This window comes from Xiphias gladius, chromosome 7, assembly GCF_016859285.1.
Source record: "Xiphias gladius isolate SHS-SW01 ecotype Sanya breed wild chromosome 7, ASM1685928v1, whole genome shotgun sequence".
In the NCBI taxonomy this organism is placed as follows: Eukaryota; Metazoa; Chordata; class Actinopteri; order Istiophoriformes; family Xiphiidae; genus Xiphias; species Xiphias gladius.
The window spans coordinates 14169675-14274239 of record NC_053406.1 but is presented as its reverse complement, the minus strand read 5'-3'; the positions used below and the strand labels follow the sequence as shown (position 1 = coordinate 14274239).

Genomic DNA, 104565 nt, shown 5'->3' with positions numbered 1-104565 from the left:
AGTCTGGGAAAAAAAAAAAAAAAAAAGTCGTGAGTTCGGCATCCGACTTCATTCCCTCACTCCCCGAGAGCTGCCTCCAGCGGTGGAAAGCGACGCCAGGGTTGGCTCTTCCCTGGCTGCTCTCCCTATCACTTCCGTTTCCTCCACCGACGTTAGCGTGCTAACCCGCTAGCCCCATCCCAGCCGGCCCGACGGCGAGTCGCCGAAGCGTCCGGTCTGCCCCCGGTCCAACGTGAGGGGGTGAAGGGGTGAAGGGGTAGCGCTTGTTTTGTACGTGCAATGGTGGCTGAAGCCCTTGGCCAGCGACCGTCATCACCACCTGCCCCCCACCAAGAAACCATGTTCGGCAGCAGACAAAACTTTGGATAAAACACGTTTATCCTACTTTAACATCCACAGGACATATGTTCGTGTTCTTTAATTTGTAAAAGGATATCATGCGCATCCCTAATCTGGGAAAGGGCTTTTCTCTGTAACGATGAAACAGCAAAATTGTGCTCTTTTGTAATTCTGTCATACTTTTGAAATAGATAACTTTTAAAAGGGGTGATAACATATTTTCCACACAGTTGTAGCATTATTGCCCAATTTAAAATACTACACTAAGGTAGTGTAATAAAAGAATGAAATATTACTCACTGTCCTTGGTTCAAAATAAAATAAATATATCGTAATGAGGAGGATTTATGGGAGCACAACAAAAAAATATTCCAAAAGAACAGTTTTCATTTACCATCATCCGATCAGTGAGGGTTATCAGATTTGGTACCAGGAGTTACTTTTGATTAAATCTCAGATTTGGTCATGGATGATAAGAAATGTCTGTAGAGAACAAGATGCTATTTTCTCAAATGTCCCAATCTGACATCAGGTTTTAGATAATTTGATGAAAATCCAAATAATGTGAATAATCCTGATGGCCTTGGTTGTCCTAGTAGTTTTCTTTGATTGGTTTGTTTTTAACTCCCCACCGAGGCAGAGAGTTCATTTAAAAATGTCCCAAAACACACTGCACAATATGTAGCATGTGACTTATTCACAGTGCTTCAAATCCCACCTGTCCTGCAGATAGGTGACACTGTACTGCCAATAAAAGTATATAAACTTCAAACTGTTTACTTTGGCCTTTATATTGTAAGCTATCAGTTATTTGAGCCATACCGTGAAGATAATATCAGAATTGTAAACTAAACACTAAACAGCCACCCTGTGTTGTCTACAGCTTGTCGGCTTCACTTGTGATGTTTGTTTGTTGGCTTTCTTTCAAGGCTTGGCAGTGATTGCCTCTGGATCAGCCTGATTTGCATATTAGGATCTTATCATGTTACTACATGAGGGAAGAGTAACTGCAGAACCTGCGACATTTGAAGGGAAGGCCCTTTTACATGATGACACAACCAGATAGACTTCATAATGGAGAGTATGGTCAGCATCACGTCAATCAAAATACACTTCTCTTCTTCATGATGTGCAGAAAATAATTATGTAGGGTTTGACCAACGTGAATATTAAAGACAGAGACAGACTTTTTTCCCTTGGAGTTGCTGATAACCAATATTTTTTGTCAATATCTTGCAAATTTACCATTTCAATGGTATTCAATATTTTACTTGAGTAAGATTTAAAAGTATAATCAGCAAAACGGCGGTATGTCTCAAAGGTAAAAGTACTCATTCGGCGGCAGAACAGCCCCTGTCAGTTACATTATCATATATTATATTATTTGATTATTATTACGGATACATGTTAATGATTGTAACAATTGTAGCTGTGAATGGTAATTTTTTATACTGCTGAGTAGTTTTATGTGTAACAATGCATCAAAATTTAAAAGATGATCACATGTTTTGGATGTAAATCTTTATCTGTAAAGTGAGTAGTAACTGCAACTGTTAAATAAATGTAAGTAAAATATGTCTCTCTGAAATAGATTGGAGTTCAAGTAACTCAAAGTTGTAAGTAAATATAATTAATTTACATTTCACCACTGCAGATGGCTATTGTTACACTGGCTTCAATACTTAAGACTTTATTAGGTGACATATGTAATATTAAAACTGGAACAAATGACTCCTTGTAATGGGAAAGAGTTGCAAATACAGCAAAGCTACTGAGACTCAACAAGTCAAAGTTGGAAATTAGTAACTTTAGTAACTTTAGGTCTGTTTATAAACAGTGGTTGAACAATGAAACAGGTTTTACTTGCTGTGATTATTCCTCCTGTTAAAACTGATCTTTAGAAGATCCATTTCTAATGGGCTTTCAGAGTAAATTCTAGGGTACGAAATCCACAGCCCTCCTTCCCTACAAACATTTATTCCAAAGCTTATCTGAAGATAATATGAGGAGGCTTCAGCAATCAAAGTAAAAACAAATCAAGTAGATATCTTCCAAAGTTACAGCGTTTTTAAGACAAAATCCCCTCTTTTGGGTATGTACATATTTACAATGGATATAAAAAGTCTACACACATAAAATTCAAGTGAAAAAATAAAACTGAAACTGAAAATAACCTGGTTGAAGAAGTGTGCACACCCTCTTGTGATGGAAATCTTGTGAGCACATGGAATAAGGTTTAAACAGAAGCATTTATTCTTCCTGTTGGCCACAGTCAGCTCTTTACTACGTCATGCTCACTACATGTGCAAATAAGGTCATTCTTCATGGAACCACATCACATCCATACATGTGTGAAGAATCTCAGTATGTCATGTGGATCAATGTGTTATGATCTGATGAGGCCAAGGTTGAACTTTCTGGCTATAATTGCAAAACGAAACAACCCATGGCCAGAAGAGCACCATACCCACGGGGAAGCATGGTGGTGGCAGCATCGTGCTTTGGGGCTGCTTTTCCTCAGCCGGTACTGAGGCTTTAGTCAAGGCGGAGGGAATTATGAATAGTTCGAAATGCCAGTTGGCTTCGGTGCAAAGCCTTCAGGCATCTGCTAGAAAGCTGAAGATGGAGAGGAATTCCACCTTCCAGCATGAGAACGACCCAAAGCACGCGTCTAAATCAACAAAGGAATGTCCTTCACCAGAAGTTTTGGGGTGGCCTGGCCAGAGCTCGTACCCGAATCCAGTGGAAAATCTGCGGGGTGACCTGAAGAGGGTTGCGACAGGGAATACCCTCGCACAAGAAGAGTGGGCAAATATTACATTCAAGATGTGTCTAGCTGACAAACTCCTACCCAAAAAGACTGAGTGCTGTAATAATATCAAAAGGTGCTTCAACAAAGTATTAGTTTAAGGGTGTGCACACTTATGCAACCAGGTTATTGTAAGTTTCTTTTGTTTTTAATTTTTTCCTAAAAGGTGTCAGTTTGTTTTTCACTTGAATTTTATAGGTTGTGGATTGCATTAAAGGTGGAAAAAGTTCTGAGATGATTTCTCTTGGTTTAGCTCTTTTACATCACAAAAAACCTGCCATTTTAACAGGAGGGGTGTCCAGACCTTTTAATCTATATCCACTGGATGCAACCAAAATGAAAACAGCACAGAGAGTTTGATTTTTTTCTTTATTTAAATTGCTGATAATCTTTACAGTCAATATTTTCTTACAGAGCCTTTCAACCAATTTTCCAAGAATAACATTCCTGTCAACTTTTGAAAAACCCAGACGGTTGTTTATGCACTTTATGCAGTTCTGAAGGCATGGGTCCTCACACACATGATTTTCTAACCATGTGAACACTGTGAATATTCCATCTGCTGCATGATAAGAAAGAAATTTAGTCCTTTTCCCAAATTACAACTGTACTGGCAATGGCATACCAGCTCTTTTTGTAAAACACAAACATGGTTCATATTTTTCAAATTGAAAGGAGGACATACGTCATTTCTGGACGTATCCTATGTGTCCTATGTTAGGATAAAGATGTTATTTCATCTAGTTGGTGAGAAGAGTTAGAGGACTCTGGGAATATCTTCAGAACAGTGACAAATGTCAAATGATTGGGGTTTTCTAAAATTGCTAGTTAATTATTTTTCAGACAATCAGACGCTTAGCTCAGTAACTCTAATGTGATGTTAAAACACGAGAAGCAAACAACCTGGAGCTACATCCGTACTTGTTAAACTCGGCTCATCTCAGAGACTAAAGCAGCCAAAAAGATCAGTTCACTGCTCAGTTTCTTTTAATGGTCTAATGGTGTTTATGATGAGCATGCTGCACACACAAACACACACACACACACACACACACACACACACACACACACACACACACACACACACACACATTATCCTCACTGCTGAAGTTTCTACTTTTCTTACTGTAAGTGCATCCGTTCGGGCCGGTGGCAGCGTGTCTGTCAAGCAGATGAGAGGATTTGTTGCCACAGTGGTGAAGAGGCAATCTCTCAACTTTCACCTTGACACTTTAGCCTCCTTTGGTCTGAACAGAAAGAGCTAGGATTGTTACTTCTCTTTCTCTCTCTCTCTCTCAATCACTCATACGCACACATTACACGAGAGGTCGACCCTACTTTATCTGCCTCAGCATTATTTGGCTTTACGTGACCTAACATCCATGGTTTGTTGGCAGTTTTAATGAGCTTGGTTTATGTCGGGATTGAGGTTACCTTTACTGGAACCTGGGCCACGTGTCTCTCACCTCCGCTGGGATCAGATGACACTCGGCCAGATAAACCCCTGTCCCATGTACGTCCACTGATGTCAAACCTTGGAGTTTTAATAAAATGGTACTGAAAATGAACTCAACTGTTCCCATGCCTGCATGCACACTGTCAGATATTTACAGTAGAGTAACAACTCAGTAGATATGATCTCAAAGGATCAGTGACACGAACTATTTCGCCTTAACACTTTAGATTTACTTCCTGTTATGTGGCAAAAACTTTATAAATCAAAAATAGAATATAAAAAGTAAAGAGCAACTTTTTTAGTCAATTGTATTGCCCTCTCTTATCCAATTCCACAGTATAGAAGAATAATTTAACATTTCGGGAAATTCGCTCATTCTCTTTCTGGTGGAGAATTAGATGAAAAGACTGATACCACTCTCGTGTCTGTGTAAATATGAAGCTGCCATTAGTAGCGAGTGACTTAGCTTAGCAAGTTGAAACAGCTAGCCTGGTTCTGGAATCACCACATCCAGCCAAGAAATAGTCCTGCACATAACACCCAGTAAAACCACAAATTGATATTTTTACACTTTGGTTTTGTATGAATTAAACAGACAAGATATCATGTGTTAATTAGTGAACTTTAGAAGTGCCGGTAGGTGGATTTTATCACCTTTGCTAGCTGTTTTCCTCTGTTTTCAGTCTTTATGCTAAGCTAAGCTAACTGAAAAAAATTAGCTTCATATTTCAGGTATTTGAGAGGTACCGATCTTCTAACTCTCTGCAAGCAAGCAAAAACTAGTTGAGAAATATTGCTCCAACAGTTTTGCCTGACCTTTAATTTGAATTGATGCAGCTCAAAACTTTCTAATAACATATGATCTAAAGCAAATTGTACAGACCCCTGTGGGGCGAATCAGGGACAGGATGCATCATCTACCGGAGAATGCCAGGTCGTCAAAATTAGATCAGAAAATGTCACTCAGAAAAGATGAAACATGAATCAGAGTTTTTCTTAAACTGAGTCTGTTTTTTTTGTTTTTTTTTTATTACTTCCCGGGAGCAGATTTTGGTGCAGAATGTCAGACTCCTCGACATTTTCCCCCAGCAGCAGCAGCAGCAAGTCTCAAACGTCAACCCCTCAAGCCAACCCACACAGCTGTGAGCCCTGTGCGACCTCCTGCCAGCAGATGGCAGAATCACAGGTACTGAGCTACCTCAGGTTTTTCTGTCTTAGGTTTTAACCCCCCAAAAACCTCTTCTGTTTAGCGCTGGAAACAGGAAATAAGTTCTGACTCTGCTTTGAGTCATGTGCAGCTGTTTGTGCTCCACTATGTACAGACTTTGGTTTTAAAAAATGAAGGTTGTGTTTGTTAATTGAATTAAATATATACTGACAAATGGTCTTTGCTTTCCGTGGCCTTCCCAAGAACAAATGTTTTAACCTGCCATTGATCAGGATTTATAAGGCAAACTTATTAAACCTGGGGAACATAGAGTATTCAACAACAAACTCTTAAAGCAATAGTTTTGTCGAGTATTATTTGTTTTCTTGCAGAGAGTTAGCAGCAAATATTGATGAAGCTGCAATCAGCAGGCGGTTAGCTTAGCTTAGCATAAAGACTGGAAACATATAGCCTGGTTCTATCTAAAAGTAATAAAATCTGCCCACCAACACCTGTAAAACTCACTAGTTAACATGTTATGCTTTATGTGTTTAATTTGTACAAAAAACAAAGTGAAAAAATGACATTTTCTGGATATGACAGAGGAAGTTTGCTTGTAAGATAGCATCTCGGCATAATCTTTACTTCTTGGTTTGAAAAGGGGGTGGAGACAAGAATTACAAAACCCATCTCTGATGGGTTAGTGTAGATTTTAACTCAATCTAATGATCTAAGAAATAATGATTTGCATCTACTGTGCTAATGATCACACCACAGGCCAAAGAGGGCAGGGATGTCTGCTTCACCCAGCACAAGACTAACACCTTCAGCCTGAGGACTGCATCTGTGAGCAGGAGGCACAGCGCTGACGGGACCATCAGTTCAGGGTCAGGATCAGCACCGGGACGAGGCCCTGTCGACTCTGACCGTTACCACCCGTACCGCCGACAGTTCAGTGATGGAGCAGTAACGGCTGCAGGTGTCCTCCAGCAGTGCTTTTCTTCCTTCAGCTGTCTGCAAGAGGAGTTCAGCCCAGACACTCGTTCACACAGCTCGAGCGGCGAGGGGCCACCACCCTGGGACCAATACAACGGCAGCATTCAGGTTTCTAGTCTCGGGGGGCACTCATTTGTTATTTCAGTTAAGGCTTTGTGCAATCCAAAAAAACAAGCTGATACCAGGAAGGTGACTTAACACGTCTACACTGGAAAGAAACAGAGTGAATAAACACAGTGGATGACCAGAAATGTGTTAAAGATGCATTAGACCTTGTTCCTCCCATTGCGGGACTGCTATAAGGACACACATGTACCTACACGCACTGAACAATATATTTTCTTGTATTTGTAGAGTTTGTACCCAGAGCTACCAGCTGTGCAAGCGGAGCCCTCCCGCTTCCTGTCCCAGAATTATCCATCCCACAGTTCATCGAGCCCTTTGCAACAGGTGAGTGAGCGACACACATGGATGGGTGCTGTAGAAGTTGGGACGTATGGGACGATATTTGGGTTTAACTTTATGATTTGAGGGCATCACAGTAATCTGTACGAGCCAAGATAAAGCCACCTAGTGTGCATCAACTGCAGCGGACCTATTCCTGGTTTGACATTGGCAGGAAAGGATGGTTGTGATTGCGATAAACTATTGGATGAGCACACAGTCGGTGAAAGCTTTATCATGGTGTGCGTGTGTGTGTTTGTGTTCTCTACAGGTCTCATCTAGACTGTACCCTAATAACCAGTCCAACAGCTCAAAATATTCTCACCAAAGTCTCCCCACCCAGTCACACCTGGACAGCACCACACAGCCCCTCTTCCCCAAGCCCATTTACTCATACAGGTAATACTGCATCACTCTTCGCCATATTTTTGTATACCTTTATGACGTAGTCATGTTTAAAGCAACAATTTTTGCTGAATTTACATGGGATTATCAGCTTCAAATTAATCTAATGGCATTAAGTTTTTACTAGAAAAATTTTGTTAAATAAGGCGGTTCTAGTGACTATGAGTAGGGTGCCTTAAATTGATGTGCCAATGTAAAAATGTCTCCTTCATCACTGCAGTATCTTGATCTTCATGGCTCTGAAGAGCAGTAAAACGGGAAGCCTGCCAGTCAGTGAGATCTACAGCTTCATGACTGAACACTTTCCATATTTCAAGGTACCACAATATGTGTTTTCCCTATTACACACACGCTGAACTTAACAAAATAAAAGAGTCTCAGGCTCATCAGTAGCACAAGCAGAAATTTAAAAAAAAAACAAGTGTTCCAGTGGATCTTGTGATTGCATGGTGTGTCATTTGTTTACTCTTTAGTTGCACCTCTCACACACTTCTTGATCTCTAAAGTCAACCTTCAATGGTCATAGCATTGTCAGTGTTCTTCTGGTTGTGTTAAAGTCCAGATTTCTTTTGCTTGCTGTTTAGCTGCTCCCTGGTAATGATTAACCTGTAACCACAACCCTGTTCGTTATTTTTCCAATTAGCTGAACTATTTGAGCTTTTTGCTTTGATTTATTGATCTTTGGCTCACATGTGTTGAGCTGACATTTGGGGCCTCACCTTTATTGGCCTGCCTCCCCAGCCTCATGAGCGCAGCATTCCCGCTGATTGACTTTTGGCTATGCAGTGTTCTTTGGTCTATTTAATAAATCTAAGTGGAATGATGTGTGTGTGTGTGTGTGTGTGTGGGCAAGCAGTTTCTCTTTAGCTGAAAGGCTCACTTTCATGTTTGCCCCTGGGTTTTGTTGTAAATAAAAGATTTTCTCAAACCGTGTCTGTGTTGTAGCTGACATTAATTAATCCCATAATATCCATATATTGATTATTGGCACACTGTGCACAGCAATGTGCTACACCTGCACCTGGCTGGCCTTGGACCAGCTGGACAGGAACCTGTTAAGGAATGAGGCTGGGATGGGGAGTAAAACGAGGGGGTGTTTTGTATTATATCGCCAGAGTGTGTTTGTGTGTGAGTCTGTGTAGGCGGGCTATGGTGCTGTTGCAGGGGCTGTTGTACCATCCAGAAAATCAAATCTGACAATTAAAACCAGAGATAGGTAACCAGAGATGTAATCATTGTATCCTGTTGAGATGGTAGATTAAAACACACGTTATAAATTCTGATTTAATATTGATGAAATAAGGCAGCTGCAGGGTGTGACTTCAGTTTGAACCCTTACTTGTCACAAATACTGTAGACTTTCCAAAGGATTCCATATATATAAAAAAATCAAAGAAGTTCAGACTCCTCTCTGGAAAGGGCTCAAAGACTTGCCACCATTTACATTTAAGAAGGCACCTTATAGATGGCTGCTTTCCAAGCAGCTGCCTGTAACATTAATCACAGGCTGCACTGCCAGAAGATACATGAGACAGATGACAAAGTGATACTCCAAGGACAGTCAGGTGTATTTTGCATTGACTGCAATTTTTGAGATACATCAAAATATCTTTCGGAATATTGTCAAGTCTCTTTGAGTTCACTTCAGCTTAGTGGACACTCGCTATGGCATGCAGATATAAATCAGTGCAGATGGTGGAAAAATGAATACCTTTTTAAATATTCCCTCCAGGGCGGGCCTGGTGTCCTGGTTTCTGTAGAACAGTTTAGAGCGAATTCATAACAACACTCTGATAACATTTGAAGACGAGTGTTGTCTGATTTGAGGCATAGACGCTGAAACCCAGTCAGATAGTGGGTGAGCGCTGCAGTGAGGCCGGACGTCTTTACTGAGTGTGAAGAAAGTTAATTCCAAGCCAAAACGGGACATTAAAGTATCAATATCATTAGTTTAAAAGAAAATTAAAAAGCATGTTAATAGGGTTTTTTATAGCTAATGTCAAATTTTAATGGTTAAACTATTAGTGGATTAATCGTTTAGTCAACTGACGAACAATAAGTCGGCAGCCATCTCTGTTAAACCTTCACTGGTTCCAGCTTCTCAGCTGTGAAGTTTGTTGCGTTTTTTAAAATCTTATGTGATACAGTAAAATGTCATATTTGATCGAATGTTTTGGGGTTTTGACCTGTTGGTTGGACAAAACAAGCTATGTGAAGACATACCTTGGAGATATTTCTCACCATTTTCTGATATTTTATATAGAAAATGATTTGACGTGTTGCCCAGTGGTGTGCGCTCCTCCCTTTTCCTCCTGTATAATGAATTATCTTTACATGGGATTACAAAGCTTGAGAGCCACTTCCTGAACCCTCTCCTTCCTCCTCTTCTGCACTAACCCTACCCTCTTTGTGTTCAGACAGCTCCCGATGGGTGGAAGAACTCCGTGCGTCACAACCTTTCCCTGAACAAGTGCTTTGAGAAGGTGGAGAACAAAAATGGAAACTCGTCCCGTAAAGGCTGTCTGTGGGCTCTCAATCCAGCCAAGGTGGAAAAGATGCAGGAGGAGTTGCACAAGTGGCGTCGCAAAGACCCCATCACTGTTCGCAGGAGCATGGCGAGGCCAGGTGGGTCCCCTAAACATGTCGAAAGACACTACCGCTAAAGGAGCTGATAATAAGTAAGTGAAGAGGAAAGTAAGGTGTTTCAGGAGATTGATTTTTACCAGGATTTCATTACAATAAAAGATGAGATGATCAAAGATGTACTGTAGATCTCTTTGACCTTTTAATCAGTTTTTGCTGATCTGACCTTCATTCATTTCATCAAAGCTGTATGGTAATATATGTGTTATTTGATTGAAATGTTATTTGATGCACACTTTTACAGAAGACCTTGATCGTCTAGTCGGAGAGAGACTGGAGAAGCTCAGGTCTTTGCCACCTTACACCAGCCCAACCCTCTTATCCAGGGTGTCCCCTATCTATGGCACCACCTCGTCGTCTTGCAGCCCAGCCCGGCTTCCACCTCCCTGCCAACCCATTTGGCGTCCACAGTACGCACACATTCAGCCTCAGCGGCCCCACTACCTTACCCCCGCCACAGCTCAACCAGGCAACTCATTCGCCCTGTACCCACCCAGTGGACGGCAGCCTGCAGTCGGCGTCCCGTCACCTACTGGAGGCCTGAACTCACCCATGGCTGGGAAGATGCCACCGGTTTATAATTCGGCCCTGCAGGCTGATTACAGCGATGGCCACAGGAGCATGCAGGACTTGCTGCTGGAGCGGGATGCCGGTTACGACATTGACACGCTCAACCCCAGTCTGACTGACCTGCAGCTGCAAGGTAGGGCAGGGCCAGAGGAAACCAAACAGCCACATGAGGTTTCACTCATTTGATCTATTGAGGAATCAGGCTGTCCGCTACATTGCAAAAAGACTTGTTCAACTTCATCCAACTTCTGCAAATATTCACTTTAGATATAGCTGACTTTATCTGGGAATATTAGCTTACAAGATAGCTCGCAGGTTTAATTTATCTATTATTAGTTTATGTAGCCTGATAAGTAACAAGAAATCGCAGTACAGAAAAACCAAAGATGGCTTTAAAGTCATTTAACAACACTTTACTCAATTAGACAGTTTTTTTCTCAACTGGTAAATGTCCTGCTCAGTACATATATCATAATTCTTTAATGCCAAAATTTATAGTGAAAAAAAGTTTGTTAAAAATAATGTACATATATATGTATGTATGTATATAGATAGATACATATATACATACATACATACATAAATACATGTATGTATATATATATATACATATATATATATATATATTATCATTATATTATATATATATATATTATATTGTATTCAAAAATCCAGGACTCGTCAGGCTCTTATTCCCTTTACTTTTCATTCACTTCCATTGAAAACCGTAGTGCTAGTGAGTCATGTCAGTGGCATTTCAAGTTTCCCAGTAAGCCACCAGGACCCTGAAATCTGGAGAAACTAAATGGGATTCAGCAATCATTCGTTTTAACGTGTACGCCTTTTGCTTATCCTACTGTGACATGTCAAAATATGCTCAAAGCTGAAACAATGTGGCCAGGATTGCAAAAGTAAACTGCCACACCTACATATTGTTAGCGTTTCCTTGTGGATTATCCTTGTGTATGTTTTGTCTCTACCCTCTTTACGCTTGCACCCTCTGCCAGCCTAGACCCAGTTACCTCTCATGTTTTTACCATTTCATTCAAGTCACACTGCCAATTCGATTTTACGGGAAAATAAGTACCTGGCGATCTTTTGGAGAACCCAGGAGGTCCTTTGACAAAACTCACTGCTGTGCTGAAGGTTTTTCGTTTGGAAAACAAGCAAAATAAAAATGTGTTAGTTTGTATGAAAAAATAAAACGTTGGAAAGAGGCATCAATATATATATATCAATGATGATAAAATAATTTGTTTTGGTTTATGTTAGACAAATTGATCAAGGTGGTTATCCCCGGCCTTATTTAAAGGAAACTTTTTCCATGAGGAAATTGAGACGTGATCAGTTTGGAACATGAAACGAATTTATCTTCCATCCTTCAACAGTGAAATGACTGGGTAGTTAATTTTTATATGACCTCAGCATTATACTGTTCTACTGCTGAACCAGTATTAGTGGTACTGTCCAAAACACACCTGAACTTTCCCCCTCTGGTTTTAGGTAACATGTGGGAGGAGTTGAGGGAGGACAGCCTGGTGTCGGACCCACAGGTTACCACTGCAACGCCGTCTACTACCGCTGCCCTGCAGGACCCCCACATCCAGACCAACTGCCTGCAGGTCAGTCCTCCTGTCAGTGTGACGTCACAGGTGACTGCTGTCGGTCGATGTAAAGCAGATTATGAGGACGAGGACACTGGCAGTGGACCAAACTTAGAGCAGCACGGCTGTTTGGATGGACTGCATCCGATGGTTTTTTCAGGGGTGGAGAGCTTGGCCGGCTATCTGACCTCCTGTACCACAACCATCTCCTTAATGTAAAGACCTGACGGTTGATCACCCTCCCTGACCATTGATGTTCTATACTAAGCTGAATGGGAAGTAATGTAACAAACGGCTTCATGCCAAAGTATTAACTCTGTGGTTATTTAACCCATCAGACCCTCTGTTTACAACTGTGTGAGGGACTCTGTGGAGGAACTAGTTATAAACATATTCATTGTTTGCCTCCACTGTCACCAAGTGACCAAGTTCAACTAATATATATATATATATATATATATATATATATATATATATATATATATATTTTTTTTTTTTTTTTGTCTGTTACAATAGCCATTCCTTTCCCCCCAATTTTTTATTTGAAAGATAAATCTGATATATATCTTGGTGAATTTGCAAATAATATACATTACATTTTTTTAATTAAATTCCTCATGGAAAACGTTATTGTTAAATTTATTTGTGAATTTAGCTATTTATTTACTTTTAACAAACTGTATTGTCACATGTCTATATACATACAAATTTCACCTTATTGTGGTATTAATTCATGGATTTTTACGTCATTAAAAATATATAAATTGTTCCATTTGGTCATTTGTAAATCAGTTTTCCTATCCAATTAAATATGAATTAGTTAGTTGTTCGTAAGTTCATCACTTTATTGATGCGTTAATAAATTGGTGTATTTTTGCCTGTTATTTTCATCAGTTCTTTTAGTCAGTTCATGTCAGATAATGAATTGCTTTATTTGTTATCTATTTCCAAGGGTTTGTTTCTTCAATATTAGAGCTTAAAAAAAAAAAAAACACAAACACACGTAAAATGCTAGAGGATGCCCTGTGCTTAAGCACCTTACTATGAACTGGCTGCAACCTAAAACTGTAATGACAGTCAGTCTCTGATTAGAGGGCAGAAAAAACATTACCCGGGTGCTTAAACATCACATATGTGAATATGTTCAACATGATATCATATTATTTGTATTACAATCAAACCTGAGAGATTGTGTATTGTATATTATACACTCACTGGCTCCACTGCGATATGGGTTCGGCACAGGAAAAGCCCTCGGTTTGTTTACACTGATGTCTAATTATGATGCCTGATGAATGGTGATACTGTGGGCGGTGTCATGGCAACCGTGCAGTAAGACTGCTGTCACAGAAGATGGCAGCAAAAGACACTTTGTGACCGGCAGCTTGTTCCTCTGATGGAACAGCCACATCTCTTACTTTCTGTCTGTTTTGCTACTTATGTCTCCTACATTAAGTAGCCTGATAAACATGAGAAAAACACAGTAAAGTGACCACGTGCAGGAATTATTTAAAAACTTTGGGTTACACAGTTTCAACAACCCTTGTTTATGCATAAGTATTGTCATAAACGGATTAAAGTGTGATATATATATTTGTAAGTAAAGATGAATATTTTTAAGTTCTCTTCAACTTAGAAATGTGTTCTGCTCATTATTACTTCACTTGGATGTTTAACCTTCACTTCAGGAAAATGCAGAGTTTGACACTTAAAGTTTGCTGAAGTTGGAAAGTTTCTCTGTGCTCAACTTGAATCTGAGTTTGACACGTGTCCCAACAAGATTTTTTTTAAGTAGGAGACATCTTGCTTTCTGTAGCTTAGCTTTAAAAACAGACAATAGTTGAACTTTTAGGGTTGCCTATACGTAAGGAGTTTTATGTGTCGTTTTCCCCAGACTTCACATGTATACAACATAAGTGGTGTGACTAAGCTGTCAAAAAGATCTAATCTAATATCTACAGGTAAATCAAATTTAGTACATTGGACAATAGCTCTGGAGGACTGAGTATACAGCTTTTGAATGGCACTCTTATAGGAGCCATTATACTGTCATTTAAAGATTCTATATTTTTTCATGAGGGAGAAGTAGTAGAAATTTTAATAATCTTAAACGAGGTTTTAGATCTATTTTGTGGAAAAACTATATCAGATGACCCACAATTCACTCTTGTCCCAGGATCATCTTTTCAGGACAGTGATCTACACATTTTGGCCAGAGAAGACCAATGGTTTGAAAGAGGAGTGAGACAGGCCATTTTAGTCAATCTGGAACAACCGTCACTAAACGGAGGAGATGGTCTGAGACGCCACCTGTCAGCCACCTACAGTGCATTTCAAATTTCACTCCCCAGACAGCTGAACACCCGTCCACACCAGGACTCATGTGACCACTCAGTTGATGGCAGGGTGGGTCGACGATTCAGTTGTCACCCTAATGACCCTCAGGGTGTTAGCACCCATCCACACCTTGACCCATGTGATCCTGACGACTCACATAGTGAGAGGGTCCACGACTTGTGACCTGCTGATCTCACCAGAGGATATTTACCTGGAACCCCCCCCCCCACTAGTCAATTTGAACTGAAGAGGCCTTTTGGATGAGAGGCGCGACGTCTTCAAGAACTTCAAGAAAGTCCAGTTGCCTTCGCATGGCACTTACAGAATACCATGAACTGGATCGAATGAGAATCTTCACAGATGTATCAGATGTAAAGGAAAGTACTTTTTTATGTCTTAAAAAAATGTCTGGATGGGATCTTTAAGCAGTGCTCTTAAAGTCATTGTTGGAAAAGGGTAGATTTCAAAACCTGTATCTTGAAGATAAAGTATTAAATTTAAACAACTGAATGAACATCTGGCAACTTCATTATTTTTGAAATAAATCCCTTCCTTCTCACCAGTTAATGTAATGAAATTCAGCTGACAAAAAGAAAACAACGCAGTGCCAGCAGTATGCTTAAGCTGTGGCTTATAGTTCCTTGATTTTCATTCATTAAACTTTGATAGGATAAGCTTTTAAAGGAATTATCTTCGTACTGATTCTGACCGTTAATATTCTTCATTGTATTGATAATCTATTGCCTGCTCAACATGATTTTTACCATATCATTTATTTTTCTCTTTCAATGTTATGCTTCACCTTTTGTGAGAAAAGAAGAAAAAAAAAACAATGTATATCAGGATTTTGAAAAAATCCCATATTCATTGCAGTGATGAAATTTCAGCTGTCAAAACTTTACATACTTTTTAATTTTATACTTAAAACATTAATCATAAAGTATACATAGTGTTCAATACTACAGAGAACATCCTGGATATCAAAATTGGTATCTGACCTTTGACTTTTGGCTAATGCATGTTTTCTGACACTTCAAAATGGCTATTTAAAAAATACTCCTGATGTAGTAGTCCTATGAACATGACGACATAAAACAAATGACACATTCACATAGACAAAGTACACAACTCTGTTTGTCATTCAACTGAACAATGATAGATCATGGGAGGAGGACTTAGTCATTCAGATGTGTGCTACTACAAATTTAAAAACCTTCAGGAGTAAAAATGTAATGAGATTCCTATACAAACTATGTAAATATAAATCCGAATAGATGAATTATTAATAAACTTTATTTAGGGTAACTTAATTTTAATTTTTCTCTTTGTCTTGTGGTGTGTTTCAGGACAAGCAAGACTCACTGTCTCCTTTTCCTCCTCTTATTGACGGCGATGAAAACACAATTTAAAAATGCAAATGCAAATTAATCAATGTTTTCCTGATGATCAAGTGGAGCCCACATATACAGAGTGAAATCAACAGTATGTACAGACACTGCATGTGTTTACTGCCCACACACACTCGCGCACACACACTGATGCAGACTGATGATAAAACTGGCAGAATTCAACGTTCCTGCAAAGAGGCAGAGGGAGAGATCTGACAGGTCAGGTGGCTGAATACCTGAATGGAAATACATGGAGCTAACAGGAGTGAGACAAGAGTGTTTAATTCCAGTGACTTGTCCATCAGTTCATCTGATTCTGGTCCTGAAGTGGTACCTGGATCATGGAAAACGTCTAGAACGGGGAAGAGTAAAGGGTGGAGGGCTGGAGGTGTTCCTATGGCCCCCCACTGTAGGAATAATCTGCCTTGTTGTGCATCACCAGCTTGTTGTCCACAAAGTAGAAGCTGTCAGACTGCGTCTCGTAAGGGTGCAGGATCATCTCACGCACTTTGAGAGAAGAAATACACAACACTCAGGATTTTGTAACATCAGATCCTGCTCTGGCTCTGTGTGGGTTTATTTGTCTCTTGTGATTACGTGTGTGTGTGTGTGTGTGTGTGTGTGTGTGTGTGTGTGTGTGTGTGTGTGTGTGTGTGTGTGTGTGTGTGAGACTGTCGCGACACTCACTGATTTCCTCAGAGAGCGCGGGGAACTCGTAAATGTGCTCGCATGTGTTCTTGCTGCTGGGCATGCAGAAGCCGAACTCGAAATCAAAGCTCTTGAGCAGCTGATCGCGGAAGTAGTGTCTCTCAATCATCCGGAAGTTGTTGATGGGGGTGTCACCCACTGTGAACTCCACCCTGCAGAGATACAGGGAGAAAATACATTTACCAACCTGGAAACCCAATGAAAATTCAAATTTTTGGGGACTGCTCAAAGGTCAGGTAAACTTCACAGGTTGATTCTGGTTTATTTCAACTTAGTTTGGTAGTGTTGGCCGTCACTTGTAACGGTTATGATAACGTTTTACTTACAAAAGTAGCTGCTGACCTATGTGAACGCAGCAACATCATTACAACAAGGTCCATCGGGGCAATAAAAACGAGCAGTCAAATGATCCCACAGGTTGCAAAAACTCCAGCTGCTGATCGGATTTTCTAAACAGTATTTTTACCCAGTTATCCAGGAGCAGGTTGCGTCTTCGAACATTTTACCTTTCTAGACAAAAAAAAAGGGTAAAAAAAAGTAATGGTTTGATTTTGATCCCCCCCCAGAAGTTTGTGTAAGGAACGCTGTGTGACTGAATCATGTAGTAATGTACGGACCGTCAGGGTCACAAATGGGGCTATTAGGTCAAAGTTGAAGCAGGAAGTGGATAATAATTTTACTGGTCGCCTTTCTTTTTCTTTGACAAAAGTTTGACCAACCTGGGAGTTTTGTTTACAACCCGTTTGATAGACTCTCCATGTTGTTGCCCCATCTGACCCCTTTTGAACAATGTCACTACGTTGCCAAAACTCAGTAATTATTGAAACGCGCATAACACATTGTAATGATTTCAGATAAAAATGACAACAAAAACTATGTAAAATGATCATTTAAACTGGCTTTCCAGAGCTACAGTCAACACATATCTTTTCTCATGTGCTGTGTAAATAAAAACATAAAGCCTATATAATTATATGGTGCATAAAACACATTATATTTAATCTACATTGAGTTTTTTCATTCGACATAGATTATCTAGGTGAGTCAGTTGTTGGATTGGTTTGAAATCTGCAGTCAGTCACAGAGTAGGAGTCTGATGATGAACACTACTCAGGACCACTGACAGCTATTCGGTCTCTGACTCAGCAGGTGGGCCGGGCTGCTCTGCGTGTTCACACTCATCAGCCTGTCGTCACACACTGAAGCCCACACACCTACATCCGGTGTGTGTCTTCTGTCAGAGCAGCAAGGTTGAATGGACATTATTGCATCAATGAGCTTGTCCAACGTCTCAGAACACACGTCTCCCTCTCTCTCTCTCTCTCTCTCTCTCTCTCTATCTCTCTCTCTCTCTCTCTCTCTCTCTCTCTCTCTCTCTCTCTCTCTCTCTCTCTCTCTCTCTCTCTCTCTCTCTCTCTCTCTCTCTCTCTCTCTCTCTCTCTCTCTCTCTCTCTCTCTCTCTCTCTCTCTCTCTCTCTCTCTCTCTCTCTCTCTCTCTCTCTCTCTCTCTCTCTCTCTCTCTCTCTCTCTCTCTCTCTCTCTCTCTCTCTCTCTCTCTCTCCCTCTCTCGCTGTCTCTCTCTATCTCTCTCTCTCTCTCTCTCTCTCTCTCTCTCTCTCTCTCTCTCTCTCTCTCTCTCTCTCTCTCTCTCTCTCTCTCTCTCTCTCTCTCTCTCTCTCTCTCTCTCTCTCTCTCTCTCTCTCTCTCTCTCTCTCTCTCTCTCTCTCTCTCTCTCTCTCTCTCTCTCTCTCTCTCTCTCTCTCTCTCTCTCTCTCTCTCTCTCTCTCTCTCTCTCTCTCTCTCTCTCTCTCTCTCTCTCTCTCTCTCTCTCTCTCTCTCTCTCTCTCTCTCTCTCTCTCTCTCTCTCTCTCTCTCTCTCTCTCTCTCTCTCTCTCTCTCTCTCTCTCTCTCTCTCTCTCTCTCTCTCTCTCTCTCTCTCTCTCTCTCTCTCTCTCTCTCTCTCTCTCTCTCTCTCTCTCTCTCTCTCTCTCTCTCTCTCTCTCTCTCTCTCTCTCTCTCTCTCTCTCTCTCTCTCTCTCTCTCTCTCTCTCTCTCTCTCTCTCTCTCTCTCTCTCTCTCTCTCTCTCTCTCTCTCTCTCTCTCTCTCTCTCTCTCTCTCTCTCTCTCTCTCTCTCTCTCTCTCTCTCTCTCTCTCTCTCTCTCTCTCTCTCTCTCTCTCTCTCTCTCTCTCTCTCTCTCTCTCTCTCTCTCTCTCTCTCTCTCTCTCTCTCTCTCTCTCTCTCTCTCTCTCTCTCTCTCTCTCTCTCTCTCTCTCTCTCTCTCTCTCTCTCTCTCTCTCTCTCTCTCTCTCTCTCTCTCTCTCTCTCTCTCTCTCTCTCTCTCTCTCTCTCTCTCTCTCTCTCTCTCTCTCTCTCTCTCTCTCTCTCTCTCTCTCTCTCTCTCTCTCTCTCTCTCTCTCTCTCTCTCTCTCTCTCTCTCTCTCTCTCTCTCTCTCTCTCTCTCTCTCTCTCTCTCTCTCTCTCTCTCTCTCTCTCTCTCTCTCTCTCTCTCTCTCTCTCTCTCTCTCTCTCTCTCTCTCTCTCTCTCTCTCTCTCTCTCTCTCTCTCTCTCTCTCTCTCTCTCTCTCTCTCTCTCTCTCTCTCTCTCTCTCTCTCTCTCTCTCTCTCTCTCTCTCTCTCTCTCTCTCTCTCTCTCTCTCTCTCTCTCTCTCTCTCTCTCTCTCTCTCTCTCTCTCTCTCTCTCTCTCTCTCTCTGTTGGAGGTTTAGTTATCTCAAACAGGACTGTCCCTGTTTCCATGTCACGGATCTTAAACCTGGTGAAGTCGATCATGTGGACATTTTCCTCGGGAGAACAAAGGTAATCTGAAAAAAAAGAGAGAAAAGAGCCTTTAGACTGTACTCACACACACAGCTACAAACAGTCTATTTTTTTTTTTTTTTGTTAATCATATCACTGTCAATACAGCAAACCTTTCATATCAGGCAGCAAGCTGTCAATTAATGAAAAACTCTGCCAGGATACAGTATAATCTGTTGTTAATCTGTCTGAACAGAGAGAATTTACACTACAATACATTCTACTGGCCTTTTTTTTTGGAAGCTCACCACTTTAACCTCACAGTAATGCCTGGGAAACTATTTCCGATCTGTCCCTGCGCCAAGAAAATGACACAGACAATAAGAACAAACTCTCTGAGAACCTTGGCTGCTCTAATAAAAGCCCGGAGAGCAGTGCAGGCCACACATTGTGAACTGTCAGGCCCATTCAAGGGGGATGGGCGACTAAGAGTTAAACATATCCATCCAATTTAAAATGAACAAAGAATCAGTCCTAATTCTTCTGGTATGTGAGTAAATTAATCTTGTTGTCAGTTTGCACATACATATCAAAAGAGTCAATTCAATTCAGTTTTATTTTTAAAGGCCAAAATGACCAATATGCCTCTGAGGGCTTTGAAATCTGTATATTACACGAAACCTTTTATCCTTTGACCCCTTGATTCTTGGAAGGAAAAGCTCACAGAAATCCACCTGTTTAGGTTCTCTCACTGTGAGCCTGCACCGTCTGTTAGGGTGAGTCAGTGTAAAGTTTCTCTCTCTTGTCCTGCTGTTGGTGAACTGGATGGTTTGCTTCATAGCTGTGATAGTGAATGTTTATTTGCACGTGTTATTGCATTTCTCCAACAGACTTTGTTTGCATTGAACAGCAAAAGCCCACTGGAAGACAGAAACCCAAGTATCCTGAGCAGGGTGACAGATTTGGTCATGCTGTCACTGTGTGTGTGTGTGTGTGTGTGTGTGTGTGTGTGTGTGTGTGTGTTTGTGAGTGTGTGTGTATCCATTTATGTGTGCATGTGTAAGCATGTGTGAGACACGCCCCTCCCAACAGGGCAGGATTAGATGTAAGAGGCTTACTGTGTTTTACCATCACATGGACCGACTAGCTGGGAAACACACACACACACACACACACACACACACACACACACACACACACACACACACACACACACACACACACACAGATACACACTTGCACACACACACACATACATACACGCACTTACTATCTCATTAGGGTTATGTTAAGGGCAGTTATTATTGGCAGTCTGTGTTGCATAAGTGTCGAAGGGTCTTTGTTACTGATGCTTTCATATAACACATTTAAAAAGACAGTCAAGGAACAATAATGGAGGTCAAAAGTTACAATGACTTTATCATCAACACACATAAAAGCATCTATGTATTCATGCACATGCATATGGTCACACACACACACACACACACACACACACACACACACACACACACACACACACACACACACACACACACACACACACACACACACACGGCTGCATCCTCTACATTTTCCGAGGGTTAGGGAGCAGATGGGGCCACACAGGCTCAGCCACCTGCTTTAAGATATTTATAGACCTTTTCATAAAGTACAGCACAGTATACCTGACACCTTATCTAAAAACGTCCCTCTTGTGAAACAGCGCTATTTAAAGCCCACTATTTAACACGGTGGACGGCATATTTTGAACACCGGTGTAAAGCAAGGTGAATATCACAGATTAATTGAAGATGAAACCCGCAAAGCTTCCGACATTGAAACTACAGCAAAGATCGCAGTGTCCCGTTCTTAAGCTCTGACACTTGTGCAGAGAAAATGCCACTGACTAATTAGATAATTTAAATGCAAATATATTATTTCCAGAAGTGATGAAGTCAGACCGCATCATTGTCAACCCACAGGCATGACCTGACAAACCTTATCAACGGAACAGCGGTGAGAGTGTGCTGTATTAGTGTTTCTCAGCACTTTACCATACAAATGGATCTTGTGATGTCTGAGTGAGTAAGTTTATTTGTATAGCAAATGACTTCACAGCAAATAAAGCAACAGACATAAAATATGCCAATTAAAAACTAATATCAGAAATAATTCAATAGCCCCAGTTGTTAACCATTAGCAACCACGTCTTGGATGACTACATTTGTAAAAATTGTCAAGAGCTAATGGATCAATTAGAAATAACTGTATGTGCAGAGAATGCACATACACGTGTATTTTTATGTGCAAGTTATATACACTTGCGGCTGTTGCATCCCCTTGCACATGCGTTGCGGAGTGCACAGGGCTCATCCCCGCTGATGTTTTCACGTCAACACATTGTGGACGCGAGAGGAGCGTTTCCATGGTGAACGTCACGAGACTGGTCAAGACATTTCCACATAAAGCTTCTCTGGCTCAAAAACGATAAGTCTTTCTATGTTGCCTCCCAAACTACAGTAAGAGGGTTAGAGAGCTGCTGTCTGATGCAGTGCCCTCTAGTGCCAGGTCATTTGATGCGAGGCGCTTATCTGCTCTGAGAATATTACTATGAGCCTACTTTTAGTCTGGGACTGTGTTTCTTTCAAAGCTACAGCAAGAAAAAACTTTCACACACTATTTATAGAGTTCCTGCGGGCTGTGTGGCCTGGATGTAATCACTGCAGAGAGTTAGTTTGAAATGACCACAGGAGTTCAAATCATCTTGACTAGAAGAGAACAATCATAAACTTGATCAAATACTGTTCTCGCTTCAGTTCACAGATATGATCATGGCAAGTCTGTTCACCACTTAGGATACTCATCCTAAAAATATAGGCATCTATGACATGATTTGTACCTAGCAATACTTTTTTTTACTGCGCCTATTTAATATGACAGTAGATGAGTGATGTAAAAATGCAGACGGGACGGAGAATTAATTGTAAGTATCCTTAATTTAATCCAAACTAGCTAATGTCACTGCATTCTCAACATGATTTTCACAGTGGAGGATTTATGTAATATGTTATGATGACATTTGTCTATGTCTAATACTGCTGTCACTGTGAACTGACAACAAATACTGCCACCTCCAGCTTTTTGTGTGGTCATTAAAGTCAAGTCATATTGTAATATGACATTTAATAGGATTAATAATAGTTAAATTCATAGGATTAATAAAGGGTTAGTAAAATGTGTAGGAATGATCAGTTTCTCATTTGTAAAACTGTGACAGAATCTGCCGTTTATGACAGTTGTCTGAACCTAATTCTCTGTTTTAGCTGAGTTAAATGAACACAGAATTCATCACAACCATTACACTTACTTATTATTTTTAACTTGCTTAAACACCTTCTGAGGACACTGATGTTCCTCCCTAAACTGTACATCATATCAATGTATCAATAGAGGTAATTGATACACTGTTAATTGTTTAAAAATCTGTTGCCAGAGTACTCTGAATGCATCTTGTGCAGCTATCACTGAGCTCGCTCTCTTTGTGGGCAGATGACTGATAGATGGATTTTGTGAATCAGAGATGGCTACTTGCCAAACCTGCTGAAAAAGACAGATGGAGCATTTCATCCGACAGCACAGCCAATTAAATCACTTTCAACCAGTCCAGTGCAAGAATCCACTCCTACAGAAGCTCACTACACCACAGAATAGCTTGACGGCAACCGACTGTACTGTCTTCCAGGGATTTGTAGGGGGCAAAAAAAACAAAAACAAAACTCTGCCCTTTTCAGATATTCGCTATTCAGTGACAACAAAATGAGATGTGATCTGTGGGGAGAGAACAGGAGCAAAATACACAAACTTAATGAGGAGAGAGTTAGTGATGACACAGATGAAATGAGGAGAATGCATATTTGAGGAAAGACAAATTAAACCGTCTTTACTACTGTATCTGATGAATGTAGCTTCTTTAAATGCTGCAGTTTGTCTTTTTTCACAGTAATAACAGATACCTAGGCTTCCACCTGGGAATATTTAGGCTTATTACATGCTACATCTCTTATTTCGGGCAAAACATTCTCATTTGTCTGGTTTCTGAAAACATACGGCTAGGAGGAATCCACCAACCAAGCAATCATAGTTCATTTAAACACAGCCTGTGAGAGGGATTATATTTTATAATTCATACTTTTTTCAGGACTTGATAATCAAAAATAATATCTTGCTCATTTGGTTCTGATAATGAATACAGCTATAGTGGGAAATGTGTGAAAAGGATCTACGCAAATGACTAAAAAACATATGATTACATCTAACCATGTAGATGCTCACAGCTCTAAAAATGTACATTTTAACAAAATATCGTGCAGCATGTCTTTGCAGAAACAATGCCATGAATATTCAGAATGATCAACAGACCTCAATATGGAAGCTTTTCATTAGGAACTAGGGTGAAAAATCCCCATCACTGCATGTTAGGAACAGGTGGGTGAAGTAATGGAGAAAGCTTTCCCGAGGCAGAACCAAAGAATCGTTGGACATTTGGGGAAAAATTATGCTAAGCTAATCTAACTGGCTTGTAGCTGTGGCTTCATATTTTCCATACTTACATGAGAGTGGTATAGAGCTTCTCATTTAACTCCCTGCAAGAAAGTGATCAAGTGCATTTCCCAAAATGTCAAACTATTCCTTTGAGAGTTAACTCTTTTTGTTGTAAAAAGGGAAAGCACACCGCAGGCAATGTTGCCAAAGTCACTGTTCCTCTTCTAACAGGAAAAGATAGTGATGGGAGGAATTATCACTGCTAAAACTCTGCATTTATGCAAAAACATAGCATCTAACACTGAATCACAGTGTCTTGGCACTATGAGAGTAGGATTACTCCAGGACAGTAATCCGAAAACACCATGATATGCATTTCATACCTTAGTTCATTCTTTCTTTTTTCCTTGTTTCTTTCACGTACACACACACACACACACACACACACACACACACACACACACACACACACACACACACACACACACACACACACACACACACACACACACACACACACACACACATAAACGCACACACAAAGTGCTCCACTTCACTTCCTTCAACACTGTCACCTAGCAACGCTCCTTCTGATAGTGTGCCAGTTCGATTAGTCTGTTTTTTCCCTTCCCCTCATCCACCTGGCTGCTCCGCAACAACAATGTGCAGCAACGAATCAAAAGAAGAGTATCTTGGGTTAGGCATCAGTGGTATGCAAATGAAATGCTCAACGTCTGGGATCTGATGAAGGTATACCTGAGGCCTCCTCCTATAGAGGCCCTACCTTTAGCCTGATTTCACAACCCTCAAGCACTCGGGGAATAGGATTGTGCAGATTTGATGCAGATTATCACGAGGATGTGTTCCAACAGACACTTCAGTTACAGTATAACATGAAAGATTTTAATATACTTTATTGTCCCTGTCGGACAAACATGTCGTTAACTCTCAGCACAGATGATCTGCCATAATAATACACCGGTCTTTCTACTCTCACCCAGAGGACGAATGTACAATTCTGGATTTACTTTCACGGCTTACTGCGATTTCCATGTATCTAATTTCTTGCTCTTAGCACTGCAAAGGATTTTGTTGTGTGGTTTCAAACAATCGATCTCATCTGTGTAAACACGTTAGTCATAGACCCAAGTGATCAACAGCAGATTTTTGTTAAACATAATAAATTTTCACTGTACTGGAATCAAAAATCAAAAATCAAAGCAGTCCTGAAAGATCCCTTTGGTAGCAGCCCCTGTAAAGGCAGTATAATTAGCACCAAGTCTTGAGTCATGCTGTGTTCCTTTATTCAGATACACAGAGCCTGTCTGACACCAGAGTGGCATTCATGAAGAGCAAGCGGGCTGCCACTTATAGCTCCTTAATTCTCAAGATTAGCCCGGAGTTACAGACTTTCAGCCACAGGGATTGACTTCACATGCCTTATTCTTTCCATTTAACTCTGTGGTCTCAGATCAGTGCTGAGACTGTCTGTTGAATCAATCCCACAACATGAGGAAGAACAATGCAGACATGTTTACTTGTCTTCACGTTAAAATAGTCCATAGCCAAAGGCAGCCAGTGTCATTAGCATTAAACCTTGATGTTCACCTTGTGATGTACAGTGCACCTGTGTATGGCAGGCTGTTTCATGTCTCTCGGTTAATAGAACCTGTAGGCAAACTGGCAAGAGTTTTATGAGGTTCATAGAGAGGTTGCATTATGAGCAGCTGAATGCAGATGAGATTCTTTCCTCTCAGTGTGTCTGGCCTCCATCACCGAATGGAAAAAAAAAAAAAAAAAAACGTATGTCAGCGGGTGGGTTTTATGAGGACATATATTGTGATCTGAGGTCTGAACCATGAGGCCTTTCATGGAAAGACAGAAAAAGCCCTTTTGCTTCCTTCAACCTTAAACCAATAGGTAGACATTTTGAGAAATACACTTATATCTAAGTCTAGAAACAGCTTAAAGGTAAAAAATCCACCTAGCGCCAGCAGGTCTCACTAATTAACATGCTGTACCTTGTTTGTTTAATAACTTGTGATTTTCAGAGGTACTGGTAGGTGTATTTTGTTACCTTTGGAAAGAACCGGTTCATTCGTTTCCCCCTGTTTCCAGTCTTTATGCCAAGCTAAGCTAACCGGCTGCTGAGACTGGTATCGATCTTCTCATTAAACTCTCAGCAAGAAAGTGTATTTCCCAAACCGTTAAACTATTCATTTATTTTTTTTGTCAAAGGAGGAAATTCAACAAATCAGAAAATCAGGTTTGTAAAAGTACTTGAAAAACTGCAAAAGTAAAGAATAGAAAGCCAACTCTCCGTAACTGATGAAGACCTGGCCTGAAATACTTGTAAATCTACTCAAGGATCAATGGGTTTTTTCAATAAGTAGGCTTTGGTTACTTGCAATTTTGTGCTGTGCACCACACCGTGCATGAATGTATCAGTAGCACACTAAGGGGGGGTCTGTTCTCCAGGTGAACCACAAGAAACCACTTCATTACAGATTAAGAACCAACCTCTGTCTCCCCCAGGCAGACACAGTGCAAACACGTACACACACACACACACACACACACACACACACACACACACACACACACACACACACACACACACACACACACACACACTGACCACTCTGTCCCATTTAGGATCAGGCTGTGAGAGGAACCTGGAGGGACACTAATGATTTGTCTACCTTACTCCCTCCACTCTTTCCCTCATGTCTGTGGACGTGATCTAAAAAGAGAAAAGCCTTGCGGACAGTGACAGTTCAAATCAAAGCATCAAACAACGGGAAAGTTTTACAAAGTATTCACGTGTTTAACTAAATAGCTTACATATACACCTATAAGATTTTGCACTAGAGTTATTCCAAAACACATATATATATATCAGTCAATAAATGCTGCATCTTCAGTAAAAAAAAGTAGAATCGTGGAATATTTGTGATTTAAATTCCTTTTTTCTATAGTAATTAAATTAAGACCTAACCCTGCATGTAAATATAAGTGTGTGATTCAAGCAATCACTGCCACGCCAAGTGAGCGCCCACTTACAACCCCTTTGTACGACAGGTTACTGGAAGCAACAACAGAATTTCAGCTGCTCTAATTTCTCTCTCTGGAGCCCAGAAGAAAGTAAAATAAGCTCTGGGATAAAACAGCTCCTTGTTTCATTATGTTTAAATTGACGTCTGCGTTTATGAAGTCTTTAAACTTCATTCATGAGAACCAAAGGTCCTTGTGTAAGTCTACGGGGTGCATAGTTGTACCCATAATGCATGTATAGATAAAGATATAAAAATTGTGTGGTAAGGAATGAGCTCTCAGCTCTGCACAAAAACAACAAACAGAGAATGATGTTGGCTGCTTTCTGTTCAGGATCATCCCTGTTTAATCTGAGTTAGATCTTTCAGAAGATGTCTCCTATCAGGAGAAGGTGGGGCAGTCACTCTCTCAGCTAAACTACCTTAGTCACACATGAATAGAACATGATATACAGTGTCTTGTGAGTGTTTTGGTGCTAACCTCTTGGGTAGGTGGAGGGGTGTGTGTGTGTGTGTGTGTGTGCGTGTGTGTGTGTGTATCAGTGTGGGGTGGGGGGGTGTCTCTGAATATTCTTCAAACAAAACATGGAGAAAAACAAATCCCTCTTTAGTTGATCTAGTCATAACCCACAGATGTATGGAACCAGTAAAGATGGGTCACTCAGGTAGACATTGTTGTAAAGGTTGGTTTAAACCTTGCATCTTAATGAAGAAAACATGTCTTCAAGCTGTTGAAAATGCCACGAACACATCACACTTTTCAGCCTGCATCATAATTATATACTAATGGAAAGCCGTTTGGCTGACATAGTGATCTGGCACGTAGTAGCAGAGAGCTATGGGAACATCTGACTGTGGAGAAATGAATGCTGCCGCTCTCTGTATTTTGTCCTGTAGTTCTGCCTCTATTAAGAAACGTTTCAGAGGTGCTACAGGAAAGATCACAAGCCAAATGTCTAAACATCCGAGCATTTAACAACTCTCCTCCAGTAGTGACAAGGTCTTTACGATCATTCATCTCTCATTGGTCTTTCTCCCTCCACTCTCCTGTTTTGTCAATGAAAACCCAAAATGCACACATTCTCAAACGTCAGGATTGAAGTGAGGGATGTCAACACAAAGCAGTCAGATGACGAGCCAGAAATATCAGCACCAGCTGGTAATCACTGCATCACTGGTATTGATCAGTAAACCTATCAAACTCTGGTACAACGTTTTTCGCCATACCATAATGCGCCTTTACAGTTATAAAATTTGTAATATTAAGTCGACATGGTTCTGAGTCTAAGAACAAGTGCCTGATTTAAAGAGGGAGACCAAACACATGTAAAAGACAGTTGATGAGATTGTGTTGATTACTGATGTGGATGCAACAAACCGTCTCTCTCCATGTCAAATCACTCTGAAAGAGCAACCTTGTGACAGCTGTGCATGGTGGATTAAGAACCGGCTCCGCCAATCAATTTTAATTAAAGCTGTATCTATTGTGCTGACAGACATCACAGAGTGGAAGTCCCGCCTGACGTAGAAAAAGCGCTGCTCTGTGTCCTATACTTATACAGGCCAAATAATTGATCGCCCATTAGTGTAAAAGGAACCAAACTGTTCTGAGTTAATCGTCTGGATGAAGCGCAATTACACACCAACGTAGATCCTTTGAGTCGAAAATAACCATAGTACAACAGAGGATCGAGAAATGGTAGAGCTTCTTCCATCCCATTACATAATAATTTAAATATGTTTTTTTCACATTGTGAAGGTATCTTTCTCCTATTCTTCTGTATCTGTTCTTGGGAAGCATTTTGGTGTTGCTGTTATGTAAGGTTTGGAAATTTACTCACTCGCATAGTAAGGCAGTTGGATGGTGGATCTAGTGAGACCAGAAGAGAGCGTAACATTAGAGGAACTACTAAAATAATATCACTGATACTCACACCCTTTGAAAGCAAGATATTTTGTATTCTAGACTTTTATTAAGAGATTTAGGAGATTTCTTATTATCAAATATGAAAATATTAAATGATAGTAGCTTAAAATCAGGTATAGAACAAAAAAATAAATGGTCGTTCCTTTGTTATTGATGGACACTTCATTTTGTGTCCTTAAAGGCACCAGTATGCTTTCAAACAAAGTGCTTCTGGGATTGAGTAGCATGTGACATTCACTCGTCCCACACCTTTCTGACCTTGGAGTTACGGGGGCTGTGTCAGACAACTTTTGCAGCTTTTGAAACAAAAAGAAATCCGACAAGTGTGTTTGCTTCATGGGTCAACCGGCCAGGAGTGTGGAGGGGAGAAAGCCGGCAGGGTTTGAACGTCTCGTTCGAGCTCGCTTTTGTCATTCTTTATAAACTATCTCCGTCTATTTTGGTGCATACAACTTGCAACACTATGGAGGCCTTCGAAGGCAAGCTGCAGAAGTGCTTCCCCTTTTCCCCATTTTGTTTGAGTGATCGTGTCCTGTCCCTCTCTATGACCGCAGGCTTTTTGCCCCATCTTCAAGTGTGGCCAATCCGAACAGCTATAAATACTTTTGCTTTTAGACGCAATAATTTATTTTGTTTAGAACCTGTACATACCCTGACAACTTAGTAAACTACTTAGCAAAGTACTTAAGGAGTGAAAGTCAATCAGCTTATTGAGTTATTACTTTATTTTAGAAAGTCCTTAAATAAATTACTTTCTAAAATATGCACAAATAAAGACAGCTGTAAATAAAGCTCTAAAGGTAAAGAAACTCACAGAACAACCTTCACAATACGAAGCCTTGTTGTCTTATCACAAAATTAATATAAAATTAATGTGAAACTTTAAACTTTTTCCAATTTATTCAAATCCACAAACCCCAGTTTATTTAAAATATGTGCAGAACACTGGAACAGTGATCTCTCTCTAAATGAGGGAGATCTGCACTGGACTATCATATGGAAAAATGAAACAAAATAAATGTCTCTTAACTGCAATAAGTGCATGAAATGCAAAGGAAACAAACAAACAAACAAACAAACAAAAACTTGATGCACATGCTGTGAGCGTGTATTGGCATAGGAAGTTTTGGGAAGAGTCAATTCTGCAAAGTACAGAACATTTGAGTATTAAAATTTCTTTCTGTCCTAAATAGTGTTTTTGGGAGAGACAAGCAATGATATGAATATAGATGAGAAAGATGTAGTTTCAATTCCACCCTGTTAACAAAATAAAAGGAATATTGGTCTGGGGAACATGTCCCCAGCATGATGAAGACTGGATCATTGGAGCAGTTTTAACAATTAAGCTTGAAAAACTTGTCACTGTTCATCGAACATTGTGCTGATTGTAAAGTCATTACCAGTTATTTGTTGCTTTGTTAAGGTTTTGTGAGAACAAAAATGGATTTGATCAACTTAAAAATAAACTTATGACTTCACGAGGCTCCTACTAGCTCAACCTCATCACCTTATCTCCCTCTCCACCTGCAGTTGTATGCTTTTTCATGCACATCGAAAGTGAGTTATAGGCCAGCTCACTTGAGGTCTGAGGTTGCTATGATCCAACTGAGGAGTGTGTCTTTATCTTTACATTTAAAAATATTCATCGAATTATCTTGCGCTGACAGCTCTATCCGATGCACTTACATGGAAACACAAAGAGGCATGGTGGACGAGAGGAAAGTGAAATATACAACAATTTCAACACAAAATGATCCAAGAAATACACTTAACATGATAAAACACTTATATAAAAAATTATAACAACAGCTGCTTGTAACCAAGGATAATTCTATTTCACACTTGTGTTGTCCATCAGTAATTACTGTAATTCTTGTCATTATAACTGTCACAAAATGACAGTTACAAACTTAAGATTTATTCGGCAGCAGCAGTATTTCTGTTTATGTCTTGCTGGCTGCATATCATAAATCAACCATCATGTAAACAGTAATCTGACAACGTGCCATTTTTCATATCACAGCAGCGCTTCTCGTCTGCCTAGATTATGTTTCTTCTCCTCTCTGCCTGTGTGACAATGAGGCACTGTGCTACGCTTATCAGCGCTGAACCACCGTGAAAGACTGGAGCTGGGCTGCCCCAAAATGGAAGCGTTTACCTCCCAAAAGCACAACTGGTAAAGTCATTTAAACTGCAGGGGGAGGCATTTTCTGCTTCCCCCTTTTGCGATTGCGATTTCCTTTCTCTTGCAGCAGAAAACGAGAACCTGAATTGTGCGGCGCTCTATGCTTATCTCTTGGGTGTAGGTCGTTTGTATGGTCTGCCGTTTAAAATGGTTGGGCCTTGGGGGAGACATTTCAGTTGGAAATACAGAAGCAGATTCAACATCAGTTAATTCGTATAGACCCAAATATCATCCAGCTATGGTTCAAAAGACAAGAAATTTCATTGTTGACGGGTTACGAATGCCATCTTTGACCATGAAGCATTTAATTTTTAGTGGATATTCCACACTGCGGTGAGAAGCCAGTAAATGAATGGCTCACGAGCACGAGTACATTTTTAATCTGATATCCACAATGTAAACAGACTCACTTGCACTTCGACTGCTGGGTCATTAATTACCTGAGGTGTATCGCGTCATTTGAGAATGCTGCGTTACAGCCCTCCTGACATAATCCAGATTACATGTCAGTGGTGAGCAGAGATTACTGCACCATCGTGAGTGATTTAGGTGTTATCGCGCTGACGCAGCCCTAGTATTGCTTTTTCTGATGAGGGGGTACCAAATGAAAACAGATGTAACAGTCTGAGAGAGGGTGAGAGTGGAGAGTTGGTGTTAAATTTGTCTTGTTTTGTGTTCGGGGGGGGGGGGGTTCGGTTTTGGCTCTGTATTTCACTGTCAATCGCTGCTGTAAACATGATTTAATGAAAATGGTTGCAAACAAACCTTTTACAGTGTCAGAAAAAAATAATAACTCTCCTGTGCCGTCAGTTTATTGAAAGACCAATCAATCAATTTGAGAGTGAAAGCAGGATTCGGTCCTGTTCTTTGTATATTGGTGGTGGGGTAACCTTACATACGGATTCCTAACGGCGACAATTAAAAGTGCAAATATTTACTGTTTTTTGGGATCTAATGGAGGTTTTATTTATGATAGGTATTTAGAGATTTGGTTTAAGAAAGGAGTATGGACAGGATTTAGAATATCATTAGATTTTGACCGAAAAAAAAATCATTACACGCACAAAAAAGTTCCACTATACTAGCCATTTTCAGAGCTTTCGATCCCCTCTCACAGTCACTGATGATTGTTTTTGCTCACATTTTATGACAGAGATCTTGAGATGAGGTTGAAAGCTCCAGAAAAAAGCTAGCAATTAGGTCTCGAGTCAAACTCATATTTTTAAAGTTAAGAATGATCTGCTATGGTCATCATTAGACTAATGGAGCAGATAACAAAAATCCCATTTCTTTACTAACTGTATTCTATAGGCCTTATGTGTCTGGAGTGGCTCAACAGTAAATTCTATCTCCATGCCACCTCCACAGACTTTATACTGTACACTACTCTACACTGGACCGGACTTACTTCACAATGTTTCACCAGCAATTCACTAATTCAATGGCCTGAACCACCTTCATAAAATGTCTCGGTCGGCAAAAGCCCAAGTTTATCAGCAAAAAAACCCACCCATGTGACAGTGTGTGATACCATAGTACTCATAGTACTCATGAGATGGATTTGAGATGGATTTGTTCAAAGTCTGTGGAATTCCTCCCCGACTCTACCCTGCTAATACGGGGGCTTGAAACCAGGCAAACTAGTTGGCTTGCAGTCTCTCTGCAGCCTTTAACATCGTACCCTGTCCTGTTTCCATGACTTAATATGGAAACGGTGTCCATAATATGTTAAACAACAGGCTGATAGTATTCTTCTCTTGTGTTTGTTCCAGCTGACTACTGTCTGTGAGGAGCTGTGTAATCAGTGGATCAAATCTCTGGCCACCTGTTACCTCGGAGCCACAGGTGCCTTGTGGTGAGGACGTAGTAAGAGCCATTTTTTTTTTTTTTTTTTTTTTTTAGCAGGGTTTGAGAAGCACACCAGGAAGTACATACAGTCACCTTCAATGTCTTTCAGTGCCTGCACACTCAGACACAGAGAGATGCAAACACCTACAAAACATGCAAACACATACAGTATATAAAAAAACATACTGCAGCATTAATGGAAACATAGGTGAACTCGACAAGCTGTTTGAGTACAGTTATCTAAGATCATCCCTGGCAACTGTCCTTGGTTAAGACATTAAACCCATAACTGCTCACTGGCTGTAATAAACACTGGTTAAAAGTGATTAGTCTTATTTTGAGCCTTAGAGACTCTTTGAGGACCTTTCAGACTGTGTCGCTGTCCATGGTATCAATGTTTAGTTCCTCGGGGCAGCCAATAAAAACAGCAAATTAACGCAGAGAACGCGTTATGTTGCAGTATCCACTAAAAAAAAAAAAGGGGAAGCAACAGCAGATGGGTCGCACTAATCTGCTCTAACTATACGGCCTTAACTACTCTTCCCATCGTGCCAATGACAGTGGCAGGTTACTTACTCTTGGTGATCTTCTGTAGCCCGAGCACATCCTCGGGCGTTATTACGGTGTTTCTGCGCAGTTCTTCTTCGGTTGTAACCGGGATTCCCATGTCTGATGAGTTGCAGCCTTGCTGCACTTTCATGTCCGGCAGAAGAGGTGCTGTTCAGCGCGCCACCTGACACGAACTGAGGCTTTTTCTGATGCTCTCCGCGTCGTCGCCGCAGGAGCCGATTTACTTGCGTCGGAGCCTTTGGTGACGCGCCGGCTAATACGCCGCACAGCAAACAGGCGCTGTGCTGCTACAAGAATAACTCATTCTCCGCGCCTCCTCCCTTTCTCGATCCGGTAAAAGATAAGCATCGGCCCCTCGGCTCCCTCCCTCCCTCGCTCAAGGCTCATCGGCTCTCTCACAAGCTATTTAATCCAAATCCTGTGGTGCGTGGCTGACAGTCTGCGCGCCTCGTCATCTGCTCGCACACCAGCGCCTGCATGGCTCAGGAGCAGCAGCTCATTACTCAACACTTCTCACCTCAGAGGCGAACTTCTAAGCTATCTCTACCTGTGTCGCAGGGGAACCACTCTAAAACGATACGTCGTGAAGCTGTTGCCACTGTGTGGAGAAGGGAGGGGAGCTAAATCAGCGTGCAGGGAGCTTCTCATGTCACTGCTAAACGACTATTCCTCTCATTTACAAACATGCAGGTTACAGCTTCCCACTGTGCATTTTAACTTCCCAAAACCTAAAGCTGGAATGAAACATCTCCTTGGGGTGGCTTGGCTGTGTAGCGTTGCCCGCCCTCATGTGTCCTGCGTTTTTTTTTAAAGCAGTATTAACGTTAGTCCCCTTTTTTGGCCACTTGGTGGCAGGAGGACAACCTGTAAAAACAACGTCGACATATTATCACCTTATTAAGTCATTATGTCAAAAGCTGTTGGCAAACAATTGCCCAGTTACCCATTCAGCAAACATCAAACAACTATCATTAATTTGGAGTCACGTTTCTGGACTCCTGATGAATGAAATTCCAGTATATACTCCCTTTGTTGCTCTGTTTTGGTCTTCACCAACTCCCGAGGGAAATATCTGGCTCTTACCTGCTAAACGCTCCAAATGTTCACCTGCTTGTCGGTGGCTTTGTCTATCTGCTGCTTGGTGCTGGGCAGGTAGCCAAAGTGGGTTTATCTGAGCCTTTTTTTTGCTGAATACAGCTGCCTGCTGTTTCTGGAAACAAGGTTGATGAGAGCAGTTAGAGTCAACTAAAACTGTAAAATTGCAGTCAAATCAAAACAATGAGCTGAAAGACACTAAAATACTCCATAGAGTTAAGGGGAACTGCAGAGTCTGGTAAATAATCCTGTCTGGGTTCATAGATACAACCAACCCCTTTCACATTACACAGTCATTTACTCCGTTGTTAGTAAAAGATTAGTGACCTGAGAAAAAGACCATAATGTCCTTTAAGGAAAAACACAAAGAAACAAAGAAGGAGATGAGACTATCTCTCAGGTATATTTTTTTATTTCATTTTTTCCATTGGAAAGTTGCTTTCCAGATGCCAGCATCCCTGAGAAAGTGTAAAATGCAAATCTTCTGGGCAGCCCTATCAATGAGCTGAAAAAAGCCAGCCAAAAGATATTCACATCTGCAAAACACAACCCTGCACAGCCACCTTTCTCTAGTTTAACCACAGACTGGCCAGTACCCTCCTCCAGTCACTGAGGTTGAGCCTTGTGCTTTGTGATGAGGAGATAGTGCCTCCCTATGCCTGGCAAACTTACTGCAGGGCATGTGCAGAGCTGAGATCTGTCCATGGTGGTACTTTGTGAGGAGTGATATGATTGTCTATCCCTTAACTCTAAAATCTGTGGATCACAGGAAAGGGAGAGCGCTTTGATGAACAGGCTTATTGGCATCATTTCAGCTTGAAACACGTAGGCGAGTAATTAAAAATAAAAATAAAATCAAAGGTTTGTAGGTATGGTTGCAAATAGCATTGAAACAAACTAATAAACATAAACTTTTAACTTAAATCTACTAATCCCCTATATTCCCTGTTTCATAAATATAATAATTTATATAATCTTTTTATGAGGTCTGTAGACAGAGAGCATTGCTACTGTTTTTACCGGCATTACAGTTACTCTGGAAGTCTGTGACAATCAGAACTTCTCATCCCATTCAGAATCATTCACGATGGCACATACTCCCAAATCCTACCAGTAAAAGCAATCACAATATTCAAAAGCCATTAGCTTGTTTGGCTAAGTGGCTGTTGAAGAATTTCCAAGGGATGGTTAGCAGCATGGCAAGCCATACCCCTTGCTATTCCCTCCTGTTAGCCCACAGTCTGCTGGACTCCTCACTATGCGGTCATCTCGAAGCAGCCCCTGCGGTGCGTCTGCATGTCTCTCACCCTGCGGATGGACTGGATCTGGGGGTGGTGAGCTCCCCACTCATTCCAGTGCTTGAAAGAGCCCATTTCAAACACATACTGGAACCCACGGTAGCCAGGGTACTGGTAGCCCACCCAGCTGTGAGGGGAAGTAGAGAGAAACAGATGTGAACCGAAAAGCTCAAGTTAGTTAGTTGACCAAGAGCTGTGTGCTCTTTTAATTTTCATTTTATTTAATAGATACTGTTATACACTTCCAAACGATCTCTCTTTAATGAAATGACACTTTAAAAAAGGTATCCTTTCTCATCTTAAGTCAGTTTCTTTTACCTCTAGGCCACCACAGCCTATAAAATCAACCCCAAAGAGAAAACTAAATGTACTTACGTTCCACCAGTGACCTGAATGCTGGCAACATGGTCCTGGAAACCGTAAGACCACAGGCTTGGAATATCCTCATCGCACACCTCCATCTTACGACCCTCGAAGTTTGTACTTTCAAACAGGCAAATCTTGTGGTCCTGGGGGTCCTGTGAGAAACAGACACCACTTTTCAATTAGGAACTGTCACCACTTTTCATGCAGATAGTGTGGGCGTTCTTGTTGGAGTAGCTTCTGGTTCACTCTCTGCCCTAGATTTTAGCCTATAAAGAGATTTAAAACAACAAAAGTCCAGTCAGGATCACCAAGGTTATGCATGAATGAATGAATGCGGTTATTGTTGTGTAGGATCTGTTACATTGGACTGGACTTACTTCACAATGCAATGTAATATCTGTTGTGTAATCTTGTTTTAGAGAGACCGAAACTATGGGGAAAAACACTGAATACTTTCTAATGTTAATAGTGTAAATGTTAAAATGTTAATAAAAGCTTTAATCCAAAAATACTAGCAGTGGAATGGGCCTATAAATACACATAACATATCACCACAACCATAAAAGCGCTTTCCTCTGTACCAATAAAAGATGGATGAAAGGATAGATGGATGTGAGGTGCAAATGGAGCTACACAACAGAAATAAAAAATCAGTTGCAGCAACAGACAGGAAGTGCAGTGCAAAAAAAAAAACAGGCTGGCCAGGTCAAGCTGACCCAACTCACCATTTTGATGGGCCTGACAGACATGAAGCGGTCACACCTGTAGCTGTTGGACCAGGTGTCCCAGCGGGGGTACTCTCCCTTCTCCAGTATGAACATCTCACCAGTCAGGTTCTGCTGCTCATAACCCAACCAGCTGGACAGATAGCCAGATAGACAGATAGATATTGTACTTGTTAAGGATAAGACATACAGTGTTGTAACGCATATTTTTGGATGGCAAGTTTGGTGACTTACGGTCCACTCTCTACTCTGATGGAGCCAACTCTTTCAAAACCCTTCTCACACAGGTTACGGCACTCTCCAGTCAGGTCCACCTTGCGGCCTTGGAAGTTCTCGTATTCATAGAGGTATATCTGAAAAGTAAAATGAGTTGAATGCATTTATGTCTGGAGTCAGTAATTTTTCAGTTCATAATTAGTTTTTGTAGCTTTTAGGATCAGTTGACTTAAAAAAATGACAACGGTACCTTGGTACTGCGCAGCCCTATGGCAGCGTGGCTGCCAATGCTGCCTTGAGCACCTGAGTGAGACATGATCAGATCTAGAGAGAGCAGAAGCACAACATCAGCCAGCCATTTTCAGAGATCAGCGTGGGGCTGAGTGTGCAGGTTATTACTGTTTCTTCACCGCTGGAATACAGCATGTGCTCCAATACACCAAGTGTGGTGTGTCAAATGGCAGTTGTTTGAGCACGAGGATTCCTCTTGTTGGTAAGAGTCACTAGAAGGGTGCTTCATTTGCCCAAGCTAACATTCATAATCATTCATCACCATCACAGCTGTCCCAAAACCCTCATGAACTGAAGTACCCCTTGATATTTAAATGTAATGAATGACAATATGTAGATATTTGCATCTTTAAAAGAGCCCAAATCAGCATTTTTAAAAGTTAAAAGGGAGCATTTTGGCTCTTGAATAGAAGTTTTAAAGCGACATGAAAAAAAAAGATTTTTAGATGTACTGTTATAATGTGATAGGTATACTTTGAAATTGGGCTTAATTTTTTTCCTGAAGGACAGTTTGACTGTGAAACCTGATGAAGGCTTTAAAGAGTTAACTAACAACAGGCTGAAAAGCAGTGTTTTACTGTCCTCTCTAGTTGCAAGTTTCAAGTCAATTTAACCTCAGACCACACCCAGCATCAGCGATGTTGCTCTGCTGCATGTGTAACCACGCCCGACAGTGATGTCATGGTGTACTGAGTACACTTCTACGTCACTGGAGCAAGGTGAGAAGTTAAACCACTGGAAGTCAGCAAAAACAAGATTTCCAGGGGATGTTAATTTGCTTTCTTTATGGTTAAAATCAGTTGTAAAAAATTGTCCACAATATTTTACCCTTCTAAAGTGTACCAAACATGAACCTCAAAGATGACTGTCTTCTCTTGCAAAATGGTAAGCCAATTTCTGCAATAATGCACATGCAAGCATTTGTAGCACAGTGTAGTTCTTTGAACATGATTGTGTTTCCAGGAAATTTGGTATTTCCTCTGTCCTAGCACTTCCCTTGACGTTTTGTCCTTTTCATGAGAGCAAGAATACTCAATAACCAGCCACAAAACAATTAATCTGTCCATACTTTCCACGGTAAGTTTTTTAAAGTATAAAGGATTAAACACATTCCCTCATCTTTCTCATCAATTTTGGCTCAGGAGAGCAGCTCTAAAACATAAAGTCATACCCTGCTGCATTTCATGTCAATATTCCATCTACTCAGTCAAAAGTCAAGGTTTAAGAGGAGTCAATCCTTGCTTGGTTCTTTGAGTCCAAAGTGTGAGTAGACAGAAAAACCAATATATTCCCCTTAAGATCCAATGATTTTCTAGCAGTTCTTAAAGAGTTAGAAGACCTTAGAGTGGAAACTTACAGTTACAATTGCAGGTTGAAACGGACCGACCTTTGGAGAAAGGGATGGACGCAGGCCTTGGCAGTGGGGATATATATATACATTCACATCCAAACCAAATCTATAGAGGCAGGATTCTGACTTCTCATTGGCTGTGAACTGTTTGTAGCATGGTGCGGGGTCAAAGGTCACGCTGCTTATCTGTGCACAAGTCATGCTGACTCGGCTGCCTGTTTTGTTGTCCAGCACCATTGTAGGGGACTGGGGTGAGTCACTGCCATCAGCAGAAAGTTTGCTTGCCTCTACACGCCACCCCCCGCTCTCCCCACACACACACACACACACACACACACACACACACACACACAAACACAGAAACATGCACAAACAGATGCAAGACACACACACACACACACACACACACACACACACACAAACAGACACACAGACACACACACACACACACACACACACACAGACACACACAGACACGCAGACACACACACATGCGCACGCACACACACACATACGCACACACACACACACACACACAACACACACACACACGCAGACACACACACACACACACACAGACACACACACACACACACACACACACGCAGACACACACACGCACACACACACAGACACACACACACACACACACACACACACACACACACGCAGACACAAACACGCGCACGCACACACACACAGACACACACGCAGACACAAACACACACACACACACACACACAAAGAGTTAATTTTGCAGCTACCTCTCTCACGGTGTGTTCCTCACTTTCTTTCTAAATTTTTTCCAGTTATTTCCTGCTTCCCTTCTGTTATGTTCTCCAGTTCTCTGTGGTCTGTTTTGTTTTTCACTTCCATATTCTCTCTATTTTTCTCTTGATCCTTGGTGCAGACGGTCCAAGCCTTTGAGCCCCGATGTGTAATGTGCTGACTGCAGGAACGGAATCCATCTCTCTATTGTTTAGACAGGACAGTGTCGGACACTCTTTTGCGCATTATAGGCTGTATCCGTACATACACATCTCACACATCCCCACTGAAACACTCATGTCAGGTGCATGAGTGCGTGTTTGCATGCACAGTGGCATGCACACACACCGACAGATTATTTTCCTGTTAAAACAGGTAATAATCATGTGACCAAAAACACACACATATATCAAATGCCTTTTCAGTTTTTTATAAGCAAAACAAAAGATTCAGATTTTTGTCTGACTGCTTTCTCCGTGTTCTAATAATTGATGTTACATGTAGGGTTTATGGATATTTGCCTGCGGTTCTCTCACACCTGTGGCAATATGATCTTTTAAATGCTTGCAGACAGATCTTATAAGAGTAATTTGATTTCCATCAAATGCAATTTTAATGATTTTAATGCAGCTGTTAGACAGTGGTGAAAGGTCTGTGGGCAAATATTCACACTATGAACCTTTAAAATGAATTATTAGAGCATACTAAAAGAACCCCATGGGAAATGTCATCTGTTGTTTTTGATAGTACAACCACAATCTCTATGAGACCATGACAACACATCTGACATTTGATCTATTCTAGATATTTTACAGAGACAATGCTCAGTTTCAGTTTAGAACACAGAAACATTATTGAGGGGCATTTCCAAAAGAGTGATGCTTTTATTGTGTGCACCCCTTCTTACGTCTACATTTTTGCAGTACATGCAGGCCTGCAGCATTTGTGTTGAAAAATGCAGCGCATTTCACTTTTTTGTGATGTGTTTATTTCTATCGCCAGGGTTTAGATTTGTGTCTGAACCTCTTGTATCTTGGTGTTATAGTTTTCTCTTCACCTTTGCAAACCATACTACATTTACAGCGGCACCAACATTGGTTTTTATATTAGTATTGCTGGCTTACAGCAAATACAATGTAGCCTGGCATAAAATGTCAGCATTTTACCTCTCATCATCATCTGCCTGGGTGTGACTGAACCATCAGTTTGCTTAGCCACATACAAACTAGAGCTATAGATGTTTACTTCTGTAACCGTCATACTTGCACATGTTGTTTGCTGAGCTGCAAAAAACTATCAGCACGTTTGCTGATATATATTCAATATATTTGAACTATATTCAAATAGTTTTGAATAAAATGTTACTCTTAAAAATTGGAGTCGGCTAACAAAGTAAAGGGAAGGGGATACTGCAGAAAATCTGTCAATCTAGCACCCATTACCCTTATCTTAAGCCTTTTGCATTCATTTATGTAAAACTCTACCGAAATGGTATTGTAATTGAAGAGACAATTTGAAAATTATCTCTTTTTTTGGAGCCTTGTATAGTACATTATTTTATAATCCCACTATGGAGGGCTCCTCATATCCTCATATAGAGTAATTCAAAAGTCCTTTAATCACAGGAAAATTATTTCACGTGTAAGAGATCAATGTTAATTTTATGAAAAGAAATACCAAAGTCATAACTAAACATTTTTACCTTATGTTCTGTGTGTGACGCTGTGTGAGTTCGAAGGATTGCACAGTTTCCTTCAAAACAAACTTCAAACAGGTTTACTGTTTCAGACAATACTTTATTCCTCACCACCCTGGAGCATTTAAGGTATTTGTAACTTTGTAATATGTGTAAAACAATGATATGATGTAGTTTTAGAGTTTTCGCTAAAGTTGCCATTAGTCGTGCGAAAGTCTACACTGCTCAGAAAGCTTGGTGAAATGCCTTGACTGGTTCAATTACCAGTTGTTTGACTGCCATAGAGAAAAATCTGTCTCTTGCCATGACCGTGTGTGTGCATGACTGAGCATGTGTGTACATAGGAGTGAGTGAAAAGGTGAAAGGACCACAGATGTGGGGTCAGTAGAGGTGGACATGAGATCGGAGACAGAGTAAAGCACAATGTGCAGAGAACTTAGTGAGTGATGATACAAACCCAGCTTGTTTCTTAGACACATTTGTCATTTTGAGTCAAGTGTCTTTATTGATCCAAAGAACCAAAATGTTCTTTCTGTTGCCTTCCTTTTCTGTTTTTTTGCTTTACACTTAAACAGTAAATGTTTTTCCTTTAGCACCAAACTCACTGGCAAGAATATCCACATCTGTGATGATCTGTTTCCTGGACCAGGCCATGCCAGGACTTGGTCCGGCCCAGTGGTCACGGACCATTTGGAACTTGTGCTTATCTGCACTGGGCACGGTGCCCTGCGTCCAGTCCCACTGTAACGAACTAAAGCCTAGCAGCTCAGCGCTGAACAATGACAGGACCAGCAATGTGCTGACTCCTGCCCTGACCCACAGGCCCAGCTGCTCCTCAGCACCAGCATGTATAAATAGGTCCGTTTACTCTGGGTTCAGGACAACGTTTCTGTGGAGCCCCCTGCGAGCACTGAACAGCAATTCTTTGGGGCCGGTCAGGTAAGCCCTCCATATCAATCTATTCAGCCTAAATTCAGCCTCCTGCAGACCTTTGTCACTTTACATTTTCGTGTCTTTTGTCTTTGTCGATTCTGCCGAGTCACATAAATGTATAGACTGAGGTCAGACATGCAAATGCTTGGACATAGTGACTATGCACTGGGAGAACGGATATGCACTGTGCCTGTACCAACAGCTGGCTCCATCAAGTGTGAGCATGTAGTCGGTTTCAAGAAAAGTCTCAGACCCAAACAGACGACATGCAATAGGTCGCGTGTTCTGTGATATAGTCAAGATTTTTTCTACTAATTAATTTGTGTGCTAATGCTGTAACATCAGGTGATACATTTTCAAATCTATTTCAAAAACAGGCACGCATTAAAAATATGAGAGTGACAATGTTAACTTTATTCTTATAACCTGCCTGATACATGGCAATGAATAATAAAACATTAGCTGAGAGACAAATTAGTTGGTGTGGAGGATGGGACAGGTTGTGTTGGAACTGTGTAATGTTTCCTTTCATTAGCCTTTCAACATTAACATCAGTATGATTCTCCCCGCTCTCTACTCTGAAGGTAAATCAGCATTGAGATACACAGTAGCATGGCTCTGAATAATCCCAACCCACTGGGACCATGGAAGGTGAGTCTTGTCACAGATGATTAACAAAAGCAGATTACAGTTTTTTGATATCATGCCCGGCCTGGTGCTGTCGATGATGTGTGTGACAGCGTGTGCATGCTACACGTATGCATTTGTGTCCTCTCCAGATCACAGTTTATGACCAGGAGAACTTCCAGGGGAAGCGTCTGGAGTTTACTTCAGCCTGCCAGAACATCATGGAGTGTGGTGTTGACAACATCCGCTCTCTGAAGGTGGAGTGTGGAGCGTAAGTCAAACAGAGAGCTCAGCAGAAGATTTTACACAGGAGAAAATTACCTGTAGTACAGATAAACCTCTCAGCACACTTTACTATCTGAAAATCATTTTACACGTGTCCCAATGATCCAAAAATGTTTTATACATGTGTGTGTATGTATGTGTGCTTGCTGGGGACAGCTGGGCAGGATATGAGCACACCAGTTTCTGTGGACAGCAGTTTGTGTTGGAGAGAGGAGAGTATCCTCACTGGGAGTCATGGAGCGGCAGCAATGCCTACCACATTGAGAGGATGATGTCCTTCCGCCCCATCTGCTCTGCTGTGAGTATCTGTCTCATTTCAACAGCTTCTGTTTCCCTCTATCTAACTTCTCATTTGTTTCCAGAAAAAATTCAGAGTTAAAAAAGCACTAAATTTAACCCATCAAATTGGCTCATTCGGCATTAGAACCCTGTTTTCTTGTGTGGCACGCCTGCAGAGTGACTTGTGCCAGCTGCTGGTTGCAGCTAAAGATAGACTGTAATGCTTTGTAACTTTGAAATTTTGTAAGGATTTATGACCATTTACATAGAAAGAAAAACGAGTAAAAAACACATTCTCCTTCAACATGGACAGAAAGTGAAACAGGTTCATGTCTGTTACTGGAAAAAAGGGTTACAAAAAGGGTTTGGGTTCAGTATAGTTAGACCACTTTGCAACTCCATCGTTGCCATCTCAATCCCGCTGCCCTCTACAGAACCAACACTGTAAAACAGTTGCTGTTCTTTGTGTCAACAACTCTGACTGGCTGTATCTTTACATGTATCACATGGTCACAGAACCACAAGGAGTCCAAGATGGTGCTGTTTGAGAAGGAGAACTTCATGGGACGCCAGTGGGAGATAAATGATGACTACCCCTCTCTGCAGGCCATGGGCTGGGGCAACAACGAGATTGGATCCATGCAGGTTCAGAGCGGCGCGTAAGTCTCTCCCTCTGCCCTCAGATGAATCACTCCTTACAGGCTTCAGACATGTGATTACTGACATAAATGAACAGGATAATTAATATAGCCTAAATCACCCATACAACACCATAATAGAAAGCTTGGTGTAAAATAGATAAAACACAGGACAGTGTTGCTGTTTAAATTTTCATTAACATGTTGTGTTGCAAAATGACTTTGCACACAGACACACACACACACACACACACACACACACACACACTGATGTGCTGCTTTCATACTGCTAACACTGCTATCTGCAGACAAGACATCTTACCTGACACCAAATCCTATCTCAACTTAAGATTCAGCATTTAATTATCTATTGCAGCTTAATTAATTACTGCCTTGTTTTTTTGTGATTATTTGTGTCTCAGTAATACACTTCTCTGGTTGCTCTTTATGTGTAATGTACATAAAACTGGGTAGTATTTTTATTTTTCAGCTTTTATATTGTACATAGGAGATGCTAATATTTGTCAGGTTAAAGTTAAAGTTAAAAGTTAAAGTTCATCCTATCTTATGTTACTAGACTACAGCACCCACCTGACTGAATAGAAATGCAGGAATCAACTTTTGATTTCATTAAAAGCCAATTTGTGACAATTTGTGATGAGGGCAATTTCCTGATTGTAATCACTTCCAACAAAACCAGAGGCATGACAGGTTTAAATGCATCCATTTAGAATGACTGACCTAACCTGAGTTTGTCTCTTCACCTCTCATATTTCACATTGTTTGAATGGAGCGAGTGACATGCTCACAGTGACAGTTTTGAAGAGGCCTATAGCATTAAACAGCTGCCTTCTTCTCGTATAGTTTTGAAGTAGCTTTAATCTAAGTGCATTTCGTATCGTTGGGGCTACATTTCCCTCTCTGTCTAAATCCAATATTAATCATTAAAACGCTGCTTTCCTCTCCTCCTCCGCCCCTCCCTCTCTCCTCCTCCAGCTGGGTGTGCTACCAGTTTCCAGGTTACCGTGGTTACCAGTACATCATGGAGTGTGATCGTCATGGCGGCGAGTACAAACATTACAGAGAGTGGGGCTCCCATGCTCAGTCCTTCCAGGTGCAGTCGCTGCGTCGAATCCAGCAATGAGACCTGCAGCCTCCTCTCCCAGCCTCTCGCTCTTTACCTCCTCCACCTCCTCCTCTTCCTCCTCCTCCCTTCACCCGATCATTCCAGCACCTTCTGGTGCTTTACCATCGAGATGTTTACAGCACTTTTGTTTTGTTCTGTTGCCAAATGAAATTAAAGGGAAATGATGGAAAAAAAATTAAGGAAAGAAAAATCAGCCACTGAAGAGAAGCTCCTGACTGATGCCCCGCTGAGGAGAGAAGAGGAGGAAATTGGAAGGCCTCGTGTGCGGCAGCAGGGTGGTGATGTCAATTCTGAGTCATTGCTCCTCACATTTGTGGGTAAACATGGTGCTACCAGTGATCAATGAAGAAGGAATGGGCAACTTAAAATAAACAGAAATACAAGAGTCTGCTGCTAACCTCCTTGGTGCTCAGTTGTGATTTATTTTAATTCTTTGCTTTTGGGAATTTTTATGTTGCAGTACATTTACACTAAGGCTTCTCCTTTAAGTCAAAAGATGCGTCAACTGACATGCGGGTTTATAGAAACCTTTACCCCTTGCTTCAGACCTTAAGCATAACAAGGATCTCACAAGTCCACATGAAGCCTTATGAAATAAAATATGCTTTTTGAGATATGAAAATAATGCACAAATACATATCACCAACCTGTAGTCAGTCCCACTAACTACAGGATGAACTTTACTGATCACATGCGCAACAGGTTTCGTGAGGATACCATCCTCTGGTATTGCTCTAACGGAGGATAAACACTTGAATCCTGAAATGAATGAGTAAAGTGTCATTTTCAAAATGCAAACAGGTTAGATGTGTTGCAGTTGCTCCACCCACTTAAACAATAAAAGCCACTGCAAACAAGGGACTAAGGTTTCCTGATAACATTTAACAGCATAACGTAGCAGCAACAATGAGGAACCCAAAATTGAAAATCATTTTCACTTAGATGCCTAATGTTTAAACTGAGTAAACAAAGCGCAATTAGTCAGCTGCCTCCCTAACTAATTCAGTAATCTTTAAACTGAACAAAATGAACTCCACAAGAAAGAGAAAATAAATATTAATAAATTACATTCACGAACAATCAAACAAAGAAATGGGTTTTGGTCTCTCATGACCTTAAAAGTACGACATAAAACCAGTACTTTCATGCCATTATTCTTAAACAAAAAAGGTGAAATAAAATGCTTCTCTTGTTCTGCAAAGACACAGAAAAAAAGAAGTTTAGTTTTTAAACAACTAACAGACTGTTCATATTAGGCATGGCCCACTTAACCTCTGAGGGGATCCCAGGGCACAGACAGCTTCATTTTTTTCCCAAGGCACCCAGAAACCAACCAGTACTCTAAATCTGGAATGATAAGTTTCACCAATTTGGATAACTGATTAACTTTTTAAGTCAATTTTTCAAGCTACAATAGTGATAAAAAAATCACTGATACCAGCTTCTCAAATGTGAAACTGAACATATTTGGGTCTGTGATTATAAGGCAATTTCTTCACTTGGACTTCAGGGAATTATGGCATTTTTCTACTATTTTTTGATATTTTATAGACTAAACAACCAATCAGTCAGTAAAGAAAAGAACTGTCATTTCTGTTGATAATGAAAATAATTTATGCTTGCAAACTTAAAGTTGTCCTGTTATAGAATAATACTACTTTGCCCTAGGCTTTCTGTGTTGATTACTTTTCAGACAAAAAAAATTGATTTGATAAAGCACAACAAGTGAGCCCAAGATAAACTAAAACAGTTATGGTCTTAAAACTTCTGACTTTTAGTTTCTGTTCAAGACCAAGGCTGCATTGTGGAGGTTGGGGTACCACCTACAGTCGATATTCTACTTTTAGTGGTGCAAATTTCCAGCAAATTTTCGATAAATCAAAAGTGGACCGACATTATATGAAGTGAACCTGGGGGCGACAGAAAACCTCTCCGATGGTATTTCTTGGGGGAAATAATATATATATATATATTTATAAACACATATAAACATACACATATATAGATATGTAAATAATATTATATTTATACAGTGTATATGTATATAATTTATATTTATATAATATAAATGTAATAATAATGATAATAATAATAATCATCATCATCATCATCATATATTTCAAAATTGTGATGTGGTCGTTTGGGCCTCTCGTCTTGTTAAACTGTGGAAAATCGATTAAAAAAACAAAAGGTCGATCTCCGCCGGTCCACCTTAACACGCGACGCCATCGCCGTTGCCCCGCCCCGGTGAGGTGAGAGGAAGTGGATGGAAACAAGCAGGCCAGACCGACTCTGACAGCAGAAATACGTCTGTCGCCGGGGAACAAAACACTCGTAAAATACCGGACCCTGGCGCCTGGCCTTTGTCGCGAAAGTCCGGATGGTGTAGAAGTAGAAGACACATCAACATGGTACACACTTGGAAGCGTCTCTCGACGATGCTGAAACTACGGGTGTCACTTTTCGCCTTTCTTCTCGGTCTCGTCTCACCCGCCGACGCCAGGCTCCACCGGACACGACGCCTCAGCCCCACCACGGAGGAAACGGTAGAAACTTATAACAGATACTACAATTACGTTAGCCTGACCGGACGTCTACAGTCCTTAGCCGGGAAATACCCTCACATAGCCAACCTGTCGAGCATAGGTCAGTCTGTGGAGGGCAGGGAGCTCTGGGTGATGCGGATCACCAAGGACCCAGACGTAGACTCACCGGGGAAACCGAAATTTAAGTACGTTGGCAACATGCACGGCGACGAAACCGTGTCCAGGCAGGTGCTGGTGTACCTTGTGGAGTACCTGCTAACTAAATATGGGGAGGAGCAGCGCATTACCGAGCTGGTAAACGCCACGGATATTTACATCATGCCGAGCATGAACCCCGACGGCTTTGAGAAGTCCAGAGAGGGGGACTGCAATGGCGACAGCCGCGGTCGAAATAATGCCAAAAATATGGACCTCAACAGAAGCTTTCCTGACCAGTATGACGGGACGACTGTCGCTCCAGATAATATACCCGAGATCGTGGCTGTGATCAGATGGATCCAGGAGAAAAAGTGAGTTTAAAAAAAAAAAAAAAAAATCCTGTATGAAACACAAAACACAAACAAGAGTTTCCGCAAGAGTCTGTAGTCTCCAGTTGTCCGGGGCACAGGCTGGAACGGCTTCGGTAAACACTTTTGGGTCAATGTGTGTCCCGTCGTGGAGGATTTGGAGAGCGACACAACCTTTCCTGTCAATGAGCAGCTCGATTCTTCACCTCCCCCTTTTTTTGTGATTAAGGCCTCAGGTGCAGCGGGTGCCAGTCGGTCGTCTCAGCGGCAACTACTGCACTGAGACTTAGGTTCAACTGGGAGCAGAGCTGAAACAAGTAGCTGAGATATAGATTAGCCAATTGACCGAAAATGAATCAGGAAACGATTTTGATGATCGATTTATTGACTGAGTGTATTTGTGTTACACGCTGCTTGTCAGATGGAGCGAGCGATTTCAAGACATCACCTTGGGCTTCAGGGAATTGTGCCGGACATTTTTCACTATTTTCTTACATTTTATAAACCACACGATTAATTGATCAATCAAAAATAAAAAATTATTGGGGGACATCCTGGTAGGTGAACAGTTAGAGCGCATACATACAAACTCAATATCCACGGTTCAATTCCAGTGGACGACCTTCCTTAAAGCCAAACAAATCTTAAAAAATAAATGCTCATTAATCAATAACCAAACAACAGTTACCTGAGGCCTTAATCTCAAGAGTGACAAAATTTTTTGTCACTGAGTAATTTCCGTCTTTATTAGAGCCTGGGGTGGGGGAGACAATGTGTGAGTCACAACAGAGTTGGCAAGGACTGCTGTCCTGGGACACCATAATGGCAAGATGTGTAAAACTTCAACCCTGTTTGTACACAAATATTCAGCCAGTTAAAATAGCCCTGGGCTGCTCTGCAGAAAGAGGAATTTCCCTCTAAGAAGCTTCATGATTCATTAAAATATTGATTTTCGTGATGACCTATAATGCAATTCTCTCCTAATAACTTTTTAAAGGACAGTTTTTTTCAAGTTTTTTTCAATACAATACATGCCCACATGTACACTGATGCCACTCTAATGGCAGAGCTGAGGGTTAAAATCGTTCAGTCCGTGTTCTTTGTGAAAATGTATTCTTAAATTCAGTTTATGATATGAGACTTCACCAGTCAGAATTGGGCAAAAGAACTCGGTATCTCCCAAATTGACAGTCATTTTACTGCCAAATTCCCTTTTAACATCATTGCTAGTATGGACAGGAGGACCAGTCACACGGACCAGTAACTTCTAATATACATATATTGTTTTTAAGCAGACTTGAAAAAAATGTGAACCTATCCTGTCAGGCTGCGGCTAAAATCTGCCATTGTCTCTCTAGATTTGTGCTTTCAGGGAACCTGCATGGTGGAACTGTGGTCGCTAGTTACCCTTTTGATGACTCAGCCTTCCACCAGCGACAGGGCCACTACAGCCAGTCAGAGGACGACAGTCTGTTTCGCTACTTGGCCCTGGTGTATTCCCAGAACCACCCTGTGATGAAGACTGGCGAGCCCAACTGTCCTGATGCCCTGGAAGAAACTTTTAAAGATGGCATCACCAATGGAGCACAGTGGTATGACGTGCCTGGTAAGAAGGATCCATTGTTCATTGTTTTTAATGCTTAGTTTAGTGATTGAGAACTAATTATTGTAGATGAATGAAGGAGATTCAGGAAAGAATTAATGTCCCTGAAACCAGTGCTTCTCACTCATCATTGGTCATTCGCAATGCCACATCAGGCACACACAATATTCAGTCAAGAACTGAATAGAGTGGCCTGGTTTTGGTTTTTCCATGTATCAAAACACTGAAAAACTGTAAGTATTTAGGTTTAGAGTGCTCTATTCATCATGTTTTTTTGCCAAAGCCTGTAATTACTGAAAGTTTTAGTGGTGTTAGTAGACAGGATTACCATTGCACTGTGCTCATATGACAGCTTACTCTGGGCATATTACAGCCTAGGGGCTGCTGGGTTAAATTCTTCTGATACATCTTATTCGGATTCAGGAACAGGACTTCTATTCATTGCCTGGGCGAAAACTTGATCAGCATATTCTCTGGTCTTGTTTTGTCTGTGGGGTTGAGAGGTGGTGATGCAAGTGTCTGCAGCTTCAGTTTACCACACTACTTTTCCTGTTGAGATGTGCTTTTTTTTGTAAAAAAAAATTAAGGGTGCGGTCGTCCAATCTTTTTCTTTTCTTTCAGATTATAGCATGCATTTGCCTCAGTCGGATGTAGTACTGTAATTGTGAGTTTATGTTATGAAGTGGCAGTACAATAATTGTTTAGACCAACTGTTTAAGCCCCCCCCCCCCCCCAGCTTTTTTAAGTGTACGTAGTGAAATTGATCCAAAATTTCAGGAATTCTATGAAAAACTAGTGTTTGTTCCTGTTGCAGGTCACTTTAAGCCTGATATGATGTCATTACATGTCATCCTATCTGTTTTCTACCACAAGGAACTGGAGGAATGAATCATTACCAAAGCCCTGAGCTTACACTCTTCAAGGAAGAGTTTGCTATTAGCTATCTGTGTAAATCTCAGCTCTAATTTTCATCAGATACTGAAGCACAGTGAGTAGGGAATGACTATTTTAGCGTGAGAGGACCTATTTTGTTTTTGAGGTTTCTGAAACAGCCAGTGTGCAGACAGACAAGGTTCAGGCTGTTAGTTGAGGCAGTCATTATCTCAGCAGCAGCAATGTCCATAGTTCAGAATGAAGATAAGACCGCAAGAAGTGTAAATCAGGGGAATAGACAATACTTGTATCTGTCTTGACACCTCTCAGTGGACGAAATATCACTGCTAAAACTGGGCTAATGGCAGATGATGGAAATGGTCAGGACATTGTGTGATATAATGAGTGGTCCAGGCAAAGCGCCAGAACCAGAAGTCAAGAACAGGAGATTATTTTGTGCTGCGGTCAGGGCTTGAAATAATGATTCAGCATAACATGTTATCTTAACTCATAATCTTTTGACACAGTCTAGCCTCAGAGGGCGTCCTTTTCTTGTGAACTGTATTTTGTTTCATGGAACCCACAGCACATAACTAAGGTGCCTTTTCTTTGCTTTTTGCCTTTCATTATGTCCACTTTGTGGTGTAATTTTTTAGACCGTCTAAGCTGTTCAGAATACTTATGGGTTGTTTGTTCAAAGCTGTAGGTTTAGATTATTGTAAAACAGCATTTACTGAAATGTAAGGGAGCAAGGTCCAGAATATAATTTTACTGTAGGAAAATAGAGTTCTATTGTTGTTATAATCTGAGAGCCCTCTCTGTGCCTGAGCATGTTCAGACCTCATACTTTCATGCTGCATCACTGTAAGATTTCGACAGTCATATGATGGCAGTACTTTCCTAAATAATTTTCCTCTTGGATTATCATTTGAAATGTTTGGCTAAAAATAGCATATATTTTTTTATTGCATTGTATCTCACATTATAAGCACCCCAGGGCCCTACACAGAAAGTTGAGCTGCTAGCACTGACTTTGGCTCTATTGTCTGGCCAGTGGTTTCCTGCTAAGTTTAGGGTGTGTCACCGGATCTGGTACATAGACAGGATATTTAAGGTTGGTGCTGCCATAGTCAGCATATGGAGGATGTTTACTTTAAGCAGTTTGTGTCAAAGACAATGGTATTGATCAAGTTTAAACAGTGGTAAATCAAGTTTATTCTACGTGACTTAGCATAGGACAACGCCTAACATCTTGTGACCAGAGAAAAAGGTTTTATTTTGCTTGTTATGCTGTTACAGGCAGGTATAGCTGAATGTAGACTTAGAGTTATTTGCTCATCATTAGCAGGTGTGAGTCTTTTAAGGCTCAAATTGGTTCGGTTGAGCTAGCACCCTGCTGTCTCTGCTGCCACCACAGAGGGTAAATCCTGTAATGAATCACCCTGACTCCTCTCTATACACTGCCCATAATCAAAATAAGTTCAGATGGCATGGTCCCTATTGTACTTTGGGAATGTTTGTACCCACCAGTTTAGTACTGATTACTCTGGGGCATTCAATGGGGGACGCCCCTCTTATATTTATTAAAAATTAAGCATATCTGTTCTGTTAGTCCAATGAGAGACGGACAACTGAAAAACACGTCTGAAACTTGAGCTGTCAAGCATTTATTACGTCTTCTGAGGTGGCCCTTTCCAATTTTCAGTGAATGCCATGGTAGCCAGTCACCCTCACCAAGTTTCAGACCGCTGGACAGCTGTCGCTTGACCGAGAATGACTCAGAAGAACTTGAGTTTGTGGTGTATTTTGGTATGTCTGCTCTCAGAGGCAAGGCATGCACCAGATCACAGTCTGTGGCTTTTATCCTTAGCTTGTAAGGGATGAATTGTAATTTTCTTTACTGATGAGATTGTTAAAAAATTGGCTGAAGTATGGATGTCTGACAATTTAACCAAATGGTCGGTACAAGTAGGAGCATTATGACATGTAGATGTTCAGTACAACAGAAAGGAGTGAAATAAAATAGGCTGCAAAAAGCACTGAATGAAGTAGTATGCATGGCACTTCATTACCCATATATAACTGTGATATTAGCATATTGGAAAGTCTTGGGGTTCTGTATATTAGGTGTTTTGTGTATCACTTTCATTAAAGCATTGTAAATAGATTTATATGAACCCCAGGGAAAATACTCTTGTAAGTCAAAGAATGTGCTTGGACCTGTCTTTGTTGTGCTTTACAGCTAGCTACAGCTGGTGTGGTTGATGTCTTTCTTATTGAGACTGGTGGGTGGCTGTTTGATTTACTGAAGTTATTTGTCAGTGTTTGGTGTGTGAGCCCTTCCACTTTGACTGTTCCAAAGTGGCAAATAGTGGCCGTTTCACTGGGTTCGTGTGGCCACCCAGCAGGTAGTCATGGCAATCCTCCAGCCAATGAGCCTCTGGCTGCCTGGTGTCATTCCAGAGGGATGGCCAGCTGAACAGCCTGCCCTCCAGTGTTTCTTTCTGTTTGCCTTAGTAGACAGCTAGATTGGCTGGCAAACTGCAGATGTCATGGCGTCTTGCCACGTTAAACACTGTCTCTTCGGTGCCACAGCTTAAAGACAAACATGGACTCAGGCCTGGCCTGGCACCGGTGGGTGTTAAATTTAGTAAAGCAGAGCATGTTTTGGAATTTACTTTGAGTACAGTTTCACATGTGTTATACACATCACTACAATTCCTGCATTTAGACATATCCTTGTCTTTAATCTAATATGTAATTGAATGCCATTTCCAACATGTTTGGTCTATGATATTTTTGGCTTGTTATCCAGGAGGGATGCAGGACTACAACTACCTCTATGGAAACTGTCTGGAGATCACCATGGAGCTGAGCTGCTGCAAATATCCTCCTGCTACTGAGCTCCATAAGGAATGGGATCTGAACAGGGAATCCCTACTAGCCTACATGGAAAAGGTAGAGCTTATAACTTAAAAAGAGTAATGATATATCAGCATTAATCACAATGTACCTTCTGTTTTGTTTTTTTTAAGGATAATGCCACAATCCAACCCTGTTTGATAACTTAGGCATAATATTTCTCCAGTTCAGCGAGATGTCCTTGGCATTGAAAATAACGCTGTCTTCCAGGTACATATAGGTGTTCGTGGATATGTCAAAGAGTCCGTCAGTGGCGCTGCCCTCACCAATGTCAGCATTGTGGTGGCAGGCATTCGCCACAACCTGACCACCGGAAAGTATGGCGACTACTACCGCCTTCTGCTCCCAGGCACATACAACATCACAGCTGTGTCCCCAGGGTGAGTAATACCACTGAACTTCCTTTGCATGGCAGGGTTTCAAAAACAGAGCTTATGCATTGAACGAAACACTAGTCAGGTTTCAAATTTCATTACATTTAGCATTATAGCCAGCGAGCAGTGCGTTTATCGCTGCTTGTTGCCTGTTGATTGTTGCCAGATCTGGCTTTTCAAGACTATCAAACAATGAAGCTCAGTCTCAGTCTATTCTCCAGATTTAACCACATGTGCTGCACTAAATAAATGATTAACACCAGCTGTTTCCTCCTTAGAGTTAGAGAGTAAGTCTTTGTTATCGAAGTGAAGAAACGATATTTCACAAGTTCATTGTTGAATGCTACTGTTAGAGAGATTAAAAGGAAATGCACTGATGATTTTTTTTTTTTTTTTTGTCATGGCAACTGTGACATCTAATTTTGATGCTTACTGGTGATTTAAAGGTGAACTTGAAGTCTTCAAGCATGTGTTTTTTTTTTTTTTTTTTTCTGTACACAGGTACACATCAATGACATTCCACAATGTCCAGGTCATGGAGGACAAAGCCACAAAACTTAACTTTACCTTGGCAGCTGTGGGCAGTGAGGCTGCAGGTAGCAGCATTGTGCCTACGTACTCCACGCCATCCACCAGTGTTCCAGACATCTCCACCACCACTACAAACTCTCCAGACTCCACCCAGAAGTGGGTGGCTCCCTCTGAGGGAAACCAGAACAGCCCTCCTTTGCTTCCACCTGAACATCAACCCATCCAGCCCCAGGAATTTCGTCACCACAACTACGCAGACATGGAGCTCTTCCTACGCAAGTACAGCAGCGAGTTCCCCTCTATTGCCCATCTTTACTCTATTGGCCGCTCTGTGGAAGACCGCGAGCTCTATGTGATGGTCATCTCAGACAAACCCACTGTTCATGAGCATGGTATGTCTTACGTGGCAGTATAATAGAGTTATTAAGGGATAGTTCCTTTTGTTTACATTTAATGAAGACTGTGCCTCTAAATGATAGTGTACATTCTTTGGTATCATGTTAATATGTATTTTAATTTTGCCTCTTACTCTTTGTTTCCATGCCAGGCGAGCCCGAGTTTAAGTATGTGGCCAACATGCATGGTAATGAAGTGGTGGGCCGCGAGTTGTTGCTCAACCTCATTGAGTACCTGTGTCGTAACTATGGTACTGACCCAGAGGTCACTCAGTTGGTCAACAACACCCGCATTCACATCATGCCTTCTATGAACCCTGACGGCTATGAGGTAGCCACTGAAGGTAGGAGAAAGGGACACACGGGCGCACAATGAGACGGTTCTGCTTAGGCAACGTTAAAGTAACAGTATCTGCACAGTATGAAATTAAGACTAGCAACATTATGGAATATATTTTAGTATGCAGGTCACAAAGGTATTAGATGTATTGCTATGGTGCAAAGGTATAACATTACAGGACTTGAACAGTAATTTGATCATTTGACTAGCATTCCTTTGGTGTATGTTGCTAGCTGCTATCAAACTTACAGCCACTGTAAATGAAACAGGGCTTGCAAAGTGACCAGACCACATTCATACACACATAGAGACTTGAGTGATCACAAAGAAATTGGCTGTATGTTCTTTGTTCATATAAGTTTAGGAGGTAGACCATCAGATTTATTGATGAGTTTGTGTTATGCCTATATCATAAATGCACCATTGTGCTTCTGTGAACACCTTTAAAGTATGGGAAAGTTTCACAAAGCACTCCCTCCTTCCTCCATCTGCCACTATCCTTTAGCTGTTAGCTGCTGCTGATGTGTGACATGAAGTACAGAGAAGATGAGGTGTACATCTTCAAGTAGGAACATGCTGTGGTTACAGATGCAGATAGATGTAGATGACTCTTCGTTATTGCTTATTTCCTCACAGGTGATGTAAAGGGCTACAGAGGGCGCAATAACAGCAACAATTTTGACCTTAACCGCAACTTCCCGGACCAGTTTACCACAATCACAGAGCCCAGACAGCCAGAGACTATAGCTGTGATGAACTGGCTGAAGAGCATCCCCTTTGTCCTGTCAGCCAACCTCCATGGAGGTACGATGTTATTTTGAGCTTTTAGTGCCTAAGATTGTAGTCTTTCAGTTTAACAGCTACCTTTTGATAATAATAGTCTGTTAATTTTATTTACAATTAAAAATATTACATTTTCTTATTTCTTACTTTCTTATTTATCTATTTTTTTGTTATTGAAACTCTCTAAAAGAGGGTAACAAAACCCATAAAGTTACTTCAACAACTCTAAAGGATTACTGCTACGATTTAAAGTCTGCAATTTAAATCTAAATATTTGGCTGGATTATGAAATGTCAACCAGTGCCTGCATATTGAAGTTTATTTTAACCACAAATTCAGGTGTTTTTTTTTCTTTAGTTTTTTGCTCCGTCTTATCTTTGTGTTGTGGAACTCAGGTTCCCTGGTGGTCAACTACCCCTATGATGACGACAAAGAAGGGACAGTTCAGTACAGCCAGTCGCCTGACGACAAGGTCTTTCAGCAGGTGTCTAGAGCATACTCACAGGTAACTGGACACTGTTGCTGTTGGATATGTTTCAGGCTGGGATAATGTCCGCTTGTGGTTTTATGTTGTAATTGAAAACAAAATGTGGAGTTAAAGCACTGTTGGAAGCCATGGGATTTTTATGAAATCTGTGGACAGACAAGGTTTGAAAACTTGACTACAATAGCACTCATTGTTTAGTTTTCTCTTGTGTTTGTTTTTGTGTGTGCAGGAGAATCCTCTGATGCACAATGGACACCCTTGTGAGGACCTGTACCCTGATGAATATTTTGAGGATGGCATCACCAATGGTGCCAACTGGTACAATGTTCCTGGTATGCCTACTTCTCTCATCCTCCTTTTCTGCTCACATTCATTTTTCTCCTACAGGAGATCAGGCAAAGCAGCCATTTATATTTAAGATTCTTCAGTTTATTCACATGATCTGGAAAGGTTGATTAGATGTAGAAAATAAGCTTTGCTCCCACCTGTTTGGCCAATTCAAACTTCTTTTTATATCCTTTAAAATACACCCGAGATTTTTATTTATGTTTTATATACAGTTTTAGTCATTTGATTTGTCTTCAAAAGGTGTATTCAGTCAAGCCAGAGTAGTTGTGGGCTTCACACAATGTTAAAGTTATGTTGTGGAGATTGTTAGTAAATCTGGCACATCTTTTGGTTTCTAAATCGTTGTGCAGCTAATAATGTTATTAAATTTAATCCACTAAGTGTAAAATTTGAAGGGCTGAAACGAACACATGCACCAGTTTCGAATTTCCACTCACTCATTTTTCTACAAAGAAAAACATTTGCCATCATAAATGCTGTAATCCCATAATCCTTCTACACATACTGGCTTTAAGGGAAACCTCAATTCACAATGTGAGTTTAAACAAGGATTTTTTTTTTTTCAGGTGGCATGCAGGACTGGAACTACTTAAACACCAACTGTTTTGAGGTGACCATTGAGTTGGGCTGTGCAAAGTACCCTATGGCCAAGGACCTGCCTAAATACTGGGAACAAAATCAAAGAGCCTTGCTTCAGTTTATACATCAGGTAATAAAACCAAATATCAACATTACTTCTAACTCCCCCCTTGCTTTCACTCAGTTTTGCATCTAATAATGCGTATGTGGTTATGTATCTCTTCAGGTCCATATTGGAGTAAAGGGCACAGTCTCTGACAGTAGTGACGGTACAGGAATTCCTAATGCCACCATTACTGTGGCGGAGATAGACCACAACATCACCACGGCTCATACTGGAGACTACTGGAGACTGCTGGCCCCTAACACTTACTCTATCACAGCCTCTGCTCATGGGTAAGATTTGAATATCAGGAAGAAGAACTGAAGAGCAAACAATTAAAGTGCGGTCACTGACAAAAGACTTGATTTCTGTGCTGTTACGTATCCGGTGCTATTAACTTTAAATACCTTTCCCTGTTGTCCAGGTATATGCCTGTGAGAACCTATGCCACAGTCTCAAATGAGAGAGTGGAGGTGGTGGACTTCAGACTGACACGTTTACACTCAGACTCTAAAGGCCAGTCTCAAAACGGCCCTCGACCCACACAGAACCCATCTGAGAAGGAGTTTCAGAGCCTAATCAAGGACCTCTCTCTAGGCCAGGGTTTGGAGCAGTTGGTCAGGAGCACAGCCACAGAGAACAGCTTCCGCTACCAACGCTACAAAGAATTGTCCGCGTTCATGAGGGGCCTCACTCTCAACTTTCCCGAAATTACATCCTTACACAGGTAGGCAGGCTTTATCTTCCCCCAAGCCCCGTATTTGAACCAACCCACATTATTTCCCTTTGAGAGTGCATTATTGATTAGAATCATACCTCTATACCTCTCATCTTCTGTTTGCCAAAAGTCAGTGCTATCCATAACCGTTCTGTGTTTCGTAACTTCAGTTACCGTTCTCGTTGCTTTGTATTGAAAGAATCTTATAATACTGACCTACATTTTGGTTTCTTCTCTTCTGTGTCCAGTTTGGGCCAAAGTGTAGAGTTTCGAACCATTTGGGCTCTGGAAATCTCCAACAAACCAGATGAACCTGAACCATCTGAACCCAAAATCCGCTTTGTAGCAGGGATCCATGGCAATGCCCCGGTGGGCACAGAGCTGCTGCTAGAGTTTGCCGCTTTCCTGTGTATCAACTACGGCAAGAACCCAGCCATCACCAGGGTGAGTTTTGGAGCTCCTCAGGAAGTATAGTGTTTGATAGGCTAGACTGGAAAATGATACTGTATATGTACCAACTGTGTTCAGCATGCAGCAAATTCTACCTTTTCAAAGATGGTAAATTTTGTTAAAAGAAATACACACAATTTTCTCATCACACTACTGTAGTGGAGACAACCACACTTTTTTTTTTTTTTTATAGCTGGGGTTGGGTTCAGTCAATTTACTATAATTTATTTTTAATAGTGAAAAAATAGTCCTGGGAAAAATCTTGTTCAGCCATGTCTGTAATTGTTCCTGCTCCATTTCCCTTCCCTAGCTGATCAACGAGACCCGGATTGTTATTGTGCCCTCTATCAACCCAGATGGACGAGAACAGGCTGTGGAGAAGCAGTGCACTTCCACCCAGGGCTTGACCAATGCTCACGGCAAGGATCTGGACACAGATTTCTTTGGTCAGTTGTATGGATTTGTGTGAGTGCAACTGAGAGACCGAGACAAAGAAGATCCAGTCTACTTATTCAGTGCAGATGTCAAAGATTTGTTGTGAATGTAATAAATAAATGTCATTGCCTGTATGTACACTTGCTATGAAAAGCAAAGCATGCTCTAACAGCTCTGTTTCCTGTCCACCATCTGTTTTCTTTTTAAGGCAATGCATCACAGCGTGTGGTGGAGGCCCAACCAGAGACCAGAGCGATGATGGACTTGATTCTTGAAAAGAGCTACACTCTCTCTGTTGCCCTCGATGGAGGCGCCCTTGTCACTACTTACCCTTATGACAAGCCTGTCCAGTCTGGTAACAACACTAGCCAGAAAAGTGCTTTTTGTTTGCTTACTTATTCAAAGTTTTCAAGTTTGTAAAGAATCTACCTTGTTAGGTTATATAATTTATAGTATATTTGAGTTGGTTAGTCTGCCCGTTTGGCCATAGATCCAGCACACAAGTCCCAAGCAAATTGTTTTGACAATTTGTGGCCAGATTACTTTAATATTTGGTATGCATGTTCATTGTCCACAGCATTGATGAATCCTGATGCATTTGGAGATTAACCGTTGTTTCCTTACTCACCACCATCAGGCCAAATCTTGCAGATACATTTAAGAAACATCTAAATCTAACTGATAGATTTCCACGACAATTACTGAACACATTTAGTTTCCCTCGAAGATGAACCCCCTCCAGTTGGACACTCCATGAACCTTCTTGTAGCGCTACTTGTGAGCCAGAATATCACCTTTGCACACAACATGCAAATTTTATCTAGAACTGACTGCTGAAGTTATGCTCCCAAGAAGATAAACCCTAAGCCCTTTTGATATGAAAGACACTACAGCCTTTTCGATAAGCACCACGCTCAGGACAAATATTATATTTTTAGCCCTATTATTGATAAGGTTATGCGATTCAGTAAATAATAATTTTGTTCTAGTGTCCAACACTTCACACAACATCCGGATGCTAGTAGTGGGGCTTTAGACTTTGTTTTGACTTCGTGATATAAAAGATTGAGAAATGAAGTCACAGCACTATTGTACTTTTCCTTTACTGGCAACAGCTTGAATTGACAAGCTTTTCATTTTCAGTTATACACATATTATAATAATTATAATTTTCAAAGAGCAAGACAAAGGATATGCACTCTGAACACAAATTGCTGTTAAACATCACTTTATATAAGAAAATATTTGTCTGTATGCTTTTATTTCATCATTTGTAATCTTTCCAGTTGAAAATGAAGGCACATTGAAGTACTTGGCGAGTGTTTATGCCAACAACCACCCCAAGATGCACCTTGGGGACACTGGATGTTCAAATAGTGGACAGAGTATGTAGTTCAATTACTATAAATAATTCCTGTCATTTTGGTCCTGAATATCAGTCAGTAAGAAGATGATAGTGGTTAACAGCTAATGGAACTTTTCTGTCACTCAGTGGGCAACATCCCTGATGGAGTTATGAGGGCAGCAGAGAGACAAAGTCACATGGGGAGCATGAAGGTAAGTCTCTCCACCCCTGCACCTGTGAAGTACACTTAATTTTTCAGTGGAGTTGAACAGTTTTGAGATCCTGAATCTTAGTTTGGAGATACCTGTCAAATCAAATGGGAAGTAAAGCAGAGTCAGAAATGGACCTCCGCCCACTTACTGTCTAATGTGTCATCATGCGTCTACGTGTCCTCCCAGGATTTCAGCATGGACTTTGGCCACTGTCCAGAAATCACAGTGTATACTGGCTGCTGTTTGTTCCCCCCTGCCGAGCAGCTGGCCACACTCTGGGCTGAGAACAAGAAGGCTCTCCTAAGCATGTTGGTGGAGGTATGATGCAAGAGTTTTATCAGCACAACATGGAGAAGTTTAATTGACCTGTTTAACATTGATACACTATTGTAACCCATTTTAAAGGAGATATTTTTAGAAAGTCATACAGCAGTGTGAAAACATGAAATTAGTGAGTGCTCTAGCTTTAAATAAGTGTATGTATGTATGTATGTGTATGTGTGTGTGTGTGTGTGTGTGTGTGTGTGTGTGTGTGTGTGTGTGTGTATGTATACATGTGTGTGTGTGTGTGTGTGTATATATGTGTGTATATATATGTGTATGTATGTGTATATGTATGTGTGTGTATGTATGTGTATATGTATGTGTATATATATATGTGTATGTATGTATGTATGTATATGTATATATATGTGTATGTGTATGTGTATGTGTGTATATATATATATATATATATATGTGTGTGTATAGTTATATACATATAATCATCGGATCAAAGATTTAAGATGACCTATTTAAGAGTTTAAATTTTTCCCATCATCCCTAGCCTTAATTCTCCCTCCATTTCTACCCCATCCAGGTCCATAAAGGTGTGCGTGGTGTGGTGAGGGACAAGAGTGGAAAGCCTATTGTTGGGGCAATCATTGTTCTGAATGGGGGTGTGAGAGTCTTTACTGCAGAGGGCGGATACTTCCATGCGCTGCTGGCTCCTGGCAACCACAATATTGAAGCTGTTGCTGATGGCTACCAACAACAACGTCAAGAGGTACACAGTTAGATATAGACCATGTATCATGCGGGCTAGGAATGTACTATCCTTCAGGAAGATGGAGATGATGGGATAAAAAGAGGATAATGGTGTAGTAACACTTTACCAGTACAGTTATTTGAAGTAGCCATGGAGTGGCATGTGGAGATGAAATCCATTTCCCTTTTGAAACCGGTAAAATTATTATAAGTTTGAAACATTACTGTTATGGAGTAAAACATGTTTTTATTAGATGAGATACGTCTCACGGTACAAATTGAGGCAATTTTTAAAGAGGTAGTGTTTTAATTATGTACCATGTATTGTAATTGTATGGTAATGTACTTATTATTTTTAAAAAGAGGGTGAATACTTCCATGTGCTGCTGGCTATGATCCAAGTGTAAACAAAAGGGTAGACTCACTACACATTATGAACACAAGATTAGAACCTGCAGCTTTCACTCTCACATTAATTGACAGGCTTTACTGTACAAAGGCTAACACTAAACAACAATACATTTGAACATGTTTTCTGATGGGTTTTTTTTTTTTCTTCTTACATCAGAAATATTTTAAAAACAACAGCAAAAATCTGTTATATATATTTACCTCAGATTTATGTTCAAGAACACAGACTGGTTTGTTAAATTAATTTATATTATGACATGAGAAAGTTACTTTAACAGGGCTTAGGTTTGGCTTTGACTGATTATAAATTTTTATGACAGGAACTGATGGAAAGTTGAAATCAAACCCCCCCCCCATTGTATCCACATGCAGTCATTTGTACGGGTGCTGATCTTATGCACACATACAGTACACTACAAAATTAGAAGTTGATGCTTGCAAAAAAAGAATTAGGTGGACTGACCACAGTGGACTCTGCTTCAGAAGATGCAAACCCAACAAAGGCGCAGCATTCACAGATTTTGGCTTCATAGGTCTTGCATAATTTGACTTTATTAAACTGTTCATAAAGAGGAACTTCATGTCAAAACATTAAATGACTTTTTTTCTTTAACATATTTTGTTCAAACATTTGAAATATTAATCCGTCTTGCTTATTACATGGCAAGGGGAACAAAAAAAAACAAAAAAACAAAAATTAACCCAACATGTTCATTACATAGAAAGTCTGTGGGAGAATATTACTGTGGTTCACCTTTAATGTCCACGTCTATGAAAGGTGTAGGGCGCAGCACACAAAATCTCTCTATCACCTCCACCTTTCCATTTGGCTTCTCTGAAATTAGAAGCGTTGGGTAGGCCAGCTCTTTAAACAGATGTTCCTTAATGTTACGCCCCAGCTGCAGACTGTAGGCTGGGAGCTTCCCGCAAGGACTAAAGAGCAGGGGATCCACCACTGAATGATATGTCTTCTGGTACTCTGTTACCGTGAAGCCATGGATCATCAGAGGACCTGGCTGACTGGTTGGCACACTGCTGGAGGTCCTCTCTTCAGTAGAGAGTGCTCTGTCTCCCTGGGGCAGTGTGAGATCTGGCAGAACAGCAGCGTTCCTTATATACCTGTCATCCAGGGGCTTCTGGGGCTCTGCTTCACTTTGCTCACACACCAAGTCCAGATCATGACTTGGGGGCAACATGGATGTCCTCTCCTTAAGAGCCTCCCCATATTTCTTAGGACATCGAATACTCCGTCTTAGGCCATAGGGACGCATGTCATACCTCTAGAAATGAAAGGCACATTAGTTTCAGTGGATTTGGAGGCCTCTGTTGATTCTTTTGTGTCTTGCTGTCAGAAAACAACCATCAAACCATACTGATAATGAAAAGAGGTAAGGAATTAGGATCAAGAGGTGCACTTACTCTTTGGGTGTGTGTTCAAGCCACATTACTGAATCAGGTCTGAAACCACATGGTTTGAAGTCCTTCTTTTTTGCATTTAGAGTCTACTTTCCCCATATTTTAAACTGAAAAAAAAGTGAGTTCTGATATTCTTGTAATTTACCTCTCAGAAGATAACTGAGTAATTTTGGATTTATATGAGCCAGTGTTCAAATCCTATTTTAGATTTACTAGACAACCTGCACCAGATTATACTAAGCAGTCACACCTGCTGTTGAGCCTTGCTAATTAAATCATTAACAGCCCCACTTCTGTATGGAGCTTTAGCAGACAGCTAAATGTGTTTTACCTCCTTTTCAAGAAACAGCCAGGATGGATAAGAAGATGTGGTAGAGCATGATGTTTTCTTTTACTTGTTGCATTTTGAGTGAAAACTTAGACATGAAATGAGTAGAAAAACAAGCACAACAAAGAAAACTTCATCTTAATGATTTGAATTTCACATGCCACTAATGGACTCTTCAAGTCAGCAAAAGTTTGTGAAGTTCTTGAAACAAGTTTTTTTTTTTTTTTTTTTTTAAGTACCTTGATTAACATGGCCACAGTTCTTCAGATGGATGTGCCTTATTTTGACTGCAACAGTTTGCAGTTTATACACAGAAGCTGCCAAACTCCAAACAACTGCAGAGAAAAGTTTGATTTTGATTTTTGACATAGACCTCTCCTATTAGGAATGTTGCTGTTATACTATAAATCATCCTCCTAACATTCATGAATTGTGACCACGTGTCAGGAAGGCTCAGAGGTTTATTGAAGTATTTTTGCTGTGTTCCAGGTGGTGGTCTCTTCCTATGAAGCTGCTAGCTCCATCATCATTGAGTTTGACATGGACAACAGCATCTTTGGCCTGCCCAGAGAGTTTGTGGTGGCCAGTGCAGGTAAGCATGTCTATGCAACGGCCTTTTCAGCGCTGACTAAATGCATTATTTGACAAAAATAAAGCCTCCATCATATATCATTAGGTGTTTTGGCTACTGTAAACTGCTAAAATGGTATTCTAACCTGTAATTTGTTGTTGATGTCATGTTCTGATTTAATGTCAACTGTTACCATGCTTTGTAGCTCTTATGATGCAACTCTTGCTAGTGATAATAGTCTAAGAATCACACAGTTCACCTCTTAAATGGTTTGACTCCATCTAGTATGTTAGTCCTGTGGTCTTTAACACAGATGATGGGCATTCATTAGCTGCCTCCCCTTCTCAAATACTGTTAAAGCACACTGACTCTTTTTCAGTGTTTTTTATGAGCAGTTTGAACTCTTTGAAATAAACAGAGTTTTGACCAAGAAATTTTGTCCACACTGTAGTGACAGCGTCTTCCCACAGGATCTTTGTCATTGACAGTCAACCTTATATTTAGTGTACTTAATCATCAGCACAAAATAATCTCATCGCTCCATTGTTTAATCCAATGTGTGTGATTTGAATAATTTTTTAAGTCTTTAAATGTTCTCCTGGCTATAAAGTTTTGTGTGTGCACGTATGCAGACATGTTGAGATGTGGATTTCTCTTCCTCCCTGCAGCGGCTTCGATGACAGCATTGGTGGTGACGGCGTGCATCATCTGGTGTGTGTGCACAGCCAAGTCTAATCGTCAGAAGGACGGCTTCCACCGTTTGCGACAGCACCGCGATGATTATGACGACGAGATCCGGCTCACTTCTATGGGCTCCAAAAAGTCCCTGCTCGCCCACGAGTTTCAGGATGAGAGTGAAAGCGATGAAGAGACACTGTATGCCAACAAAATCTAAGAACAGTTGCACCAATTTGGCTGTTGGCTCAGTATTTTTCTTTTGATCTCCCCCTTAAATCAAACCCCTGGCCAACAAGGTACAGGTTGAACTTTGGGCAGCATCTCTCTCTCTTTATGACTGAGATATAAGAGTGACTGAAGACACTTTGTTCTGTTATACCAATAAGCTCTGAGCACTCACTTCTGGTCACACGGTTATTAGTGCAACTAAATCAATACTTAGAAGAACATCATGCTGGTGTCTTGACTGAAGGGCTTGCTTTTTTTTGTGCTGCATCTCTGCTTGATTGGTTCAACAAAAGGACAGAGGTTGAAGGTGACAGAGAGGGAGAGGGAGGAAGAGGTTTGGTCCACTGTGGCTCTCATCCGTCCTTTTTGCAGGTTTTTGAGTCCCGCAGCTCTTTATTTTTTATTTTTTTGGTTTGATTCCGAGCCATTTAAGCGTGCTCTTGAAGACCACTACCTGTCCTGCCAGGCTGAGGGGTCAAGCCGATAAGTCCAAATAAACATTTGTTTAGTGGATGTGTAATGAACTCTGGATTGAAGTGCTTAATCTCTCTCAATCTCCCCACTGATATGTCATCACCATGTGTTTCTTTCAGTTCTACTTTGAGCAAGGAAATCAGAAGTATCATCTGTTTGTTTGATTTAAGATGCCATTGCCACGTTGAAGTGTCCGAGCCTTTTGGAGACTGAATCCAATACTGTGCCTTGGCTTCTGTAAAGTTTACAGTCTGGTCTGGCTGTAGTATGTGACAGAAAGCAGCAACAAAGTGAAGAGATGATACTTGGTCCATGTTTGAATTTTATCCATCCTATACTCAGGTGGTAGGAAGAGAGAGAAATTATGATTAAAGGACTGCTCAATTCCAATGTTGCACTGTTTCTGCACAGATGACTCTAGGCTAGCTGATCTGGATTCAATAGTTTTGTATTTTTCCAGCGAGTCAGTGTTGTGGCCAAAATCATAATGCGAGCTTCTCGAAAGCTTTAAAACATCAGGGAGAATCTGTTGAATGAAACCCTTCTCAGTTAGTGCAGGGTCCTCTGATGTATGCACGGAGGTCGCTTGAACAAAATGGAAAGCAAGGATCGTCCCGTATCATTGGCCAAGAACAAAACTCTGAATCTCAAAATAGGTAATCGTGAAAAGAATGTGTATATGTTTTTTTCTTTTTGGATTTAATGGGTTTGTTTTAGGATCATTTCAAACTGTCTATACATGGAACATTGCTGAGTTTCTCATGTCACATTGAGTCTGTGCCCTGTTTTTGATCAAGAATGTGCATTTTTACCATGTCTACAATCTCACTATAAGGAATATCAATATTGTTTTCATTTGACTATCTTAATGTGTTTTCCCCACTAAACAATACTATGAATATGACAAAAGTCGTACCAGCTTTGTCCGTCCATTAATGATCAAGAAGTCAGTGTCACCTGCCACCTCGAAACTTATTGTAAAACAAAGAGGACATAGGTAATAATCCATTTGACTAAGAAGTGCATGTTCCTTCAAACACTCAGCGGGGACAATGACAGATTGCCTTAGTGGCTTTAAAGAACAGTGTAGTCTGGTGTGAAATGATAATGCAGTAATTTGCCATCTCTCATTTCTCTGAAGGTCATTGGACAACAAAATCTGAATGGGGTTTATGGACAAATCAAGGGAGCAGGTTTGTGTGCAGACGTGCAAGTGAACTGGAGAGTTATTAGAAGAAAAAGTGAGACCGCTATGTTAATACTGTGCTCAAATGTCCTCTATGGCAGTGAATTTCACTTCTAGCAAATCAGGTGACCTGCCAAAAACCAAACGAATATGGTTTTCCTTACATTAGAAATCCACGTGGAACTATTCCTAACTAAATTGAAATTGTTGCACAGGATCATTTAACCATCAGGTGGCTCTGAGATTGGGGATGCTCTGCATGTTTTTCATCACATACATACATGAATACACAATTGTTTGCTAAAGAATTTGCCTTGATTTCCAGCTACTTGGAGAAGATATTCTTTCATTCTAACAGATGCAGCTGTCAGTCACGTTAAACCTGATATCTGTGTAGAGAGACAGTTTTGTACATTATTTTTCTTTCCTATACTGTCTGTGAATGCGTGTGTATGAATTTTGAAAGTTGAGCGTGTGTCAGGGTCACGCTGTGTTGGTGTGAAGATTTTATATGAACTGGAATTGGCTGTAAATAATATTTGCTACTTGTGAATGGGAAAATAAGTGCAGTTCATGTCCACCATGAATCTGCACACAGCAAAAGATTTCGTAAGAACCTCTGTGTGATCGTGACACGCTAACATGCACAAAGACCCATAAAACACAATGAAATAAAAACCTCTCACAATGTGTCTCTTGCTGTTTGTGTTGCATTGTATGGTACTGCTTTTTGGATGAATTTGTTCCTCGGTCAGGAGCAGGATAGTGACAATGTAGTCTTCAGGCTCCTCAGGGAATCAGTGGCGCTCAATCACACATGCCTGCTGTAAGAGAAACAGTGAGGAACAGGGTTTTAATACCAATAAGTTTATGGAACAGCATTTAAATCCACTTCCCTCATTAAACCGTGATGTAGAAAGGGATCAGCTACCACATAGTGGTTTCCGCCATTAAAGATTAACAAATACTTGATGGCATTTTCAGTCTTTTATGTACATGTACATGAACCAATCCAATTATCAGCAAATTCAAATACAGAAAAAAAAAACCTTAACAGTTAGCAGCCTTTGCCAAATGCATTACACTGACACTTCTCCTCCACCACGCTGGTCAGATCGCTCAGAGCAACATAACAGTTCACATCTACTGGGCCTCCTCTGATCTCACCCGAGAAGGAGACCGCACTTTCATATCAACACCCTGTCATCTCACGATGTGGCGTCTTCTCCTTTGAAGGCACAGTAGCATTGTTTCAGTTACTCAGATGTGATACTCTAGCCTTTATCATCCTGTTTTGGGCAAGGAGGAGAGGAGTGGGAGATGAATGAAGCGATATCTGTTTGACTTGGACCCACCAAAAGCGGAAAGACAGCGTGCTGATAAGTTTGTGAAAGGGGCACTGGTGGAGCAACTGAGGAGCATCATAACATCAGAATCCAGTTTAGAAGACTTCATAAAGTCTCTCCAAAGAGAGAGTGCAGCAACGCAACTATCAACTTGTACAAATCAGAAGTTGAGAGAACCTCTGTCACTCACAGCGACACATGTCATAGACTCATTGTCTGGCCCTCAATCTGGGGACCTAACCACCTCAACAGCAGATGGAAGCCCAGCGGGAAGACAGGGGGACCTGCCCTTAGCCTCTGCCCCACACGAAGTGCATTAGGTGGGAGAAAGAGGGGCCACACCTATAGGGGAGCCCCATACCCTAGAGCGGACCTGTTGATATACTCTGGATGAAGTCCTAATGTTGTCCATGATTGATTAGAGACAAACGTAAATACGCCATTGCAGGTTTTGATTTGGACATTTATCCCATTAGATAATTATTTAAAAGTTTCAAATCAAAGACTCTTATACATTACAGCCTCTCCTTTATGTCAGCAATTAGTTTTTACATCACAACTGCATCTCTCAGTAATAAGTAAAGGTCTAAAACTACAGCTAACATAAACACCCCTCCCAAATTTAGGAGATAAAATAGCAATAAATATGGTCTGCCAAGGATAAAAATGTCTTGCCATACCTGACTGGGGATACATAATGACATTAAAGAGACCAAATACATGGGGCGTAGGAAAAACTGTTCCTTGGCAGCAACATACACGCTCTAATGAGCTACATCTTGGGAAATTTTGACCAGATTGAGATGCAAACAACAGAAAACCTTTAGCTAGGCCAACTTGTGAGTCTGCTTCCTGTGGCTGAGTATCTGCCGTCTCGTCTGGCACAAATCCCTCCTCCAACTAATGATACATACTGCCTATCAGAAATAAAAAAATTAAGAAAATTAAAAATTAAGCAAAATAAACAAATGAATAAATAAATAAAGAGAATACAAGTAAGTTTGTTTGATATTGCTCGGCTAAATCTCACCCCATTCTGGTTCGATTCAAAATGTTACATGAGTGCTCACAAGTCATATAATTAACTTTACAAAATCCATCAAGGCTAAAGGTCATGTCTTACCTTTTAAGCTCTTTTAAAAAAGAAAATACGTGAAAATTGTCCAAGTTACTGTACAGAGGTTAATCTGTACACTTCAAAGGTCAAAAACCCATACCCCACTCAGAAACCCTTTCACATTATGGGTTGATGAGAAAACTCTGATAGCTCAGGTACATTAAAAAGGTCAATTTAATATCATTAACTGGGGAGTCCTGTTCCCGACTCTGGATCATGGGATTACTGAAATGTTATGCTAAGTGAAGAAAAAAATCACAAAGCCAAGGATGAGGCTGGAAATCAAATCAAAATGAAATGACCCTATAAGGAAACATATCATTTTGTCATACTTTCCTCTGAGGATGTCTGCATCTGTTATAGGGGACTGTATGATGCAAAACCATACTAGAGAAACTTACATCGCTTTCCATCTTGCTGTTAGCGATTTAGTTTAGTCCCCGTCATTACTTGCACTTGATCAAAGACAGCAGATGACGTGAGAGCATCACTCTGCAGAGAGCTCACAGAGGTCAACTGACAATTGTCTTGACATTGTCTTCTGTGTAAAGCACTTTCAGGAAAATGGCACCAAAAAAAAAAAAAATATATATATCTTTAATGAGCATCACGATAAAGCATCCTCACAAATACATCCTAAAATTAATAATCAGAATCAGAATCTTACTACTATTATCTGGTCTCCAAATGAACACATTAAAGGGAAAAATGAAAGCATTCAAAATCCTTATTTTCTTCACTTGCAGTCTGAGCCACTTGTAGAGATTACCGAAGGTAAAGATAACTATTCTGCAGCAGGGTTTGCTGTCACCAGCTGACTGGTCTTTGGACAGTGCACCCATGGCTTTGCTGCGGTTGAGGAAGAGGCCAGTAGAAAGGCTTCATTGCCCTCTTGTGGTGAAAATTTATGACCTTCATTCAGCTCTATCAGTCTACTGTGCAACAGGCCAGCCTATGGATCTCAACATGTGTGCTGTACGTACCATAAATTGCATATAGAGGGCGTGACAAGGCAGGAGAGAGTACGGGTATGAGCACCCAGAGGGAACTAAGGAGAGGTTTCTATTCATAATTCTGTGCTGTACCTGATTAGTGGTAATTTGATGGCATGTTTCACAACAGTAGCAGGCTTGGTGGGGCCGGAGAGCAGGTCATGCTGCTCGACAGTGAGCTAGAACAGACAGTGAGGTAAGTCACAACATAGGAATATCTTTACTAGAACTAAGTCTCTTTGTTTATCTAACTGCTAGCTGAGAAGTTTAATAGGGTCTGTTAACAGGACACCTTCGAGGATAATGTAGCATACCAGGTCGTATTTGAGTTTCTCGGTTGGCATCTCAAGCTCAGGAGTGCCAGGTCTCTTGTTGCTTGGTGGGCTCACATCAGGAGACTGACTCCTACTGAGCAAGACACCTGACTCTTCAGAGCTGGTGGGTTTTGTGTCTTGAGTTGTTTCCTCATCAGGATTGAGCTTCTGAGACAAAGTCTCTGAAAAGGTCTCTTCGTGGCCTGTGGGATCATGGAGGGTGAAGTGAGCTGGATGGGTCTGGACGCTTGAACTGATGATCCTTTTGTCACAGACGGTGATTCCTGTAGAGAACAAGGAAAATCTTTTTTTTTATTGTAACATTCTCAGTAAAGACTCGGTTATTGCATTTACTTTTGACTAATATCAACACACAGGCACCGGGTATGGTCAAAGATTAGTTTTGGAAAATATGCTTCTTGACTTTCTTGCTAAGAGTTAACAGAAGACTGATACCAATCTTACATCTGTATGTTAAATGTGAAGCTACAGCCAATAGGTGGTTATCTTAGCTTAGCATAAAGACTGGAAACAGGAGGAAACAGCTAGCCTGGCTCTGTCCAAAGGTAATCTGTATTTTAAATAAATAATCAGTAAGTGTTCAAATGTTACGTTGGGGTTTTACAGGGGCTTTGTGCCGGACTATTTCTTTGCTGGGCACATTCATTTCCTGGAGACTTGTTGTCACTGTGTGGTTGGCAGGCATCTAGTGGAGACTCCAGGCCAAGAAATAGTGCAACGCATAACTCTCTGTCATTTTTCAATTTGGTTTTCATACAGACTAAACAAATGAGATATATTGTAATTCAAAAAAATAAAAGCTTACCAGCTGCTGGCTGTGGCTTCAGATGTACTGTACAGAAGTAAGAGTGGTAGCCATCTTTTCATCTAATGCTGAGCAAGAAAGCAAATAAGTATATTTCACATACTGGTGAACTATTCCTTTAAAATGACAATACTATCATTTACAACATTTTAACACCAGAAACTAGCAGATTTTTTTTCATCAACAAAGCATGCAATGGTTTGGCAAATCTTGTCAGCTTTCATCCTCTTGGCTGGTAGTTAAGACTGAGGCCAGCCTTTTCTCTTTGAGCCTGATTGGCCTTTGTTGACAGGCGCTGTGTGGCTATGCAGCACTTTGGCAGAGATCTGATGGCTCGCTGCAGGATTCAGTTTTGGACTGAAAACCCTTTTGCGTGTGCCATTAGGCATCGCCCAGCTGAGATTTTCCCCTTTTCACGTATGTGGCTGATATGCTCATCCCCTCCTCATGTATCCTACAGCTCTCTGCCTGGCTGTAGACTGCAACAGCATGAAATAGAAATATGATTTCTAATTTTACACAACATTGCTCCCATTTCTACTGAATTTAAAAAAGAAAAAAAAAAAAAACATACTAATATCAAGAAAAGGAAAGGATGTCAGAAGTCAAGTCTATTTTCTGGTCTTTAGACCCGTCTGTATTGCAGACAAGTCCAATCAGCCACATTGTGCTCACTCCCTCTCTGAAACAGACAGAAATACAGTTCAATGAGCTGACAAGGTACAAGGTCTAACTACCAAAATGAGAAGCAAGCTTTAATGCTTTCTATCTGCAGACTGAGAGTAAATATATATCATAAGAAAAACAAACAGGAATGAGTTCAAATATTACTGTAAAATCACGTCCTTACTTGCTATTACTTGCCTTCCTGGGTCCAGGGATGGGCTGCACGTTAACATGAGCCATGGAAACTTTCACATTTCTCTCCAGAATTTTCACCAGAGGTCTGGTTTTAGACTCCACCAGGCCAACCCTGACGGAGTGAACAAAACATAATTTTCAGACAGAGGAAAGCACTGGCTGGAAAATAAAATGTTTTCTCTCTCAAAGAGGAGCACAGACATGAATGAGAAGCCTTTTCAGCCAAAGATATGACGTTGTCTGCAAAACTGTCCCCATTCCTTCCAGTTTTACTTAAACTGGCTTCTCATTTTCTTTGCTCTGTGTACTCATCTTTCAAGATGCTGCTTCTCTGTAGCAGAAGTTGCTCACAGCAGCATGTAATGCCTTAAAATGTACGAGACAGAACAATGGCAACACATGTCACGGCACTGAGCTTTTGTACACAGGCTGGGATCTTACTGCATGAGTAATAATTTCTATCTTACCAACCAACAAAGATAGCTGTGAATTCATCTCTGATCAATATATTTAAATCAGGTCAAGCTACTGTACAGCATCCTGAGCAGCATCACTATACAAAGACGGATACTACTCTGCATTATATCCATTATAAACCTTTAACATAACAAAGCTATTTTAAAGGATAAAACCTGTGTTGTTATTAAATGTAAGTGATCTGCGTTTGCGTATTTAATGCCAAAACTCAACAACACAACTTTAAAAATTGACATCAAACGCTGTACACAACTGCTCATCATGTCGATCATTTCTTCCTGAAACCATCAAAACCTGGCTTAAAAATCCATAAAAAAAAAACAGTATTCTACCATCGACATTAAGTACACTTTTAAGTCTGAAACAGTGTATTAAGGGCTTAGAAATTACATTAAAAATGCCATACATCCGCACAGAAACAAACATGATCCACGTCTTCTGAAATTACTCGAACAGACTTCAGTCAACAGCAAAGGTTTGCATTTTCAGCTAATACCAGCGAGAATTGTTCTGGACATGCCTTACACACCTGCCATTCAAGAATTTTTAGGTGCAAAACATGGTGATTTTAGAACAACAAGACCATATCGAGTTCATTATGTAACACACAATGCCTTAAGGAGCTTTCTCTGAGACAAAAAAAATTCCCAAAATAAACTTAAATTCAATGTCACACCCTATAAAGCACAATGTGTAAAAACTGAGGAATTTAAGTCTACATATTCCAGAATAAAACATATAATACAGTACATACACAACAAAATCATTTGATTTTGAACTGGATACAAGCTATAGTACAGGAATTTTCTTTTTTACAATGATGTACATAAATATCTTCATTAAGAAAATAACAAAAATCATTAAACATAAAGCTCTACCTAGTTTGAAGGCACAATTAAGTGGGAAAAAAGAAGAAAGTCTTCCAGTTATCAGCACGAGGTATATGAGGTATATGTTAAAAAATATCATGATAATAAACAATTAAAACCATTATGGAGGAAATGTCCATATTTTAGGAAGCAGTGCGTATGTGAGTTAAATTTGTACATGGTAATTCCTTATTTTTATCTTTAGGTAGCTTAATACATACTGGTGCTTCTCAAAAAAGTTTGGCATTTCAAAGAGTCTAGACCAGTTTGCTTTTTGCTGCTGTATTTCTTGGGCGATGGTGTGGCCTGTGAAGGAGGAAGAGAAAGCTTGTTTTTGACTCTAATTAAAACTAAATCCCTTCGCTTTGTTTACAGAATGAAATCTTTGAAGCTATGAGTTGGACATGATTTGACTAAACTGAGCTAACTTAATCCAAGATTACAGCAAAGTAACTGAAGTTTCCTTTACCTGGCCCAGGGATTTGGCAGTAGAGCAAACAGAAACTTTCAGAGATTGTGTTAAATCGAATTCGTCACAGTGACAGTTAATGGGCCCACAGTGCAGGTAATGAACATTTGGTGGTTGTCAGCTGAGTGCCAACGTACCCCGTTCGATCTCTTCTGTAATGATGGCTAAGGTGGAGGGAGACACGCCGAGCGTTCTGCTGCGGGTATGCTGGGGCAATGATGGGCATTAAGTGGCAGCGGTCACTTAGATTAATCTGGAAATGCAGAAGAACACAGATTTTCAGGCTACCTGTCTTTGAAATTTGATACTTCACTAAGTGACATGATTCTATGTTTGTAGCCTCAATTATTAATAAAAATCCTGCTGAGGCCTTACCCTGGGATCCCAGAAAGGAAGGTTGTAGTAGCAGTCCTCTACTACTCTCAAGCAGATTGGGACTTGCCACACCCGACACAAAACGCAAGATTTTCAAATCAACTGATCCTAGTATACAACTTTTATAAAGCAAGAGTGATCGAATATACTCACAATTTAAAAAGCCCTACACTGAATATTTTCTTTTCTAGTTGCCTTTCAAAAATCGAGAAAGGCTCACTTTAAGAGAAAAGCACCGATTAAGGTGAACTGCTCTTTTCGCACCAATCACACGTTTCCTACAACAAACACACAGAAACAGTCTGTACATTACTCCCATCATGAGGTAGGTATCAACACCAAGAAAAAACAAGACATAAGTACTTGCTGAGACATTTTTATGACTGTTAAGCACTTCTTTGTCAATAGGGAGTCAGAAACATCTTCTTTGAACTTGGTAAAACACATTGAAATTAGTGTATTTCACACACTCCCGGTGGCCAGATGTACACTGAATTTTAGAATGCGCGCTCTCACGGTGGCGACGATTCTCGAATCCAATCAAAGGACGATGGCATGTGAGCAAGAAAAAATGACACATGAGCCCAAGCTTTGCAGGTTTTAATGCTGGGTTTGATTCATTTGATTCTACGCGTGCAATATTTGTAAAATATAAACATTAGTCCATTTGTTTTTGGAATACTCTTACAGTGAAATATTTTGGAGGGATATGATAAACTTTTTTTTCAAAGAAAAAGAATATCTGTTGATTTAAAATATAATGTTTGGTGTAGGAGGGGCAAACAGACAAAATCAATTTTTTTGACATTCCTCTGATTCAACATCTGCGTTGTGTAGATCTTAAGGCAACAGTACATACAGTTTAGCCACAGTTCAGCTACAGTATATGCTCATGTTGACAGAACCGTGCAGTTCTATTTTAACCCCCCTGAAATCCCTAGTTTAACCGAACCAACTTTAAATTGCAACTTTGCTAAAAAAAACAAAAAAAAACCCAAAACAAAACTAATTGACACAGCACTGCAGCAGCCCCCAGTGACATTTCTCATAACAAGTCAACAAAACGGATTAAACATGACATTTCAAAATACAAACTGGAAAAATAAAAAAATAAAAACATGAAAAACACACTTCACCAACCAGAAAAGATAGAACTACAGTAGCTTCCTGATTCCTATTTCCTAATTCTGATCAGATGTATGATGTTACTGCCAGATAACGAGAGAAAGTAGAAAATATGGAGAAGACCACTGTTTTTTTTAATGTAATGTACTTCATTCGGTTGTTTTGAAATAAACACGCACTAGTTTGTGAGTTTTTCTCCTGTGCCTCAAGAAGAATCACAGATATCCAAACCTCGTATAGATTTGAGTTGACTGGTGAGCCAGTGACCAGAGGCAGTGCAATAGCACAAACCCTAAGGATACACCTCTAATTGATGAATATGATTAACTTTGGACATCTAAGGTATATGATTTTCCCCCAAACCATCAAAATGTATGCTATTATATAAAATAAAATAGACATTTCTTTGATAGTTGAAGCCGAGGTTATTATTGTTGTGATCATCTCCATTCAACCAAAACCTTTGTAATATGAGGATGTACAACAACTTTATTATGCAGTACTATCATAAATTGGTTTCTTAGACTTTGGACTAAATAATGTCTTGAAGTCTGTTTCTTTTCCAAAGTCTTTTTACCTAAGTCGGCAGGAGGCAATGTGCAGGAATGCTTTGCAGATCTGACTTTTCAGGTTTTTAGTCCACAGTCTCAGACTCTGTTTGGGGTACTCTAAGTGCACAACGCTGTCCTGACCCTGCGATCAGAACGTAGGCCTCATACATGTCCACTGGGGACTGCTGTTTTCTGTTTTGTTTAATCGCTTTATTTTATTTTATTTATTTTACATTTTCTTTCTGTTCTTCTCTTTTTTTTTAATTTTCTGTAATAATGGTGTATTTTGCACTGAATAACCACCATACATAGTCCAAATAGCATCATAAGAATAATGTTGGTCACTTGATTAGTGTAAAATTGTGTGTGTATGAACATAACTATAGTTGTTATTATTTGGTGTTTAATTAGTCTCAAACCCCGCACACATACAGACTAAATATGCTGCATAGCAGAAAGTTTGAAGAATATTTTTGTGCTGTACTTATGCAAACATTGGTTGAATCTTTGCACTTTATAATTACTGCAATGCTATTATGTGCTGATTATGTCTTAGATTGCCAGTTGATTGTCTCTCCTTCCTAATTGTTATTTTCATTGTGTACGAGCCTATTCAGCAAATCAATTTCCCTTTGGGATAACAAAAGTTTCAAACTTTGTACAAGCCACAGGAGTCCATTAATTCCACCGAAGTCCATTCACTGACATTCAATTAAAAGTTTCAAATTAATTTATAATTGTTTATAATATTTTTGTTCTTCACATCTTTAATTAAGTTAATGCTGCTTGAGTTCTGCAATAAAACAGTGAAAGCGTACGATGAAAGAGACAATTATCTGGAATGATCAGAAACTGAATTATGTAGGAAATACTGACCTCCATCCCTTTGGCACTGGTACATGTAGAGCCTGGGTAGTGTCCTGCCTGAGAGGCCGAGCTGAGGGCGGTAAAACTCTTTTCCTATTTTCTTTATTTAAAAAAAAATTTTTTTTTTAATTTTAATTTTTTCTTCAATACAGCCTCCTCTTATGACACGTGACACACCCCGGAACCCGGTGACGTCGCAGAACAACAAAGATGGCAGGAATAGGAAGCAGCAACTACTGGGAAGGTAAGGGAGCAAAATTTGACTCGATTTACACCGCGCAGTATTTACAACAACATCTAGGACGGCATTCGCAAGGTCAACAGTCAATTTGCCAGTGTAGCCTCCGGCGCTTTCGGCTCATAAATTCACGGTTTGTACACATACGTCCCTACAACGCCTGGCTACAAGCTAACCTTGGCTAACACGTCGCCATCTAAGTTAACGTTATTCGTAAAGCTGTCAAATCTGTGTCGCCTCAATTACAGTCATGAGATGGTAATGAGCAGAAACCGTTTTGTTTTTTTTACATTTTTTCCCTCGGTTGATGTACGGTTGAGTAAGTGAACTCGTTCAGCTCCCTCCAAAGTTATAAGTTAATAAGCTTTGCTGTCATAACGGTAACGTTGCTTTGGCTTTGGCAACAAACTAAAATGAGCAGTGGTGGAAGTAGTAGTCACCGTTTTTACTTAAGTAGAAGTAGCAATACCTCACTTAAAATATACTCTGCTAAAAGTAAAAGTCCTGCTTTCATAATTTCACCAAGGTTAAGTTATAAAAAAAAGTGTGAAAGTACCCGATGTGAAGCGGAGAAGGTCTTTATCAGTGTTATCAGTGTTTTTTATTGATGCATTAACATGTATGCAGCATTTTTTTTTTTTCTGGCAAATAAGGTTTTTAAAAAAAAAAAAAAAAAAAATTAAGCTTAACAGGTAAAAACTCAATGCAACACAAGACAACATATTACAGTAACTCAGTGAAGAAGTAAAATAAGCAAATTCACAAAATACCACATGAATGCAACATAAATGGGATTTAAAATGGCATAATTTTGTTATGTTTCTTTTCTACATATACATTAAAACATGAGACCAAACTTGATAAAACTTCCCTTGGAAATGATTGGCCCTTGCAATTAAACAATCAAAATAGGCAACGTCTAATTAATTCTACCAGTCAGCAAAAACATCTGACTCTTGTCTGACTCTTCCAATGGCAAAGAACATGTACACAGCATTTTAACATTGAAGCTGGCTGTGGTAGGGCTAATTTCATAGATTTTATATACTCTTAGGTGGTCTCATTTTACTGTTGAACCATGCCTTGTTTTTTTACCTGCCTCATCATTATAGGTTATTTTTAAATCATCTTCTGCAACAACCAGTAACTACAGCTACTAAATAAAAGTAGTGGGGTAAAAACTGAAATGTAGTGAAGTAGAAAGTATAAAGTAGGATCAAATTAAAATACTACAATAAATTACAAGTTCCTCAAATTTGTACTTGAGTGCAGTACTTGAGTAAACCTACTTAGTTCCTTTCCATCCCTAAGTGTTAAAATCTTTTGTCTGGGTGTGTGTGTCTGTGTTACAGATCTGCGAAAGCAGGCCAGACAGTTGGAGAATGAACTTGACCTGAAGTTGGTCTCCTTCAGTAAACTGTGCACCAGCTACAGCAGCTCCAGGGATGGACGTCGAGGAGAAACGTAAGATCAAGTCTTCTGTCACACCTGCAGAGTTAACAACCATCTAAGGCAAAAGTCTTTATAGTTTCTCAGTCATACAGGCCACGAGATTCTGTATTTAAAAGCAGTGACGCAAAGTTTTTCTGGTCACAATCACACAACAACAAATTATCCCAACATTTATTTCACAATTTCAAAGATTATGTAGGTGCAAATGTAGCTTGAGTGGGTGGTCAGAAAGCCTGGATATGTGGGTGGAAGCTTTCCAGCACAGGAAAATGGTTTGTGCAGGAAGGAAGTGTCTATGAACAAAAAACTAACTCCATACCAACTCCAAGGGTGTTGTTCCCCAGCTATAATATCATGTGAGGTTAAGCAACTGAAGGAGAACTTTTCTATGTAGATCTTATTATTATTATTATTACTATAACACTATCAGTACACCTTTGTTTTTTTTTGGTAATGAAGGCGCTACATGCGCTTGAGCTGTAAGGATGAAACTTTGAGCTCTAGCACACCCTTAAATTTTGGTTTCTGAAAATAATTTGACTAGCAACTGTCATCTGTATATAAAATATTCTTTGTTGCCAAGTGGTGTTGCTTTGATGCCCCACACAAACAACAAGCGTACGTTTTTACTGCTGCATCCTTACATAGTACATTCTCTAAACCATCACCAGTCAAAGTCAGGAGTCATTTGTTGTTGATTGTTGCAACATTTTTAAAAATGAATACAAACAAACAGCTTTAAGTTGACTTTGTAATTGTTCTCCTTTTTTTGTTTTTACTCTTCAAGGTCAGACACCACCCCGCTGCTGAACAACTCTACCCAGGACAGGATGTTTGACACCATGTCAGTGGAGATTGAACAGCTGCTGGCCAAAGTAAGTTAATTCCAGTGGCCCATGAAAGGCCAGCAAAAAGACTGTAATAAGAACAGCACTGTATTTATGCCAGTACTATTGACTTTCATCAAGGAAAAACCACAGTGCAGACTCCACTTCGTCATGTGGTTTCCGTTAGAACCCAGATTGCTTAAATGTATTTTATTCAGTTCAACTCAAAATTTAACTTTTTTCATTCCTCTTGGGGCAGTTCAAAGGCAGACTCTGCAAACAACAAGAGATCAAAACAGGAGAGTAGAATTAAATGGTACAGTATAATTTCTTAGGTTAATGACACAAATACAAGCGATGTAAGTCAAAAACAATGGCTACATTCTGATATTGGTATTATGCAGTTCTGACCACAAAAGGGTACAAATACATTTCTACCCTTGCATGCATGTGTTGCATCATGTGGTTATTTTGCATGAAAGACAATGTGTACATATGTAATTATTTGAATTGTGGAACATACAAACATAGTGCACACAGTGTGTTATTGTTATGTTTTGCATATACACCATGTTTGCACCATGTTGTATTGGGATTCTGTGATTATTATTATTTTTTAATTTTTTGTTTTAAAACCCTATCTTTTGTCTTTTTCATCTGTGTGTCTATCCATTCTTTTCCCATCTCACTGTCAGTTGACCGCAGTGAATGACAAGATGGCGGAGTACACCAACGCCCCGGGAACAGCTTCTCTCAATGCTGCACTCATGCACACACTTCAGAGACACAGAGACATCTTACAGGTTTGCCCCCATATTCCTCTCAATTTTCTTCTAATTCTTGTCACACATCTATTTTCAATACCCTTCATGTATCATACTTTACACTTTTTGTTTCCTGTAAAAGTACTTTGTAAATTAACTTTACTAAAATCAATAAAGAACACAATAACTATTTTAACTATTTTATGAAGCTCACATGCCTCAGTGTATTTCATGCTGTTGGCGTTGACAGTTTGTTCTTACTATGCGCCCTCTTCATTTTCACTTTTATCTTTTTTGCTCTCAGGATTACACACATGAATTCCACAAAACCAAAGGCAACTTTTTGGCCATCCGGGAGAGGGAAGACCTTCTAGGGTCCGTCAGGAAAGACATTGAGTGAGTATCCAGTAACACCAGCTTGTGTCATAATTGTGGGACTGTGTTCTCTGTAGTTTACTTTTCGCACTGTAAATGCAATTCTAATGAACAGAACTATTGAAAACTAAATATAGTCACTGTTGAAGGTACAGTAAATGGGTGGTCAGTGCCAGCAGACAGTCTCTTATTGTGTCACATGAGACTTTACATGGTACTGCGTACAAAACAAATAATATCATCAGGTAATGCTTTGCTTGTGTTTGATTTTAGTGGCTGTGGAGGAGTAAAAACTGCCAAGCATTAGTCATGGCGCTCCGGTGTTGTAGACCTTATTCCTTAAAGGGGTTATTGAACCTTGACTTCCACTTGGCACGCTTTTGAAAAATGTTGGCCATTAAAACCTACAAAGATTCATGGCCTCTTTGGCCTTGCATTGAGAAAGTGTGTCCTCTCCTCAGATTGGCTCAGTTGTGGGTCAGTGTATTGAAATGAGATGGAGGCTCCCCCAGACCAGGACTCTTGTCGTTTTTTTGTAATGGCTTATTGATCTATAAGACACAGCAGTGAGTATATGGTGAGCACTGCAGGATTCGTATTGATCCCCCTCCATCCATCTAGTATGCAGATAGTCTGCGGCTGCCTCATACGTGATCCATAGGCCTCACAGTCACTTTACATAATAACTCTTTCTGATTAAGTTCTCGTAATGCAACATTAAAAATAGAGCTAAACTCTTGGCATATCTGTTTCTTCACAGGTTGTCAGTCCTCCTGTTACTTAATAATTTGATTTCTTTAATGCTCATTGGTTTCATAATGGTAAAATGCAATATTAATATGTGATCATAGACTAACATGCACATGCTAAATTTGGATGTCATACATAACAGAATAGCACAGTTGCACAGGTTGTCTTCATGTTTTCTATGGAGAATGCAAAAGTGAGTGGCTTGCTACTTGTTGCAAGAGACAGACTAGTTGCAAATGCTGGGGCTTATAAAACAGATGCTGAAAAGCTGTGGAGTTCCCAGTCGATAGCGGTGTGATTAATTATGAAATACCTGACTATATACAATCGCCTTATGCTATCGATTTTCATGTCATACCTGTACTGAATTGAAATTTAGACCATTGTCTAATTATTTCATAAAATACTGCTGGTATTGTTTTAGCTGTTGCTGCTGCTGTTACTCATAATAATAATAATGATGATAATAATGATGATGATTAATAATAATAACAACAACAACTATTATTATTATTATTATTATTATTATTATTATTATTATTATTATTATTATTATTATTATAGTAAGGGAGCCCCCATTAATACCAAGGTTAAGGAATGATGTATCAGTATTTATTTGCAGAAGACTGGGTTGAGGCTTTCATGCTCTATGTGTAAATGAACAGAGTATAACTGTTTGTTGTGATAGTACATTATTCCTTATACTGTAAAGAATTATATTCTTTAAGTTAAAGTATTTTAAACCTACTTGTATCAATGCTCCACAAAGTAATTGTTATCTAATGATAATTAGAAGTCATGCTTCACATAAGCAATCAAATTTTAATTGTACATATACTCAGTTGCTAACATACCATGAGGTCAGCACTACATGCAACAGCTCTCTGAATTTTATCATTAAATCACATGGCTAAGGAGTGCCACTAACCCTACTAATAGGCTCTGTGCTGATGAATCTAATGAATAGAAAAGAGCCAGTCTTGTTGACCCGAGGCTCAGCCTAACGATGACTAATGTGCCCAGGGGCTGCTAATGAGGGAACCATCTGAGCTCACAGGTAGGGGAATTACAACTGCTTCCAGTATGGCACATTGCAATGATATGTGGAGTCCTGCTTTACATGAGACAATTTTTTATGAAAAGCAGTATGCCCCTAACCTCCATCATTGACCTCTGCCAGTGGGGCATGGGAAGGATGAGGTAGGAATTGACAACACGTGAAAGCAGCCTTATCCTGCACACCTGAATGGTTAGATTATTATTTTTGTTATTATTTATAATTTATATTTAAAAAACTGTGAGCTAACGTGGTATCACTAATGTACATTTCTCCAGATCTTTTCAGAGGGGAATAGAGAGAAAATCGATGGTCGTAGTTTTATCCAGGTTTACACAATACAGTTTTCTCACAACTCTTTGACTTTGTTGTTGTATCAAATTAAAGACTGCAACAGGTTAGTTCTTTGCTAGAGCAGTGTAGTTTAGAACTTCCATCATAGCAGCAGCATGACAATCAAAGTTACACAAATAACAGTTTTAAAAGAGATTTTAATATGACACACTACAGAATAAGTTGAGTCTGGAAATTGAAATATTAAGGTCAGTTTGTTAAGAAATTTGTAGACCCACACCAAGTTTTGAAAGATGCAATTGAAACAGTGATGGATTTATCCGCTGCATCTCAGCCTTTTGTCCCCTTTGTCAAGTAGAGGGCAGTAGAGATCTTGGGCATGGAGTAGACCTGGCCAGGACATTGTTCATTTTAGATTTTTATGTGTTTAAGGGTTTGTTTACAATGCTCACACGACAAATCCATAATAATTAAAAGAAATAGTACACAGTGTCTCATTTATGCAAGCACCTAAATGAGCAATATGACATTTTATCAAACACTGTATCAATATCTTGCAGTGTGCTTCAAACCATTGCACACACACACATATACATAATTTTTCGTGTGCAGCTGTGCCATTCATAACCGCAGCATGGAACAGAGCTGAGCTCAGACCTTATGCTCCCCCCGTGCCTCCTTTGATTTTTAAATGTCAGCAACAAAAATGACAGCTAACCTGTGATTTAAATTGATGCCCTTTTAAAGAGCCTTGCAGGAGTAATGAAGCTGGCTGTCAGTACAGGCAATTCTAGCCCCACAAAGGCATCAGCCCAGCTGGTGGGGCAGCTAGCCCGGGCTCAAGGCAGCCAGGGCACTGTATGCACTGAATATAGTATTGAATTGAAATTGTATTTCCATTCAGTGGATTTGGATGGCGCACTGGAGATGAAGTAGACACATTAAATGTGCCTGGTACTACTTGGAGTGCTTACAGTTAGTTGGGTGGGGTAGGATGTTTATGGTATATGTGTGTGCAGTTCTAGCTCCTCCCCTGCTCTTTATTTCGTACAGTAGATAAAGAGCAGTAGGGTGCAGTAGGGTGGGGCTGTTAAATGACCAGAATCCCAGAGAACTGGGAGTCAGCTGTTCACGGATTCTGAGAGCAAAAAAAGAATAGGTGGTGTGGTGTGTTCACTCTGTGAGTGGTATAACAAGCCATCCATTAACTTAGACTTTTTTGCTACCAAAGTGCTCAGTAAGCGAGCAAACTGTTTCATCTCTGCTCTTTTATTGACCTGAGATTGTATGATACTTTCAATATGTGGATAGAATCAGTGTTCTCTTAGATAGATAATGCTTACCAAATCAGTGGTTTATTAACCGTTTTAAACTCCCAGCTACCTACTCTGAATACTTTTTTAGTGAGGTCCCAATTCAAGAAATTTCTAGTGATATGAACTTTTTGAAACAAAATTTATAATTTTTTTTTTTTTTTCATTTAGACATGGATAATCCGATGGCTCTTCCATGATTCAATGGTACTGCCCCTCTGCTCTCCATATTTATTATTTATGGCAGTTAAAATTCTTCAGTTGAAGTGGGTAGATGGCTTGTTGGTGGGTAGATTGTTGGTTGTCGCATGCCGAGCAGTGATTTTTGAGGAATTTCCATTGCTGCTACATAGCAGGGGAGAACCAGGGGGGAAACATATATGGCCCTGCTTCGCAGCAGGATGACCATCTCTATCCTTCCAAGTCATGTTAATAAGCTAATTGGTTCAACATGTTTGGTCATGCCGGTGACTAGAAAGAAGCTTTGCTCTGTTCAGCTTTCAATATGGGAGAAGCTCTTTGTGGTTTTTCCCCTCCTACCACGCTGTTCTTGCTTTCAACCAACAGATAACACTTATGTTGTTTTGTGTTCTGTTCTACAGGAACCATACTGGTGCTGAATTTGCTGATGTTTTGCTCAGCTATTGCTAATGCTAACCGAATATTTCCCGATGCTGCTGATACTTCACATTAAAACCTTTCTAATGGTGAACCACAAAAAGGCTTTTACTGTGGATTACAGTGGCATCAGCGCTGAATGCTATTTGATCAAAAACGGGTTTACACAGCAGTTACGACAGTGCTTTTTGTCAGTGGGTACCTAATGTTCAGTGGGATGAACATGTAAAGTATTTACATCCTTGTAAAGTGCTTGCGTGAACAATGACTGTCAGATAGTTGCCCAACTTTGCAAACTAGTCAACAATTTTCACCCTGTGGTCTGTTGACTGTGAAAGAAGAAAAGAAAAGGTGGCAGTGGGGATGAAAAGCTTCACTAAATGGATAACCATGGATCTTTTGTGATGACAGGACTTTGTCAGGACTTTGTCATTGCCTGAATGCAGAAAATTGCCATTCTCTTATTGTTTTCAAATGTTGTGTCACATCACCCAAATAGCAAATATTGTTACATCAAGTGGATGTAATTTGTGACATTTTTTACTAATGTATCTACATGCCTTTTTCAGGACATACAAGAGTGGCTCCGGGGTCAACAACAGAAGAACGGAGCTGTTTCTAAAGGAGCATGAGCACCTGAGAAAGTAAGTTTTCCTCAGCTTTCTTTGCCATATTTGAATTTGAAGTTATCAAGAATCCAACTCTATAATTCAATTAATGATATTTATGAGTAAGTGTTGCTTGAGCCCCAGCAGTTCAAAGCAGAACGTAGCTATCATTTTTTCAGAGATGTACAGCCTCTCCTGGTGGAGCAATAGCTAGAGCTTCCTAGGAAATCAAAGCTGGGATAACTCATCTTCATAGTGCAGCCATTTGGAATAACACTGGAAATCATTGCTGATGCTTGCTTGTTAAGCTCTGGCACCCCTTGGTGCTTTATCTCTGTATGCTTTTACTTGCTGGGACATTTTGATTATGTTGCATTCATTAATCTAGAGTTTGATGTCAAAATTCAGGATAGATAAAATAGAGTAGATTGTATTTGAGTGCTTTTCTGGCTAGTTGAGACAAAAACTGTGCTTTATTTAATGCCTTGTTGAAGAAATATGGACAGGTTTAGATCCAATTGTAGGGGGGGGGGGGGAGTTGCACTTTATTTTCATAAAAAGCTTATTTTCTACTCTAAAACAAAACTTTGCATTTTAAAACTGCAAAGGTTAGGCAGATTTTCCATACTGACACAGTATGTCAAACCATGATCTGCCAGCAACCTAATTAGTGTCCTCCTATCATTTGGCTGACTCTCAAGCACTGCAGAACAGCACGAGGTAGCGAAGTTTGTGAAATCTGTATGTGTGTACCTGTGTGTGAGAGGCACCCTATGTGGAAAGTAAAATTGGATGTCAGCAGGGCACACACATGCACAAAGATAACACAACAAACCACAGAAGAGCTTTTAACATTGCCCAGGCTTGAGGATCCCATCTAATAATTTGAACATAGCCGACAAAAATATAAATGTGATTGATTCTCTCTGTGGCTAAATGTTTGTTTCCTGTTTCAACCTCTAAAATGAATAATGCCCCAGTTATTCCCCATCACAGACCTCTTAAGTCATTTAAAAACAGGCTTTACCTGCTCTGATGTTACATCGCTAATGTTTATCTCGCAATTTATAAAATGAAATGGGGTTTGTAGAGTGACTCATACATGGAGGCTGAACTCAACAACAGGAACACCTGCAAAATACAATAATACAATGCAGTCCAATAAAATAACCCTATAATATTTGAAAATTCAAAGATTCTTCATGAACATTAATGTGATTTTGCATTGTTTCTATAAACTCCTTTGCCAGAGTTTGAGAGCTGCATGTGAAAGGAAATACTATCTACATTTAAATTACTTTACATCACTTCCTTATCTTTCACCATGTATGCTTTAGTTGACTATCTATGTATCAATATACACAGGATTGTTGAGGTAATTTTTCTGATTCTGCAGATTTTTCTAATCAAATTTGGTTTAAAAAAAAAAATAGTAACACAGACAGGCTGACAAATCTTGGGTGGCAGCATGACAAGTGGTGGATCATTTCACTATAAATCCCACTTTTTAAATAGGCTGTGTACATATACAGCATGTGCATGTGTGGGTATGCACACACATTTGTATATTCTTGGGTCTTGAGAGCACACTTGTAAATGCCAATTTTCAATTTGGTTTTTAATTTTATGGCTGAAAATGTATTCTAAAATGATTACAATTGCATCAACATTTTCATTTGAATGAAGTGTGACTTATACTGGTCGACTACCACTTTTGTGCATCGTGGTTCTTGAAACAACCTCCATGCATTGTGGCAGTAACATAATGAGTGATCTGTAGTGTATGGTGATTTAAAATAAAAAAATAATAAAAAAAATGACAATGCAAAAATCTATTGCTTCGTGTAACTGTCCATGCTATTGGAACCTATGTTGGAGTTGATCCAAAAGGTATTGGAATTCATTTTGGGAGATTATGTGGTCACATCACTTTAACTCAAAGTTCTTCGAAGGATTGCTGGACAATTATCGCCCAATAAATCATGTGATAGGATTGTTATAGCTGTGGACCTTCCCCCAAACAGTTGTACACTCAACACCACAAGCCTGTCATTGCCGCAGCTGTTAGAGGGATTAAACAATCAACCTTTTTCTAGCCAACAGCAGTTTAGAGCAAATGCCTTTAATGGTTTACAGGAGATGGACAGGAGAGGTTCTCTATTTGGTCATTTAATGTCATATAGGGATGCACCAATCTGCCTGATAATTATTCCTTGTCGTATCTTCGGTAAACTACAGAATTTTCACTATTCAGTCAAAGTGGGCCAAGGACTAATATATATACTCCAACATTATGTCAAGTTGCATTGTGATACTCACTATGCACTACTAGGAAAGACCAAGGGGAACGCTTTAATGGATTCATGTGCTGAAGCGGTGGGAGAATCATTTTCACCATCTTGTGTATGAAAGGGAGTGGCCCTGAAAATCAGTCCTTGTAGGAAGGAAGAATTTTTCCTTGAAGAATTTTTCTTTTTTTTAAATTTTTTTTAAAGAAATTAAAGATAAAATCTTCCCTGTCCTCATTTATTCAAACTGGGCTCCAAATAGCCAAACTGAATACTGATGATAAGATGATCTTAGGAATGTGGAATGAGAACAAGAGAGTGACACATTATACTGAACCTCCTCTGCCTTGTTGCAGCCAGCTGCATTCTGAGCAGTTAAGCTCCTGTGCCAATCCAGCACAATTGATCAGGATATTGATGATGAAATTATCTTATTAAACCACAACCCATTTTATAGGGCTTCCCCAGACCAATGACAAAGATGGGAGGGGAAAGAGATGATTGAAGATGAGGATCAAGTTACGCTTGATTGATCCTATTAGAGCCATAAAACAGGAAAGAGGGCCTGAAGAGAAAAGGGCTGAAACGCGTTAGTGGCCAGAGCAATGATCTGAAGTCTCACTCAAGGCAAAGCATGGATACTCGATAAAGATAAGAGATCTGAGTTAAAAAGCTCTTTATCGTTTTCAGTCTCTGATGCTCTCTTTTCAAAAGGCAGTTTTAAGGACATGCATTATGATTGATGAGGTGTCTCTTATGTGAACTTGTGTAATCTGTTTAGATCTAGAAAGATTTTTTTTTTTTAGATGTTTTTAATTTAATATTCACACCATGTTATAGAGAGCTGGCTGTCAAGTTGTCATTTTGCAGCTCAGCTTGTGATAAATCCCTGCTTTGTGCCCTTGGCTTTATACCTCAGGCAAGTGAGCCTACATGAGGAATAAGATTTTCTGTCTCTACAGTGGTAGTGGGAGATAATGTAATGTATGATCAGTATACATTTGCATAAGCAGTGTAGTGACTGTGTGTGTGTATGTTTGAGTCTATAATATATTGGCAGTTGATGGTACCAGCATTGCCAAACTGCTCAGCTAAGGCTAATCACTTCCAAACAAAACAAAAAAAAAAAACAGCAAGTCCCTGCCAGTTAATCTACAAATTACTGTGGTGGGTGGAGTGCTTGCAAGCCTGCATACATTCTCAACAGAACCTAATGAGACAGACATGCCTAGATTCATTTATAGGATGGTCTCCAGTCTAGTTTTTGCTGGTAGTGATGAACTGGTAGCGTGTGGTTCCACATAAATCACACCTGCCTACATATTAGGTTTTCTTTTCTTTTCTTTTCTTTTCTTTTCTTTTCTTTTCTTTTCTTTTCTTCCTTTATATGATTGTATGTATATATGAATGTTTACATGTATATGTATATATGTGTATATATACATATACATATATGTATACATACGTATTTATACGTGTGTGTGTGTGTGTGTGTGTGTATATATGTATGTATATATATATATATGTATGTGTGTGTGTGTGTGTGTATATATATGTATATATATATATATATATATATATATATATATATATATGGAGAGAGAGAAAGAGTTACGTTGAAAAAGAAAAATGATGGGATCATTGTTTTTTAACTTTCCATCTATGTATTTCACAAAGCAACTTGAAGTAAAGACCTTGCTTGACTCCGCACCACCTTATGCTCAGCTGTGATGTGTTCTCTGCTACAGGTGCTACAGACAGTGCTGAGAGTATTGTAAACAATGGAGTCAGAGTGGGCTCTGTTGGACAAGCTATGTGATGACGACATTACTTAATTAGCCCAACCATCTTTTTCTGCAATATGTTCTGTAAAAAACAAGTTTTCATAATGGTGCATATCAGACAACATATATACCGATACAGATATATCAGTGATAGGCCATTATCAGCCAATAAAATCGGCCAACCGATATATCAGTCGAGGACTAGAGGAGAGCTCTGAGGATTCAGGTTAAAGCACTTGCTTATGCTCTTGGCTGACCAAAAATTAGGGGATCAAACAGCTCAGTTTAGGATAAGTTCAGAAAGTTTTAGAGGTTCAGTTAAAAGTTTAACCAACATGCATGTAACAGTGTCTGGAGGATTTTAGGTCAGTTAATTTCTTTGCTTTGCTCCTTTGTGGTTATCAAGATACAGTGGATCCAGCTTTACATGTAAGCTTGCTGACATAGAGGTCTGGACTTTAGCATCTAAATAGCACAACTTTTGTTGAATGTATTAATCATATTCACTGACTTGCTCATATCTGGCGGTCTATTATGATGTACTGAAGTGCATTTTTCTGGAAAGACATCATCAAGATTAAGATTCTGTACCACTTATTGCTATGTTGTGAAAGAAGTCGCCTTTTTCTTATTGATTGCAGTGGATTTGAAGTGTTTTGCTGCTTATTGGTTTGCACTGATTGCTCTTTGTGCTTGGTGTTTTGTTTGCCTAAGGGCCTCACATTTGAACAGCGTTCATCTCTGAGCAACAAAGTGCTCATAATCACCACTGCTCTTTCTATGGTAAATTTGGTAAAGCAGCTTTACTATAAAGATCATCTCTGTGAATCTCACAATGTGTAAGGTGTATTGAGTATGTATCACTGGATTATGAATCAGCTCTGAGCTTTGCTTTGTGACAAGTTTTCCTCTTTGCTGATGCAGTTTGCTTTCTGCATCTGTTGCCAAGATTTGCAAGACTGCTTTCTAGGCGAAGTAATTAATTTTTCAATTTACTTTGCTGATTTGGTTAGTTGCCTGATATTGCTCCAAAAGCCAACCTAACAGAGCATTTCTCTCTGAGCGTTGCTGTAAAATATTTTCTTTCAGAATAAAACTTAAATAGTATAATAATTGATTTAACAGAAAACAAAGAAGGTATTTGGTACTTTGAGTGCTACCTGCATAACACTGCCAATGCCGGCAACATTTTTTTTTAACCACTGGTTGTAGTAGTTCTAAACGCAAGCAGAAAATGGACACATGCATGCGAGCACTAAACAGCCTGTCTGAGTATATGTTAATGTGCATGTGAATGGCAAGAGAGAGCTAAGAAGCATGTGGGCAGGGCAAGTATATTTATCACACTGGGAAAAGCAATTAGTTTGGAGCTAATGAGCAATTTAATGAGTGCAGCAAAACGCCACTGAACAGGGGAAATGGAAGGAACCCACTCAAAGCTGAGACCACAGAGGACCACATACAGCTAGGTCCATAAGTATTTGGACAGTGACACAATTTTCAAAATTTTGCCTCTGTACACGACCAAAATGGATTTGAAATGAAGCCATCAAGATGTGATTGAAGTATAGACTTTCAGCTTTAATTCAAGGGGTTTAACCATTTGGGAATTACAGCTATTTTATACATAATCCCTTATTTTCAGAGGCTCAAAAGCAATTGGACAAACCAACATAATTCTAAATATAAGGATTACTTTTAATACTTAGATGAAAATCCTTTGCAGTCAATGACTGCCTTAAGTCTGGAACCCATGGGAGTTTCCTCCCTTGAGATGCTTTGCCAGGCCTTTACTGCAGCCACCTTCAGTTGCTGCTTGTTTGTGGTTCTTTCTGCCCTCAGTTTTGTCTTCAGTAATTGAATAGCATACTCAATTGGGTTGGCCATTGAAGAATATTCACTTTTTTTACCTTGAGATGCTCTCTGTATTATGAAGTACCATCCAATCTGCTATGCTGCATTTGGCTGAATCTGAGCATATAGTAAAGCCCTATACACTTCAGAAGTCATCTTGCTACTTCTGTTAGCAGTCACATTATCAATAAACACCAGTCACCCAGTTCCATTGGCAGCCATACATGCCTATGCCGTAACACTGCCTCCACCGTGTTGGACAGATCATGTGGTATACTTTGGATCGTGAGCCGTCCCTTTCCTTCTCCATACTCTTCTCTCCCCATCATTCTTGTATAAGTTAATCTTGGTTTCATCTCTCCAGAGGATCTTGTTCCAGAACTGGGCAGGCTTTTTTAGATGTTTTCTGGTAAAGTCTAATCTTGACTTTCTCTTCTTGAGTCTTACCAGTGGTTTGCACCTTGTGGTAAACCCTCTGTATTTACATTCATGAAGCTGTCTCTTGATTCTAGACTTTGACAATGATCCACCGACCTACTCAAGAGTGTTTTTGACCTGGCCAGATGTTGTGAAGGGTTTTTCTTCAACGTGGAAAGAATTCTGTGATCACCCACTTTAGTTGTCTTCCGTGGTCGTCAGGCCCTTTGTTGTTGCTGAGCTCGCCAGTGCTTTCCTTCCTTTTAAAAATGGACCATATTGTTGATTTTGGCCACTCCTAAAGTTTGTGCCATCTGCCGTCTGATAGGTTTGTTTTGTTTTTTCAGCCTAATGATGGCCTCCTTCACTTTCATCGACACCTCTTTGGACCGCATATTGAGAGTACCCATGAACAACTACTAAATGCAAAATCAACACTTGGAATCAACTCAAGACCTTTATCTGCTTAATTTGTCATGAAATAACGAAGGAACAGGCCACACCATGCCATAAAACTGATCAATTGTCCAATTACTTTTGAGCCTCTGAAAATTAGGGTTTATGTATAAAAATGGCTGTAATTCCTTAACGGCGATATGTTTTGTAAGTTAGGTAGTTTTTTCTGTCAGTCATTTCTCTGTCCACCGTGATGTTTTTTTTAGTTTCATCATTTAAGACCGGCTGTCTGGCCTTCGCCAAACCACATTTTACTTAAGTTGTCTTTTTTTCTATTTCAGATATACAGCCTTGGTTACATCAGTACTAGATCTTATGTGCCTGGTAATCAAATAAGCATAATTGATTGGTAATATTTTTAAAATGATGCAGTTCTTTTTAGACTGAAGAATAGAGGTCGTTGCTGACCTTTTTATGTTTAAGACAGCATGGCCGACTCCCATTGCGCTTGGCATCTCACCTACCCGCACTTGCAGTATTCTTAGCCACACCCACCTGCTCCCTCAATCCATTTGTTCCAGACTTTCCTTCCAGCCTTCATTCTGAATTTTGTGCCAGTCACCATTTCACCAAATGATTTGTTTCCTGTAAATGATTCAGTCTCAGTGTGACAAAGACAAAAGATATGATATTATAAATGACTGCCAATCCGCAGTTTTGTGCTTTTGTGTGGAGCTGTGATCCAAGAACAGAAGGCTGTCCAGCCCATATCGTGACTGTACAGTGTCCCTTGCAGTGTCCACAGTGTAGTGCTCCAATTGTTAGCATCGCTTCTCTCTTTCCCCTACTTCTGCCTGAATCAAATCTTGAGCTATTTTTTTTAGCTCTTTGGTTTTTGAGGCTTTCACTGCTCCTTCTATAATAATAAATGTAGTAGTCTTTTGAGTTTGTAAGGTCTTCATTTAATTAATCATTTTCTATAAAATGATTCTTTAAAACTCCTATGAGGGCTTATCAGAATCTGTCAGATGAAAAAAATTGTTGGCTCAGCACACATACTTGCCAACAATGCATGTGCATATGCAGGGCCTGATAGTATGTTTTCCCCACACTTAAAAAGAAAACAGCTGCCAGGCAGAGAGAGGTCACCCCATTAAATGTAAGGAGACCTACACACTATAAGTTTAACATGTAATCAAGTAAATGAAAGAGAAAAAAAACTTTTCACATTCAGTGATGTAATAAGAGGCAGTGCATTCTCTCAAGGCCAAAGTGAAAATCATGGATCACAATCTATGAACATTTCATGGACTTTGAACATGTGCACAGAATTAATCAAAACATCAGTTTAAGAATATAAACGAGGGCATTACTGTTACATTCAGCATTTGAGATTTTTATCTTGTGCAGAAATGCACAACTGTTTGTCTTTTGGCATGTTATCATATTTAATAGAATAGTTGTAGCTTTACTTTGGCAACTGTGTCCAATGGAAAAACATCCAGAAAAATTTAGTTGGGGAATAAGGTAGCACATGCACACAGAGCTTGGCTGCGTCCCATTTGGTCCCTTGTTTTGAAATGGCCCTCCAGTTGTCCAAAAAGAGTTACAAGTGGAAGTGGTAAATAGCTTCCCATTGCAGTGAGATGCCACACAGCAACTGTACACATCCTTAGAAACAGACACAAAATAGTGCATGGGCTTCTGAGAATAAGCACTGTGATTGACCACCAAACTAGAAGGTTGGGTTTGGGCATGATATTTAAAATACGCAGGTATTATCTCATTAGCCTTGAGAAAGTCAAGTTAAGGTATAAAGAGAATGTTTGGGTAAAGGTTGGAGATGGTTGTGATTTGGCAAGAGTTTGGTGTGGATGAAATGAGGTAAGGAATGTTTGAGACATCCTCCCTCTCTTCCTGTAGCTTTTGTTGGATACATAAAAACGCTAAGATAAACCACATATTGAGCATGACAATGAGAATGTGGAGCTATTGAATGGATGTTGAACTACGAAATACAATCCCTGCAGTTTAGATTGTTTGGTTTACTTTAGTTCTCTGGAACATTATCCAAATTGATTCCAATTAGGGAATAAACCGCTGAGAGCATTGGTGTTTATGAGCAACCTGAGACACAAAACTGTTCTTTCAACATAAGAGGTTTGTGTGTGTTTGTGTGCGTGTGTATGTGTATGTGTTTGTGTTTCCCTTCCAGTATTCTCTGTTGGACAAAAGCAAACATCTGACACTCCCTCTTTGATAGTTATGCAGAAGATTAAGCTCCAGGATCTCTGAGGTGGAATTCTCTCTGGGTCTACTTAGTCCAGACTCATCCATGAGGAGAAGACAAACAAAACAAATTTACTCAACAGACATGCTGTGTAGTGTAGAAGTTTAACAGAAACTTCAATTTCAATTGCCAAATTTACTACAGATTGAGGGAGTAAATATACACTCACTGGCCACTTTATTAGGTACCCCTGTAAAGTTGCAATCCAATACAAAAGCCCTGCCGTAAAATCTATCTTTACAAAGCTCATAATGGTTAGTTTTTTGTGACAATTTCAGAAATGTGTAAATTCAGTTATGTTTATATATTTATATATATATAATTTTATATATAGGTTTATATATTTATATATATATATATATATATATATATTATGTGTGTGTGTGTGTGTGTATGTGTGTGTGTATGTATATACGTATGTATGTATATGTGTATACATGAATAATTCTTTAAAAACTAAAAGGAGACTGCTCTAACTAAAATGCTGTGTCCAAAAAACCCCCAGCATTTTTAACATCTAGTGCTGTTTGTTTAATCGCCCACAAAATGTTTTTACACATAAAATGAAATACATTTCTTTTTAGTGTTAAGCAAACGATACAAACAACATTGGACCAATTAGCACATACACACAGATGTGACTACACTGATGTTAGTGGCAAGATTCCAATTATGTTATGCTGTGTTCTGACTGGTTGGCTGGTTAGTCACTGTGTGGGAGTTGATAAGATTGATATGCAGAGAAGAAAAAGAAATCCAGTCCCAAACAACATATAGTTAAATTCAGTTTTGTGTCCGACTCAGTTTCATCAAGTAACGCCATTAGAATTCTTGGGGCCAGTTAACTCTGTATTGATCACTGCCAATCTGAAACTGATACTGATACCTGCGCCCTAGTCATTCGTTTATAATCACTCCAGGTTTTTTTGCTACACTGCTTCATATCAGTAACTAACGAGTCTCTTTTTTTATTCTTTCTCTCTCTTCCCCCTCTCCCTCTCACTATCTATAGTTCGGACCGACTGATGGATGACACAATAAGGTAAGATTTGCTTTCTGTCTTCCACATATTGGAAGACATATATTTGCATGTGACAGCCCCCACCCCCTTCTTCATTGTCTTATCTATCTGCTGAACCCAACTCAAAACCTCAGTATGTACCCTCTGTACGGAGCTTACCATGGCGTGGATTTGTCAAGCCTAGCAGCTGTTGTTGAGTTTGGGCTGAGCACCTGTAGTAAAATGATGTTTGTTTATTGTGCCTCATCCTTCAGTAGCCACCATATAGAAGAAATGCTGACTCTGGGTGAGGAAATGAATGACCTGAACAGAAAATTATTTGTGTCCCTAGCGCCATTTTAGTATTGCAATACTAAATGAAAATAAAATGCTGCACAAATCAATTTCTTGAACCTGTATATATTAAACTATACTTTTGTTGTCTCTGTGGGACACATCCTCCTGATTTAAAAAAAAAACAAACAAAAAAACACACACAATCAGTACCCATTTGTAGGTGTCTCCACAGGTGACTCCTGGACAATTTATCCATAATATAGTTTTATGTTATGGCCAATGGTTATAAATATTTAAAATTAATTTCCATGAAATTTTTTTTTTTTGTCAGTTTGATATGACAAATGTCTGCTAATCAGAGCTTTAACAGATTCAAAATGATTTATTGTTGCAATCAAGCAAGTGCAACCAACCACAGTTGTTGAATTAATATAGATTTAATCCAGAAACTGAAAGTGAATCAGTTTCCTTAGGAGTTATAGATGACTTCTTCACCAGTTTTGATGTATATTGTTTTGGACCTTGAACTTTTTATCAATTAACTTTTCAATGCCAATGCTAATTTTGTACTGATGACTCAACTGTGAGAGTTTCATGCACATCAAAGGCTTGGAGGTCCGCCAACTGCAGGTCACTTAATATAATCTGTGCATAAAATGAATGGGACTTGCTCAACCCTGTATGACAGAGTAACTCCTACCACTTCACTGATTTATGTGTAGTATCAATCTTTCACTACTCCCTTTTTCCCCTTCAGGTCGTGGTCTACACAAATTATAAAAATGTCACTCACCCCCCCTCTTTCGAGTTTGTTTTCTCTCTGTCCTTCCGGATCCTCTCCCATCCAATGCCTTTTCTGGTTCCAGTCCTTGTAAACAATGGTTTCCTGAGGACTGGATGAGTAGTGGTCTGATTGGTGGATTTCTATCACTAAAATGGTGGACGATGCTCAATGATTTTTCTCACCTATTGTTTCCTCTCTTTCCTTCCTTGAACTGCTCATTTTTCTGCAACCTTATCTTTATTTTCCCCATCCCTTTTCTGAGCTCCTGCCCACTTAAAAAAAAAAACAAAAACAACCTTTGCCACTGTATTTCTTCATCCTTATGCCTCTGAAATTGATGTGACTTTAATATACTCAAGGGAACAAAGTATAGAACAGTAAAGTTGTGAAGCTTAGATATTGTGTAGAAATGCACATTCTGAATTGGCCTTTTTTAATCAAAGGGGCATGATTGTGCTTGTTCATGGGTGCATTAGTGAAGCAGAAAGTCAGTGGCAAAGGACGTGTTCAGTGTCGCTTAATACACTTTTTTTATTTATTAACTGTGCTATGTCAATGTGACTAGGAACTTTTCAAGGTGTGTGATTTCCAGATTATGATTTACAGTAGACTATAAATATGCCTGTTTATTTGGTCACTTTTTCGTCTTATTTCTTAGCTAGATGATAAAGGAAATGGCCTGGAGTCCAAACTAATTACCACTCATATTAAAATGAAAAGCACCTAGCTTACCATCAATGGTTGGGAGTTAACCTTTCATTTGGTAACCACTGTGATAACTCAGATCCTACTTTTCCACTCCTCTGTGGTGTATATCTTGTTAAAATTCACCTCCGTAACAAACGCTGAGGTGTGTTTTCATACAGAATAAATTTTCTGAACTGTACTTTACTGTATTTACATTGATTTAACAAACAAGCTCTGAACATGTTCTGTCTGTCTAGGAAGAAGGATTCCTACTCTCTTGTTCTTCCTGAGGTTTGTGTGTGAAGGGAATCTTTATCCCCTAGCTCTTATTCTCATGAGCTGGGTAACATTGAGATAAAGGCTTGTTGAGGTTGCAGGAGTCAGCAAAGTGTTTCTTCCTGACTGAGGAGAACATGATCCCCAAATCACTGATCCAGGCCAAGACTGTGGACTGTCCCCTCAGCAAACTCCACCTGCAGGAGATGCCATAACCTCACCCACACACCCCACCCTCTACACATTCAAACTTACACACTGCAAATTCTGACTTTACTTTCTCGAAACCTGCATTCAAAAGTGCACACAGTAGACCTGCGTCTCATCAACCCTACCAGCCAAAAGAGTAAACAACCATAGTGATTTCATTTACTTTGTTTTGACCTGCCTCCTATGGGGCTCTGTCCCTCTGGGATGGGAGGAGTTTGTCCCCTGTGGCCAGTGCCTACTGTTTCAGGGAAGAAAAAAACTGTTTTACCAACTGTTTGTTTAGTTTATTAACACTTTACTCAAGTCATTATTTTTACCTTCTAGTTGACTTTACGCATGTTCATTTTACTGCTTTGTATTTAGTAAACAGGTGTACAGTATAGGAAATTATGTAATGCCTTAACAAAGGATGCATATCCAGTACATGTGTTAAAAAGATACTTTAGAATGATTAGATTACTTCTTGGTTTTTTGACAGTGTAATGCAGTAAAGTTTTGTTTTCCCTGTTTGCTTGAAGTAGCACATCCACATCTGCCAAAGCTGCAGGGACGGGGCGCAGTGGGTATAGTGATTAGAACTAGACTGATAAATCGACCAGGCGGATGGAAGCTTATTGCAGATATGTCAGTATCCATACATGTGTCAGCTGATAAACAATAAGAAATGTCAGGACAGAATTGCTAAACTAGGTTTGAGATAATTTAGAGAGAGTTTGTCCACCAAGTTTATTTTTCAACTGTAAAATGTCCTGCTCAATATGTGTCTTGGCCACAATTATTTCAGCAAACAAATTTAAGGGAGCCGTATCAAGATTTTGTTTATATTATGTGTTTATGTTAAAGAAATTACTATCAGCTGATATATCGTTATCAGATTTTTTAAAACTCACAAATTTCAATATGAGTGTCAGACTCAGAAATCCACTATCCTTGGGGCTACAATCATGATCTGAATGCCTGCATGTCCTGAATATCTGTGAACATCTTCAGGTGCGGTCATGCAGATGAGATACAGTACAGTTACGGATACAGTAGATGTAAGCAAAAGTTGTGGGAGCTAATTTCCTAGAGCTTAAACGCTCTGATCTCCCTGTAGAAGTGAAGGGCTCAGAAGTGGGCTCGGTAGCTGTTATTGATTATGTGTGTAACCGATGCCACAGAAGGAAAACATAGAGCCAGAAACTTTTCCTGCCAACTGCCCAGCTGCACTTTCCTTCTCTGAGTTGCTGAGGCCTAATTTTGAGACCAAGAGAGGTACAATATCACAGCAATTCTATACCTTCCTTCTACAAGCCCAGGCGACTCACATAAAGTAGGCACCCCTATAAAGCTGAAAGGAGAATGTGATAGGAAGAATAATGTTTCAACCCAGAATGATTCCCCTACTCATAGCGTGGATGTACCGAATGGCATGTAGTCTTTCAATACCCATTTTTAATCATTACAGGAGGATTTTGAAATTCACAAACTATGTTTTACGGTCCCATATTGTTTCCCATCCTATAATGTTAAGTATGTGTCAATGTTTATTAGATAGTTCCCAAATAGGTGACAACACATTTCACCTCTTTCAGCAGGTTAAATGTCTGATACTTGATTTGGATTCATTTGGCTGATGGTTGTGGACTTGGTGGTGTGAGATACAACCAATGACAGTGATTAAATGCATAACAAAGTTGATTTTAAATCAAATATCAGCACATATTTCTCTCAATTTTCAAGACAGTTATGTTTAGTAGTGGTCTTTTCTTGGGTCATGCACAAGCTTTCCTGGTCAGAAAAGTTAGATTTTTTTTATATGACTTAACCCAGATGTTGCTTTTATGTATGGTGCATGGTGTAAAGGGTGTGGAGACATTGCACCACCATAATAGAAATGGTTGCTAGGGATTGAATTTAGATGATAGGACATTTTATTTTTTTTTCTTTTATTTTTTTTATTTTTTTTTCATTTTCTTTTTAATGTATTTTTGTTTTCAAAAGATATAAGTGATTCTGCTGTCCTCTTTGACATCTTGTAGCTTTAAACTGCACGACCTCTGACCCTTTAAACTGGATGCTCATTTCTACAAAATGTCCCCCGGTGCAATTGAATTTCCAATCAGATTTTGTCTAATTTGCAAGCAAAGGCACTTTACGGTACTGTTGACTGCAGCCACATTCAGTATTGTCACTTCTAAACTCATTTTGCTCTGTTTCTTTAGTATTGCCATGGCGACCAAGGAGAACATGACCTCCCAAAGGGGCATGCTGAAATCCATACAGAGCAGGGTCAACACACTGGCCAGTATCCTTTATGCTGCATGTGTGCATGGTTGTGTGTGGGGAACCAAATGGGAAAAGGCACACAATAGATTGAAAGCTGAAGGGTTCCTGGTACGAAATGACTATTGGCCCTTCAGAAATCAATGCTCACATATGCTTTTCTATGATGAAAGTGGTTCTTTGTTAAGCTCCTTTGTTCAGTTGATTTAAATGCCAAAAAGGCAAATGTAAAAACAGCTTTTTACTAATTTTATTTTTAATCACACTACAAAATTCTTGAATTTAATTATTTGCAATCTTCCTTAACTTTTGACTTTCCCAGACCGTTTCCCCACTATTAACAATCTCATCCAGCGAATCAACCTGCGGAAGAGACGGGACTCTCTCATCCTTGGCACAGTGATCGGCGTCTGCACCATTCTCCTTCTCCTCTATGCTTTTCATTGAAAGCCAGGCCCGGTGAAATCTTTAAAGGAGCAGAACTGATCTGCTCTTTGTAGTGGAGCCTGAGCTCAGTGATAGCAGGAACCTGGAGGCCCCTGAGCAGAAGGACATCAGTTGGTTCAGTTCTGGGACAGGAACAGATTTGGCCAACATGAAATACTGAACTTGTATTTAGCAGTGGGACAGATGGAGGGCTGGTGGTTGGGTGCTCTTCTGCCAACAAGGGAGTGGAGACCTAAAGTACAGATAAGACTAGATTTTAAAAAAATTATATTGATAAGTCACTTGGAGAGAAACTCTGTGGCGTTGAAAGCTTGAAGAGACTGTGTGATGCATAATTCTTTTTCACAGGTGGAAGGATTTTTAGTTGAATGGTCCTTTTTAATTGATGGAGTGGGATGGATAGTTCATTGTGGGCTGTAAAATGTGAATTAATAAATTATTCATATCAGTATGTGCAAAAAAAGTCTGTTACACCACTAGATACTGAACATTTAAAACATTTTATTTTACAATATCTATGTTTTGAACTCTATTGAAAAGTGTATTGAGCCTTCTCATTTTGGAGCGAGTTTAACCACTAGCATGCCACAGCAGGGCTCTTAAAACTTATTTTCTACTTCATTTTCATATTTTGATAAAAATTTTGAAGCCATTTTTTCATGAGAGGAGGGAGAGAGAGAGATGGTGAGTGACATGAAACAAAGGTCCTTGGCCAGACTTGAACCACAGACGTCGTGGTTCATGGTCAGCACCTTGAACTCGCTCTCAGTGAATTTACATTTAGAGCTGAATTAACTGATTTGACAGAAAATGAATCGGCAACCATTTTGGCAGTTGATTAATTGGTAAAGTAGTTTTCAAACAAAAATTCCCAGCAGCTTTCCCAACGTGAAAATTTGCTGCTTTTCCTAAAATAAAGTAAACTTAATATCTATGGGTTTTCAGAGTAATGGTTAGACAAAACAAACAATTTGAATATGTCACATAGGCCTCTGGGAAATTGCAATGGACATTTTTCAAAGTGATAATTAAAACAAACATTATTTCCAGTCCCACTGACATTTATATCAGTATTTCCAATTTACTTTCTGTCTAATCTTAAAAAAGGGTTAGATAACTGAAATGCACAATATAAAGTCGGTTATTGAATGAGTTTTGGATTTCACAAGAGCAGCTAATTACACCTATCTTCAATAATCACTTGTAGACTATGGGAAAGTATTAGGTAGAAGGCAACTGCAATACTTTGTTTCTCAGTTTGCGTTTTCTTTTGGTTTGGTCACTTATCCAAGACGCTCCATCAGTTCTACAGGCTGGCAGTTGAGTGTTGTTGAGGTCACATAATGGCATTCATCGCAGTCTTTTGTAAAGAGACATGAAATGACTTCAACACCAAACCAGCTTTGATGATGATTTCCTATTGATTTCAATCCACCTGAAAAAAACATTGACATGTGCATTTGAAGTTGGGAACTAAAGCATTCACCCGAGAAGGAAATGATGGCAGACAGGGTTAGACTCATTAGATTAAAGTCTTACTTTGTGGGTGGGGGTGTAGGAAACTGAAAGCAAGGCAGCTATGTGAGAACCATCGAGGGTGTTTTTGTCTCACAGTTTCAGGCTGTTACTCGACTGGAATCCAAATAAAATGGTCTCAGTTAAATGGACTGAAGAGGATACATTTGGTTTTTTGGCCTCATACCATAGTTTGATGCCTTGCTCACAAAGAAAGATGCAGTATAGGAAGTATAGGAAGCTTGACAATCTGAAGTTTTTGTAAAATATCTTTATGTTTAGCTGCCATTTTCGAAGGAATAGTCTTTTCTGTTTTACAGCAGTCAGACAACCACTGCCATGTTTCCCTGAATACCTTACTTCCTTCAGGAGGGAAACCCTGTGCTGAAGTGTAAATTTGGCTCAGACATGTACACGCTGTCAGTAGTCTGCAGAGGTGCTGAGGTGCATTCAGCTCCTGAATATTTAAGCCACTCAAACTGAACAGCACCCAAGCAGAACTAAGCACCAGATCCTCTCACTTTTTATTCAGAGCAGCTGAAATGTAAGACAGAAGTCTGGTCCTCTGTGTCTGTGAGGAGTGTTTTTTAAAAACAAACAGCAGGGATGCATCACTTGTCTGATGACACAATGGCCTCTATCGGCCCCCCCGCCCCATGATTGTATGTGTCAGGGTTGTTGTGTTTTCAGCATTCCATCAGGCCACTACTTTGCAGTGTGTGTAGATGTGGGGGAGCTGGCCTTAAAAGTGGAAAATCTTCCATGAATTCTCCCCCCCCCCCCTTGCCTATCTATAGTCTGTACTTGTTGCGGCCATGATAAATGATGTTTGTGTGCTCTGAGGCGCAATTGTGCATCAGGACCTGCTGTATGTACAGAGTTTGGATATAATAAAAGCAACAGCTGTACATTGTAGTGTAATCCAATACAACAGTACCTCGGACTGCAGCCTTAACGAAGAGTTTAATCAGTACCTTTGGGTCTAATTAAAACTACTTGAAACATGAATACTACATTCACAACTGTAGTATTTTATTCTATCACGTTGTACAGGTGTAGCTCTTATCGTGTCCACCCCCTGTATGTATGTGAGGTAATTGAAAGAAACTGTGCTTACTTACAGTACATGCTTTCAATGTTTCTACCTCTTTTCTGGTCCATTACCATTTGGCATCATTGAAATTCTTAATTATTTTTCTTAATCTGTCGGGCATCTCTTTCTTACCCACAGAACAGTCGATTGGCCCACCATTTTAGTCCAGATCGAAATATCTCAGTGAATGGATGGCTATGACATTTTGTACACATGTTCATGATCCACAAGGGGGTGGAGCCTGCTGACTGTGGTGATTCCCTGTATTTGCCTCTAGCGCCACCATAAGGTTGACTTTAAAAAAAAAAAAAAAGAAATATCTCGACATCTATCAATTGAATTGCCATGAAATTTGGCTTTAGTATTCATGTTCCTACCAGGATGAATTGTAATAACTTTGGTGATGCCCTGGCTTTTCCTCTAGCGCCATCATCGGGTAAAAATTTTAAATTTGTTTACTAATTTGGTTTATTATTGAATACCTGCAAACTAATGACATTCCCATCAGCCTCAGCTGTACTTTCTACTTAGTGCTAACTGGAAAATGTTAAACTGAGATAGCTAAACATGTTACATATGGTAAAATGTTAGTATTTACATCAAAGCACTGCTGTGCCTATGTGAAGACTCACAGAGCCGCTAACACGACTGTAGTCTCTTGTCTTCTAAACTAATTTCTGCCTGTTTCTGGCTGCAAACGCACAACTCCTCATAAACAGTATCATCAAAAGGCAACACTTGAACCATGCATGGTAACATTTATTCCAGACATGCAAAATGTACACCACAGAGATGAAAACTGGCACATATAATATACTGCAAAAGAAACACAGTAATATAGAGAGATGAAATGAAGGTTTGAAGTGTTTTACTGACAGAGCAGTGCTTATAGGCTAGACAGCTGAGTCATGACCACCAGTAGCCTGCACTTGGTTTGATCTACGGAAATGACAGATAAGCTTCCATTTGGCAGAAATGTAAAGTAACATCTTTTCTTTAGTTTGGTATTAAACATGAGGAATCTTTGGATTTTGCTACTGTCAGATGTTTGGATAAAGAATGGGATTTTTATGTACAACTATGAACTGGAATGGAGTCGATAGAACCATTTTGCACAAAACATTGTGCTATATAGTGTCAGTACTTGACAGATTGCAGTTGTTCAGCCTTACATTGATGATGT

General features: G+C 39.9%; 7 protein-coding genes across 7 annotated transcripts; 4 read left to right on the top strand and 3 right to left on the bottom strand.

Annotated features, from left to right (window-relative positions):
• The first annotated feature begins 5664 nt into the window (after positions 1–5664).
• On the top strand, positions 5665–12632 carry foxn1 (forkhead box N1). The gene is made up of 8 exons (XM_040131256.1): positions 5665–5790; positions 6529–6855; positions 7102–7197; positions 7463–7590; positions 7817–7913; positions 10014–10221; positions 10484–10942; positions 12313–12632. The coding sequence occupies exons 1-8, from the start codon at positions 5665–5667 to the stop codon at positions 12630–12632; spliced, it is 1761 nt and encodes a 586-aa protein (XP_039987190.1).
• Positions 12633–16267: 3635 nt separating this feature from the next.
• Positions 16268–33841, bottom strand: unc119a (unc-119 homolog a (C. elegans)). The gene is made up of 5 exons (XM_040131327.1): positions 33718–33841; positions 19539–19669; positions 17460–17476; positions 16826–17070; positions 16268–16645 (listed from the first exon to the last, which is right to left on the bottom strand). Exons 1-5 carry the CDS (start codon positions 33839–33841, stop codon positions 16533–16535), a joined length of 630 nt encoding a protein of 209 aa, XP_039987261.1. The 3' UTR covers positions 16268–16532.
• Positions 33842–36062: 2221 nt separating this feature from the next.
• crybb1l3 (crystallin, beta B1, like 3) lies at positions 36063–37735 on the bottom strand. Its single transcript, XM_040130985.1, has 5 exons — positions 37662–37735; positions 37430–37548; positions 37196–37328; positions 36480–36622; positions 36063–36231 (listed from the first exon to the last, which is right to left on the bottom strand). Exons 1-5 carry the CDS (start codon positions 37725–37727, stop codon positions 36063–36065), a joined length of 630 nt encoding a protein of 209 aa, XP_039986919.1. The 5' UTR covers positions 37728–37735.
• A 5327-nt stretch (positions 37736–43062) lies between these two features.
• Positions 43063–45526, top strand: cryba1a (crystallin, beta A1a). Its single transcript, XM_040131071.1, has 5 exons — positions 43063–43101; positions 43230–43348; positions 43519–43660; positions 44158–44300; positions 45276–45526. The coding sequence occupies exons 1-5, from the start codon at positions 43063–43065 to the stop codon at positions 45421–45423; spliced, it is 591 nt and encodes a 196-aa protein (XP_039987005.1). The 3' UTR covers positions 45424–45526.
• Positions 45527–47659: 2133 nt separating this feature from the next.
• On the top strand, positions 47660–67986 carry cpda (carboxypeptidase D, a). Its single transcript, XM_040130148.1, has 21 exons — positions 47660–48481; positions 49837–50084; positions 53770–53912; positions 54087–54256; positions 54752–55173; positions 55329–55520; positions 56153–56320; positions 56695–56804; positions 57016–57118; positions 57701–57843; positions 57940–58109; positions 58241–58543; positions 58783–58978; positions 59295–59430; positions 59628–59774; positions 60706–60804; positions 60912–60976; positions 61163–61294; positions 61836–62021; positions 64647–64749; positions 65397–67986. Exons 1-21 carry the CDS (start codon positions 47835–47837, stop codon positions 65621–65623), a joined length of 4110 nt encoding a protein of 1369 aa, XP_039986082.1. The 5' UTR covers positions 47660–47834; the 3' UTR covers positions 65624–67986.
• Positions 62948–64087, bottom strand: LOC120791637 (uncharacterized protein C22orf31-like). Its single transcript, XM_040130149.1, has 2 exons — positions 63833–64087; positions 62948–63693 (listed from the first exon to the last, which is right to left on the bottom strand). The coding sequence occupies exon 2, from the start codon at positions 63682–63684 to the stop codon at positions 63154–63156; it is 531 nt and encodes a 176-aa protein (XP_039986083.1). The 5' UTR covers positions 63685–63693; positions 63833–64087; the 3' UTR covers positions 62948–63153.
• Positions 67987–77641: 9655 nt separating the features above from the next.
• Positions 77642–103086, top strand: gosr1 (golgi SNAP receptor complex member 1). Its single transcript, XM_040131491.1, has 9 exons — positions 77642–77727; positions 79074–79185; positions 79961–80048; positions 80696–80803; positions 81069–81160; positions 85741–85815; positions 95821–95850; positions 100267–100349; positions 100650–103086. The coding sequence occupies exons 1-9, from the start codon at positions 77694–77696 to the stop codon at positions 100772–100774; spliced, it is 747 nt and encodes a 248-aa protein (XP_039987425.1). The 5' UTR covers positions 77642–77693; the 3' UTR covers positions 100775–103086.
• The last annotated feature ends 1479 nt before the right edge of the window (positions 103087–104565 follow it).

What these genes read in the sequence shown, in the direction of transcription:
- LOC120791637 (XM_040130149.1), bottom strand. Translation starts at nt 63,684, where the DNA reads ATGCGTCCCTATGGCCTAAGACGGAGTATTCGATGTCCTAAGAAATAT.
- foxn1 (XM_040131256.1), top strand. Translation starts at nt 5,665, where the DNA reads ATGTCAGACTCCTCGACATTTTCCCCCAGCAGCAGCAGCAGCAAGTCT. An exon ending in AGCAGATGGCAGAATCACAG is followed by an intron (nt 5,791 to 6,528) that starts GTACTGAGCTAC and finishes ATCACACCACAG; the next exon opens with GCCAAAGAGGGCAGGGATGT. An exon ending in AACACTTTCCATATTTCAAG is followed by an intron (nt 7,914 to 10,013) that starts GTACCACAATAT and finishes CTTTGTGTTCAG; the next exon opens with ACAGCTCCCGATGGGTGGAA.
- cpda (XM_040130148.1), top strand. Translation starts at nt 47,835, where the DNA reads ATGGTACACACTTGGAAGCGTCTCTCGACGATGCTGAAACTACGGGTG. An exon ending in AGATGGATCCAGGAGAAAAA is followed by an intron (nt 48,482 to 49,836) that starts GTGAGTTTAAAA and finishes TTGTCTCTCTAG; the next exon opens with ATTTGTGCTTTCAGGGAACC. An exon ending in GTCACATGGGGAGCATGAAG is followed by an intron (nt 60,977 to 61,162) that starts GTAAGTCTCTCC and finishes GTGTCCTCCCAG; the next exon opens with GATTTCAGCATGGACTTTGG.
- unc119a (XM_040131327.1), bottom strand. Translation starts at nt 33,841, where the DNA reads ATGAAAGTGCAGCAAGGCTGCAACTCATCAGACATGGGAATCCCGGTT. An exon ending in GCTACAGAAGATCACCAAGA is followed by an intron (nt 19,670 to 33,717) that starts GTAAGTAACCTG and finishes CTTTTTTTTCAG; the next exon opens with ATTACCTTTGTTCTCCCGAG. An exon ending in CGCGCTCTCTGAGGAAATCA is followed by an intron (nt 16,646 to 16,825) that starts GTGAGTGTCGCG and finishes CTTCTCTCAAAG; the next exon opens with TGCGTGAGATGATCCTGCAC.
- cryba1a (XM_040131071.1), top strand. Translation starts at nt 43,063, where the DNA reads ATGGCTCTGAATAATCCCAACCCACTGGGACCATGGAAG. An exon ending in CTGAAGGTGGAGTGTGGAGC is followed by an intron (nt 43,349 to 43,518) that starts GTAAGTCAAACA and finishes TGCTGGGGACAG; the next exon opens with CTGGGCAGGATATGAGCACA. An exon ending in TCCGCCCCATCTGCTCTGCT is followed by an intron (nt 43,661 to 44,157) that starts GTGAGTATCTGT and finishes ACATGGTCACAG; the next exon opens with AACCACAAGGAGTCCAAGAT.
- gosr1 (XM_040131491.1), top strand. Translation starts at nt 77,694, where the DNA reads ATGGCAGGAATAGGAAGCAGCAACTACTGGGAAG. An exon ending in AAGCAGCAACTACTGGGAAG is followed by an intron (nt 77,728 to 79,073) that starts GTAAGGGAGCAA and finishes TCTGTGTTACAG; the next exon opens with ATCTGCGAAAGCAGGCCAGA. An exon ending in GAGCATGAGCACCTGAGAAA is followed by an intron (nt 85,816 to 95,820) that starts GTAAGTTTTCCT and finishes CACTATCTATAG; the next exon opens with TTCGGACCGACTGATGGATG.
- crybb1l3 (XM_040130985.1), bottom strand. Translation starts at nt 37,727, where the DNA reads ATGTCTCACTCAGGTGCTCAAGGCAGCATTGGCAGCCACGCTGCCATA. An exon ending in ATCAGAGTAGAGAGTGGACC is followed by an intron (nt 37,329 to 37,429) that starts GTAAGTCACCAA and finishes CTATCTGTCCAG; the next exon opens with CTGGTTGGGTTATGAGCAGC. An exon ending in ATTCAGGTCACTGGTGGAAC is followed by an intron (nt 36,232 to 36,479) that starts GTAAGTACATTT and finishes TTCCCCTCACAG; the next exon opens with CTGGGTGGGCTACCAGTACC.